The sequence below is a fragment of the Mobula birostris genome, chromosome 1 (genome assembly GCF_030028105.1).
Source record: "Mobula birostris isolate sMobBir1 chromosome 1, sMobBir1.hap1, whole genome shotgun sequence".
NCBI classification, from domain to species: domain Eukaryota; kingdom Metazoa; phylum Chordata; class Chondrichthyes; order Myliobatiformes; family Myliobatidae; genus Mobula; species Mobula birostris.
Window position 1 is genome coordinate 204,926,889 of NC_092370.1, and position 143,811 is coordinate 205,070,699.

At 40.8% G+C, this 143,811-nt stretch overlaps 2 protein-coding genes across 3 annotated transcripts; both read right to left on the bottom strand.

Annotated features, from left to right (window-relative positions):
- Positions 1 to 13,105: 13,105 nt before the first annotated feature.
- siva1 (SIVA1, apoptosis-inducing factor) lies at positions 13,106 to 25,929 on the bottom strand. The gene is made up of 4 exons (XM_072269604.1): positions 25,730 to 25,929; positions 20,452 to 20,673; positions 18,454 to 18,610; positions 13,106 to 15,313 (listed from the first exon to the last, which is right to left on the bottom strand). The coding sequence occupies exons 1-4, from the start codon at positions 25,845 to 25,847 to the stop codon at positions 15,265 to 15,267; spliced, it is 546 nt and encodes a 181-aa protein (XP_072125705.1). The 5' UTR covers positions 25,848 to 25,929; the 3' UTR covers positions 13,106 to 15,264.
- A 17,821-nt stretch (positions 25,930 to 43,750) lies between these two features.
- adss1 (adenylosuccinate synthase 1) lies at positions 43,751 to 96,211 on the bottom strand. Of its 2 annotated transcripts, none has more exons than XM_072269566.1 (13): positions 95,980 to 96,211; positions 82,342 to 82,444; positions 81,312 to 81,374; positions 76,211 to 76,261; positions 75,982 to 76,048; positions 74,982 to 75,089; positions 71,996 to 72,077; positions 64,377 to 64,503; positions 57,832 to 57,986; positions 56,099 to 56,223; positions 54,903 to 55,000; positions 47,326 to 47,475; positions 43,751 to 45,656 (listed from the first exon to the last, which is right to left on the bottom strand). In XM_072269566.1, exons 1-13 carry the CDS (start codon positions 96,151 to 96,153, stop codon positions 45,604 to 45,606), a joined length of 1,356 nt encoding a protein of 451 aa, XP_072125667.1. In that variant the 5' UTR covers positions 96,154 to 96,211; the 3' UTR covers positions 43,751 to 45,603. The 2 variants fall into 2 exon arrangements, with proteins under 2 accessions (XP_072125667.1, XP_072125661.1); XM_072269560.1 differs by having other exon boundaries at positions 76,211 to 76,264.
- Positions 96,212 to 143,811: the final 47,600 nt, after the last annotated feature.

A 143,811-nucleotide genomic window follows, 5' to 3' on the forward strand; every position in this document is an offset into this window, starting at 1 on the left:
TCAAAAAGAATACCAAAATGTTTTTTCAGATATATAAAGAATAAAAGAGAGGCCAGGGTAGTTATCGGACCACTGGAAAATGAGGCTGAAGAAGTAGTAATGGGGGTCAAGGAAATGGCAGATGAGCTGAATCAGTATCTTACATCAGTCTTCACTGTGGAAGTCACGAGCAGTATGCCAGAAGTCTGAGAGTGTCAGGGGAAAGAAGTGAGTGCAGTTGCTATTATTAGCGAGGAGGGGCTTGGGAAGCTGAAAGGTCTGAAGGTATATAGGTCACCTGTACTAGATGGACAGGGTTCTGAAGGATGTAGGTGAAGTGATTGTGGAGGCATTAGTAATGATCTTTCAAGGATCACCAGATTCTGGCATGGTTCAAGAGGACTGTAAAATTGCAAAAGTCACTCCACTCTTCAAGAAGGAGGGAGGCAGAAGAAATGAAATTATATGCCAGTTAGCTGACCTAAATGTTTGGGTAGATGTTGGAGTCAATTATTAAGGATGAGGTTTCAGGGCACTTTGAGGCACATGAGAAAATAGGCCAAAGTCAGCATAGTTTCCTTAAGAGAAAACCTTGTCTGACAGATCTGTTGGAACTCCTTGAGGAAATGGCAAACAGGATAGACAAAGGAGAGTTGGAGGATGCTGTGCACTTGGGTTTTCAGAAGACCTTTGACAAGGTGCTGCATGTGAGGCTGCTTAGCAAGATAAGAGCCAATGGCATTCCAGGAAAGATACTAGCATGGATAGTGGATTGGTTGATTGGCAGGAGGCGAAGAGTGGGAATAAGGGACACTTTTCTGATAAGCTGGCAGTGACGGGTGGTATTCTGCAGGGGATGGTGTTGGGACCATTTCTTTTTATGTTATATGTCAATGATTTGATGACTGAATTAATGGCTTTGTGGCTAAGTTTGCGGATGATATGAAAACAGGTAGTGTGGCAGGTAATGTTGAGGAAGCAGGGAGGCTGGAGAAGAAAAACATATTGGGAGAATGGGTAAAGAAGTGGCAGATGGAAAGTGTAAGGTCATGTATTTTAATAGAATGAATAAAAGTATGGACTATCTTCTAAATGTGGAGAAAATTCAAAAATCCAAGGTGCAAAGGTCTTGGGAGTCCTCGTGCAGTATTCCCTGAAGGTTAACTTACAGTTTGAGTCAATGGTGAGGAAGGCAAATGCAATATTAGCATTCATTCCGAGAGGACTAGAATATAAACAAGGGTGTAATGCTGAGGCTTTATAAGACCTCACTTGGAGTATTGTGAGCAGTTTTGGGCCCCTTATCGAAGAAAATATGTGCTAACATTGGAGGTTCACAAAAATGATTCTGGGAATGAAAGGTTTATCATATGCAGAGCATTTGATGACTCTGGGCCTATACTTGCTGGGATTTAGAAGAATGTGGGGGAATTTCATTGAAAATTATTGAATATTTAAAGGCATGAATAGGGTAGATATAGAGAAGACATTTCCTATAGTGGGGGAGTGTAGAACTAGAGGACACAGCCTCAGAATAGAGGAGCGATCATTTAGAACAAAGATGGGGAGTTATTTCTTTAGCCAGAGGATGGTGAATCTGTGGAATTTGTTGCCACAGGCAACTGTGGAGTCCAGGTCATTGGGTGCGTTTAAGGCAAAGGTTGATAGGTTTTGATTAGTCAGAGTGTGAAAGGTTACAGGCAGGAAAGTGGGATGAGAGAGGAATGGATCAGCTATGATAAAATGGCAGAGCAGACTAGATGGGATGAATGGTCTAGTTCTTCTCCTACATCTTTAGGTCTTACTTATAAAGATAGAGCAGTGTTGAGGAAGCAGAAAGTCTGCTGAAAGCCTTAGACAGATTAGTAAACTGGGCAAAGAAGTGGCAGATGGAACATAATGTAGGGAAGTGTATGGTCATGCACTTTGGTAGAAGGAATAAATGCATATATTCTAAACAGGGAGAAAATACAGAAATCAGAGGTGTAAAGGAACTTGGGAGTCCTCATGCAAGATTCCTCAAAGGTTAACTTGCAGGTTGGGTCTGTGGTAAGGAAGGCGAAATGGAATCTTAGCATTCATTTCAAGTGGACTAGAGTATAAAAGCAAGGACTGAATTCTAAGTCTTGGAGTATTGTTGGCAGTGATATCTCTTTTTCTATCTTTGATATCTCTTTTTTTACTTTTTAAGTTTCTTTTGAAGACCCTGACCTGGAGTTACACTCTGATGTTGGTTCTTTGTGGGAATGAGACCCACTCACAGGGCCTCACAACTGGACGCTTTTTGATACCCCAAGGACGCGGCCTGGAAGACTAGTGCGCCTTCAGGTTTCCGGGATTTCGTGGCTCAGGGATGCACTGATTCTAGGCCGGTGCCCCTGACTGAGGCGTCACGGGAGAACACAGAACATCGGGAGCAGCAGGTTCGCTGCCGTGCACTATGTGTCCAGAGACCTGAGCCTTGGGGTCGACTCTCTGGGCTTAGAGTTCAAAAAAAGCAACACAACAGACTTTTAACATCATAAATCAGCAGCTTGTTTGCTATGTCCCCCCTCTCGCTGTGAAACGAGGACACCTCTTTTTCCCTTATTACGGAAAGGAAGAGCCTGTGGTATGTCAAATTACCAGGTGAATGAGTAGTCTTTGGGGTACTGCAAGTCTGTGTATTTATTGATGCTTTGCTGCATGCTTCAGTGCTTGGTGGGGATCACCGATCCTTTTTTGCTGTGGGGGGCGTTGGGGTTGTTACATTGCTTATGCTTATGCTTGGAAGGAGGGATCTGGGGGGGGGGCTTTGGGGTCCTAACGTTTAACTGTCATTCGTTCTTTGGGGCACTGCTCTGTTTTCTTGGATGTTTGTGAAGAAAAAGAATTTCAGGATGTATATTGTATACATTTCTCTTACGTTAAATGTACCTATTGAAACCTATTGTTTTGTGCCTCTTATCTAAGAAAGAATGTACTGATAATGGAGAGGGTCCAGAGAAAGGTTACGAGAATGGTCGCAGGAATGAAAGGGTTAATGTATGAGGAGTGCTTGTTTCTGGTTCCGTACTCGCTGGAGTTTGGAAGAGTGAGGGAAGGATCTCATTGAAACCTATTGAACATTGAAAGGCCTAGACAGAGTGGATGTGGAGAGGATGTTTCCTACAGTGGGGGAGTCTAGGACCAAGAGGGCACAGCTCAGAATAGAAGGACATCCTTTAGAACAGAGGTAAGGAGAAATTTCTTTAGCCAGAGGATGGTGAATCTATGGAATTCATTGCCACAGACAGCTGTGGAGGTCAATTCGTCGGATATCTTCAAAGCAGAGATCGATAGGTTTTTGACTAGTAAGAATGCTGCGCCAAAGGTTACAGGTCCTCGTGCATATGAAGGATGTAAGTATAAATTTAATTAAAGGAAAAGGCAAGAGTATGGGGTCGAGAGGGATAATAAATCAGCCGTGATGTAATGGCACTGCCTGCTAGATGGACTGATTGTCCTCATTCTGCTCCTATGTCTTATAGTCTTCTAACTGAATAAGTTCTGCAGTGGACTGTAGGATAACAGAACAACTAAAGTTTCTCAAATCTATTTACACTTTTAAAAAAAATCTCAAATTTGCAAGTAGCTTTGGAACTGGCCACGAGTTTCAATAGTGGAAGTAATAGTGGATTTATAAACAAGAACACATGGATTGCCTGATAGTATAATGGTAAGAATGATTCCAGCAAGTTTGTACACTGTGGGATGATTAGTGTGCTTGGTTGCACACTGATCGTCATTTGTATGACTCTCCAGCTTTCATCAAATAGCGACAACAATGTGCATTTTATCGGCTGTCCCTGGGTAATGAATTCGTTCCATTTTGATCTACGTCCATAAGTCAATTTCATCCGTGGTTTAGATAAATCACTCAATTATGGCAGTCACACCTTCCACATTTTGTAATGAATGGCATCAAAAGCACATACGACTGATAAGAAAGAACAATTAGTAAACCAGAGAAAGTAAACTATACCATTCAGAGAATGAACTTATGTACATATGGCAGAATTTGATATTTGAATTTAATAAAATTATGGAAGCTGTATGTAGGGATTGTATATAAATTGGGTGTTCTTAATCTAGGGATGGCCTGTAATTGCTACTGACCCATCCAGATATGCACAACTTTAGAAGGATACAAAATGGATTATCTGTGGGTATCAGTGGTACATTCAGTACTTCAAACAATATTTTAAAAATTGCATAAATCTGATATGTTTTAAAACTTCTTTTGCTCTGATATTTGTTTGATGTTAAGCTGTTCCATGAGTTGAACATCTCTCCTGGTGTTCTTTACATATTTTCATAATTTGATGTCCTTTTGGTTTAAATAAATGCATGATACACACTTTTGTAAGTAAAAGATTAGCTTGCACTATGTAGTAGTTTATCTCTTGCCATTTGGCAATTTATATATGTCCAGGTGGTATGACAGACTGTATGTATTCTCTTGAGCTGTTAGAATGTGACATTTGCTCAGCAACCAGATGTTATTTGTAGTGAAGTTCAAATCATTTTATGTTGATCCTGCATACAAAGAATCAACTGAAACCACTACACGATAATAGAACAGAGTGATTTGTCAACATTTAGCTATTAATCGCGCACTGCTTCATCATCAAATAAATGCAGATTTTTTAATGTTGATTCAAATATATTTCAAGCTAAATAATTTTTCCTTGAAGTAGAGATACAGATGTCTATTAAATGTTCAACAATTCCAGGTCAAATTAATAAGCTGAATGGTTTGGGTCTTTAACTTAGTGCTGCTCTTCCCTAAAATTAGATTGGTCATTGGTAGGAAGAGGCCTTTCCCTAGGTGATCATTGTTTTCTCACTTAAAACTGAAACTTACAAAATGGGTAAGAATCCATTTCACATTGGTCTGTTGGACACCTTTAACACAAACAATGGTGTTAGGTTGATAATAAGCAGGTTTCTGCGCTGGTGAAGCAGTCTGCTCCACTCACCGCAGACTTTCTAGGAAGGTACTGTCGTGGCACGTTGTGTGGGAACTACAGGATTTAAACTGGAGATGACGAAGTAGCACTGATATGTCTCCAAGTCACTTGGTATGTAATCTGGTGAATGATTCTCCAGTAACTTATGTAAGCTATTGTAATAATGAAATTCAAATTTGCTCAGCAGCGTAAACTATGAGTAAGGCCCAATTGATGAAAGCAATTTTACTGAAGTTACTTGAAGAAAGCTCACAAATAACCATTAAACACTGTAAAACCAAATTACAAGTTGGAGTGAGAGTTACCAAATTTCAGGTTATATTTATATAGTTAGGTATTTCCTATATATAGATTATTCATTCACAATCATACTTATGGTGAACTAGATCATAGCAAGCAAGCTGAAATGAAGAGAAGCTAATTTGCTTATTCTTTGCCTTTAAGGATATTGGTTAAAAACATTAAGAGAAAATTTAAAAGCTATATGAAGAGAACAAGAGTAAGTTCTAAGGTTAGGTATCTGTACTTCTGCTGTAGCAAATTAAATACTGTACATCGAGCTGTACAGTCTGGTAGTCACGGGATTTAATAAAACCTAAAAATATATACGCAGTGATAGTATTAATCAAATTCAATGAAAAGCTTGGAACAAGAAATGAATCTAGTTTAAATATATTGTGACATTGAATCATTTTATAGTTTATTTATTGCATGTTGAATTTTTTTGGGAGAGCCGGAAAAAAACGTTTCTATCCTCATGGTAGTTGGGGAACTTGGACGTCAAAAAAACCCAAATCAGAATCTCGGCACGGACTAGAAGGGCCGAGATGGCCTGTTTCCGTGCTGTAATTGTTATATGGTTATATAGAATCTGTTGGGCAGCTATGGCCGTTGGGCAGCTGTGGTCATTGGGCAGTTATTGTTGTTGGGCAGTTCTGGCTGTTGGACAATTATGGTCGTTGGACAGTTATATTCGCCATCTGGAGCACACAATCCTCCAGTCCGAAACTCGCTTTGACAAGCAGGCTTACAAGTTTAATAATTCACCTCCCAGAGGGATGCAGCTTCATTCCCCACCATGATTCAAACCTGGAACCCAATAGCAGGGGAAAATTACACAAAGGCACCTGCACTCACATGAATAAAGTATCAATATTGTAATAGTACTTTTTTTGTAATTATACTGCTTCCTTTTCATAATAAATACCGGAAGCTCATTAAGCTTATGTAACTTAATTCTATTAACCCGCAGTCAGTCATCCTGCAAGCAACAATTTGCTGCAATCCACTTTTACAATAAATATGTTCTATTCCGTGCATTACTTTGCTGGTTTTGTGTGTCACACCCATTAAGTACACAAAGTATCAGTCAACTTTGTTCTCTACTTGTGGGAAGCATTTATCAGATTGAGGAGTCAAGGGAGAACTATACACTGGTAGTATTGTTTGACTGATCTGAAGTTCATCAGCATCCCTGCGGTAAATGAGTGATGCACGCATTCACCTTGGTCAAAAAGGTCAGAGGCCTGAGATGGCTTGCTGTGTTAGTACTCACTGAAACAAAACTGTCCCAGAGAATATACTGGGAACTAGCCATGTTTTCTTTCTTATGCAGAGACACAAAATATTTCATGGGTATACACATGTTCAGAAACTCTGCATAAAAGCAGTTGTGAATGACTGACAAGATTGAATCATTCTTTGTCCTGCAGAAGTGGGAACATGTGTCAGCTGTCACTGCATCTGCTAATAGTGGATGTGACAGGCTTGAGCCCCTAAGCAACAGATTGCAGGTCCTAATTCTAAAAATCTTTGACTTTTATAAGAAACAAGGGAATTTAAAATAGAGGGAACAAGCTACCATTTCCCCAAACACTAGCAAATTTAAGATAAGCTGCAAAGGTAAATTCTGTAACCATTATTCAACTGTCTAGTGAATACTCTACCAGACGTTTTACGTCTACACCAACAAAAACTTGCTTCAAAATGTCACACTAGCTTATAGGGATTTGGAAGCATTGTCCTGCATTTTCAGGTCAGATACATCTATATCCTGGCAGAACTTACTTTAATATCTTCTATAAATACAAAAACAAATGATCCTTCTTTTGAAAGGAGAGTCAATGAATCCCTTACACCCACTATGGTTTTAAATAATCCTGCCTTTACAAATATTTATTTCAAATAAGCATCAATGTCTTAAGAGCAAACCAAATTGAAATAGAATATATTGACAAGAGGCTAATTTAAAAACAGTGATAGCTTTAGCTTGGCAGTTTTACAGTGCTTGTGATTGTTTTGTTACTCAGTCTGCTGCCTTGTGGCTATACTTTTTCAGGCTTAGATAAATTAATTTCCCTAAAACATTAAAAAAATGAGAATAATCCCCTACTTTTCACTACATTTGTTAATGTTACTATGAATAACTACAAAAAAATTGAACTTAGAGCAGCAGTTTTTTGCTGTACTGTGGGAAATTACAAAACTTTTGTGTATTTATATAGGGAAGGAAAAATCAAAACTGGCAGAGCACAAATAAAAATGAACACAAAGACTTAACTACAAATAAAAATAGTCATGAGTGAAAAGCTACATTTATCCAGTGACCACGCGTTAAATATTGCATTTAAAGATGCAAGAACGGCAAGAGTAGAAACAAAGTGTTCAATAAATTAACTGTGCAATTTGGAAAGGATTAATATAAACGACTATCTCTGGCATCTTCCAAGGATGGTTTTGGAAGGGATATGCAAAACCTTTCAGAACAGCAGAAAGCAGAACAGGGGCCTTGCACGCTGCTGGAAAAAAAGAGTCAGGTTTGGCAAGAAAAATAATTTAACATTTTTTCTTCAGATATCCTACATTTCACAGAAGCTGTCTGGCCCATCAATTATTTCTTGTAATTGATTTCAGCTTTCCAACATTCATGATATTTTGGTCTTCTTTTGAATATACTCTGTAGATTTCAATTTAGTTACATTTTGTCTCCAATTTTCTTTTTTTTTAATGTTAGAGAACAAATTCCCAAGCCCAATTCAGGTTGATGACTATTGATTTTAGGGACTTTTCAGAAAAATATTTTGACACATGTAGTAAAACTCTTGGCGAGAGGTAGTTTAAGTAGTGAGAGAGGCAGAGATTCAGGGAAGACAATGCCAGAAATCAGGCTGAAGGCCTGAAGATCAGCCACGGTGAAGGAATTGGGGTTGCATCATGGGACAAATTGAAAGCAGATTTGAGGGCCAAGGAAAATTTTTGAATAAGCACTGCAATAAAGGCTACCAAGGTTTAGATGGGTGAAAAGGACTGAGAATAAATCAGAATTAGGATCTGAAAACTGGATGGATCTTTTTTGTGGAAATTCAAAAATCAGCTGGAAGTTTATAAATAGTTAATAGATAATTCTAAAGGTAATAAACTGTGATACATAAGAACATAATAAATAGGAGTAGGAGTAGGCCATCCGGCCCATTGAGCCTGCCCCGCCATTCAATAAGATCATAGCTGATCTGTCCGTAAACTCAGCTCCATCTACCTGCCTTTTCCCCATAACCCTTAATTCCCCTACTATGTAAAAATCTATTGAACTATATCTTAAATATATTTAGTGAAGAAGCCTCAACTGCTTCCCTGGGCAGAGAATTCCACAGATTCACCACCCTCTGGGAAAAACAGTTTCTCCTCATCTCCATCCTAAATCTTCTCCCCTGAATCTTGAGGCAATGTCCCCTAGTTCTAGTCTCACCTACCAATGGAAACAACTTTCCCACTTCTATCTTGTCAATCCCTTTCAAAATTTTATATGTTTCTTTAAGATCCCCTTTCATTCTTCTGAATTCCAGAGAGTATAGTCCCAGGCGACTCAATCTCTCCTCATAAGTTAACCCTTTCATCTCTGGAATCAACCTGGTGAACCTCCTCTGCACTGCAACAATACCATTTGATTTAAATGTGGAAGTAAACAGTCTTGGTATTCGTGATATGGAGGCCGATCTCCAGTGCACTTCAACAGAGAAATACACTAGGAATAAAAGTATAAGTGCAAAGCCAAAAATTGAATTAGTCCATTATTAAAGTTATGATAACCTAAATAACACTAATTTACTGACAGATCTTTTGCACAAAATTGTGTCTACTAACTCAAGATAGAGTTGAAACCTGGACACTGCAGACAATTTCTACTGTAGGGTAGTTTAATAGGTGGAAACATATGCATAATTCACAACCACCGACATCGAGTTGGTGTGTTCATTTTAAGAGGCTGGTCTGACGTGATGACATAATGATGTGAAGTTTTTCTTATCGTGATTTATGTTCTGTTTGGTGGAGAATAAAGGAGCAGTGTGGTTTTTTTAAACTTAAAAGCCTCTGCCATTATATTTGCAAAAACTACAGTGGCTCTGGGGTGATTTCAGAGATATTCAACATGTTGGCCAACACAGTCGCTTTGAAACTGCCAGAGGTTTGCTGTTACTTGGTTTGTTCAAGCTGAGGCCCAATTTGCGCTGCGGAAAATCTCCGCGGATTTGGGATGCTACTGTGTAGTAGCATCGCTCAGTATTCCACAGCAGCGAGAGCAGTGAGCCTGCTGGAACACCTGCCTGTACACAGTAAGTATGGCATGCTGAAAGCTCACCTAATGCAGACTTTTGGACTATTGGAGTCTGAACACACCAAACAGTTGCTCTCCCTGCCTGGCCTTGGGGATGCTAGACCTTCAGAGCTAATGGACCACATACTGTCTCTCCTGGGAAATCACCATCCTTGTTTTATTTTTAAAGATCTCTTCATGCAGCAAATGCCCGAGCAAATTTGCATAGCCCTAATACACCAGTGAATGACTATAGAGAGCTTGCTGAATTGGCTGATAGTCTGCACTCAGCCAGGCAGAGGTGCACAATTCCTCCCCCTTTCCCTCCCTCAATAAGCCCGCTCAGCAGGGTCTCCAACACACATGCGCCTGTGGCTGCAGAACAGACATCGCTGGGTCTGTGCTTTCACCACTCTCGCTTTGGCACGAATGCCAGGAAGTACCAACCACATTGCAGTCCTGACAGTGCCAGCGCACTAGGACATCACAGGTTTGTGAACACCGTGGGTTCCAGCTGCCAGGGTGTCTACTGTTCATTATGGGCACCCTTTCAGGGCAATGCTTCTTCTGTGACACGGGTGCTCAAGTGAATGTGCTGCCAACATCGCCTATTGATTGGAAGGCAAAGAGTGATGAAACCTCACTGGAGGCTGGCAACGGGAGCAGGATCCAGAGTCATGGACACAACGGGTGACACACTCTGCTTCAGTGGGTGTCATTGCACGTGGCTAAAGTGGCTAGACCACTGCTTGGTACAGATTTCCCATGAGCCCACGAACTGTTGATTTATCTTAACTGCCAGCTTGTGGACGTCAAGGACTTTGGGTGGGTACCCTGCTTCCCCAGTAAGGTCCCCACAACGACTCTGTCAACTGCATTCACTACCATATGAGTTTACTTGCCTGCTGGGTGAACTTCCAAACCTCACCCAGTCCACATTCTCCACTACAGTCACAAAACATGGGCTTGAGCACCACAGTTTCACAACCGACCCGCTGGTCCATGCCCACGCACGTAGACTGGACACAAAAAAGCTGGCGACCACGAAGCCTGAGCTTGCCGACTGGAAAGGCTTGGCATTGTATTCTAATCAAATAGCCCCTGGGCCTTGCCCCTCCGCATAGTCCCCAGGCCTAATGTTGGTTGCCACCCATGCAACGATTACTGACACCTCAACGAAGTCACCACCCAATTGTTACCGGGTTCCATATATCCAAGACTTTTTGACACGTTCAGCTGGAAAGTAAATTGTTGTCAAAGTTGACTTAGGGGCTACCATCAGGTTCCTGTGTGCTCAGAAGACATTCCCAAAATGGCTGTGATAACCCCATTTGGCCTCTGATTTTCTGTGCATGCCGTTTGGGCTGAAAAATGCACCACAGACTTTCCAAAGGCTGATGGACTCCGTACTAAAAGACATAGATATTTTTAATTTACCTGGATGTCATACTTGTCGCCAGTGCATCCAAATCCAAACACATATCACATTCTGCACACTTTGAGCATTGAAGCCAAAATGGGTTGATTATTAATCCCGTTAAATGCCAGTTTGGGCTGCCAACCATTGACTTTTCTCAGCCATCACATCTCTGCAGGTGTGAAACCCCTCCCATCAAAAGTCTCCACTATTATGAATTTCCCACTGCCCCACACTACCAAAAAAGTTTTTAGGTATGGTGAATTTCTATCACCACTTCATTCCACAAGCTGCTGTATAGTGCTTGTAAAGGCAATGCCCCTAACTGCGTGCTAGACTGGTCAGTAGACATGACCAGAGCATTTGATGACATCAAATAAGCCCTCTCCAGAGTGACCCTTCTACCACACCCACTCCCCAATGCACCTATAGCCATTACTACTGATGCTTCAGACTAAGTTGTGGGTGCTGTGAACAAACAATTGGTCGGAGGCTTGTGGTAGTCGTTCACCTTCTTCAGCCAGCAGCTGTCCTGAAAGGAAGTACAGCACGTTTGACCGTGAGCTGCTCAGTCTTTATCTGGCTGTCTGCCATTTTTGTTTTCTACTAGAAGGTTGCCATTTCACAGCATTTGTTGACCACAAACCCCTCATGTACATGATGGCCAAAATATCAGATCCTTGGTCTGCATGGCAGCAACGCCACCTGGCCTATATATCAGACTATTACACACAAAATGCTGGAGGAACCGGTTCGCAAAACTGAATAATACTGACTGACCTCACTGACTGGCTGTGAGGCATATACTTTGGGGTTGACTATGCCAGATGACTAAACTACTGCCCTAGAGGTGCAGGCTTACTGAACAGCAGTCATGGGCCTGCAGTTGGCTGACATTAAATTCAAGGAAGCGGGGACTTCTCTCCTGCATGATGTCTCAACCAGTTGCCCTTGTCCCATAGTATCTGCAAACCAGAGATGTACTGTTTTTAACTTAATTCACAGCCTGTTGCATCTGGGCTGGAAGGCCTCATGGAAAGCGGTTGTACTAAGTTTATGTGCCAATGTTGCCCAAACATGGTTAATTTTTGTCCACTGGCATCCTTTCTAAGGCACCTTTGGGCTTGACCACATTAGTGTGAACCTGCTTGGTCCTCTACCCCCTCCTGCAGTTTCACAATTAGCACGGTGGCCCGAGGTCAGCCCTTCAGCATCAGTGATGGCTACAGGCATAGTCAGACAATCATCAGCACCTGGCTTACTAGCTTTGGCAGCCCATCTCTTATTTCCTCTGACCATGGTCCCAAATTCACATCAGACCTCTGGGTTGCAATGGCCCAGAACCCGTTAGGCTATAATCACACATGGCATATCACCTGCACTGCTTCACTGCTCCTTAAAAGGCTGCTCCAAGAGCTTCCCTGATGGATGAGGCATGATCATCTGCTGTGGCTCCAACATCCCCTCAGATTCCCTTATTCTGCTTCAGAACAGGAAAAAGTCTTGTCATAGATAGGAGGGGTAAATCTGGATGTGGAGGATTCTACTACCATGCCCCAGCATCATGACATGACCAAATGTCAACACATCTCTGGCCTAGCCAGAGGCACCTGCTGTTACTCCACCCAAAGAATGTAGGACGCAAGCCAGCCATAATTCACAACCATTGAAATTGAACTTGGGTTTACTTTAAGAGGCTGTTCTGATGATGACATATCAGTTTTTTAAAAAAATGTTGTGTTTGGTGGAGAATAAAGGAGTTGTTAGTTTCCCTTAAAACACCTCTGCTGTTTTATTTGCTAACAACCATTGTTTAACTTTGTATGTCAGCTTTCTTTAGGTGTGTGATTTACCCTTTCTTTACCTAAAAATGGAGGACAAGGGCTATTGTGGAATATAATATTGAGGTACCAGTTCAGTTTCGCATACTATAGAATGGATAATCTTCAAATAACTTGACAGGAACTTTATTTCAAGTGGACAGTGAGTAATCAATTGTACTCAAGAACTGTTTGAAGCACAAGCCTGTAACTGCCCTCAACATTTGCCAGTATAATAAAAGTGCTTTATTGAAATCTCAAATACAGTTCCCCTTTAAAGAGGGGTTGTAATTGCAAAAGTCAGTACTCTATAGGTAAATGTTTACTTTATTAAAAGAATCTAAGAATTTAAAAAGCCAATAAACAATAGTCAAGATATTCAGTGCACAGATGTGTTCCAACTCATATGGTCATTTAGGACAGCAGACTTAAAATCAAGATAAAAAACAGTAGAAGTTCAGAAGGATGAAGTCTAACCTTACTCAGTCTAAAATTGAGACAATGTTGTTCCTTAATCTGCTACTTATTTAACAAACATAAAGTTAGTTTCCTACAATTGCACTGAATTCAGAGATTACAAGTTTCACAACAGATTGAATTTTTAGCTCATTTATAAAGTGGCTTAGATGAATTAAATGTCCAATTTAAAATTACTTACAAAATAAATACAGTAATGTTAAATTTACATTTAAACACTAAAAAAAAGCTATTAATATGTTGCAACATTTCATTACTTTAAGTCTACAATATTCAAATCTGCACATTTGACAAAATCAGCACTGGATCCAAGTCAAAATATCACTAAAACAGAGGGTTAAGTAGCCTTAATCCTTTTAAGCTGATCATCTCCCAATCATGTCAATACATATGAGCAGCTTCACATGTAGATATTACCAAATACCCCCCCCCCCAAAAAAAAAAATCTCAATTGAATTGCTATGGTTGCCAAGTATCTTACAGCCAGGTTAAAGGCATTAGTTTTGAACTAGCGTGTAGCAAATGATCAGTGTCTTAAGCTCTAATTCAATTCAAGGTGTTATTTGTAGCTTACTACTACACTCTAGTGGCAAGAAAGTGCAGCTTGCAAAACCTGAACTGTTGAATCTCCTCTCACGTCTCACATTTTAGCAATTGTTTTCCCACTCAGATGCTACACCAATTCAGAGAGAGGATAGGGTAAATTATGTACCGATGTGGGCCAGCTGGGTTAAAAAAAATGTTTTCATATTAACTAAAACAATTAATGTTGATAATTATTCCAAGTGGCATTTACATTTTCTAGTCAAGAAACAAACACCTGAACCAAGCAGGCACAAAGGTGTGAGAACAGTGCTGCTTTACCATCAGCAACATTAGTCCCAATTCCATGGCTCTTCCTAAGGAACATTAGTCCCAACTCCATGGCTCTTCCTAAAGGAATGCATTTAGTGCTTTAGCACCCATTCAAAATAAAATCCTATTACTGACCATCCTTTTATAACACTGAAGCAGACTTAACCTGCAGGATACTTTAACTGCAAAGAGTCATCACTCCATCTCCATAAACTTGCTCAATGACCACAAAACCATGGGTTTAAGGCAGAATGCATGAGAAGCGGTTTTACCAATTTGAAGTTAGTTTTAGTACTATACTAATTTCATTAAATTCCTGATTGACACTTGTAATAAGATAGACCAGAGCCAATCTCCAGAAATTGAAAGCAATGATGGTTTTGAAGGTCCATAAAGCAGGAGATGATGGATTTGTGCTTGCAAAGGAAGTGTGGGGGTGGGGTTAATTTCATTCATACAACTTGCTTTGTTTCTAGAGATTTGGCAATGCAGTCATTTTGCAAATTAAAAAAGACTGAAGTAATTGGTGAATACTTTGAATATTTCAATAGCTATCCAACATTCAGTTGCACCTTGGTCAAAGACTTCCATCCTTCAATAAGTATTTTCATCTGTTACAGCAGACTGATACTGTACAAATTTGCTCAAAAAACACCAATAGCACCCCTTGAAACTCACCAGGTCTGTAATTCAACCAACTCTTAAACAACCAACTCTGTAATTCCATTTTTAATTATAATGAGTATTAATTGTCATATCCATTAATACAGAAAAAACTGACAAGATCTGCAAAGTCCCAGGCAGTTTTTCTGCACAGCTACTTTGAACCTGTTAGACCAGATCAGTAATTAGACTAACTATTAGAGGGAAATACCCATCCCCAACCCATGCATTCTGCTGTATGCAAACACCAACACTAAAGTAAAAGTTGATGAATATTTTTCTTCATTTGTTAGAGAACAAGTGTGTACTTAACAGTAAAGTTTTGCAAACAGTTAAAAAACCTTATTACAAAATACAAAATTAAAACAGTATATTACACTGCAGAATTGATTCCATTTGTACACAAGTGGAAATCACTTAATGTGAAAAATTCCCCATACAAAAGTCCACAAATCTTCTGACATGTTGCTTTCATGAGACACAGTCATAGCAGAACACTTTGTCCTCAGCATCATTATAACTGAAAGTGGAGAAAAATTCAGTTAGTACAAGAGAAGCGCTCATTATTCAGTTTTGTTTTTGGCGGTCATGATATTCCACAACTAATTCACACCATCCGATTCTTAAATGGACATTGAAGCTCTGGACACCTCATTTTTTTTTAAATATATAGTATTTGTTTTTGCACTTAAAAAAATCTATTCAATATATGCAACTGATTTACTTGTTTATTTATTAATTTTTTTCTGCTAGAATATGTATTTCATTGAACTGCTGCTGTTAAGTTAACAAATTTCACATCACATGCCGGTGATAATAAACCCTATTCTAATATAGTGCACTTCCTGCAAGTGCTTGGCACCAAATCTAGAAGTAGTAAGTTATTGGTAGCATTCACTCAACAGGTTGAAGTATATGCCATGAGACAAGAAAAGTTAAACCGGAGAGTTCTGCATGTTCAGTAGCTAATCTTAAAGTAGTCACTGAAAAGGAAGGCCTCAACTATCAACCTTCAATCTACTCAAAGCTTAATGCAAATTTCAGCAAAGAAAAACTAACGTCACCCTGTTTCAACATCGGACTTCATCTGGAGACCAGTAGCAGAACTGTCTTAGCTTGCTAAACGATCAGTTCTCATTCATATGAATGGGATTCCTAGTTTGCTGAAGACTAAACCTAGGAGCAGAATTAGGTCATTCAACACATCAAGTTCTGCTCTGCCATTTCATTATGGCTGATCCATTCTCCTCGCAACTTTTCATCAGGAACTATCAACCTCCACCTTACCCAATGACCTGGCCTCCACAGCCACCTGTGGCAGCAAATTCCACATATTCATCAGCCACTGGGCTAAAATTTCTCCTCATTTGTTCTAAATTCTCAAGTTCTGCCCTCCTAGACTCTTCCACCTTGGGAAACATTCTCTCCACATCCACTGTCTAGGCCTTTTAATATTTGATAGGTTTCAATGAGATCCACCACTTATTCTTCTAAATTCCAGCAAGTACAGGCCCAGAACCATCAAACACTTCATATAAGTCTTTCATTCCTGGAATCATTTATTAACTTCCTTTGAATCCTCCCCATTCTTTTAAATTAAGGGCCTAAAAGAGCTCACAGTACGCCAAGTGAGGTCTTGCCAGTGCCATAGAGCTTCAGTATTACATCCATTTCTAGTCCTCTCAATGAATGGCAAAATTGCATTTGCGTTCTTCACCACTGACTCAACCTACAAGTTAACCTTTACTGATGCCTGCACAGGGACTCCCAAGTCCCCTTGTATCCGAGATTTGAATTTCCTGTGTTCAGAATACAGACTGCTTTTATTCCTTCTACCAAAGTGAATGATCATACACTTCCTAACAGTGTATTCCATCAGCTATTTCTTTGCCCATTCTCCTTGTCTGTTCAAGTCCTTCTCAAGCCTCCGCTACCTCAACACCAGCTGCCCCTCCACCCATTTCATATCACCCACAAACTTGGCCACAAAGCCATCAATTCCATCATCCAAACACTGACAAACAAGCAGTACCAACACTGACCTCTGCTGAACACCACGAATCACTGTCAGCCAATTACAAAAGGCTCATTTTATCCCCCTTCGTTGGTTCCTGCCAATCAGCTGATGCTCTATCTTTGCTAGCATCTTTCTTGTAATACCAGGGACTCTTATCTTGCTAAGCAGCCTCATTTGTGGCACACTGTCAAAGGCCTTTTGAAAATCCAGGTTCATGACATCCAACAATTCTTCATCTATCCTGCTTGTTATTTCCTCAAAAGAATCACGACAGATTTGTCAGGCAAGATTCTCCCTTGAGGAAACCTTGCTGACTCAGATTTTACTATGTGCCTCCAAGTACCTTGAAATCTCATCCTTAATAATTGGTTCTTCCCAACTAGCGAGTTCAGGCTAAGTTGCCTCTTGTGACTTCCTTCTGCCTCCCTCCCTTTTGAAGGATGGAGTGTCATTTGCAATTTTCGAGTCTTCCAGAATCTAGTGATTCTTTAAAGATCAATACTAATGTCTCCACAAACTCTTCAGCTTCCCCTTTCAGAACCCTGGGGTCACATATCTACCTTCAGACTTTTCAGCTTCCCAAGAACCTTCTTCCTAGCAAGAGCAACTTCTGACCCGACACTCAAACTTCCAGCATACCGCTAGTCTTCCAAAGTGAAGAATGATGCAAAAAACTTAGTTCATCTGCCACTTTGTTGTCACCCACTACATCTACAGTGTTATTTTCCAGCAGTCCAATATCCACTCTTCTCTCTATATATCTGAAGAAACTTTGTATCGTCTGATATTTATTGGCACCAACAACATGGGTAGCCAATATGTACCAAGATTTCTGGCTGCTCACCCTCCCCCTTTTGAATGCCGTGCACCCAATCTGAGGCATCTCTATGTCTCTATTTTGTCCACAGAATCTTGTGTTTAGCTGAACTATGGAATCCCCATCACTTCCACAGTCTTCTCTCCTCTTCCCTTCAGGGCAAGACAGCAACAGACACCTAGTCATAGAGGCTCCCCCGGTAGGTCATTTCCTCCCCTGACCCCACAAATGTACATTTATTGAGGGGAATGGACATAGGGCTACTCTGCACTGGCTGCCCATCTCTTTTCCCTCTCCTAACAGTCACCCAGGTACCTGCAGCCTGCAACTTAGACACTCCACGTCAAAAAATGAATTATTCTTAACTTCATATCATGATACATTTAAATGCAAAGCTTTAACAGGAGGAAAGGTTCTTACTGCTGAACAGTATTAGATTCATGTGGGCAGGGGGAGGCAGATGGAAAGAGCCCTCAGAACTACATTGCCCAAGGGCTTTTGCCACTGTGGCCCAACAAGTGCAGTAGGAGATCACTCCATCTTTCCTTAGGCAGAGCCCACTGACAATATGCACCCAGTCAACTGCACCCATTTTGGCATCTAGACAGCAGATCAACAGCTAGCTACAGAAGCAATAAATGCAAAATTTATCTCCCAAAAAATTACATCAAAATATGGGAACAGGATCTAACATCAGTAAATTTAGAAATCTGGTTGAGCTATTAAATATTAAGATTGCTGGTTTCAAGTTGGAGCACACAGATTGTAAAGACTACAGATTACAGCAAAGCAGAAGCCAAGAACAAAAAACAAAAACGTTACTCACTCTGCAACTGAACATATTGAACAGAAATTCCTCGTGCAGTGATCACACACTTTGATGCAATCCTGGCATAGTAAGTGGTCACACCGTGAACAAGGTTTCTTGAAATTGGATGGCTTCAGACAGATAAAGCAGTTTGTAACTGCTGTCTTGATGGATGCTATGTGAACAAAAATTAGCAATTTAGGCCAAAACAAATAACCATTCCCAATGAAAGCTGTGGATTCTAACTCAAAAACTAGTCTTCATTTTAGCAGGGGGAAAAAAAAAACTGCATTTTGATACCATTTGAAATAAAATCAATTTTGTCTGAAAAACATCTATGGTTAGCCATTATTCTAAATATGCAAAGATAAATGCTCATTCCTCCCAACTCCCTGTTGGTAGTACTACAAGCTCATCAAGCCACATCTGTGATTTTTTTTTTTGTGGAGAGGTTGGGATGAAGGGCTAAGATCATCACTTGTCTTCAATTTGAAACTCAATCGACATCCCAATTAAAAAAAGACATTTTGCCTTGAAAAAGCTACATTGTTTTGAACTTTTCCTATGTAGTTTAAACGGATGGACTGCATGTCCATCAAAGCTAGTTGGCGGGGTCTTGGTATCCATACCAGACTTCAAGCCAAGTGGTCCCGGGTATGAATCCAGCTGGTTCCTTTCATGCTTTCCACCATCTGGGCTGAGCATAAAGCTAGCACCTTGGCTTCAAATAGTAAATGCTAAACAGCAACATTGCCACCTGATGCGCTAAAAGGCACGGGAAGAAACAACAATGTGCATCAAAACAATACATTAAATCAGCAAGGACTGCTCCGCCTGTTGCCACACTTCCAGTGCCAACATAGTATGCCAATAACTCATTCACCGCAACTGCAGACCTTTGGAATTGGGAGAAAACCCATAGTATCAGAATGTACAAACTCCTTAGTTGTCATAGAGGCTCCCCCCCACTAGGTCATTTCCTCCCCCCCACCCCACAAAATGTATATTTATTGAGCAGGAATTGAACTGTGATCTCACAGATAGTACTGCCATAGCATTCTGTGCCCCCTCAATAGTAATCACCGAAATACTGGCATTACCACCAAAAGATAGTAGTAAAAGGTGATGGAAAATAAAAACAGTAATTACAGCAGCACAATCACCACCCACCCAGGAACTTGTAATAGCAAGCACCTTCATGAGACCACCGCCCAGATTTTCCACCTCTAGGAACTTGCTCCCTTCCAAAAATGTCAGTATGAATCAATTAGAAGTAATTTCCATACCAGTACAAGAACTGACATTAATTATACCACAATTTCAGTTTATGGTATATTAAGTTTTTTTAAAGCATGACCAAGTACTGTTGACTAAATTCTTTAGATTATCAGATGTTGAGCTTCAAACTAGTTTTACCTCATGAAAGAAATGTACAATAAATGCACATCCATCTTGTACAACCATTTGAAATGCAGACAAAGCCAGACTAGCCAATTTCACCCTAGTCTTCTGTTCCTCAGTTACCCATACTATTATGCTCTTCTCTCATTAAGACATTCCAAAGAGATTTACCACACTTGAGGATCAATTCCATCTGCCCATGCACCATTTTACCAACTGGTCAATGCCCACAAGCCTATTTTCATTAATACCAATTTTTAAGAACTTCCAAGAACATGTTAAGCATTGCAGAGATAATGCTAGTGATCTTTAAAACAGTTATCAGGAAATCTTTCACTCAAATTTATCTACTTATTTGTGTAAAGTCTCATTTAGAGGGAGCTTTCAGCAATACTATACAGGTGCCAGCCTCATGTTCAGATGCTACAGCTGACCTTGGACAAAATCTTCTGACACAGGTCACTGCATGCTTGGGAAGTTTTGACTTAAATGCCAAAGATAACTGCAACACAAACATTGTTGACTTCAGCCAATTCATATCCTCCAGTAACTAGATTAAGACCCCAATAAAATGTAGAAACACTCAACCGTGTAAATTAAATCATATAAACTTACATTTTTGCAAACACGATAAACCCCTTAAAAGTTGTCCATTTTGTCCTAGAAATGTCTGCCCTTGGAGCAAGTCATGATCACTGTTACAAATACTTTCAGGTTCCTTCATGTAGTTATCCTCAACAAGTATGGGGTTCAGCGTATACTTTTCATCCAAGTTACCAGTCCATAAATCTCCCATAAAAGACTGGGCTCCATTGAACAGCAAACTCTTGGTTTTTTCTGGAAATAAAAATTAGGACACAAGTTCAATTTTAAGTAAATATAAAACAGCTACTCATTATCAAAAAGATTTAGCTGTCATAGTAACATTTTTCATGTAGGAAACAGGCCAGGCACAATTTCCACACAAGCTCAATCACAATTGTATCCAGATATGAATTAAGCAATGTTTGTGAAATTTCTAACCAGTACATCACAGGGATTAGGCAGGGTTTTTTTTTCCATTATTAAATGTAGTAGTGATTTGTTTGAATGGCAAATTCAAGCACTGTTGATAGTGAGCAGAATATTCTTAAAGGGTGAAAGTAATAATGATGAGCTGCAGGGAATTTAGCAGTCTCTGGAACAATCCTAAAGAAAATGCCAGAAGCCATTATGGGCTATTCAATTATGAAGGGGTGGGAGATGGAAGAAAAATCATGGAAATGAGCACATGGCAAGACAATGTATGGGGCTGTTGCTCAAAAAGTCAATACAGGTAAATAATCACACTGGAAGAGGTGCAGGAAGAATGGAATACATCAAGAACTGAAAGAGGCCTTTTCAGGCCATGGAAATGTGCTCAGGCCTCTGCTCTACTCTCTCTATACCCATGACTGCGTGGGTTGCCATAGCTCAAATGCCATCTATAAATGTGCTGATGATACAACCAGTGTTGGCAGAATTTCAGATGGTGACAAAAGGGCGTACAGGAGCAAGATACACCAGTTAGTTGAGTGGTGTCGCAGCAACAACCTTGCACTCAAGGTCAGGAAGACCAAAGAACTGATTGTGGACTTCAGGAATTATAAGGCAAGGGAACACATGTCAATCCTCAGAGGGATCAGAAGTAGACAGGGAGCAAATTCAAGTACCTGGGTGTCAATATCAGAGGACCCAATCTGGATGCAACATATAGATGCAGCTATAAAGGGGAAAGACAGCAGCTATAAAGGGGAAAGACAGCAGCTATATTTCATTACAAGTTTGAGGAGATTGTTTTTCAGCTACAACAAACATCTACAAGTGTACCATGGAAAGCATTCTGACTGGCTGTATCAATGTCTTGTGGGGAGGCGTGGGGGCTACTGCACAAGACTGAAATAATTCGTGTTCTGATATATCAATAAAATCTGAAATCTAAAATCTAAACTTCTGAAATGCCTGCTTCGCTGCCGCTGCTACTGTGTGATCAAGAATCTCTGGAGGGGAAGGTCCCAAATCCTTGGCTTTGCCTATTGCCAGGACCGGGGCCAAAGCACTCGGCAGAGATGGTGCTCGGTGTCTGAGAGCTGGTCGAAGGCTCGGAGTTTTCGGATGGACTCTGAGTTGGACTGTGGTTGGATACTTCCAGGATGCTGCATCGGCAAGTTTGCGGCGCTGGAGGTTTACTGTCTGCTGAGATGATGGGACTTGAGAGACTTGAGATTTTTACCGTGCCCATGGTCTGTTCTTATCAAATTACGGTATTGCTGTGCACTGTTGTAACTATATGTTATAATTATGTGGTTTTGTCAGTTTTTCAGTCTTGGTTTGTCATGTGTTTCTGTGATATCATTCTGGAAGAACATTGTATCATTTCTTAATGCATACAATTACTAAATGACAATAAAGAAGGACAGCTTGTCCTCATAATCTAATCTAAAATTCTTAATTATAAGCTTTGAAATGCAAAGCATATTCACCATTGGATGTATATGCGTAAAAGGATGGAGTCACAAATTAAGTGGTACAAATTGATAGCTGTAATTTTATAACTGTCTTGGACAGCAGAAGGCAGAAGATTTCACTGCATTTATTCCGGAACACCAAGTCATTCTGCTCCTTAATGTCTGTAAGTCTTGGATATAAAGCAAAATTCTAGGATATAATCCACTAACAGCACTGAATTTCAGAAGTACTGGTCAAGCCTAGAAGAGGACACTTGTTTTAAGAAATAGACTGGAATACATGAATGCATTCTGGTAGCATTTCGCTCCAAAAATAATAGCTGTATAAAAGATGCACACAGTCACACACAAGCAGCTCAGATGTGCACACCAAGCATAACTAAAGGGCAATAATCTTCCAAGAACTAGTTAAAAATGTCCACTTACACCTCAACTAGCAAGTCTTGGTGTACTTAATTAAACAAACATTGAAATTCATTATTCATTCTTCAAAACTAATTTGAAAACCCAACTCACTTTACTAAGGATGCTACATAATCCGAACTACTCACTAGAATCTGGCAGGCACAACCAAGGTTATTAGGACGCTTTTCCTTTGAGAGTAGATAAAACTGCATTCTGTCTTTGTGATAAGCTTGAGAGTGCAAGATAACAGTACAAGGAACAAGCATAAACTGACAACAGTGCAAGGACAGTTTAATTCAGTGGTCAAAACACTGAATCAGAAAGAAAAAGCGAAGTTTGCTGTTAGAATCTAACAAAAAGCATCTGAAAAAGTGATATACGTACTCAAATTCATTTTGTACAGAGGTTGATTGAAAGCAATCAGAATCATGCACTTAGGTGTGCAGTACTATTTTCTTACAAGATGTAGCAACTTCTCCATTTCATGGTTACAGTAAATGGATCAGCAAGATAGTTTTTTTTAATAAGACCCATTATGAAATAAGAGCAGAATTAGGCCATTTTGACCACCAAGTCCGCCTGCCTTTTCATGGGGATCAATTTCTCCTCAGGCCCAACTAACTGCCTTCTCCCTGTATCTCTTCGTGCCCTGACTGATCAAGAATCTCAATCTCTGCCTTAAATACACCCGAAGACTTGACCTCTGTTGCCACCTGTGGCAACAATCTCCACAGATTCACCACCCTCTGGCTAAAGAAATTGCTTATCTGTTGTAAAAAGATGTCCCTCTATTGAGGCTGTGCCCTCTTGTCTCCTCCACTATCCTCTCCACACCCACTTTCAACATCTGATAGTTTCAATGAGGTCACCTGCATTCTTCTGAATTCCAGTGAGTAGAGGCCCAGAGCCATCAAACACTTCTCATATGAGAAGCCTTTCAATTCTGGAATGGTGTGATAGAAATTTATGGACAGCTTCTGTATGTTAGGAACCTAATTAAATATTAGTATTATGATTTAGAGCACAAATAGCTAATCTTTAGTGGAGTCTTTGTCAGAAGTAACATTTCAAGTTCTACAAAAACTGAAAACAATTATTCAATCTATGATCATGAGTTGGATATGATAGTCTAGGGGTTCCTAACCTGGGATCCACAGATCTCTTGCTTAATGGTATTGGTCCATAACAAAAAAGGTTTGGATCCCCTGTGGTGGATTGAGGAAGCACACAGGAGTGAGTGCAATCAGATGGTTAAGTGGTATCGCAACTATCTTGCATTCAATATCAGCAAGACTGAGGAATTGTTCCTCATGGAATGAAGGGTGCAGTAGAAAGGGTCAGCAGATTCAAACTCTGGGGTATCAACACTGTAGAAGATCAACCCTGGGCCCAACATACTTGTGTAAGATGAAGGCAGCACACCTACAGCTCTACCTCAAATTCTAAGATTTGCAAATTTCTATAGATGCACAGCCGTGAGCATTCTTACTTTTTGCATCACAGCCTGGTTATGGAGCCTCAAATGCACTGGATTGCAAGAGGGCTGTAGACTCAAATCAGTTGAAGAATAGACAAACTGCATGGACAGCAGCCAAATGTAGGATTGAGCAGTTTTCTGACCTTGCCAAACAGCAGTCTTACAGGCTGTACCACTCTGCTGCCCTATAATTACAGGGCCTTTGACACCCTTAAATTCATATTTGTTACTGAAGAATGAAATTTAATTATATTGCAGATACGTGAAAGCAGAAATCAACTACCTGTAAATTTAAAAACTTCAGTTACTATTCTGACCTTAAGAGATTCAAAGGCAAATCACGAGTATTGGTATTAAAAACATACCTGTAACTAAAATCACAAGATACACAACATACATTTCATCATCCTTCAAAAGCTAAAGCAACTACACTTAATACAATTCTAACTCCCAGATTTCCAATAAATTAAAATGTTATGCAACAGAAGTTCAGAGCGAGGAATCTCAGTTCAAGTGAAATATTGACCCAAGTTGATAGAGTAGGGATAAAACCCCAATTATATCATTGGGTTAGTGACAAGAATCTCAGGATTTCCATACACATGTAGATGAGCTTAGAAATCCAGGAAAAATTCTCAACAATTAGGCTCCCACATTAGATTCATCTCATGTCAAATACAATGGACTTAAGCAAAATTAATCTATTTCTGCATTATGGATCCATGCAGGATTCAGTTTAAGGTACAATAGGTATTCCAATGATAGCTAAACAGGGAAAAACACGTGAGAGTTTGATCAATTAAAATATTATTCCAATTTTACCCCAACAAATAAAATAAGGATCTTTAGCATTTCCCATTTTGAAACAGCAATCGCAAGTTGTTTAAGATATTTTGGGACTAGCAAACAAAATGTAGGAGGGGGAACAGGAGAATGGGCTTGACAACAGAATTTTCATGTCATTGGAATAGCTTGCTTGGAACTTAATGCATTGGAATTTCAAATTAAGCAAATAAAGGATGATACAGCTTTTTCAAAAGCCAAGTTAGATACAAGTGTCATCAACTTTCCAGACCTAAAAAAAAAATCAGCACAATACTCGTCAGCATATCGGAGCCCCGTACTCAGAGCTCTCTTAATGCATTACCTCACAGTGGCCAGTGCAGAAAACTCCCAAACTTAAAACGGAAAATGACACCTTCACAATTGCATCCATCAATAATTGCAGGTCAACACCCCTAAAAAGAACACGAGGTGCGTTGTTATGACAAGATCTCTCATTGCCAATAACAGCACAAAAATGCTACTGAACTCCCCACTTCTGGAATGCAACTTGTGATGAGTTAGCAGGCCTCCCTTCCACAAGCAGACCGAGGCCGCCAGGGAGATGAATCAGTTTGTAGCATCCTCACCTCAATGAACGGTTTCCAGGAGCCAGCTGGTGACCTCCCCTCGACCTGGTGTAAGGCCGGACCGGACCGGACCAGAGCCGGCCTCCATAACGCGAGTCACAACACCTACTCACCATACACCTCCCGCTTGTACTTCTCCCCAAGCACGCCTTCACTCAGCTCCCTCTGGGTCACGTAGACTTTCCACTGCAGCGGCGCGATGTCCCCGAACGGGCTGGCTCTCTTCGTCATACTAACACAAACCAGGTCCAGGCGCCCCCTTCCCGCGCGAAACGTGACCTTTAACACTGAAACGCAAGCAAGTTAAAGAACGGAGACCACGTGATCACAGAGCGCCCCTTGTACGGGGGCGGGGTTTGTCCCCTTTGCCCCGCCCACCCGACACCTCCCCCAGTGACAATGTTTACGGGCCAATTGTTGCTATTTCGAACGAAATAAACCTAGTCAACTGCACAAGGCGGTTGGTCTTCAGAAGAGGTAAATTATTAATTGCGTAAGAAAATGCAATTTGGGTATTATTCCAAACAACGTGTAGTAGGAAACCAGGAAACAAACAATGAAGGTTCTCGGCCCGAAACGTCGCTTCCATAGTTGCTGCCCGACTTGCTGAGTTGCTCTAGCTTTTTGTGAGTGTTGCTCAATATTTGCAGCATCTGCAGACTCCCTTGTGTTATTACGTATTACATAGTCAGAAGGAGGTAAGATAGGTTAATTCTTTCCTATAGTTTGTTGAATGGTACAGAATAGGGCAAATTCATGACTCCCATTCCCTCGCGAAACCTTGAGAAGACAACATGCAAAGAAAAATTTAAGAAACTTACGTAGACAGCGTTTAGAACTATCTTCTAGATTTGGTGACTAACATCCAAAATTATATCGGATGAGTTGAATGCACACAGAGGTAAAATAACATTGGAATGGGAAGGTAGGTATGAGTAAGATTATTTTCTCACCTGGAATTGAGGGGCAATTTTCAAATTATCAGAATTAAGTAAAACTATGAATCTGGTCTACTGAGCTTGCTTTGCGATTCATCAAGATCTTTTTCTATCTCAGCTATCTCTACTGCACTATCCCTGTATCATTTGATTCTGGCAATTTCCAAAATGTAGATTCAGAATTATTTATTGATCACATGTACATACAGTGAAGTGAATTTTGTGCACTAGCAACCACCATAACCTAAGGATATGCAATCAATCAATAGCCGAGCAATCATCTCCAGTTAAAAATAATAATTTACTGTAATACTGAACTCAACGGCTGAATTGTCAGAGCCCTTTGGGATGGAGAATTCCAAAGATTCACCATACTTTGAATTAAGTCTTAAAAGTCCCAGCTCTCATCTTACCAAGATTGTATTACTGGGGAAACATTCTTCCTGCATCTTCCCTATCCAGCACGGAATAATTTCAATGACATCACCATTCATTCTTCTCAATCTCTTCTGGCATAGTAAACCCGATATCTCCAGGAACTAGCCTAATAAAACGTCGTTGCAGCTTCCATGGCAAACATCCTTTTCTAGGTAAGGAGCCCCAAGCTGTACAATGTACAATGTCGGAATCAGAGTCAGATTTATTATTACTGATATATGTTGTGAAATTTGCTGTTGCAATAAGTGAAATATATAAAATAAACTATAAATTATTATAAAATACACACACACACACACACACACACACACACACACATGACCATAAGGTATAGGAGCAGAATAAGGCCCATTGGCTTTTGAGTCTGCTGTACCATTCCTTTAACCTATGATACCCTTACTAATCAAGAACATATTAACCTCCATTTTAAATATACCCAATGACTTGGCCTCCACAGCCAACCATGGAAATGAGTTCCACAGGTTCCCTACTCTCTGGCTAAAGAAATTCTTCATTACCTCTGTTCTAATGGGATGTCCTTGTACAAATCATGTGGCCATTAGACACTACACCGTGTTTAGAACAGTTTTCAAATAGTGTCACTTGTGTCTGTCTTCAAAAAGCAGTGCATTTTTCACTCGTAGTCAGTGAGTAATAATCTCTGATACAATTCAGAACTGTTTTGATCATTGCTGTTTTAAATATTCAGGCTCAAAAATGCCAGAAACAACTGGGAGTGAAAAATGAAATGATTTCATTAATTAACAAGTTAGGAACTATGAAGAATTTGAAGGTGTCGACAACTGTCTTGAAGATTTGAATGAAAATGAAGATTTGGAGGATGCAATTGTCAAAAGCATTGTTTGAAGGCAGTCGATTATCTGTACTAGGTGTCTGCTGATTTTCCTCATTTATAGTCAATCAAAAGAACACAGAAGGGTACACTGGATGAATTCCTCCATTGATAACTATTAGGAATTTATGCACAGTTTTATCATACTGTAGTAGTTTTGGTAGTGTTCTAATTTGCTCTGTATTTCATTTAAATACGTAATTTGTTTCTCAGTTAAATGGTAATTTGCCTTTCTTATATCCCTTTAACTATTTCCATAAAACTTCAGCTAACTGGGGCAGCCACTTAATTGGGCAAAAATGTACAATGTCCCAATTAACTGGAACCTACTGTGTATTTATATAAATACAGTACTGTGCAAAAGTCTTAAGCACATGTGAAAAGAATCTGTAAAGTGATGATGCTTTCAAAATATTCAAAATTAAATTTCTTTGTACCAAAAATTACTATAAGGAGCAGTAAACAGTAAAAAAACTAATTCAAATCAATATTTGGTGTGACGACACTTTGCCTTTAAAACTGCATCAATTTTCTTAGGTACACTGTCATGCAGTTTTATAAAAAAATCATTTGGTAGGGTGCTCCAAGCATCTTGGAGAACTTTCTACAGCTCTTCTGCAGGCTTTGGCTGTCTCACTTGTTTCTGTCTCTTTGGGCAATCCCAGACAGCCTCGATGATGTTGAGATCAGGGCTTGTGGACTCCATCCTGTCTGAAACCATGTAAAAAATCTAGGGTGCCTGAGACTTTTGCACTTTACTGTCTATGACCTAAGTGACTTTAACTGTGAAATGAAATGAGTGTTGGTGCCAAATGGGTAGTTTGAGTATGTCACAAGCTAATCTCCTGGGTTTTGCATGCGCAGCAGTTCAGAGTTTACAGAGAATGGTGTGAAAATAAAAAAAAAACAAAAGTGAGCTGCAGTTCTGTGTGTGAAATTGCCTTGTTAATGAGAGGTCAGGGGAGAATGTCCAGAATGATTCAAGCTGACAGGAAGGTGACAGTAACTCAGATAACCACAGGCTACAACAGTGGTGTACAAAAGAGCATCTCTAAATACACAACACCTCGAACCTTGAAGTGGATGAGCTACATCATGACATACACTCAGTGTATATACATCTGGAAAGATCAACATGGCATGAAAGATTATGTCTTCTGAACTGAATTGAGTTTTTAATGATGTGATCAACAAAGGGGATGAAGGTTGAGTGCAGTACACATGTTTATACGTACTTCAGTAAGGGCATTGAGAAGGTTTCACATGGTAGGTTTTCACATGCTCTGGAAGGTCAGATCACATTGTGTCCAGAGAGACAACTGAGTATACAATGGGCTTGATGGTAAAAAGCAGAGGGTGATGGTGGAAGGTTGTTTCTCGGATTGGAGACCTGTGACTAGTACTGTGCCTCAGGGCTTAGTGCTGGGCCCATTGTGGTCATTTACATCTACAATTTGGATAAGAGTGTATGAGTCATGGTTAGTAAGGTTGCAGATGATCCTAAAATAGGTGCTATAGCACTCAGTTTGTAGGTATCACTAAAATAGGTGATATAGTAGACAATGAAGAAGGTTATTAAAAATTAAGGGGAATTTTAATCAGCCAGGTAAATGGAGTTTAATTCAGAATAGCATGAGGTGCGGCATTTTGGTAAGTCAAATTCAGGGGTGACTTTCACAGTGAACAGCAGGGCCCTGGGGAGTGTTGTTGAACACGGAGACCTTGGAGTATAGGTATGTTGCCCACTGAAAGTAGAGTCACAAGTAGACAGCAGGGTGAAGAAGGCTTTGGCCTGCAGCCTTTCATATGCCAGTGCATTGAGTATAGAAGTTGCAGGTCTCGAGGGGCTGAGTTAAATAGGGAGAGATTGGAGAGCCTGGGGCTTTATTATTTAAAGTATAGGAGAATGACGTTCCTTAAGATTGGAATGGCTGCCGTAGGCAGGAGCAGGTAGGTCATGGGAATAAGCTCCTACCACCTATTAAGTGGTCCCAAAATTGTGCGTCTCAAATCGCCTCTGCAAACCAAGTCGAGCTCCTGGCCTTCGTGTGCTTTAGCTACTAAGCCTGGCAGAACCGTTCCTACTGACAGGAGAAGTGGCAAAGGTGCCTGAAAACCAGTTGCTTCAGGCAGCTGGGTCTTGTCAGCTGTGGTTGGCAGTTCACCTAGGAGAAGAACATCTCTGATCTGAAGGCTCTGCTCCCTTGTCGCTATACTCAGTCATGGAAGAAGTTTTGGGAGAAAACCCCAAGGAAGCACCCAGAGCTGGAGTCTCTAATGCAGTCCCTACATTGAGTTTGACCTGACTGGCAACTCCTGTGACATCGCTGGTGCCAAACTGTATCGGTCTCTGCCATTCGTTTGGATTCATCAGCTTCATGGAGGGGGAGAGCTTGCTGCATGGACAACAGCTTGCTCCCCATATTGCACTGTGCTGGCCTGTATATCGCGTAGGCAACCAGGATGGGACGGCCGTTGTCCCTGACCAACGGAGGGCCTCATGGAGACTGAGAGATGATCTTGTAGATGTATAGAAAATCTGAGGGTCAAAGATAGGGTGAATGCGCTCTGCCTTTTTCAAAGGGTTGGAGAATCAAGAACTAAAGGGCATAAGTTTAAGGTGAAAGGGGAAAGATTTAATAGGAATACTACGCAAAGGATGGTATTTATGTGGAATCAGCCGCTTTAGCAATTTCTAGCATACAGTTGGACAGGTACATGGATTGAAAAAGGTTAGAAGGTTATGGGCCAAATGCTAGCAAATGTGATTAGAGGTTGAATGGGGCATCCTAGTTGGCATGGATTAGCTGGACCTGTTTCTGTGCTGTGCTATGAAATGCTGCCTAACCTGCTCAGTGTTTTTAATATTTCTATTTTTATTTTAGTTTTCCAGCAGCTGCAATTTTTATTTTTATTCAGTGATGTTAAGCTAATGGTTTGATAGTTACTCGATTAGTTCTCACTCCTTTATTAAGTGGCTGAGCACATTTAATACCCTCTGATCTGCAGGAATCATTGCAGAGTCTACAGAATTTTGGTTGGCCCGTTTGTTCTCTAACCCCACATAGTTTGAAGGATTACTCAAACAGTTAACAACAGTTCTGAGTGTGTTCTGTCATGATGATTTGGCATTGGTATGAATCAACTAATAGGCAGTTTCTTTTTCCGCGATCGAGCTTATTTTCAAATGAATGCATTGCATGAATTAAAAAGGCTTGCTTCCAGAAAAGTTTATATTTTAGCATGTACACAGCAACAAGATATTGTACCTGCTAAATGCAACTTTATTGTGAAATAGCTATATTGGTTCTCTTCTTTAAAAAATCTTTTCATTAAGTTAGTTTTGACTTTAAGTACTCCTACATTTTATTAACTAATGTTAAGTACTTCCTTTCCTGTCCTGATGAAGGGTCTTGATCTAAAACAGTGACTGATTATTCCCCTCCATAGATGCTGCCTGGTTTGCTGAGTTCCTCCAGCATTTTGTGTGTGTTGTTCAAGATTTTCAGTGTCTGCAGAATCTCTTGTGTTTGCTATTTTTAAAATACTTCCCTCTCCTGTCACCAGTTGTAATGTTCTTTTGCTAGACTGATGTCACAATAGCTTTATTGTATCACCCAGTTATACTGAAGTACCCTTGGTAGAAAATTGAAGGTTACCACTAACAGGCAAAATCTATAATTTTGTTGAGGTAAAATATGTTGTAAGTAACTTAATTCATCTTAGGATTTAACATTATGAGTAAGATACCTAATTCACTCAATAATTAGAATTAATCTTTATATTTGGCAACTGAATTTTTTTGGTTATTGGATAAAAATGGCTCAACTTCGTGTTTCTACTTTACACATTTGTAGTCTGATTTCGTTTGTTCATTTGAAGGTTCAGGAACAATATTGTACATACGAACTACGAAACCAGATGTGAGAATTGTATGAAGTGAAAGTGAAGAATTAAAAGTTACTTCAACAATAGCGATATTTTGTTCAATTGATCAGTGACATTTGCCTTTATTCTTTGCTATACTGTTCTTCATCTCAACTGTATTGATTATTTCTATCATTAAGGTGTAACAAATATAAGTAAATGTTTTATATTTATTAATATTGCAATTTGCAATTTCAGCTTGTCAGTGTGTATCTAGAATGACATCAGGTAGAGAACAGACAGCAAAGACTTGGTTATTTTGTAAGTTTGACAAAATAGTTAAATATCAGCTGTACAAAAACTAATTATCCAATCATCTGCGAGTAAAAGTACTTTTCTGATTTTCCACCTAGTCTGCTAACGTGACAATAGAAAAGATGGATTTTTCCTGTCCCTCAACTGCAAACATGTATACTGTGGGGTAAGTACGAAGAACTTCATGTAATTTCAATAGATTTTTGAGATTCTGGAAAGATATACATTTTATTAGGTACAACCTGTACCAAATAAAGTGGCTACTGAGTGTGTATGTTCATGGTCTTCTGCTGCTGTAGCATATCCACTTCAAGGTTCAATGTGTTGTGCACTCAGAGATGCTCTTCCACCTGCCACTGTTGTTACACGGTGGTTATTTAAGTTACTTCCACCTTCCTATCTGTTTGAACCAGTCTGGCCATTCTCTGCCTCTCTCATTAATAAGGCATTTTCACCCACAGAACTGGATGTTTTTAGTGTTTTACACCAATCTCTGTAAACTCTAGAGAAGTTGTGCGTGAAAATCCCAGGAGATCAGCAGTTTTTGAGATACCCAAATCACCGACTGGTACCAGCAATCACTCCATGGCTAAAGTCACTTAGATCACATTTCTTCCCCATTCTGATGTTTGTTCTGAACAACAACTGAACCTCTTGACCATGTCTGCATTCCTTTATGCATTGAGTTGCTGCCATATAATTGATTGCTTAGATATTTGCTTTAACGAGCAGGTATACAGATGTATCTAATAAAGTAGCCACTGGGTGCATTTCTTCAATGCAATACTTTCTGACAATATCTTTTTGTGAATAGGTCAATTGGTTTATCTGTGTAACAAAACATTTGGCATAAGACTGGCTAGAAGTAGAACTGGAGCCATTTAGGTGCGCTAAAAACATATTAGTGAGTAAACTCTTGTTGGGCTTTCAGCCAAGTGCAAGTATCAATTTTAACTGACGTTTTGATGCAAACTCTGCCACCTTTGGAAACATCAGTTAAAATCAATACCTGTACCTGGCAGGAAGCCCGATAAGAGATTATTCATCATATACACTGGAACTTTTTTTCATTTTTTTATTGCAAAATAAAATCACAAAATAGCCCTTGCACAAAAGAGTTTGGAAGTCCTGAGTGGCATGTTACAGACACAAGTTCCAAAACCATTCCAAAACTGATGAACGGATACATCCCCCATTGACTAACTGCATAGTAATGCTACGAAGGGGAAGGGAAACTTGGGAAAGGAAGGAACACAATGATCTTCCGAGTGTTTGGTCACTCTCTGTACATGATCTGGTGCCTTTATCAAGCCCCAGCTCCATGACCTAACAGAAAGATGCAGAATTATCACTGAGGAAGTGATGTTGTAACAAGGAAGTTGAAAACAGTAATGTAACAAAGGGAAAATGATGCTAGAAGTATTTTTACCATTGGAGTGTGGGTGTGAGTTGTTAGATGTTGTGATCAAAATATTGAAATCATAACCAAGACCCTATAATTTGTGCCTGATTGAGAATTTCAGTGGTTTGTAGCCCTGGTATTTTGTGACAGTCATGCATTCAAAAGTGCAATGCTGACCATGGGACATCATTGCAAGCGTATGTGATGCCACGTATTGGTCAGACACACCAGCAGTAAAAAATAAACTGCTGGAATAATTCAGTTGGTCAAGCATCTTCAGAACCGGGAATGTAGGGGGAAGATAGCCAGTATATAGAAGTGAAAGAGAGGGGTGAGGTGCAAGCTGGTTTAGTGATTGGTAGAACCAAATGAAGGGATGGGATGGCCAGATGAATCCATGTTGGGGATGGGGAGTGTTGACCATGTCTGCATGCTATCTGATATACAGTATTAATAATTATTACAGAGGGAACTACAGTATGGGAACTACAGAACAATTGAATAACTTTGAAGTGCACTCAAATACTCCATCCAATTTATGCTGTGTTTCAACATCAGCTGGACCTCAAAAGCTGGTTCCATTAGATGCATATGGCAGACCAGACATCAATCGTTGGATGACTACATATCATGGGGACTACAACACATATCACGATCCAAGGGATGTAAGTGGTGCACTTTTTAAGTGAGAATAATGCACTGAATTTAAGGTTCTTTAAGATTGACATAGCCAGGTGAGGTAGTGGGGATAAGCTCCCACTACCTATTAAAAGCTCCCAATGGCGAGCATCTCAAATAGCCTCTGACAACCATGTCCAGCTCCTGGTATTCACATGTAGCTTAGCTCCTAAGTCCAATGGAACTGTTTACATTGACAGAAGAAGGGGCAACGGCGGGTTAGTAGTGCTTTAAAACTAGTTGCTTTGGGCAGATGGGCTCATCGGTTACAGTTGGCAGCTCAGTTAGGAGAAGGAAAACTCTGATCCCAAACCTTCGCTGTCTTGCTGCTATACCCATTCCTGGGGAAGGCTTCGTGAGTAACACTCACAACACGCTAGAGGAACTCAGCAGGTCGGACAGCATCCGTGGAAACAATCAGTCAACGTTTCGGGCTGGAACCCTTCGTCAGGCTTCGTGAGTAAACTTTGAAGAAAAGTCTGGAGCTGGAGTCCCAAAGGCAGTCCCATGTTCAGTTCAATGCTGACTGGCAAATCCTGCAACACTACTAGTGCCAAACCGTATTGGTCTCTGCCATTCCTTTGAATTCTTCAGCTATGTGGAGAAGGTGGGCCTGCTGTATGGACAGCAGCCTACTCTCCATATCATACTGCTCTGGCACGTGTAGCGGCTTGGGCATCACGTAGACAGCTATTCATAGATGACCCCGACCAATGGAGGCTCCGAATTCAATTAACTATTCTCTACGCACAAGGTGTATGATTAGCTATACATTTTTTCTTGCAATTACGTGACTAGATATTCATTTGGGCTGCTTTTCTAAGCAGTGTGATGGTTGCCATTATAATGATTATATTAATAATTTTCGCACAGAATTTGAATGTAAATTGGTGTACTTAAAATTCAGTCCAGTTTTAATTACATGAATATTTATAGAATAAACAGGAACAAAGCCAATTTATTGTTTATTATAAAATCAGCTCCTCCTACTAGTATTTACATATGCCGTCAATAGATGATTATTGGAGTCCAAAAAGGGACATCTGCTGAGAATGATTTGTTGTGGATAAAGGACAGTTTACTACCAGATGAATCATTAAATAGGAAGATTCATTAACAAATAATCTGAAATGAAGGGATTTTCTTTACAAGTGTGTTACACTCTATGCATTCAGCAGTTGGAGGAATAGAGTTAAAATTTGCATCAAGGATCAAGTTCAGTGGTTAAGCTTTTAATGCTGATCACAGAATATAAGAAGACATAAAGAGTTTTGCGGGGACGGGACAATAATTTGGAAAATTCTGTTCACTATGTCTAAACAAGAGCTGGGACTTGAGAAACTAAGCGGCACATTGAGCTAACAGCACATAAATAGTTGTAATGCTAAATTTAAAAAGGTGATTAAAATTGCACATAAAATGTAGGAACCTGTTTCTAGATGTACGTAAAACAAAAATATTTGGATAGACCATGATTGAATATTCTGGCTGCTTTAAAAAAAATGTCTCTGTTGAATGGTGTACATGGACAATGAATTGATTGTGTTTGATTTTTCTGTGTCCCTAAGGAAAGAGCCTGAATTCACCTGCCTATGGTGGTACAACTAATTAAAAAAATTTACCAGAAAGGAAAACTGCTGGAGGAACGTAGGAGGTATTTGTGGAGGTAGAAGGATGGTCGACCTTTCAGATCGAACCCCCCACATCAAGACTATTCTTTGCTCTGGATTATAGCCTCCACAGTGTAAAAATTCAAGAATCAATTTTCTAGATCTATACCTCAAAGATACTTGTTGTGTGATAGCAGTAAATTAATTGAATTTTTTTTATCTTACAGCATATTACAAATCCAGTGGATTGCACCATTTTAGCTCCCATTCCCCCTGCCTCACATCCTGGTACTGCTAATTGTATGTAGAGAGCTGAACTAGAAGCACTAATCGGACATATACCAACTCTTTGGATGATTAATATTATTTCATATATATGTTGCAGGGTATTACTTTTAATTGGAAAACGGAAGAAGAACAAAAACAAGAAAAAGCAATGTGCATTGGGTGCCAGCATAGCCCAGCTGTAAGTAGAAGACTAATATGTATGTTCAAAATGCAATAACAATGAAAAACATGTCAGTTATTTGAGAAATAGGCAAACGTAGATCACATAGTTTTGTCTACAAAACTGAACTTTCATATTAGGATGAATTACTATTCTGTCCATCTTAATATTGTCCAGCTCTTGCTGCATTTTGGATTAGTCTCCCTCATTAAGAAAATAGGGAACAGATGTAAGAGTAAGCCATTCCCCCCACCCCCACCATGTCTAATTTTCCATTCTGTAAGATCATGGCTAATCTGGTCTTCTGGTAAGATGGCACCACACTTGGATGCAGTGGCTTCTGTGGGGACAAACAAAGGTGTTATTGTCTTTTTTAAATGTATTTTTACAATCACAAGACCCTGCTGGACATCAAGAATGTGAAGTGCTGCAGGTCTACCCCATCAGTGAGTTGCTTTTTGGTGGAGAAACTGCAGGAGCTGGACTTGGTGCTGACCATGTTGCTACCTGCAACAGAGAGGTGCCAGAGTTTGTGTGCGAAGAAGGTGTGCAGTCTAACAGTGAGTGATCGTCTTAGTCATTTTTCTTGTGATCACAAGACCCTGTTGGACATTGGTAATGTGGAGCGCTGCAAGTCTGGTTCACTGGTGTCACTGATGGTGAGGGAGCTGCGTGGCCTTAGTTGTAGTGAGGACTAGGCATCAAGCCACGCTGCTGCCTGTTTGCAACCATCCAAGAGGGGGGCTTAGAGTCAGTAAGGCATGCATTCATGCTGATGGCATCAGTGCTGCCCTCTACTGTTCATTCAGCAGAAGACAAACTATACTGTGTTCAACTGTAGACTGCTGAAACATTGATAGACACAGGGACTTGGACTACATATTTTCTGTGTGACTGTATTGAACTACTATCCTTTATGTGCTAAGTGTGCCCTGTGCTGTGTGTGACTGTTGGTATTGTTTTGCACCTTGGCCCTAGAAGAATACTGTTTTGTTTGGCTCATTCATGTATGGTTGAGTGACCACTAAACTTGAACTTGAACTTAACTGTTAATTCAGCACCAGTTTCCTGCACTAATCATATAACCCTTTATTCCCTTGTTCTTAATTCATTCAAGGGATGTGGGCTTTAAGTAGTTGATGTCTTTGTGGCTAAATTTGTGGACAATACAAAGATAGATGGAGGGGTAGTAGTGTTGAGGAAACAAGGTGTCTGCATAAGGACTTAGATTGGGAGAATGGACAAAGTGGCAGATGGAATATAGTATAGGGAAGTGTATGGTCATGCACTTTGGTAGCAGGAATAAAGGTGTGAACTATTTTCTAAATGGGGAGAAAATTCAAAAATCACAGATGCTAAGTGTCTTGGGAGTCCTTGTGCAGGGTTAAGTCGGTGGTAAGGAAGGCAAATATAGTGTTAGCATTCATTTTGAATACAAAAGGATATAATGCTGAGGATTTATAAGGCATTGGTCAAACCACACTTGGAGTATTGTGAATAGTTTTGGGCCCCTTATCTAAGAAAAAGATGTGCTGGCATTGGAGAGGGTGTAGAGGAGATTCAGGAGAATGATCCCAGGAATGAAAGTGTTAACATATGAAGAGCGTTTGATGGCTCAGAGCCTCTATTTGCTGGAGTTTAGAAGAATATGGGAGGATCGCTTTGAAGCCCATCGAATATTAAAAGGCCTAGAAAGAATGGATGTGGAGTGATTGTTTCCTACAGTGGGAGAAACTAGTGTGCACTGAAAGTGTGCTGTGCTGGATAAGTAACTAAGCGATTCACCTGCCCTGCTCTGTGGAGCAGTGAGTTAAAATGTAGTAGTGGCGTGCAGCCTCTCGGGCAGATTTCCCAGCTTTCCAACTGGGAGTCCTGTGGAAATTTGCCCTACCCAGCTTGACTCTGTGAGTCACTGGAGTAGCACAAGGGCAGCTGGAGCCAGGGGAAACAGGATAGAATAGAAGATGCCATGGCTGACATAGGCTTAGGCTATCATTGGATAACTAGGGAAGTCCCAGCATTAGCACTGGGGTCAGGATAGGATCATTTCCATTTTGTCCATTTGGTTTTAGATCTGAACTTCTCCTTCTGATATGTAGTAATTAATGTCTCCTGAGTGGGTAGACAGAAGATGAATACTTATAGAACATTTTCATTCATTTGAGCTAGTGAGCTTGGGCAGCATTTCTGGGAAAGACCTGGACTTAACAAGTCGACTTCTGAAAGAGGCACTGCCACCGATCTTGCAATTTATGCAGAGGATTAATTACAATAAAAACTTCACATCAGATTCTTCTTAACTCTAAGCACTCTAAACTTCTTCTGTCATAGAACAGTCCCACAGTTTTCCTTAAGTCATTTATTCTCTCACTGACTTAATCTCTCTGTCGACATTCCATTTTGGCAGTGGATTCATATGTAGACCATGTACCAATATTCCCACCTATTACTTAAATAGTATCATAGTTTGGTGTTAGGAAGTGAAAGAAGGTATGTGGAAAAGGTTGGTGATGGTGGCGAAAGAATACAGTCAGCCCTGCTGTTTCAACATTTCAAGCGATTTATTTTGAAGCCTAGATCTTCCTGGGATTGCTGTATTTACCAAGTAAGATAGCCCTTACTAATCAAGATGATGGCAAGGGATAAGGTCATACGACATAGAAACGGAATTATGCCATTTGGTTCATCGAGTCTGTTCCACCAGTCTATCATGGCAGATTTATTATCACTCTTGACCCCATTCTCCTGCAGTCTCCCATAACCTTTGACACTCTGTGTAATCAAGAACCATCAACCTCTGTATACCAAGTGAATTGGCCTCCACAGCCATCTGTGGCAATGAATTCCACAGATTCACCACCTTCTGGTTAAACAAATTTCTCTTCATCTTTGTCTAAATGGACATCCCTCGATTCTGAGACTGTGCTCTTTGGTCCTAGACTCCCCTACTATACAAGACATTCTCTCCACATCCATCCTATCTAGGATGAATTGAAAGAATGTTGCCTGAACCATCTTCATTCATACACCCTTTTCTAGGTCTTCCTTTGATACCATCAGCTTTGATCTATCTCTAAATATCTGTTTCTATCAGGGTAGGCTCCGTGGCATGTTGTGAAAATCTTTGATTACGGCAGACTCTGCTCCTCTGCTATTTTAAGTGTCTTCCTGTACCTTCCTTGATGTTGGATCTGTTTTGGTAGGCTTTTAGTTCTAGCACTAAGCTGCATTTTCCTGTTTTCCTATTCCTATCTTGAGCATGCATGCCCCTGCATATTCAGTGAAAGTAAAACTTAAAATAAAATTGCAGATGCAGGAAGTTGTAAATATATTTTTACTCCTGCACTTTTAATTAGGTTTTGCCACCAAGGGGAGTGCTGTGGGGTAGTGGCGATATATCTTTTTGATGACCCCAAAAGCTATTCTGCCTTCTTTTCAATTGGTCTGCAAAAACTTAGTGCCAGATCTCCAGGTATTGTTTATCAACTTTAGCGGACTACTTTAACTCTGCATTTATGCCTCAAATTTCACTTCACTATTAGATTGTCCTACAGTGTTTTGCACCCAACGAAACACTTTTTAAACACAACTTTGGAAATACAGCTGCCGATTTGCAGCCAGAAATTTGTTCTCAGTTATTTTCGTTGAGAGATAGATATTGGCTGGGCTGTGATGGATGACTTCCAGATTTCTCCCCCACTGGAATAGTTTGAAGGAATTTGTTATATCCCACCTAAGAGTGTTTGGAGCCAAGTTTGCATCTCAGATAAATCAACAAATATGCACTGGAGTGAATCTGGAGTGGGATTGACTGATGGCAAACATGGTTTCAACAGTTTATTCTATTGTTTGCTTGACGTTAAAAAAATCATTCCGTGTTTTGTGTTGTATCCAAGTATTTTTTTTATTTATGATTAGGTGTTATCTTAGATATACAGTCCATTAGTTCCGTTTAATATCAGAGTATGCAATATACAGCCTGAAGTTCTGGTTCTTTGCAGACATCCATGAAAACAGAAGAGTGCCCCAAAGAATGAGTGACAGTAAAACCATTAGAATCTCAAAGCCCCCCCATACCCTTGCACAAGCAGCAGCAAAGCAACAACTCCCCTACCCCCACATCAGCAAAAAGCATCAGCACCCTCCACTCACCAAGCAAGCAATTGCAAAGCCCCCAATAAAGACCGTGATCTGCAGAACAACAAAAACTAATCGTCCACCTGAGAATTTGACCTATGACAGGTGCTTTCGCTCCCTAATAAAGGGAAAGGGAGGTGTCCCCCTTCTACAGCAAGAGGGGAGGCATAACAAAACAACTTGTTGATTTGCAGTGATAAAGTCTATCACAACATTTTTTTTCTCCGAGTTCTTCGACTCAAGAATCAGCTACAAACTCTCCCCCACCAACGAGAGAGGGAGATTTGCCGGGTACAGAGCCACTGTTCCAGTGTTTTGTTTTCTCCTGCAATGCTTCAATTAGTGGTACCAGCATACAATCAGCTTGTCCACGGGGCCACGAAGCCTCAGAACCCTGAAGGCGCCCTCATCTTCTAGGCTGTGTCCTTGGGATTTTGGAAAGCAGCCGGTCGTAAGTCCCGGGAGCGGGTCCCAACACTGCAAAGGACCGAGAACAGTGTGTAACTCCAGGTTGGGGTCTCTAACAGAACCCTATCCACCTTGAAAAGGAAAAAGAGGTAGTTTCCATAGATGAGCTCAAAGGAGTCACTGTTAAGCACCATTGTAGCTCCTCTGCCCCATTCAGCATCAAGACAGTGCAGTTATTAGATTTACTAATACCCCTAACGTACTTCAAAATGTAGGGATTTGTGGGGATGGCATGTTGGCACTGGAAGCATGGGGACACTTGCAGACTGCCCAGCACAATGCTTGCTGATTAGATTTGACGCAACGGATGCATCTCACTGTATGTGTCGACATACATGTGACAATAAAGCTTTTTTTTAAACTAATCTTTATGTTAAACACACGAGATTCTGCAGATGCTGGAAATCCAAAGCAACACACAAAATGCTGGAGGAACTCAGCAGATCAGGCAGCATCTATGGAAATGAACAAGCAATATTTCAGGTCGAGACTCTTCTTCAGGACTTGAAAGGAAGGAGAAGATGCTAGAATAAAATGGTTGGGGGAGGGGAAGGATAGTAGAAGGTGACAGGTGAAGTCTGGTGGGTGGGAAAGATAAAGGGCTGGAGAAGAGGGAATCTAATAGGAGAAGAGAGTGGATCATAGGAGGAAGGGCATTGGGGAGGTGATAGGCAGGTGAGAAGAGGGGAATGAGGGCCAGAGTGGGGAATGGGAGAAGAGCGGAGGGCAAGGGAAATTTATTTTTATGAGAAGGAGAAATTGATATCCATGCCTTCAGTGGGGGCTACCCAGATGGGATATAAGGTGATCATAGCCCAAGAGGCGGCCATGGATCGGCAGGTTGGAATGGGAATGAAAATCGGAATTAAAATGTTTGGCCACCGGGAAAGTTCCACTTTTGGCAGATGGAGCATAGTTGTTCATGAAACGGTCCCCCAATTTACGATGGATCTCACCAATATAGAGGAGGCCGCATCGACAGCAGCAGACACAATAGATGACCCCAGCAGATTTTTCAGGTGAAGTGTTGCCTCACCTGGAAGGACTGTTTTGGACCCTGATTGGAGGTGAGGGAGGAGGTGAATGGGCTGGTGTAACACTTTGGCTGCTTGCGGGAATAAATGCCAGGAGGGAGATTAGTGTTGAGGAACGAATGGACAAAGGAATCATGGAAGGAGCAATCCCTGTGGAAACCAGAGAAGGCAGGGGTAGGTAGAGATGTGCTTGATAGTAGGATCCCTTTGGAGAGGGCAGAAGTTGCAGAGGATGATGTTTTGGATGTGGAGGCTCATGGATGGTAGGTAAGGCCAAGAGGAAGTCTATCACTAGAAAGATGGTGTGAGTGTAGCTATTCAGGAAATGTAGGAGATGTGGGTGAAGGCAGCATCAGTGGTGGAGAAAGGGAAACCCTGTTCTTTGGAGAAGGACATCCCTGATGTCCTGGAACAGAAGTGGTAGAGAGGAAGGAACTGAGAAAAGGGAATAACATTTTTACAGGAAATAGGGTGGAAGAGGTATAGTCAAGAAAGCCGTGGCAGTCGGTAGGGTTATGATATGTCGATTGACAGTTTGTCTCTAGAGATGGATTCAGAGAGATTGAGATAGGGAAAGGAGATGTCAGAAATGGACCAAGTGAATTTAAGGGCAGGTTGGAAGTTGGTGGCAAAAGTAATGAAATTAATGAGCTCAGCATGAGGGATGAAGCAGCACCAATATAGTGGAGGAAGAGTTGGGGGGAGGCTTGGAACTATCCTCCTTCCCCTCCCCACTCCTTTTCATTCTGGCATCTTCCTTTCCAGCCTTGAAGAAGGGTCTCAGCCTGAAATATTGACAGTTTGTTCACTTCCATGGATGCTGCCTGACCTGCTGAGCTCCTCCAGCATTCTGTTGTGTATTGCTATAATTGTTGATGCACTTAAGGAGCTTTTAAATGAATGAGAACATCACATATTTAAAACATAAACACTGATTAATGATCTTGAGATTAAAGAACGTTTATAAAGGTATGAAGGTGGCTTTGGAAAGTACTTCAGTACAATAGAGTGAGTGATTTGGGCAATTTCAATAGCATTAAAAGAACCTTTGTTGAAACTTCCTTTCTACAGGCTCCTATAGTGCCACCCCTAGGGACCATTGAACTTTGTGGAGGTAAAATTACTGTCAGGTAGGCTGCATTGATGCCACTTTTTGTAGAATTAAAATGTGTTTGAAGCTTTAACTAATAGACCTCTGGTGAGCACTGAAATGAGTAATAAACTATTTGATTCCAGGAATTTTATTAATCTTCCAGTCAAACTTGACAGGAAGCAACAGTTACTTGATGGGTAGGAACAGGATTTTGATGAGTTCCAAAGGAACTACCTAAACTACTGGAAGAGTAATATTTGGTGGTGGAAGTGAGGGGGACAGGTGCATAGCGGAGAATTAATAAGGTGTGAGAGAGAGAGAGAGAGAGAGAAGGGAACTTCTTAAAAAAATTATACGTGACTCCTCAAGCTTAGCTCACATTCCAGAAATGACTTTTAAAATATCCCTTGTCAATAAACATTCGAGTCCCATACCCAGAGTACATCAAGTGCCTTTGCTATCCATCCATATTCAGCATGGAGGAGCACTGATTTTGCACCCAAATGTGAGTAGTAATGAATGTTTCTTTGTGTCTGCTCTGGTACTACCGGCCCTTATGGGGTTTAAGGTCAACGTCAATGATTACCACTATTTATTTTGGTGGTAAATTACTCTAATTTCCTCTGGGAGAATCTGAACTATTGGTGGGACAGGAAATCCCATGGATGCCACCGGGGTATTTGAGAACGTACTGGGAGTAGTTCTCTCAATTCAGACACAGTTCCAGATGTTTATGTTGAAGGATTTATCACCTGAATTCATTAACCGAATTGACGTTACTTTTATTTGTGTGGTTTGAGTTTGTATTGTATACTGCACATAATGAAAATAGGCAAAATATTTATTAGAATTTACATTGTGAGTACTCCATTTCTTTCAAACCTTGCCATATGTTCTTCCATGTCCAAGTAAGAGATTTTGGTTCAGTTGCATATTTCATCTGGAAAATTTTCATTATTCTGGAATAGGTTCTTTATATTTCTGATGAAGAAATGTCAGCACTAATTGAGAAGATTAACGTATACATTTCTGATGAATATCTGCGAGTGTTACCACTGATATCAGCAGATGAGATTTAACAAATACAATATCATAGTTGTCATTTGCAGCAGATTCAAAATCATATTTAATACATACCTTCTATTCAAAGCCTGATAATTATGTTTAGGTTTGCAATAATTGTATCCTGAAGCCTTAAAAACAATTGGAAAATATAATGGGCTGCATGGTGGCATAGTGGTTAGTGAGACACGATTACAGCTGGGGGTGTTCTGGAGTTCGGGGTACAATTCTGGCACTGTTAGGAGTCTCTGTACGTCCTCCCCATGGAATACATGGGTTTTCCTTGGGTACTCAGGTTTCCTCCCACAGTCCAAAGCTGTACCAGGTAGGTTAATTGGTCATTGTAAATTGCCCTGTGATTATCATTAAATAAATGAACAAGCTATTCAGAAATGTACTAATACTTAAATTATTAGGACAAAATTTGTTCATTAATTATTGTTTGTTTAATAAACATTACAGTGAAGATTATGCAAGAAAAATTGAAGAATTAAATTGTAAAGTTAGCCCTTACAGTAATTTGCAACTATCAAGTGAGACACCTAAAAGAATTCCTAAAGATGTATATGGGGAACCCGATACTTATCGCTGGAAGACAGAATATGATTCATCATACAACATTAACCCAGATGTAAGAAAGAACTAGCAGACAAGTGAAACTTGATTCATTGAGGTGTTACATAATCTCAAGTCATACATTTCTGCCTTTGCTTAACATATCTTACAGGGCACTTGGAAATAACAGCACCATCTCTGTACTTCAGAAAGATCAACAGCTTCCGCAAAAAGACGAGTATCAATGTTTCTGACTAATTTGTGTCTAATAAAAAGTTCAACTTAACACCCATAGACTAATTTTTCATCAGTTAAATATTTTACATTTTCATGTGAATGATTACCTATTGCAAATAATTATGAAGCTATTATTATTTATATTAAACATTTTCTTTTCATTATGGTAAACTACAAAAATGTCATTCTATAGGTTCACTTTTAAAAAAAAAAAGTAATGATCTGTGTAGAATTTTCATCCCACAAGACTGGTATCATGATGATTTTCTGTGCAAGTCATTGCAAGCAGCACTAACAGCACCCAAATCCAACACTACAAATCATGCGTTTTTATCCCATATTAGTTCACTATTTTAAAAGGTAGATACAAATGTATGATTTAAGAATAAACTATTAAAAACATAAATTGTGAACAAGAGAAAATCTGCAGATGCTGGAAATCCAAGTAACACACACAAACTGCTGGAGGAACTCAGCAGGCTAGGCAGCGTCTATGGAAAAGAGTACAGTCCACATTTCAGGCCAAGACCCTTCATCAGAACATAAATTGTGCACTGGTTTTAATGATATTGCTCCACTCATGAGTGTTACATGTCTTTCATTCAACTTTTAAAGGAAATTGCATTCAATGCCATACTTTGTTTTAAAATGAACATAAACAGTAAGAATAGTATTTTAGGTATTTTCTTTCTGCAATTATAAAGACTCATTATTGGTTATATATACACAACTGAAATTGTGAAATAATTATATTTTACACAGTATCAGGATTATTGTAACAATAAAGCAATCAGTTACATTCCTTTAAATACAATAGTTGTTCAAATTATCCAATGGTGTCCAGTTATGTATTTAGAAAAGTTGAATCATAGACTCCCTTGATTTTCCAACACCAATCCACTTAACTGAAAGAAAGCACAGAGAAAATTCAGGTGGTATAGAACAAAAAAAAAGGACTGCAACTTTATCACAATTAAATAACTTTTGGTAAATATTTATAATGATGTTGTGAAAATCAGATACTTAAGTGTCACATAATTCTTAACCTTTGATGATTCAAGTCTGTTCTGGCTCCCTGCTATTAAACACCTTCCCCCATTCTTTCCCATAGCCTTTTATTAAGTTTATATAATTACTGCACATCTTTCTCACCAGATTGTCTCTGCTTGCTCTTCTCTTTGCAAGTATTTCTACTTCTGTGTATTAAATTTAACCTACCATTTGTCTGTCCATTCTGATAACCTGTCCTCATGCAGTCAATTAATATTTCCCTACCATTTATCTCTCTTCAAATCTTTTTATCTTCCACAATTTGGAAATGTTATTCTACAAGTGAATACTTAAGTTATTAATGTACTAAAATAAAAGAAACCCACACTTGACTCTGGGAAACATGACTGTCTACTCCTGTCCATAAATACCTATTCACCATTTTTCAGAGACACAAGAGATTCTACAGATGCTGGAAATCTTGAGCAACACACACAAAATGCTGGAGGAGGTCAGCATGCACAGAGGGAAATAAACAGTCAATGTTTCATGCCAAAACCTTCAAGTCCTTGGCACGAAACATCGACTGTTTATTTCCCTCCGTAGATGCTGCCTGACCTGCTGAGTTTCCCATCAATTTGTGTGTGTTGTTCATCAGTTTTACCTTAAGCCACTTCCCTAGTCATGCTCTTGGAACTATCAAACCACTTTGTTTTACCTAATAGTCTTTTGTGTTGGACTCTTATTACTTAAATTCTCTAAAATCAACATCTACTGCACTACCTTCACCAAACTTTTCTGCTACTTCACTAAAATAATTATTTAATCAAATATAACCAGCAACAAATGTGTGCCACCTCTTTAGAATCTCGTCCTCAACTTTTATCTCATCTTTATTAAATGCCTTTCTACTGGAATTCTGGCAGCATGCTCTTCCTTGGTAGAGACTGAAACAAATTCTCATTTAGCTTTTCATCAATGCCTTCTGCCTCAATACAAAGATCATCTTTATTTACAATTTTCCCCATTCCTCTTTGTACTGCCCACTTGGGATTTCCTTTTAATCTCTATCTTATTTTCCTTTTCACCCTGCTGTCAGTTTACTAGATTCAGTCTGGCTGTCATTTGTTTTTCTTTCAGTTGACAAGTTTATTATGTATTTCTTTTAATTGTTCAATCATTTATTTATCTGTCTTTATCATTCTAACTTTGGCTCCCTTATCTCCATCCCCAATTCCCTTGAAGGAATACACAGGCCTTTACCTGACACATCTGTGCTTTAAAGGTCACATTATAGTTTAACCTACCAGTTTGTATCCTGGCCAGATTCTTTCCCAGCCTATTGAATTTAGCTTTCTGCCTGTTAAGAAGTTCTACTTTACATTTCTATTTGCTTTCTCCATTAATAATCGAACACTAGGATTCATTCATCATTTCTCCCATTAATAGCAGATTTATTTGGTTCTTGTCATTCCCAGAACCAGGTCCAACAATGCCTCCCTTTCTTTTTTAAATATGAATCTGACATTTGATTGCCAGGTAGTCTTAATAACATTTTCTGGAGCACTTCCTTAGAAAACTCACTTGGAACAGCCACATGATTTTCAATGAATCTGATGTAATTTTGAGCCTTTGGAGGAAGATCATCCCATGTCCGAGCATTGGTAATGCTGCTCTTCCAGCCAGGAAGTGTTTCATACTCAACCTCTACTTGATTCAGAATTTCCTGGTTTGCTGAAATAGATAAATCACAGTAATAAATGAAAAACATTACAGTATCTTCTGAATGACAGAAGCAAACTAGGGCAATTAGAAAAGAGTAGCACATTGAAAATGCTGGAGCAACTCAGCAGGACAGGCAGCAATTATGGAGAAGAATAAAGAGCCGACATTTCGGCCTGAGACCTTTCATCAGGACTAGAAAGGAAGGGGGAAGTGCCAGAATATGAAGTGGGGGAGGGGAAGGAGTATGAGCTAGAAGACAATACACATAAAATACTGAGCAGGCCAGGCAGCATCTATGGAAAAGAGTAAATGGGTGATGTTTTGGGCCGAGACCCTTCATCAGGACTGGAAAAAAGAGATTAGATACGAAGGTGGGGGAGGAGAGATGATTGGTGAAACTGGAAGATGGGGAGGGGTGAAGTAAAGAACTAGTAAATTGATTGGTGAAAGAGATGAAGGGCTGGAGAAGGGGGAATCTGATAGGGCAGAAATCCATGGAAGAAAGGAAGGGGGAGCAGCACCAGAGGGAGACAATGGACAGGAAAGGAGATAAGGTAAGATAGGGAAATGGGGATAAGGAATGGTGAAGGGGCAGGGGGGGCAGAAGTTCAAGAAATTGATGTTCATGCCTTCAGGTTGGAGGCTACCCAGACCGAATATAAGGTGTTGCTCCACCAACCTAAGTGGGCGTCACCACTGCAGTACAGGAGGCCATGGTCTAACATGTTGGAATAGGAATGGGAAGTAGAATTGAAATGGGTGATCCCACTTTTTCTGGTGGAGAAAGTTTGAAGGTGATAAGTGAAATCAGGTGAAGGGGGGTGAAATGAGAAACTGGGATATGAAAGGTGGAAAAGGTCAAGTGCTGAAGAAGAAAGAATCTGATAGGAGAGTACAGCACATCATGGGTGAAAGGGAAGGAGGAGGGGCACCAGAGGGAGGTGACATGCAGGTGAAGAGAAGGGTTAAGAGGGAAGCCAGAATGGGAAATGGAAAAAGAGAGGAGGAGAGGTGGGAGGAATTACCAGAAATCAATGTTAATGTGTCAGGTTGGGGGCTATACAGATAGAATAAGACATAGGAGCTGAATTAGGTGATTTGACCCATCGAGTCTGCTGTGCTGTTCAATCATGGCTGTTCCTTTCTTCACCTCCTCAGCCCCACTCCCCATAACCTTTATTGCCATGTCCAATCAGAACCCATCAAGCTCTGCCTTAAATACACCCAACAACCTGGCCTCCACAGCTGCCTGTGGTAACAAATTCCACAAATTCACCACTCTCTGGCTAAGGAAATTTCTCCGCAGCCCTGTTTTAAATGGACACCCCTTTATCCTGAGGTTGTGCCCACTTGACCTAGACTCCCCCACCACGGAAAACATCCTTCCACATCTACTCTGTCTAGACCTTTCAACATTCAAAAGGTTGCAATGAGATTCCCCCCCCCATCCTTCTAAATTTCAGCGAGTACAGACCCAGAGCCATCAAGCGTTCTTCGTATGATAACCCTTTCATTCCCAGAATCATCCTACGTCAGCACATCTTTTCTTAGATGAGGAGCCCAAAATTGTTCACGATACTCAAAGTGACGCCTCAACAGTGCCTTTTAAAGCCTCAGCATCACATCCCTGCTCTTATATTCCAGACCTCTTGAAATGAATGCTAACATTGCATTTGCCTTCCTCACCACCGTCTCAACCTGCAAGTTAACCAGATATGCCATGAATTTGTTTTGTAGCAGCAATACAGTACAAGACATAAAAATTAATATAAGTTCAAGTGTTAAAATCAAGAATTTCAGTTGTAAAAGAGCAAAAGAATGAAAACAAAAGCAAAGGCTAACTATGACGTCACCTTTTGCACTGATCCAAAATGTCAACTCTTTATTTGTAAAGATCTTGTCCTCCCCAATCTTTCCATGGGTGCAGCCTGACCTCCTGAGTTCCTCCAGCATTTTGTGTGTTTCTTTTAGTTTTGTTCTTAAACACTTCCTATACCTACAATATTTGTTCTCACCTCCCCCATATGTTGCTACCATGTTCACTTCTATTAACATTATTTATTAACACATAATATAACTAAACGAGGATCCAGGCTTTCTCAGAATATGAGCTGCTGCTCCTCCAACCTGAGAATGGCCTCATCATGGCAGCAGTGGAGGTCATGCACCGACATGTTGGAATGGAAATTCGCAGTGGTATTAAAATGGTTGGCCACTATGAAATTCTGCTTGTAGCAGACAGAGCAGAAGTGCCCAACAAAGCAGACCTTTTGTCAGGTCTCACCGATGTATAACAGGCTGCACCAGTAGCACTGGATACTGTAGTCGACCCCAACAGACTTGCAGGTGAAGCACTGCCTTACCTGGAACAACTATTTGGGGCCCTGAATGGTGATGATAGAGGAAGAGAATGTGCAGGTGTTAATTAAAAAGGTGATACTTAGGTTGAAGGATGAAAAACAGGTTCAAAATTCTATCGGAGTACAAGGTAGAAAAATTGAAACAAAGTTTTCCTAGAAATCCTCCCCTTGATAGTAGCAGTAGATGTGCTAATACCATCAGATATTGTACTCCATATCTGAAATTCCTTTTGTCTTCAATTGAATGTTGAATTTGGAGACAGAACATATTTGCACCATTGACCAGGGATGACTTTGTAGGAAATTATATCTTAAATACTGGAAAAGACTATTTACTTCCTGGTCAGAATTACTGAATGACAGGAGCTGGTTAGTGCAATTATAAAGTGGTTACTTTGAAGGATGAAAACAGGCTCAAAATTGTAGCTAATTGGTTTCATCTTACTTGGATCTGCTAAAACAGTGACTCCCCCAAGCAATTAGTAAACATATTGATTAGACATAAAAATTATGGAGCAGTTCACATGGGTTCCATGTAGTTGTTTCTAGCTGATATTCGGTGATAGATTTCTTGATGGCTCAGGGACTGAGGAAAGGAAATAGACAATCTCTCTGAAGAATCGATGCTTGTCCTGGTAATGTCCAAGAATGAATAAGGACTTAGCAAAATGCCATGCAGACTTTTTAAGTAGAGCAAATAGACAAAGTATCAACTGGCTCTTTAGCAAACTACTAGGTGACTTTTCCTTGTAAGAGTTCTATTAAATGATGACTGGACAGATTCCACACCCCATCTTAAGCACATAAAATGCACCACTGAAAATTATCTTCTGACTGGTTTAGGATTCCAAATGTTTACTTCATTAAATAGGGAGAAATGAAAGGATGTGCCATATAGTGATTTTAAAGCATGCAGCTTAAGCTCAAATAAATAGGAAATATCATGGACCATGCAGATTTGAAATGAAATGACAAATCAGCAGAAATGCTCTATGCTGCTCAAGCAACTTTTGTAAAAGGAGGAATAGCTGACATTTTTGATTCGTGATCTTCAGTTGAATTGGTAATAGTTAGAGATACAACTAATGTTAAACAAGCACAGGCAGGAGAACAGAAGGGAGGAAATGTTTGTTGAAGGGTGAATGGTAGTAAAAGATCAAGTACTGTATTTATATTCCTTTCACATATTCAAGACATTCTAAAGTGCTTCACAGCAAAATAACGCACTTTTGAATTGTCCAAACATGAACAAGAGACAATCTGCAGATGCTGGAAATCTGAGCAGCACACACAAAATGCTGGAGGAACTCAGCAGGCCAGGCAGCTTCGAGGAAAAGAGCACAAGCGTGGTACTCTGTAATATAGGAAGTCTGACATCCATTTTGATTTGGGTGTTTTTGTATCTAATTCTGTGCACATTGGAGACACAATTTAAATAGCTGGGGCACATGGATAGTTGCTGAACACTGATGGCTGTGGGCAACCACAAGGTTACAGTGAAGGAGAGTGTAACTGCAGATTGTAACGCTTTGGCAAGTGCCAGCCTGGCCAGGTGTCTTTTCCACACCAACTTCCGCACTGGGTGATCAGCTGGTGGGGCACACGTGAGCCGACACCCTGACAGAGAACAGCATGCACCTCTCCGGTGACGCTATTGCCTCTCACTTGGGATTATGTCTCAGCATTTCAACTACCGCACACAAGGTTTGGCATGCCATCCATGCTTTTATTCATACTTGGTCTGGAACTGCTGGTAACCAGAGCCTTAAACTCATCTGTTGTAACATCCATCAAACTTGTCAGGGTGAACACTGCAGTATTTATAACTGAGTGTCATTCCTATGTTGTAGATACAAGTGACCATGTGCTTCACCTCTGATTCCATTGATTTAATAGCTTGTGCAATAACTTCTGAAAATTTGAAAATAAACTCCTTCACACAAAGTGTGTTTTTACATTACCAAGTAGGCATTGGATAATTGGTAGTTATAGCCATTAATCTGGCTCCAAATGTCTTTTACCTATAGTGTTTGCTACCTGACTAACAAACGGCTTTTTTGTCTTATAAGCTCCTGCCCTGTACACGTGTGTTTGGTAAATCACTGAATAGAGAATTGAAGGATTTGAAAATAACAGAGTGACAGTGAATCATTGTGAGAAGCATCATGTTGAGGCCTTGTCATTGAACCCTGAAAAATAAAGAGAGACAGTTCAGCTGGAAACAGCCAGAAACAGGTATATGACACCTCAGACCAGCGGTCAGTACTCTGCTGAGCGTGACAGGAACGCAGATCAATATGAGGAAGTACTGCCAGCTTTCTGGCCTCTGCATCAATCAAGGCTTAAGCAACATGAACAATACTTGAATTTATCATGGCTGTTTCGTGCACATCTGCTCCATATTGCAGTGTATGCTTATCCTGATTCAAGAGTTGTGCTCATATGTAGTCTTATGTCGGGTAGGGAAACTGTGTCAGAGAAAAAGTTTAGTTAATATGCAAAAGTTGGCAGCGATGTGAAGTGCTGAGGACTGTAACTGAGAGAACAGTGGGCAGAGATTGTTTAAACAGCAGAATGAAAAATGATTCTGTGCTTAATTAAGAATGATGGGGTCACGGGGCAGAGCAAAGACTGAGGGATGTAAATAAAGAGCTTTATCTTGGCATTCTGGTCAAATCATTATAATTCTTTTCAATATTTCTTGCCGGATTGTGGACACAATGCAAGGGAATTAATTTATTCCACCGTCTCTACATAGCACCAGTGTACTGCTGTCCTTGACAATGTTCATCCTTCAATTGGAATCAGTTTCCTTCTAAAACCCTCCTCTGAAAAAAATATCTATTGCTTACAAATTATGGAGTTCTGATATTCAGACTGTTAGGTTATCTTACTTTTTAGTTTGAAGCATGAGTAAAATCTTGGTCAAGGTGGCTCTGAGCTGTGTTTTTCGTCGAGGCAGTGGCTCAGACTTACAGTGGTTGTCAAGTTGTGGTTTAGGAACAGGGATGTGTTGGAGTTAAAGGCCAGGCTGGTATCTAGGCCTTTGCTCTGCAAAGGCCAACAATGTGGACGTGTAATGAAGGACATCCGTAACAAGTGCTGAGGATGAAGACAAACAAGGACAAGAAACAGTGGCCTCCCCTAGGTTAATGAATCTCCTCAGGTTGTCAGGTCTCAGTCAGAGATCTGTGCAGGCCAGAGGTACGGGGTCAGTGACCCACTACGTATGCAAATTGGCTGGACTGGCATTCAAGGCCTGGAACTAAGGATCCTAAAACTGTTGAGCCCAGAGTGGAGTCCTGGAGTTGGGGTCCTGTCATCAGCAAGTCTTGAGGTGGATACCAAAGAGCGAATGTTGATTGATAGCCTGGAAGTCAAGGCCTGAATGGCCAAAACCCTGGGTCAGCAAGCCTGTGGGTCCAATGGAAGTCGGAGACCCAATGTCTGTGAATCCATGACTCCACTAGAGGCTGGAGGTCTAGAGGCAGCTTGTCCTGGGGCTGGAAGACTGCCTGTGTGTGCAAGGAGGCGGGTGGGAAGGAAGAAAATGCAAGCTTTGCTGTTGTTCTATTGTTGCTTGTGTTGTTCTGCTGAACTTTGTAGGTGTGCTATATTGGCAATGAAATGCGTGGTGATACTTGCCGGCTGCTCCCAGCACATCCTTAGGTTGTTTTGGTTGTTAATTTTGATGTGCACGTATAAATAATTAAATCTTAATTTTTTTGAAAGGCGCATATACATAGTGACAGTCTGCCTGCAATTATATCACTCCATGAACAAACTGGCTATAACTAGTATGGCTAAAACCTTTAAGTATATTTAACGCTGGTGTGAACTCAGCATGGTTTGTGACATAACTTTCATAAGATGCTGATGTACTCAGACGCAATGGCTTCTACAGGGTCAACCAAAGGTATTATTGTCTTTTTAATCAATTTTTTTTTACAATTACAAGACCCTGCTGGTCATTAAAAACTTCAAGTACTACGGGTCTACCCCATCAGCAAGTAGCTTGTTGGCAGAGAAACTGAAGGAGGTGGACTTGGTGCGGACCGTGAAGCTGCTTGTGGCAGAGAGACATTGGTGTGTGAAGGAGGTGTGCAGTCTAACAGTGAGTGATCATCTTAGTGACTTTTCTTGTCATTGCAAGATCCTGTTGGACATTGGTGGTGAAGAATGCTACAAGTACAATTCATTGGGAGAGCAGTGGGAGAGCTGCCCGGCCTCAGTCATCGTGAGGTCTTGGCCTCAAGCCGTGGTGTCGCCTGTTTGCAGCCGCCCGGGGGAGACAGAGTCGGTGCTCCACTGGAGTGCCGGAGGCAATGTGGTGCAACATCTAAACTGGAGTTGGTCCTGACCCCCTCCATGGTTGCTCAGCAGAAAACAATATGTATTGTGTTCAACTGCAGACTGCTGCAACATACATGGTCTCGAGGACTTGGACTATATTTTTTCATGTGGGACTTTTTTTTACTGCTGTCTTAAATGTGTTATAAGAACCTTTTGCTGTTTATGACTGTTGGTACTGTGTTTTGCACTTTGGCCCTGGAGTAATGCTGTTTCGCTTGTTTGTTTGTATTTATGTATGATTGAATGACAGTTAAAACTTGAACTTGTTGGGTACTAAAGATGCCCTACCCACTTAACAGATATTTGATGGCTAAAACAAAACAAATTCATGAGAATATTATAAAAGATGGTTATATGAAGAAAAGCATATTCATTCTATCAAAATGATGCAACAGTTATGTAGATAATTAAAGTAACTTTAAGTGTATATTTGATAGGTCTTCCTTTACTGCAGAAACCCAGCAAGATTGGTCATATGCACTGAACACTACTGTTTTTGTGATTTGTATTTTGATAATCATTTCTGTTTTTATAAGCAAGTCATTATTTTGAACATGCTTATTCTCAACAATTCCATACGAAGAGGTCAGAGACGTGGATATTGCAAGCTCAGCATATTTTCTTGATGGAAGTGCAAATTTTCATACTTTGCAGGAAAGCTACCTTTGAAAATAACTGAAGATTATAAATTATTACCTTAAAATAGATGGTTTCATACTGTACCTGGAAAGTACGGGATTTTCTTCCCATTGAGTTTATAAGCTAAGGCAATTTTTATCTCATCAAATGTCTCCAAGATATCCAACTTCATTAGTGCCAAGCTGTGGGTTTAGAAATAATGTCACTGTTAAAATTGAATGAGAAATTAAACTTTTCATTAGCTATAAAAAGTTGCAAGATCTTTTCTGACCTTTAATACCATTGCACCACTGTGTCCGGAATCATTAATTTAATAATTTTATGTGAAACACAGATATTTTGACACGTATATTTTTATAATTTTCCAAGTTATTGAGCAACCATTAGATATGTTGGTTATAATGTTAGGATTCCTGACCTTTGGGGAAATTATTTTATATAAGATAAAAGCTATTGTTTCTTACTTGACTGTAAAATATTCTGGAAAGTACAGGATTTTCTTCGGTTTCTAACTAAAATAAGTTAGAAGTTTCAGATTTGAGGCAGTAGAGTGATGTACATTTTGACATTTCCCAATAGTGTAAATTGGTGATCATAATTTGTCAGTCCATTTCATCACTCTTGATGTATTTTATATTAAAAACTCAATGTTTATCCATTTTAGAGTATTTATGCTGTGTGCTGAGAGGTAATTTTACATGTTCTCATTCATGAAACACAACAGTAAAAGCTAATGGATATTAAAGGGGGAGGTGAGTGGGAAAGGTAGGGGAAATCACAGCAAAGCTTCATTTCACACAGGATCTACACACCAGCTGGGATCAACAGAAAGAGTTCAAAAATAAAAATACTGACATATCACTTGAAGGCAAATACAACACCTAACATTGCTTTTGTCAAGACCAGTTGGCTCAGTAGATATTAAGAATTACATTTGGGATTGCCATACCCTGAATGGCTCAGGCTGACACCATTGCCTTTTTCTGAAAAGTCATCAAGTCAGTCAATTACCGATCTCTCAGACTTTGCAAATCAAACTTCAATAGGCTATTGAACTGTGTGTTCCAGCTTCAGATTAAAAATCATTTGCTTTTTATTGGGATTGGCAAGGGGTGCAGGGGCCTTGCTAAATCTGTCTGCAAAACTATAAAAAAGTGTGAAAAGAATTATTTGGCTATGAACTCTGGAATGTTTTGAGATGCAAGAGGGGCTGAGTAAATATAAATGTTTCATCACTGAAAATGCAGTATATAAAATGGAATTTGTGCCAATGTACTTACGCAGTGAATCCATTGATCATATTAGCATATTTCAGTATAACTAGATCTAACCAGCCACAGCGCCTCTTCCTTCCTGTCGTTACACCCACTTCATTGCCTTGCGACTGTAGCAGTTCACCAATTTCCTGAAACATTGTAATTCAATTTCAGAAACCGATACATGAACTATTTATATTTGAGGCACAACATCATTTAGAAACTATGCATGTAAATAGATTGCAATGGATGATTTCTGTTACTGCATGATGTTGGCCTGATATTAAACAACAGATGGAGGATAGCAACAACACAATTAGAGCAGTAATTGAATTACAGGACTTTCACTACCACTGTGGATTTTGGAAGTCCAATCACCATCATATCTTCATTTAGGCAACACAGTGGCATAGCGGTTAGCATGGCACTATTACAGTTCGGGGTGTTGGAGTTCGGAGTTCAACTTCAGAGTCCTCTGTAAGAAAGTTTGTGCATTCTTCCCATGTTGTGCATGTGTTTCCTCCAAGTGCTCTGGTTTCCTCCCACAGTCCACAGACATACCAGTTAATAGGTTAACTGGTCACTGTAAATTGTCCTGTGATTAGGCTAGGATTGAATCGGTGGGTTGCTGGGTGGCACAGCTCAGTGGGTCAGAACGGCCTGTTCCACTCTGTATTGCTAAATAAAATCAATAAAAATAAATCCATATCCCTTATTTTTGTAAAAAGTCTTCAGTTTGTAACAATGTAATTTTGGTAGGTGGGGTTTAGGACATTTTCTTCCTTTTGATTTCCGGATACAGGTATTCCCAGGTTACAGCTGTTAGGGTAATTGAAATTTGTCCTTACAGAATTTACAAGTCACTTGCCTAAAGTTTTAGAAATGGAAAATAATCATTCGTTTTGTGAGACTAAACTGAATAGATGCAAATATCATTTTTGTTGTGTTTCGTAGTACATGGACACACCTTCACGTTACAGAAAATCATTATAACATTATAAGGACTGTTTTCCAGGAATGCCCCATCTGAGCTACAGCTTGCACTTTATACCAAAACTGTCTGAGGAGACAGAGAGAAAGATCTTGATATTATTTTAATAGATCATTAAAGGTTTATATCCATTGTAGAGACTACTAAGAAAGTCAACAAGGTATTAATGTTATTTGGTATAAGTTGAAGGAAACAATGTTTTGTCAATAGAATACCATGACCTATCTGAGATGTTTAGGACCTATGTCTGACCATTAGGGTGTGGATGTGCTTGTGGGAACCACTCGTCTCCTTTCTCCCATTTTGCATGTTGTAAGGCTGCAGCCACGTCAAAGCATGCTCCCGGCCGGGCTGCAGCCAGCAGAGGGCAGTGTCACCAGGCTTCGTTTGACTGAGGAGACGACACAACAATAGTGCAACATACTGCATATGGAACTCCCCAGTCTCCAAGCTTTCTCCACCTTCGCTGGTGAGGAGAAGAAATAAAAGCTCTCAGTGTTTTTCAGCCAATTCAACAGTGGCAAAGCTTGTAATGTGCTCCTGTCAGTTGCCCAACACTGTACCTTTGAAGTGTCCACTCTATTCACTGGTAGAAGAACCTAGGAAGAGGGGTGTGGGGGGGAGAGAGGGGGAGGGGTGGAGGAGGGAGGGGGAGAGGTGGAGGAGGTGGGGGGAGGAATTGACTTTGCAGAGTGGTGTTTGTTAGTACAACTTTCGATGTGCTTCAAACATTTCTAATCTGTTAGTGTGAATAATCCAGACTTACATTTTTTTGTTCAGTTGGGAATGCTCCAATTCCCACCCTAGTGGTATAGGCTTTGAAAATGCCATACACTGCTCCAATATTCGATGGAGGTATTCCCAGTCCAGTGCATACACCTCCCACAGTACAGTTTGAGGATGTCACAAATGGGTATGTTCCTTTTATAAGATAAAGTAAAAAACAGATTCTATAAATATCTTTTAATCGGCCTTAACACATAACTGAAAAATTTTCAAGATCTTTATTATAAGATTATTATAAAACAAAAAATGTCATCTAGTCATTATGTCAGAACTTTTCTTTTGATCAACTTGCCATTTCGTGATTCACTTTAATGAGTTTCCAAACACTCTTCAAGTTTGTTAATGAAGGAAGGAATAATTGCCAATTACATGTAAGCGGATGGAGGGTAGACAGGACACTGGTCTTAAGTAACTAAAATTTTTGGATAACAAATGGTACAAGCAAAGCATTTGTGATCCTTTGCCAAAATTAGGTGGTTTTCTCCCCCACTGAGTTAACAGCAAAACGCCTACAGAAAACTACTGGACAGTAGTTTTCAAAAAGGAGGAAACCCATGTGGTCACGGGGAGAATGTACTAGCTTGTTACAGACTGTGGCAGAATTGAAGCTGGCTTGCTGGTGCTGTAACAGTGTTATGTTAGCCACTATGGGACTGTGCTCCAGTAATGTTTAATTTTTAGTTATATGCTTTTCCTGTTTTTCCTAACAAATGAACAATTTCACATCTTCCATATTATACTCAATTTGGCAGACCTTTGACCAGTTACTTAGTCTATCTTAGCTTGTTCTAGTTTCCTTAAATCCTCTTCACAGCATAGCTCGGCTAGCTACCTACCTTTGTATTACCAGCACGTTTTCTTCAGTCAGGAGACAACAGGCAGACTATCAATGTAGGTAGACACTAATATGCAGGTATTCAGTACGAACAATTAGGAAAACAAATGATGTGTCTGGTTCTATGGAGTTGCACACACAGAATTACTTCTTCTGAAAGGGTTAGTGTATGAGGAGCATTAAGGTTGCCATAGCTGGGCAGTGGGTGGTGTACTGGGAGAAAACTCCTATTAAATGCTCCTAATGGCATACTTCTCAAATAGCCTCTGACAACCAAGTCCAGCTCCTGGCCTTCACGTGTGACTTAGCTACTAAGCCCAGTGGAACCATTTTTACTGACAGGAGAAGCAGTAAAGGTGGGTTACTGGCGCCTTAAAACCAGCAGCTTCAGGCAGAAGGCGCTCATCAGCTGTGGTTGGGAGCTCATCTAGAAGGAAAACACTGATCTCAAACCTCTGCTGTCATGCAGCAATATCCACTCATGGGGAAGGCTTCTGGAGTAAATCCCAAGGAAACATCTGGAGCTGAAGTCCCTAGGGTTGTCAAACATTGAGTTCAGCACTGTCTGACAACTCCTGTTGACACACTGCTGGTGCCAAACTGTATCAGTCTCTGCCGTTCCCTTTGATTCATCAGCTGCGTGGAGAGTGTGAGCTTGCTGCATGGGCAACAACCTGCTATTCATATTCAACTGTCCTGTCTTGCATACTAGCTTGCCTATCACGTCGACATAATATCCATAGTTGACTCCGACCAATGAAGGGCCTCATATAAGGAGTGTTTCAAGGCTCTAGGCCTGTACTTTCTAGAATTTAGAAGAATGAAGGGGAGATCTCATTGAAACCTACTGAATAGACTGGATGTAGAGACGGTATTCCCTATAGTGGAGAAGCTTAGGACCAGAGGGCACAGCCTCAGAATAGTGAATCTGTGTAATTCATTACTACAGGTGGCTGTGGAGGTCATGTCATTGGGGATATTTAAAACAGAGATTGATAGGTTCTTGATGAGTCAGGGCATTGAAGGTTACAGAAGGAAGACAGGAGGATAGGGTTGCGAGGGTAATACATCAACCATGATGGAATGGTAGAGTAGGCTCGATAGACTGAATGACCTAATTCTATTCCTATGCCTTATGGTCTTTTCCAATTTTGTAATTTGTGCATTTTACCTGAAAGTGATTGCCAGCAATGATTTATTCCAAGTAAAACAGAACTTTGTTTGATTAATACTTAAGAAATAGGTACTATCAAATCAATTGACCAGCTGTTCAGCTTTTGACTGAGTCAATCATGAACAGCTGGTCAATTGCCTGAACTCATTGCGGCTGGATGGGAAAGATGTTTGACTGATTGCGAGTCTGTACTGGCATCAGAAGGCAGTAATAAGAACTAGTGGTGGGAATTCACCGGAAGCTGAGATCCAAAAAGGGGTTTGCCAGGGCTGCATTATCTTCCCTTTATTATTTAACATTTACTCAGAGGTAATCTTCAGGGTGTTGAACGATGAAGTTGGTGTCCAAATTAGTGGAGTGACAGTGAACAACTTGAGGTATGCAGATGATTCAGTGTTGTTAGCCGAGACTGAGGACGAGTTACTCAGAATAGTAGATAAGATAAATGCTGAAGGTGAATGATTTGGAATGAAAATAAATGCAGCAAAGACGAAGATGATGGTAGTATCATGAAAGAAAGAAGTCCCCAAAATCAGTATCAAAATTAACGGCGTAGGCATAGAGCAAGTCAAGAAATTTGTGTACTTGGGACAGATGGTCACAGAGGATGGGAAACGTGATACAGAAATTAGACGAAAAATTGAAATTGCAAGATCAACGTTCTGGAGCCTGAGTGACGTGCTGTGTGGCAAGAGGTTGGCCTTTGGGCTGCGTTGTAGAATTTGGAAATGCTATGTCTGGAGCAGTCTGTTGTATGGAGTCAAATCGTGGACCTTGTGCAAGGAAGCGCAACGATGACTGGAGGCATTTGAAATGTGGTGTTTAAGGAGAATGCAGAAAATTAGGAGGGTGATGAAGGTCAGTAATATGGAAGTGCTGAAGAGAGCGAAGAGAGAAAAGGAGTTGCTGAAGAATGTGCGGAAAAGGAAGCTGGAATATGCCGGGCACTTGTTAAGAGGTGGTGGACTGCAGAAATTGTTATTGGAAGGGATGATAGAAGGAAAGAGGGAAAGAGGAAGGCAGCGAACCACTTGGTACGATAATGTGAGGCAATGGACTGTGTTGAGTTATGCCGAGATTCCGGACGGCACCCACTGACTGACTGACTATCAAACTAATTTTTGGGCCAAGATGTGTGGTAGAGAAGTGACAGTAGCATACTTGTCATAGACTCAGAGCACTACAGCACAGAAACAGGCCCTTCAGCCCATCTAATCCATGCCAAACAGTTTTTCTGCCCAGCCCCATCGGCCTGCACCTGGACTATAACCCTCCGCGCTTCTCCCATCCGTGTACTTATCCAAACTCTCTTCTGCAACTGAACCTGCATCCACCATTTCAACTGGCAGCTCATTCTCCGCCTGCACCACCCTCTGAGTGAAGAAGTTCCCTCTCAGGTTCTCCTTAAATACTTCACCTTTCACCCAAAACCTATGATCTTTAGTTCTAGCGCGAACACGAGGAAATCTACAGATGCTGGAAATTCAAGCAACACACACAAAAAATGCTGGTGAACACAACAGGCCAGGCAGCATCTATAGGAAGAGGTACAGTCGACGTTTTGGGCCGAGACCCTTCGTCACGACTAACTGAAAGAAGAGATAGTAAGAGATTTGAAAGTTGGAGGGGGAAGGAGAGGGGGAGATCGGAAATGATAGGAGAAGACAGGAGGGGAGGGATGGAGCTAAGAGCTAGAAAGTTGATTGGCAAAAGGGATACGAGTCTGGAGAAAGGAGAGGATCATGGGACAGGAGGTCTAGGGAGAAAGAAAGGGGGAGGGGAGCCCAGAGGATTTCCCAGTGTCCACACATTTTAATTCCACGTCCCATTCCCACTTTGATATGTCTATCCACGGCCTTTTCTACTGTCAAGATGAAGCCACACTGAGGTTGGAGGAACAACACCTTATATTCCGTCTGAATAGCCTCCAACCTCATAGTATGTATATTGACTTCTCTAACTTCCGCTAATGCCCCACCTACCCTCCTACCCCATCCCTTATTTATTTATTTATTTTTCTCCCACTGTCCCACTCACTATAACTCCTTGCCCATCCTCTGGGCTCCCCTCCCCCTTTCTTTCTCCCTTCGTTTGTCCTGACGAAGGGCCTTGGCCCAAAACATCGACTGTACCTGTTCCTATAGATGCTGCCTGGCCCACTGCGTTCACCAGCAATTTTTATGTATGTAGCATACAGGTACATTGGATAAATTCCTCTGCTGATAACAATTAGGAACTAATACACAATATTATAATTCTATAGTGTTCTTATTTGTTCTGTATTTGATTTAAATACATAATTTTTGTTACTCAGTTAAATGATAGTTTAACCTTTTTTATACCCTTTTAACTATTTCAATGAAACTTCAGCTAATTGGGGCAGCTGCTTAATTGTGTCATAATGTATTAAGTCCCGATGTGTCCCAATTAACCAGAATCCATTGTATCTATTTCTTATTGCAATTTATATTTTTTAAAATTATGTATCGCAAGCATTGCTACTACAAAACAACAACTTTCATGACATATGCCAGTGATATTAAAGCTGATTCTGATTCTGCTGTTTCATGTCAGCTCTATAGATTTTGTGTCCATTTCCTGGTAAATACAGATGCAAAATTTTCATTTAAGGTCACTTCTGATCTCTTTCGGATCCATGCATAGATGACCACGTTGACCTTCAAGAGACCAATTTTCTCCCTTGCTAGTCCTTTGCTCTAAATATTTCTGTAGAAGCCCTTGGGATTCTCTTTCACCTTGTCAGCTACAGGAACCTCATTGCCTTCTTTTAACGCTTAAGTGGTCTCTTGTATTTTTTATACTCCTCAAGCACCTTATTTGTTCCCTGTTGCCTATACTTGCTATGTACTTCCTTCTACATAACCAGCACCCGAATATCCCTTGAAAATCAAGGTTTCCTAAACCTATTAGCCTTGCCTTTTATTCTAACTGGATAGAATAAAAGAATTGTGTGATAAGCTGCTGCTTAACTCTGCCACCTGCTGGTAAAATTCCATACCAAGAATAGGCTCATAACATTGAATGCCAACATTATAATCTTCAAGATATATAATATATAGGCCACTGAGTGTAATGTCACTGACGTTGAGTTAAAGGTTGTTTTTGTGGTACCGATCAACCAGATGACCTATGTCGCTCCAATAAGCCATCTCTCTCTCTTTCATTATAGGGGTTGAGAACACCTTGTTCAAAATTCAATATACAGGCAGTCCCCGGGTTACGAACGAGTTCCATTCCTAAGTCTGTCTTTAAGTCGGATTTGTAGGCAAGTCGGAACAGATACATCCGGTATTATTTTTCCTTTAAAATTATTCTGATCGTTGACCGACTGTAGCCTAACACTTTTCCAATGACCGATGGCGTTTCACCTCTTTCCCATCTCTTCATTATTTCCACTTTATTTTCAATCGTGATCGTTTTCCATCAATGGAACAGAACCACTGCTGGTTCAGCAGCAGCGGTGGGCAGCGGGTCCTGAGCTCCCCCAGGTCCTAAAGTCCACCCACACTGAGCCAGGTTAAATTTAAGCCAAATACAATGTTACACACTCAACACAATGTTAACGGCAACGTGATCCAACTTACAATGGTGGACGACATTCTCCTTCCTCGAGCCGACAAATTTTTAATATATTATGCCTTATGGCAGGCTGTTTGTAAGTACGAGGTTGTTCGTAAGTCGGACGTTCGTAACTCGGGGGCTGCCTGTACAAACTTGTTTTACCAACTGTGTTTTAGCTACACAACAGCTCTGACCAGGTAAACAAGTAACAGGTTCCATATGCTGTATTTAATCATACTATGTTTTACATGTACCTGGTTAATTCTTATGCTATCATTCTCTACAGAAAATGGTCAGGATTATTTTGTCCCTGAGCAGTGCTAATCAGCTTTTGGCTTCTTCATCACTACTAGTCTGGAGGATATAACAATGCTACAAAGGGACAAAGGCAGTCTTTCTTGCTTTACTGTATTTGCAACAAAGGGGACCACATATTCTGGAATAATCATTTACATTAACTAACTTCAATTCATTGGTGATGCAATAATGTGAAGTAATAAAAATAATGACACTAAAATATATTTAATTCCATTATTACTATTCCTTAATATGAATTTTGTACAATTCGTACACTCGTCACCCCAACCACAAACTGTTCCAGCTGCTACCATCCGGGAAATGGAACCGCAGCATTAAAGCCAGGACTAACGGGCTCCAGGTCAGATCATCAGAATGATTAATTCACACTGATACAATTGTATTTCTATGCTATATTGACTGTCCTGTTGTACGTACTAGTTATTACAAATTACTATAAATTGCACATTGCACATTTAGATGGAGATGTTACGTATAGCTTTTTACTCCTCATGTATATGAAGGATGTAAGAAATAAAGTCAGTTCAATTATTCGTATCAGGTTTGAGGTTAAATTCTTCAATATGCTACACACATTTTTATTTAAATAGTAGGGTGTATTATTTTAAAAACTTACCAAAATCTATATCTAGTAAAGCTGCATTGGCACCTTCCACAAGAATGTTTCTTGCTGGACCATGAAGAGCTTCATACATAAAGTAAACACCATCTCTTACCATTGGCCTGATACGTTCAGCATATTCCTAAAATAAGATTTGGATATTACAGAATGTTTTTGCTGAAGAAGAAAATTTTAAGCACAGGCTATTCTAATAAATGGCAATCTGCTAAACAATCAGGTATTTTCTCATACATTTTTAAATTGCTGAATTATTATTGTGTTATAGATTTATTTTCAGAAATTCTAGCGTTCTCTACTTAAAAGATGTGACAGGTAAACATAAATGGTTTCAAATCTTGCACTGCAAAGTTCCAGTATATGTACAATAGAAAAATTAAATTCAAACAGTGCTGACAATATTAAGGGAAAATAACTGCCCATAAAAATAAGCAATGTACTATTCTTGTATGGGAAATTTCCTATTCGGATTTTTCTTTCTGGTCTCATAGAAAAAATTGATAGATTGAATAATATATCACATTTATTTCTCAATTAATTCTCACTGGCAATTTCATAAATTCTTCACACCTGTTTAAATAGACTCACAGTAACTCTACTAGCTCCAAATGAGGAAGTAGCTACTCGAAGTTCCTGCAGAATTACAAATACAATGCAAAGAGATGGTTGCCTGTGAATGGGAGTCGGCCCTCAGATATACTCACGATGATCGTTAGTCAGGTTATTGGAGTGAGAAAAGTCTCCTGGTTGATTGGTGCCACAAAAGCAACCTCTAACTCAGTGTCAGTGACATTACACTCAGTGCCCACTTCATTAGGTTTAGGAGGTACCTAATAAAGTGGGCACAGAGTATACAGCTGATTGTTGACCAAGGAGGAAAAACATGCACCAGTTCACATTGAGTATTGGAGGTGGCGATTCAGTGGTTTTAAATTACTGGGTGCTAATATAATGGATCACCAGCGCATAGGTGCAATCATAAGGGAAGCATGACAGCATCTTTCTTCAGAGATGAACTATGTTAAGCTTGTCCTCAACACTCTGATGCACTTTTGCATAAGTACTGATGAAACTCTCCCGATAGGCCGCATCATGCCTGGTACGGGAAATCATGTGCAGAAATGTAAGCTACAGGGAGTAGTGGTCTCTGCCCAATACGACACGGACACATCCCTCTCCACCAAGGTAGCAAAGTGGTATTGAAGGAGGCGCCACACCAAGGTGGCAAAACCGATCATCAAAGATCTCCACAATCTAGGCCATGCCATCTTTTTGCAAGTACCATCAGGAAGGAGGTACAGAGGTCCCTGAAATCCCACATCCTAAGTTTCAAGAACAGCTACTTCCCTTCAACTGTACAATTCATGGATAAACCAGCAAAACCATAATCACTGCAGATCAGCAACACCATGACCACTTTAACCATTTGCAATAAAATAGACTTGTTTTCTAATTATGTTTTCTTGTAACAATTGTATAATTTCTTTTTCTTGTGAATGGTGCTGATGTGATGCTATGTGCCTCTGATGCTGCCACAAGTAGCTTTTGCATTACACCTGTGCATATGGCAATAAAGTTGACTTTGAGTTAGTTAAAGATCCATGTGACTCAAGGAGAACCTGAGCCTTGATGAGTCTGTATTCTGGTCAGATCATCCACAGGTGTCTATAGTGTGCTACGTAGTGGGAAACATGGAAAAGATTAGCCAGCTCTAGAATAACCGTAGAACAGAATTATTCATATTAAGAATTTCATCTAATACATTCTTACCAGGTCTATTAGGAAATGTATGTAATTGAGATTGCAGAAAATCTCTAATTTGTAAGTACCGAAAAAAATAGGTTTTTGGTAAACTATATTTAGTTGACAATTGTTCAAACGAGGAAAGACTTCCTCCCACAAACAGATCCCAGAAGCATGTAATGCCAAATCTTTTCCATTGTTTAAAGACTACATCAGTCATAGACGGCTTAACAATATAATTTTAAAAAATGGAACTAGAAAGGGAGAATCTCAATAAACCAAGGTATTTTCTAAATTGTATCCAAATCCTCAAAGTATGTTTGACTACCACATTTTCAGATATCTTACTTAAGGATAAAGGAAGTTAAGATCCCAAAAGGGAGATGATAGAAAATTTATTAACCCAGTTAGCTTCTAAAGAAACCCACCTGGGACAGTCCTCGTGATTAATATAGTATAACCAAAACATGAGATTCCGTATATTAGCTGCCCAGTAATAAAACCTAAAATTTGGTAAAGCTAAACCTCCGTTCTTTTTAACTTGATTTTTAAATTGGTTAACACTTCATCGCTGTGCTCGTCATTCCCTCCTACAATTTAAAGTGGTTCATAGGGTTTATATGACCAAGGATAAATTATCTAGTTTTTAAATGGATATATCTCCCTACCGTGATAGGTGTAACAATGGAGAAGCTTCCCTTATTCAAATGTTTTGGACGTGCCCAAGTCTTGGAAAATATTGCAAGGAAGTATTCCAAACTTTTTCTGTACTCTTTAAAGTAAATTTTAAGCCTAATCCTCTGACTGCCCTATTTGGTATTGTTGGAAGGAAAGATATCATTTTGAAGACATCTGATCTGCACATTCTGGCTTTTATCTCTCTTATGGTTAGGATGGCGCTTTTGTTTAAATGGAAGGATGCTGTCCCGCCTCATCATGCTCAGTGGTTACGGGATGTTATGGAATGCCTAAATTTAGAAAAGATTGGTTGTTCAATTTCTGAATCTAACCAAGATTTTCAAAGTTCGTAGGGGCTGTTTTAAAATTGTTTTCATAATCTTTGACTTCTTGTTAAAATATAGAAGTTGGTTATTAGTATATTTTATTATCTGATAAGTTTTTTTTTCCTTTTTTCCCCCCAAACAGCTTCGACTTTGGTAGTGGGTGTAGATCCTTTTTTTTTAATAAAATTGTTTATATTCTAATATATGAATTAATTTATTCCATATGAATATAGAGTAAGGAGTTTGTTAATGTGATTCAATATACTGTATCTGGCATTATATTTTTTGTTTTGTAATATGTATTCTCTTGAACTCTGTATTCTTCTATATAGAAATCAATAAACATATTGGAAAAGAAAGAACAGAATTATTCTCTAAGAATAAGTTGGAGAAGGAGCAGTTTAGGGTGACAGTGACCTTGACTTCTGGTAGCAGCACAGTCCGGACATGGGTGCATGGAGGAGATCGAGCCGCAGAAGGTGACATATGTCTACTACCAGTAGCTTAGCAAACTTTAGCCACCAGATTTACAGGTCGCTGTAGAAGATTGTTCCCTGTAGACCTTGTGTCATTTAGGCTCTTCTGGCAATAGGTGCTCTTCTTTTTTGGGTTCTTCTGGTGAGTCATCCTTGTGCTCTGACTCCTGATCATGCCGTAGGAACAGCAGAAACCATACCAGAGCACCCATTAACCACCACTGAGACAGCCACTGTGAAGCTCAACACTCACCAGCAGTAGAAGATGAGTTCCAGCAGCACTGACTGGGCCTCTCGACTGAAGGGCAGCAAAATGCAAATTGCCTAAGATCTCTTTAACCAGTACAGGTGCAGGGCAGGTCCCTATCTCTATGTAAAGGCATGCATTCTGTCATGTGACCCCAAACTGCATTTTAATTACACAACCGGAACATAATTTCATGTTGGAGACAATTAACTAAATATTACATCAGGACTGAGCCAGCCTTATGTGCTTAAATTGTGTGAAGCATAGATGTATCATGCACAAAAAAGTACCATGCAAAGTTTGCAAAATGTGTGATGTTCATTAATATTTATTATTAACAAGTGACCCTGTTCTGAAAGTGGCCATGTAGCTGCAGGGAAAGGTAACAATCCACTGCTACTCAAACACCATACAGTAGGTCTTCTTGCAGCAAGGAACACTAACTTAATGAAATGAACCACATTATTTGCAGTGTCAGTTAGATATACTGCCTACCTAGAAGAACCTTCTCATTCCTCATATCATTTCCTTCACACTCTACAGGACTATAGATTGGCTTGAGAATTACTGGTAAAAATCACACATGCATGTAATTAGATGCCGTCTGAATGGTCAGAATTTACTACTAAATAAAAGGCCAACAGTGCCTCTCGTCATTCATCATACAGCAATTTCATTCGAGTGAAGGTGATGGTTTAATATGATAAGTGGAGTCTCTTATCCCAGATGCTCTATTCTTCCTTATTAACTTGAAAACCATATTCACTGCATGGACCCCCCTCCACCCACTGCATTCACATACTCCAGCAATATTAACCATACCTTCTAGCAATGAAAATTGTCTTTGATAAACGTGGAGTCTCTTTCCTTCATATTTTAGCAGTTATTTTTCCTTAGGTCTCTTTTTATCGTCACTGTATTCCTCTCTGTTTTAACCAGTCTTTCTTTTCCACACTTCCTAACTTAATATGACATTGAATTTACTATTTCCACTGGCACACATTGTTTCAGAATCTGTCCAGTTTATTAACATTTCAATGTAATTGTTTGAGGAGCTTTATAGTTCTGGCTTGGCAGGTCTTAATGCCTTGTGCACAAGGTCACAGTAATTATATAGGCAAGGTAAATGCCTGGTGCATTTATAATATTAAATTCAGATACAATATTATGGGCACAGGGTTTAATACTCCTATATCATGTAACACCCAGTACCATTTCCATTGTGTCAATACATTCAGTTAGAAGCTAAACTCAAATTAATAATTTCATAATGCAAACACGACGAAATCTGCAGATGCTGGAAATTCAAGCAACACGCACAAAAAATGCTGGTGAATGCAGCAGGCCAGGCAGCATCTATAGGAAGAGGTACAGTCGACGTTTCGGGCCGAGACCCTTCGTCAGGACTAACTGAAAGAAGAGATAGTAAGAGATTTGAAGGTTGGAGGGGGAGGGGGAGATCCGAAATGATGGGAGAAGACAGGAGGGGGACGGATGGAGCTAAGAGCTGGAAAGTTGATTGGCAAAAGGGATACGAGGCTGGAGAAGGGAGAGGATCATGGGACGGGAGGCCTAGGGAGAAAGAAAGGGGGAGGGGAGCCCAGAGGATGGGCAAGGAGTATAGTGAGAGGGACAGAGGGAGAGAAAAAAAAATAATAAAAAATAAATAAATAAGGGATGGGGTATGAAGGGGAGGTGGGGCATTAACAGAACTTAGAGAAGTCAATGTTCATGCCTCTTACTGTCTCTTCTTTCAGTTAGTCCTGACGAAGGGTCTCAGCCTGAAATGTCGACTGTACCTCTTCTTATAGATGCTGCTTGGCCTGCTGCATTCACCAGCATTTTTTGTGTGTGTTGCCTTAATAATTTCATGCCAACCACCACATTTGCTGCTTTAACTATACAACGGTTGGATGTGCTAAATTATAGTGTATGGGAATGCATCTCATGTAAAGAACATTTAGTGTGCACCCTGTTTGAAAATCCAGATCATTAAAATAGTCCTGGTGGTCTCCAATACAATATAAATTCAGTGGAAGGATACTTCAATGAGTGGAAGGATAATTCAATGAACTGTTCTGATTGCAAGATTTGCAGTCATGCCTACAGCCTAAAAATAGCAGCTTCAGAGCCTCAAGCCCAAGCAAGACATTTCATATACCCACTACATGGAAGTTGAGAATTTGCTAGCAACCTCTTCTGAGGTTACTTCAGGTATTTGTTTTACATTGGGTAGAGACAAGGGAAAAGGGAAACAAGATGTGTCTTGAATCCTTTCTCATTCTTCACTATCACAGTATCATGTTTCTATATAATTATAAGAAACAGGAATTTTCAGGTGGCAAAACTGAAGAAAATAGATTTACAGGACTAGTAACCTCCTCTGGCTATTAATCCAGTAAACTTAAATTAAGATCTCAACAGTGGGCAAGTTTGAACTCTGTTGTGGAAAAATCTATTTTAAACAAAGCTTGGTATCATTGTGATCATGACATTGCTAGATTAGTGAAAGACACAACACGTATGTTGTAAGGTAGAGAATTCAGCATTCATTCGAGTTCCTTACAGTATTTAACTTCTGTCCAATGTCATGTGGTCACATTTCACTGCCTTCTGAAGCAGATTATCAGGATATTTATCTTATCGCAACTAAAATTAGATTCAAATGGAAGAACTACACAATCTCAGGTCAACTGAGGAAAGCCAGCAGAGACTTTAGCTGGAGAATGAATTTTAATAAAAGGAATATGCATTGTTTCTGCTTGATCTTTACATTTTTAACATCTCTAAGATTAGGACATGTTGATTAAAACTTTTCTGTCTGAAGATTATGATTGTTGTTCCTAGATCCAAGTTTTTGAAGGATTGTTCATTTCTGACCAAACCAGTTGAATCTTTTGAGGAGGTATTATTGGTATAAGGGATATATTTATTATTTGTTTATCATATTTAGAGATACAAAGTGGAACAGACCCTTCAGGCTCAACAAGCCGCCTGGACCATCAACCCATCGATTTAACCTTAGACTAATCACAGGACAATTTACAATGACCAATTAATCTACTAACCAGTACATCTTTAGAAATGTGGGAGGAAACTGGAGCACCCAAAAGAAACCCATGTATTCATGGGGAGGGTGTACAAACACCTTACAGATGAAGCAGGAATTGAAATCCATACTCTGACACTCTGAGCTGTAATAGCATTGCACGAACCACTACTCTATATGGCATCCTACAATGTTTATTGGTGATGTCCATTGTATTTCCAGAAGCATGTTATGGGCTCCTCCCATCCATGTACTTATCCAAACGTATCTTAAATGTTGAAATCAAACCTGCATCTGCCACTTCTGCCGACAGCTCGTTCCGTACCTGCACTACCTTTGGCACATAGTAGGTGGACTGAGGAGCCTATTTCTGTACAGTAGTGCCCTATGATTCTATGACTTTTCAATGTTTACTTAAAGGAGAATATTCTCAGCAAACAGTAACTCAGTGTTTATGATGGCGGCATGGCAGCCTTGGTAGTTTTGTGTGGAGCCTCTTGTCGATGATATTCTTGCAAATATGAAGTCTCAGTGCTTTATGCAGTAAAGGGAGCTTTTCACGAGAGTAATGACACAAAGCCCTTCCCCCTACAAGTTCCTGTCACTGCAGAAGTGAAATCTAGAATAGATGGATAGTGGGCTTAATAGAGGGAGGTGAGAGACAGTATCAGAGACAGAGATAGAGAGATACTGATGCAGGGTCTCAACCTGAAATATCAACTTCTCTGCCTGCACTAAAGTTGCCTGAACCACTGAGTTCTTTCAGTAGTTTGTTTTTATTCCAGATTACAGCATTTGCAGTATCTTTACAGTATAGTATATCACATTACGGTACCTTCTAACTTGCTTATGTTCTTGTCATATTATAGAAATGAATATGAAAATGAAGAATTATTGTAGAAGGTAGAATATAATCTTGTGGAAAGATTAGTTTTGAATCATTCCAACAGAAGGTTACTGTCAAGGTTATAGCATATACTCTGTTATGAGAAGTAAATGCATGATGCCATGATATAGTCCAGGTGTATTTTCAGATTCAGTTTGATTAACATAACAATAAATATTTTTAGTTTAGGAACGTCCCCTCATGCTTTTACCTTTAACTTTTTTAGCTGTCCTTCAACATCAATTTTCAGACTTGGGAACATGGACTGATATTGTTGTGCCAGAAGTTTAAATCTGTCAGAGATAGAAAAATTACATAAAACATCTTTATTCGTATCCTTTCCTTTTGTACTTGATATTTCAGCACAGAAGATGGTGGTTCAGCCTGTTCTGTGTTTGCTTGTTCCAACATTACTCTATTGACACACAACCTGCTCAGCTCAGTGATTGTCTGGCCTCTGATCAAAGATTCCATCCACTAATTAAAGAAATGGCAAAGCTATAATTAAATTGTCAGGCTAATTACGGGATTCATGATGTACCTGGTTTCCAGCGGAAACTCCTAACACATAAATTATATTTAGAGTTTAAATGACGGCTACCATGACCCTAGAGACAAAAAAGCATACAGCACAGAAAGAGACTGTTCAGTTCACATTCAATTATCCAACATCCATCGATACTAATAATATCTAACAGCACTACCCTTTGGTGATTTACATACTCATTCAGTTCATTAAACTGAACTGAACTAAACTTAACATTCCTAAACGACAGGAATTCTGCAGATGCTGGAAATTCAAGCAACACACATCAAAGTTGCTGGTGAACGCAGCAGGCCGGGCAGCATCTGTAGGAAGAGGTGCAGTTGACGTTTCAGGCCGAGACCCTTCGTCAGGACTAACTGAAGGAAGAGTGAGTAAAGGATTTGAAAGTTGGAGGGGGAGGGGGAGATCCAAAATGATAGGAGAAGACAGGAGGGGGAGGGATGGAGCCAAGAGCTGGACAGGTGATAGGCAAAAGGGGATACGAGAGGATCATGGGACAGGAGGTCCGGGAAGAAAGACCGGGGGGGGGGACCCAGGACCCAGAGGATGGGCAAGAGGTATATTCAATGGGACAGAGGGAGAAAAAGGAGAGTGAGAGAAAGAATGTGTGCATAAAAATAAGTAACAGATGGGGTACGAGGGGGAGGTGGGGCCTTAGCGGAAGTTAGAGAAGTTGATGTTCATGCCATCAGGTTGGAGGCTACCCAGACGGAATATAAGGTGTTGTTCCTCCAACCTGAGTGTGGCTTCATCTTTACAGTAGAGGAGGCCGTGGATAGACATGTCAGAATGGGAATGGGATGTGGAATTAAAATGTGTGGCCACTGGGAGATCCTGCTTTCTCTGGCGGACAGAGCGTAGATGTTCAGTAAAGCGGTCTCCCAGTCTGCGTTGGGTCTCGTCAATATATAAAAGGCCACATCGGGAGCACCGGACGCAGTATCGCCAATATATAAAAGGCCACATCGGGAGCACCGGACGCAGTATACTGCGTCTGGTGCTCCCGATGTGGCCTTTTATATATTGGCGAGGCCCGACGCAGACTGGGAGGCCGCTTTACTGAACATCTACGCTCTGTCCGCCAGAGAAAGCAGGATCTCCCAGTGGCCACACATTTTAATTCCACATCCCATTCCCATTCTGACACGTCTATCCACGGCCTCCTCTACTGTAAAGATGAAGTCACACTCAGGTTGGAGGAACAACACCTTATATTCCGTCTGGGTAGCCTCCAACCTGATGGCATGAACATCGACTTCTCTAACTTCCACTAAGGCCCCACCTCCCCTTCGTACCCCATCTGTTACTTATTTTTATGCACACATTCTTTCTCTCACTCTCCTTTTTCTCCCTCTGTCCCTCTGAATATACCTCTTGCCCATCCTCTGGGTCCCCCCCCCCTTGTCTTTCTTCCCGGACCTCCTGTCCCATGATCCTCTCGTATCCCCTTTTGCCTATCACCTGTCTAGCTGTTGGCTCTATCCCTCCCCTTCCTGTCTTCTCCTATCATTTTGGATCTCCCCCTCCCCCTCCAACTTTCAAATCCCTTACTCACTCTTCCTTCAGTTAGTCCTGACGAAGGGTCTCGGCCTGAAACGTCGACTGCACCTCTTCCTTAACGTTCCTAGACTGTTTCAATGACTCTATAGTTTGATGTTTTATATTCTGTGTTTTTCACTCGTTTTTTTGCCATTTGCACTATTTGTTCTTTTTTGTGCGCTGGGTACTTGATATTTTCTTTGAATGGGTTCCATGGTATTTCTTTGTTTCATGGCTGTCTGTGGGATGATGAATCTCGCATTAGGGTTGCATATTGTATGCATACTTTGATAATAAATGTACTTTGACTTTGAATCATTCAAATACTTCTTTAATGTCATGAGAATCTCTGGCAGTTAATGCATCCCGGATTCTAATAACCCTGTAGGTCAGAGGTTCACAACCTTTTTTTAAGCCACGGACCCCAAGTTGGGAATCCTCGCTCTAGGTGAAACAACTTTGCCGCGATCTTCTCTAATCTTAAGCCCTCTAGTTCCAGACTACTCTGCTATGGAGAAAAGTGTCTTATTGTCTCATCTATAAATGCCTTTCATAATTTTATGTACTTGATCATCATGTGCAAGTTCAAAGTTTAACTCAATGCCCCACTGCTGTCAGACCTTCATTGATCAGAATACAGAGTTAAAAATTATCTGCATTTAGTAATGGTCAGCATTAATTGTCCTTATAAGCATAATATTGTCATTTCAGACAAATATTTTCTGAAATACAAGTAAGTTTTTGAAATAAAATATCAACTTTTGCATTGACTAAATCACACTTAGACAGAAGTTATAACAAGTAAGTTCAGTAGGTTTTTGTTAAATCAGCACTAAAAGTATCTATTATTTGCTTTGCACCAATTTTCTGCTTTAAATCTATTTTTCTCCTCCTTTATCAAATTTAGCAATGCTTAGCCAATATCAAACAACTTATTACAAAACCTATTTCCAAGTAGCTACATGGGAGTTGCTTACTAACATTCAACTGTTAATTGGTATTTCTTCTAATTTGGTCAACACACAATACAGACATGCAGCACAACCATCACTACCATGTTATAGTCGGTTATTCCATTTAAATTCTGATGTTTAACCACAGTTTTGGTTACCTGGCACTGAAGTCATTGAAGTCAGCCAAAAGGTCACAGACACGAAGACCAGTTCGAGCTGCTTTTGAAGAATATGTTGGTCCTATTCCTTTCTTTGTTGTGCCAATACTAGAAGAATAACATATAATTCTTCACTGTACTGTGTACAAGAAGTCTCCTTTATATTTTACATAACACAAGTGCAACCACAGTTATCTATTTATGTTAGTTAGTTACACAAGACAATGATTAAAAAAAAGTTTTTTTCAAGATTGTGGCAAATAGAATACATCATTTCAATTTATTCTGCATTATGATCCACTCCCTTTCCGACAAAAGTTGTTCTACTAATATGATATTTAATTTCTGAAGTTAACTTAAGGATATGTTTTCAACTTTGTTAGTCAGGGTTAGCAGATTTTCACTGATATTGGTTAGCCTCACAGTGTACCTAAAAATGAGTCTATCTACATCTGACCTAAAAACAGACTCATTATAAACAGCATTTGTGACCACTATTTGAAAATTTAGCTGTAAGACTGGCTCAGGGTAAAGGACTCTGGCGAGCTGCTGTCAGCAGCCTATGCCCCAGTAGGGGTGAAGGGGTTAACTAATTGGAGGCATTTTCATGTAGCTACACAGGAGATACTTACATTGATTCAACTGATTCTAGGTATTTCTTCCAACTTCGTCAACACACAATACAAACATACAGCACAATCATCACTACCATGCTGAATTGTTATAGCGGGTTATACCATTTAAATTTTGATGTTTAATTCAGTTTCCCTATTGTTACTTGGTACTGAAATCAGCCATGTAACAATGAAAACAGACCTTCAAAGGGATTCTTAGTATTTCATACATCAGAATTATTAGATGCCGACAGTCATACTTTTACAATCAGAAGCAACTCTACAAAGTAAGTGGAGTTTAGCAGTACACATTGACTGAGTTATTAACATGTGCTAAGATCTAATATTCTGTTGCAGCACACATTTAACACTGAGACACTTTTTACTTTTTCCCCTCTTGCTCTTGCCGCTGGATTTCTTGGAGCCCATCAACTGCTTGATGAAAATCAAACACTGTCAAATTAAATAGAAAAATAATGTTGAGTTCAAAACAAAAGTTTCAATAGGTATATTTTCTGTTTTCTAGGTCTGAGAGAAAACATTAAAGCATTGTTGGCACGATATTTGAAGTTTTACACCTTTGAAATGTTGCTGAGAAGCTTTAAATTAACTTACCTAAATGTGCTCTGTCTGAAACAACGAGTCTCTTCTCCCATTCTTTTAAGCCTGCTGAAAAAAAATGCATTTGAAGAAAGGAGATAAATGCAGAATTTAAAACATCATTCATATGCTAAAGGATGAATTCTTGCTTCACCATAGCCCTTACGCTTTTGTTTGGTCTACCAATGCTGGCCTTTCTCCGTAGCCGTAACTCTGTTTCTTCTTTACTACAGGTTTCCACCGCTATCCGAAAGTACAGCGTTCCAATGAAACCTTTCATAAGCCGAAATGGCGGAAAGTGAAGAAGCAATTACCATTAATTTATATGGGAAAAATTTTTGAGCGTTCCCAGACCCAAAAAAATCCTACCAAATCATACCAAATAGCACATAAAACCTAAAATAACACTAACATGTAGTAAAAGCAGGAATGATATGATAAATACACACCCTATATAAAGTAGAAATAACATATGTACAGTGTAGTTTCACTTACCAGAATCGGGAAGATTTAGCTAAAACCGATTTGTAGAAGAAAAATCGGCACATACATGCATGCACACACACCTGCCCGCGCAAGGCTTCATGGTCATGGTAGTCTTTCTCAGGGTAAACACAAGTTTAAAGCGGGCGCCTTCTTTCATAAAAGCAAAAATCCTCTTTGGATTTCTTTCCGTTAGTGAAAACAAGTACTAATGCAGGTCTTTTGTAAAAGCGAAGTGGCGTAAAGCAAACCTTCATAAAGCGGGGGACACCTGTACTATAATGTGACAATGTTTGGCATGATCTGTCTGGATGACACATAAGACAAAAGCTTTCTATTGTATCTCGGTACATGTGACAAGAATAAACCCAAAAAGACATTTAAGACATAGGTCAATAATTTTTTCCCAGCAGAGTTTCTACTAGACTAAAATAAAGCCAGTTGTGTGGGAGCTGACCCACAAGTTTCATGACACGTTTAAAGAATCACAGGATGGTTATAGCATGTGGGATGCCATTTGACTCACAAATCTATATTGGCACTAGAATAATCAAACCAAGCGTACTCCCCTGCTCTCTCCCCAAATGTCTGCAAATTCATTCCTTTCAGATAACTACAATTGAATCTGCCTTCACAACTCTCCTAGCCACTTATCCCAGACTTTAATCTCATCAGTTTTGGATCTTCTGCAGATCATCTTCATTCTTTGTCCTCTGGTTCATGAGTCCTCCATTAATAGGAACAGTTTTTCTCTACCTACTCCATTTATACCCTTCACAATTTTAAACACTTCCATGAGATCTCCTTGCAATCCCTCTGTTCCAAAGAGAACAACCATAGCATAATTAAAGTTCCTGATCATTGGAATCCTTTTAGTAAAGTTATGTAGACTGCAAAGACTACATAAGTGTGGTATCCGGAAGGGGTCGGAATGATGCTTTGTAATCCTTTTACACTTGCATCAAGGATTAAATTAGATTAAGGTGCAAAAATAGATAGAGTGAACAGCCAGAATCTTGTACCCAGGATGGTAATAGCTAATACAAGGGTCATAGTTTAAAGGTGATTGGAGGAATGTAAAGGGGGAAGGGGGAATGTCAAAGGTAGTTTTTTTTTAAAAACACAGAGTGTGTTAAGTACATGGAATGCACTGCCAAGGGATGGTGGTAGAGGCTGATACATTAGAAACATTAAATGACTGTTAGTAAGGTACATGGATGAAAGAAAATGATGTGCTATGTAGGATGGAAGGGCTAGATTCATGTTGGAGTAGGTTAAAAGGTTGGCTTGACATCATGGGCCAAAAGGCCTGTGCTGTACTGTTTTATGCTCTATGAATTATTAGAGTAGGGAAATGTTGTGACTGCTAAAAATATGAAATATAAAATTGGAATTGATATTTATTCACTATTGAATTTAATGATCAATCTTGAAAGCTGTAAAAGGTGCTGTAAGAAGAGACGGTGGTGTCCTTTGCGCTTGCTTTGGATATTTTTGGAATGATACAGGAGGCTAACAGAGAGTCAGAGAAAAATACAACACAGAAACAGGATCTTCAGCCCATCTAGTCCATGTTGTACCATTTAAACTGCCTACTATCAACCTGCACCAGGACCATAGTTCTCCACAACACTACCATCCACGTACCTATCCAAACTTCTCTTAAATGTTGAAATCAAGCGTGCATGCATCACTTGCACTAGCAGCTCATTCCATGCTCTCATGAACCTCTGAATGAAAAGGTCTCCCCTCATGTTCCTCTTAAAATTTTCACCCTTAACCCATGACCTCTAGTTGTAGTCCCACCCAACCTCAGTGGAAAAAGCCTGCTTGCATTTACCCTATCATACCCTTCAATTTTGTATATCGCTATCAAATCTCCCTTCAATCTTCTATGCTCCAAGCAATAAAGTCCTAACCTATTCAATCTTTCCTTATAGCTCAGGTCCGCCAGTCCCAGCAACATCTTTGTAAATTTTCTCTGTACTCTTTTAAACTGATTTGCTTCTTTCCTGTAGGTAGGTGACCAAAACAGCACACAATACTCCAAATTAGACCTCACCAACATCTTATACAACTTCAACATAACTTCCTATCTCCTATAGTCAATACATTGACCTATGAAGGCCAATGTGCCAAAAGCTTTCTTTATAGCCCTATTGATTTATGATGCCACTTTCAATGAATTATGGACCCGTATTCTCAGATCCCTTTGTTTTACAGTACTCCTCAGTGCCCGAGCGTTCACTGTGTAAGATCTACACCAGTTGGTTCTACTTAAGTACAACCCCTCACATTTATCTGCATTAAATTCCATCTGTCATTTTTCAGCCCATTTATCCAGCTGGTCCAGACTCAGATAATCTTCCTCGCTGTCCACTACACTTCCAAACTTGGTGCAATCTGCAAATTTGTTGATCCAATTAACCATATTATCATCCAGATCACTGATACAAACAAACCACAATGTACTCAGCACTGATCCCTGTGGCATATCTCTAGTCATAGTGCTCCAGTCCGAGAGACTACCACTCTCTGGCTTCTCCCACCTAAGCCAACATCTAATCCAAATTACTACGTCATCTTGAATGCTGAGTGACTGAACCTTCTTGACCAAACTCCCATGCCAGACCTTGTCAAATGCCTTGCTAAATCCATGTAGACAAGATCCACTGCCTTGCCTTTATCAATTTTCCTGGTAACTTCCTCGAAAAACTCTAAGATTGGTTAGACATGACATACCACGTACAATGCCAGGCTGACTATCCCTAACCTGTCCATGTCTACATGAATACTCATATATCTGGTCCCTTAGAACAACTTCTAATAGCTTTCCCACTACAGATGTCATACTCACTGGCCTATAACTTCCTATCATTTTTAGAGCCTTTCTTACCAATGGAACAACTTTGTCTGTCTTCCAATCCTCTGGTACTTCACCTGTCCCCAAGGATGATTTAAATATCTCTACCAGGGCCCAAGCAATTTCCATGATGCCAAATTAAACTGCTCATTTGCCCGCACATGATCTATATTCCTTCATTCCCTGCTTGTCTGAATGTTTAAAGGCCTTTTAAACACTGCTGTCATATCTGCTTCCACTACATCCTTTGGCAACACATTTCAGAAAACTGCTACTTTCTGTGTTACAAAAAACTTGTCTCATATACCTTCTTTAAAAATTCCTTCTCTCATATTAAAGCTACGCCCTCTAATATTTCAATGCAAACATGAGGAATTCTGCAGATGCTGGAAATTCAAGCAACTTTTTTGTGTGTCCCTCTAATATTTGACAATTTCCCTCTAGTATTTGACAATACATGTAAAAAAAACCTACAAAGTGATTTTAAAAAGATTGATAAACTGAAATAGTAATTACGCTTGCGAAACTATGATATGGTGACAATAACAGAAGACTCCCTTAAAAAGCATACTTGGGTTGGAGGAACAACACCTCCAACTTGACAGCATGAACATCGATTTCTCAAATTTCCAGTAATGACCCCAGACCTCTTTCATCATCTCCAGTTCCCCTTATCTCCTTATCTGCCCATCACCTCCTTCAGCTACAACTAAATGCAATAAGGCTTGTTACTGGGCAAAAGTGAAATTTGCTGTTACCTCATTTGTTTGCCTTTACTTTTGCCATGCCTTTGTTTCATTATTTTGCTGTATTTTTAACATGTGCAATAAAATAAGTTACTGGGCAAAAGTGACAATTGCATCTATTGAATGTTTGCACAAGCAATACATTAATAAAGCACCTTGCTAAATGTGTAAAACATGTCTGCATCAGTGTTATCTTGTATTTCCATACAATGTTACATTAGGATGTTACACATCTATTGTCAGATATTGTTATGGTGTTGGAGGATGCGTTCAAGAAAACAATGAAATGCCACGCAGCTGCCACCATTTGTTCCGGCACATCATGACAGTGTTTTTAAGATTAGCCAGTTACCCTGTACACACTACAACGGCCAACTGGCATTTTCAGATTTAAACACTCTGGGGAGTGTTTTAGAAAAGCTCTGTTTTCGGGGGAGGAAAATGCCGTTTCAATGTGTGTGGAGGGTCAAAACGAAGAGGAAAAGCTTTGGTTACGGATTTATCCGGTCTAGTGTGGACGTAGCCAAAGAGATGCAATAACTAAGAAAACAAAGGACCTCAATTATCCCAATATGCAGGGATAAAAAGGCCAAAGGACTGAGGAATTCTTAAAAGCAGTAAAAACAAATCTTTCTTGATCAGTGTGCTTTCAGTCCAACAAAGAAATGAAGTACAGAACAGACATGAAAGCAATCATGCTTCAGAACACATGCATTTGGGGAGCAGTGATCATGCTATCACTAAGTTTAGAATAATTATAGACAAGGACAAAAAGCATTTAAACATGAATATATTTAGCTAGAGGAGGCTACATCCGAGTGAGATAAAATGCATCTTGTCCATTTACTTTTGAGCCTACAATTGGCAGGTTAAGCAGTAAGTATTCCAAGGTGACCAGATGAAACCAGGAGACTAAATGTGTTTCCTGCACATCTAAAACTATAGATTTAGAAATATTGTCACATAAGAGAGTATTTTATTGCATGTTACAAAGTAATGATGCTTAATAGGCCAACTAAAATACCTTTCTTTTCATTTCTCTCAGCTTCTTCAAACAATCCAGGCAGATGTATCACAACACCATTCCCTAAAGTAGTAAAAATAGTGAGAGATATTGGTACAGCTAGATATTGCAATCTATAATAAGTTAAAAGATTATAATAAGTTAAAAGTTTATCAGAAGTCTCAGGTGATTTCAGCTTAGAGTCAATGGTCTGGAACACCCTTCTCTACAAAAGCGTAACTTTCCTAGCAGAATAAAGAGCCCTGAGCATTAAGTTCCTTTGGTGTGAAATTCAAGTTCTTTGAAGATAATAATTTTCCCCAGTATGACATGAAACGACTTTAAAATCTGCTTCAGTTTTATTTATATCTGTATAGAGGATAGGGTTTTAACAATTTTGTTAGCCACTCTCTGCAGTTCAATTATGCTTCAGTAACATCCTCTCATCTCTGCAAATTAATGTCCAACTTTTTCTGAAAATAATGAACTACATTATCATTTTTTGTACATTCTTGGGTACAACTATTTGAGTTAAGATGTTCTTGTTAAATGTACTATATATCAAATTATCTTTAACTAAAAAAGACAGTGCTAAGTTACATCTGTGTAATGCAAATATATAGAATCTTTCTGTCCTTGTTGCCTTTTTCTATGGATCTCATCTCTGGATCTCAATGACATGAGAACAAGTACATCAGTGATCAAAGATCCCTACCAATCTCTTGCCTGAGTGTTGATTTTCCTTGTTGTTTGTATACTAATTTCTATGCTTATTGTCATTGGTAAGGAGATCATTGAGAACTCTGGCCTCATTCTCTCAATGTCTCGAGCTTCCCGTAGAAGTTACATAACAATCTCCAGAACAGATTTGGTAAACAAATTTTCTCCATCTAATCTAAGAATGCTGGTGAACAGTATTTTGCACAGGCTATTTCTTAACAGTTTGAAAAAGGATGATCCTCCCCATTTTGATCCAAGCAATGGTAACATTTGTCCACATTTACATTAAATTCAAACTTTTATTTTATATTCACTGAATCAGTTCACTTACCCAAAAATGAAATAGCTCTTGGGTTAATAATGCCACTTGGAAAAAGGTGGAACTTGTATTCTTTCCCATCCACCACAACAGTGTGGCCAGCATTGTTTCCACCCTGTAACACAGTTAAAGTTGTAAATTAGTGTTTGTAGTGAAATTATAAAGCTGAAATTGTACTCGAAAAATGTTGTACTTTTGTCATTTCCAAGTTGAGGTACTGTGAAAATACAGTAACGCACCCAGCACATCTTTAAGCAAAAAGCCAAAATAAACAAGCTAATTAACTAGATGCTGCCCGGCATGTAAATGTCGGCCCAGATCAGAGGCGATTCGGCTTTTTTCTTAAAGATGTGTTGGGTGTGTTACGGCTACCGCTGCATTCTTCGCGGCAACGTATCGGTCCGCGGCCTGGAGATTGGGGACCACCGACCTAAATAACCATACATCAAATGCCCTAACAGATACGCAAGGGTTGTTGCATAAACTGTGAAGTCTTTCTGCACACTTCTTTAGTGTCCGACGATGCAGGTTATTGAACTGCCATTGGATATATTCAGATGCAATTAAATGTACAAGACGCGAGATCGCAGTGAGGTTATTTGTCAGGTGTGGGGCTGATGGTTAGAGTCTTAGTCAGGACCTGAGGGAATGTTAAAACCGTGGATGTTTAGGTGGTGTTGGCTGGCTTCACATCAGAGCCCGGAGAACACTGGCGAGTTGGCCAGAGATCAATATTGTATGGAAATAATGACAATTGGGTGGTTGATACTGTGGCTGAGGAGCCTAAAGGAGAGGTATGCATTAATTGCAATGATACGCTTGAATTAACTAATAAGGAATGAGGATTTGCACAAGTTATTGAAATTATAATTTAACCTTTTGATGAACCTTCAAAGATTCACACTAAGGGCCATGCATGCAAAATTCTGAGATTAAATGTTGGGTTACCCAGTGGTTGGAAGCAGCAGACTATGAAGTAATGAAATTACTTATCAAAATAAATCCCTGTGAAAAGCATGCTCATGACATCAATTGCATGCTGCATGGCATATGAAGTCACTAATTATGCACAATAACCTCCATGAGTGTAACATACACAGAACTATACTACAATATATTGTACATCAGTGCATTATGCATATTGTTTAACTCCACCCCTCCCCTTTACCTCCCACCTTCAGAGAAGTACTAATTTCTCTTCATAACTCATTACAGTTGCACAGCTTTGAGTTTCATAACTTAGGCTATGTCCACACTATGTCGGATAATTTTGAAAACAAAGCTTTTTCTCTTCATTTTGACCCTCTGTCCACATTGAAGCAGCGTTTTCATCCCCCGAAAACGGAGCTTTTCTAAAACACTCTCCAGAGTGTGTAAATTTGAAAACGAATGTTGCGCGTTGTAGTGTGGATGGGGTAAGCTGAGATATTTAAAAACACTGTCATAACAACACAACAATGCTTTTTCTGCTTCTGCTTGGTACTGCGGGGCAGCTGTTATAATGCGCAGTCGGTGTGAACGGAGTGAGAGTTAAATTGTAAAGTGAGCTTTTTTGACTAGATCCCTTAAATTGACTTGATTGAGTCTATCTTTAAAAATATTAATGTCAGAAATACTGCTCAGGTCTGGTGGCAGAAGATTCCACTCTCTTGTTGATCTTGGGTTGAGGACGGCTTCATGCGTGTGTTGTTTACTTTATTGTCTACGTTAATAGCTTGTTTGGAGTTAAGCATCTCCACGTTCTCCACTGCTTTGCTGACTCTGTAGTCGTTCGTAACTTGCAGAAACAGCTTGACTTCATTGTCTGTCTAAACAAAGAAGTCCGGTCTGCTTTTTCCAGCGGAGGTTTTCTTTATATTCCTCGAAGACATTGTTGAAAACTTTCTTTCGCTGTTGTTGTTTTTGACCAATGGAAATAGCACAACACCGCTGCGGAAACGTAAATTATACCATTTCCTCTTCGCTTGTTTTCTGTAGATGTGTCTGTGCATGCCCAGTAGGAGTAGATTTGCCCAAATATCCGTTTTAATGTGGACAGAGATATTTTGAAAAACGCATAGTGTGGACGCCTGTCATTTTTACTCGAAACCGGCGTTTTCAAAATTATCTGGTCTAGTGTGGACGTAGCCTTAGTATTAGACTCCACGTGACAAAACACATAGAGTTCCAATCTGGGGAAAGACCAGACCACTTCAAAAGGCTGCAGGTGAAAAAATGAATATCGTGATCAATACATAGACTATTCAGGTATATATTAATTTTGGATAACAGCTGTAACAAATACAGACACATGAGGTGGGGAAGTGTTTAGTGGGAATGGGTAGTTAACATAAGATGCCAAGGAATAGGAAAGTTATCTCACAACAAACTCATAAGGATTATTTGTTCTGAAAGGCAGGGACACTTATCCCCCAATGATATTACTTAGAGTGCAATGGAATTTTAATTTTTGAATTGGGAGATTGTAGGTGCTAATTCCTAATTCCAAACCATGGGGAGAATAGCTGAGCAGGAAGAAACAGCTAAGGCCATTTCAACAACTTAAAAGCTTTCTGGAATTCCCATGGGCTTGAAGGAAGAATGTTTTTTTTTTCCTGACCTAGTTAAGGAATTCTGCTGCCCAAGTCTTGCTGTTCCCTGTAGCATTAACATTAGCGTCAATGTCTCATCTCTGGCTCTAGTACTTTTTCCACAGGAATTACTTTATAATGTCCCACGTGATTTTTCACTTCCTGCCCTGTTATCACTTGGGTTGCCTTTGGTCAGTAGATTGTTTTACTCGATTCAAGGTTAGCATCTCAAGTACCCTCAGTAAAGTAGCGACCTAATCAAAGACTCTGCCCACTTTGGACATTTCACTCCCCAATCACATCAGGCAGAAATTACAAAAGCCTCAAAAACTCATACCACCAGGCTAAAGGATAACTTCAATTCTGCTGTTCTCAGACTCTTGAACAGACCTCTTGCATGATAAGACGGATTCCTCACCTCACAATCTAGCTTGTTACGATCTTGCATTTTATTATTTATCTCTACTTTCTTTGTAGCTGTTACAGTATATTCCGTATGTTATTGTTTTATCTTTTTCTACCTCAATGCACTGTATGTTGGTACATGTGACAATAATAAACCAATACAGTGTACTGGACCAGGTGGTGCTCTATCCAGCCTGTGGACTACCAACGCCCTGTACACTAACCCTGTGGCTGCACGTGCCTGGCAGATGGGCCAGATGGCGATACCCACTCTGCAATTCTTCCTTAAGGCTGTGAGATGCAAGTAGCAACCAGCCTTTCAGTGGATCCTGAATCCCATCCTAGCCCACCTCAGACCTGATGGCCTTCAGGATGATGCCGCTGTTTAAATTTAAAGATAACTAAAATAATTTCAAACAGTTTAAGTAATTCAAACAATCATTTCAGTTGAAAACTGAATTAATAAATATAATGTGAAATAAAGAAACAAATCGAACTTAAGTTGAACATTTTTTCAATGAATCTTATCTGAATAACCTTAATCCTTGTATGCCAGGCATTCCTAGTGTGTAGAGCTGAAGGGTCAGATTCAGTGTGCATTTGCCCATCAGCTCAGCATGTTTCAGAGCTGTCGCTGGCTCAAGTGTTGAGTCCAGCGGGCAGAGCGGGAGGTTCAGTCCACTGGCATCAGAACTCTGTCATAGTGGAATAGCTCTTTAGTGTCTCTACCAAGGAGAATGCATTAAATGTTTTTTTTTGTGTGCGTCTGCACATCATTCATTTTCTGGAGCAGTGGGTATGCCATTGCTGTATACTACAAACCAGTACAAATCACGGTGGTCTGGCTGAGGAAACTGGCTTCAGTACTCCCATCTGTACAACACAGCTACATAAGAATTTAAACAAAAAAAATATTATTTTATCACACGTCTGAGACTCGCTGAAACTGATTCCCATCCTTGTACATATTATTCATGTATTGTATTTCAGAAATCACCATTTGGCACAGAAATATGACTTCACTAATGGTAGTATGTAGAAAAGCCACACAAGTAGTCTGACAATATTTAAAAAAATACTTAAACAGCTTTCTGAAGCTTTTTTTTTTAAACTTCGATCTCAAAAATCAATTGGGATTGAGTTTCCGAATGAGTTTATAATAACGTCTAATCATGCAATGAAACCTTGATATGTCTGGTGTGACTAATGACATGGATTTAAATCTTGTGTGGCTGCCAACAACAAACATTTAACTGACCTTCTCAAGTTCTTACTTAGCACTCCAATCTGACCTTTAGCTACTCCACAAGGAAAAACTGGACCAGGTATTTTGGCTTAATAAACAGCAAGATAACGGTGCTTAAGTGTAGAACATGTTGAATAAACAACCTGCATTTTAATAGAGGATTGTGAAAGATATGGGATGGACATACCAATTTGAATCTTGGGAAAATAAAATAAAATTTGGGTTAGAAAGTTAACTCACGTTTAATGTTTTTCTAGTATTAAAAAAATCAGCATAAACATCATGCTGTGATTCAAGTGAAGTGAATTGTTCAGGTCACAATATTGAAGCAAATCTAAGGTATTTGAAAGTCAATAAATAAATATAAATTAGGATTCTTGGATTTAATGTGGAAATTGTACTTAGTAACTGCTACAATCAATTTAATACCATATCAAGTTATCAAGTGACAACATATACGAATGCAACATTTATTTAGAAGGAACCTAAACTGCATTCAGGGATATCCTTGGTTTGTTGTTTTAAGCCCATAACAGTTTCTTTTAAGCCAATTTTTGGCTGTGGTGACTGCTAGGTTGCTTTTAAAAATAATGCACTCTTTTGCAAATGTAGATGGTCTCTCCTCTCGAATATACAACATGGGAGATTGTTCATAGTGTTGGGACATTAGAAGAAAGAATAGCAGATCAGAAAAATGAACATCTTTTTAAGTGTTGAGATGAGGAATGGAATAGCAGACAACACAGAAGGCCTAGAAGAAATAATGTATCTTGCTTCCAGTAAACCAAGGTATTTCCCACCTGTGCTGCATCGTGTGCCACAGTCAAGCAAAAAGCTGCAACAGCAACCTCAAAGTTCACAGTAAATTTAATATCATAAACTTATTATTATAAATTGATTTCAATTCTGACACCAAGCCATATTGTACTGTCCCTGGCTCTGAAGGCTGGTGTGGAGTTACTTCCGTACAAACAGCCTACCAGTACTAAAACTCCCATCAATCATTAGAATTTGCACTCTGGCATTAACGGGTGGAAGTTTTCACCTTCCCTTCATTTATATAGGCATATATTTTCTGATCACTCTGGATCTCGTTAAATGCTCAAACAACACTTAAAGCACAAATCGGCCTATTTACTTTACCAATGCTTAATGAACTCTGAGGTATACAACTGATGAGACAAAATGCTGGATGATAATCTACATTCTGCTCTATCCAGGGGCTGCCCAGTGACCAAAGGTTAGCATTAATAGCGAATGTTAAGCAATGAAAGGTTTTCAAAGTACAAGACATTTAGTAATTCAGATTTTACAGTTGAAGTCAGAAGTTTACATACACCCTAGCCAAATACATTTAAACTCAGTTTTTCACAGTTCCTGACATTTAATCCTAGAAAACATTCCCTGTCTTAAGTCAGTTAGGATTACTATTTATTTTAAGAATGTGAAATATCAGAATAATAGTAGAGAGAATGTTTTATTTCAGCTTTTATTTCTTTCATCACATTCCCAGTGGGTTAGAAGTTTACAGACACTTTGTTAGTATTTGGTAGCATTGCCTTTAAATTGTTTAACTTGGGTCAAGTATTTTGGGTAGCCTTCCACAAGCTTCTCATAATAAGTTGCTGGAATTTTGTTCCATTCCTCCAGACAGAACTGGTGTAACTGAGTCAGGTTTGTAGGCCTCCTTGCTCACACACACTTTTTCAGTTCAGCCCACAATTTTTTTTTTTTTTTTTTTTTTTAAATCAAATTGAGGTCAGGGTTTTGTGATGGCCACTCCAATACCTTGACTTTGTTGTCCTTAAGCAATTTTGCCACAACTTTGGAGGTATGCTTGGGGTAATTCTCCATTTGAAAGACCCATTTACGACTGAGCTTTAACTTCCTGGCTGATGTCTTGAGATGTTGCTTCAATATATCCACATAATTTTCCTTCCTCATGATGCCATCTATTTTCTGAAGTGCACCAGTCCCTCCTGCAGCAAAGCACCCTCACAACATGATGCTGCCACCCCCATGCTTCACGGTTGGGATAGTGTTCTTCAGCTTGCAAGCCTCACCCTTTTTCCTCCAAACATAACAATGGTCATTATGGCCAAACAGTTCAACTTTTGTTTCATTAGACCAGAGGACATTTCTCAAGTAAGATCTTTGTCCCCATGTACACTTGGAAACTGTAGTCTGTTTTTTTTTTTATGGCAGTTTTGGAGCAGTGGCTTCTTCCTTGCTGAGCAGCCTTTCAGATTTCGTCGATATAGGACTTGTTTTACTGCAGATTTAGATATTTGTCTACCTGTTTCCTCCAGAATCTTCACAAGGTCCTTTGCTGTTGTTCCGGGATTGATTTGCACTTTTTGTGCCAAAGTACGTTCATCTCTAGGAGACAGAATGCGTCTCCTTCCTGAGCGGTATGATGGCTGCATTGTCCCATGATGTCTATACTTGTGTACTATTGTTTGTACAGATGAACGTGGTACCTTCAGGCATTTGGAAATTGCTCCCAAGGATGAACCAGACTTGTGGAGGTCCACAATTTTTTTTCTGACGTCTTGGCTGATTTCTTTTGATTTTGTTTGTAAACTTCTGACCCACTGGAATTGTGATATAGTTAATTAAAAGTGAAACAATCTGTCTCTAAACAATTGTTGGAAAAATTATTCGTGTCATGCACAAAGTAGTCATCCACAACGTGTTGCCAAAACTATAGTTTGCTAATATGAAATCTATGGAGTGGTTAAACAATGAGTTTTAATGACTTCAACCTAAGTGTATGTAAACTTCTGACTTCCACTGTATATTCCTTTGTCAATACAACCACCAGTCTTAAAATCCCAGTTTGATAGAAAAAGCACTGAAATGGAACAATTCAATTCTAGTAATTATAAATTGTTCTTCTATTACATGACTTTCAAACTGATAGAAATTTACTTTAGAAATGCTTTAACACAGAAATCAACTGGATTGTATTCCTGCTCCATGGCAATAAAAGCCTTGTCCACATTCTAACCAATTGCATTTTCTGATGCAATATACTTGTTAACAATCTGCAATCCGTTGAGGGCCAGTTCAGTGGCATACAGGTCTGGTGACCGAGTAAAATACAAGAGGACCATGTACGAGCTCCGGAAAGCCACCTCACACATGAAGGTGCAATTCCAGACCAAACTTGAATCACTGAAGGATGCTTGATAACTGTAAAGGTCATTAATGCTATCACCTCCTACAAAGTGAAACCAAGTGACATAGGCGACAAGGTTTTGCTCCCAGATGAGTTCAGTGCCTTTCATACTTGCCTTGACTATCAAAACAGGGAGGCACCTTCATGATCTCCCACAGCCCATGATGACCCTGTGATTTTAGTCTCGGAGGCCAACATGAAAGCACCCTTCAGGAAGGTGTACCGAAGGAAAGCATCTGGCCCAGAAGGGGTACTTGACCAAGTAGTAAAGACCTACATTGATCAATTGGCTGGAGTGTTCACTGATACCTTCAACCTCTCGCTTCAGCAGTCTGAGGTACCCACCTACTTCAAGCAGGCTTCAATTATACCAGTGCCTAAGAAGAATATGGCAATGTGCCTCAAAGACTATCATCCAGTAGCACTTTTACTGACTGTGATGAAATGCTTTGAGAGTTTGATGATGAAACATTATCAACTCCTGTCTGAGAAGTGACTTGGATCCACTCCAATTTGCTTACTGTCACAATAATTCAACAGCAGATGCCATTTTACTGGCTCTTCACTCAACCATGGAGCATCTGGATAGTAAAATTGCATTGACTACAGCTAAGCATTCAATACTATCATCCCCTCAAAACTAATCAATAAGCTACAAAACTTATCCCTCAATAATTCCTTTGAAAATGAATCCTCGATTTCCTCACTTGCAGACCCTAGTCAGTTCGGATTGGCAAAACCATCACCTCCACAATCTCCATCAGCGCAAGTGTACCAAGAGGCTGTGTGCTTAGCCTCCTGCTCTGCTCGCTTTAAACTTATGAGTGTGTGGCTAAACACAGCTGTAATGCCATAATTCAAGTTTGCTGATGACACCACTATGGTAGGCTGAATCAAAGGTGGTGATGAATCAGCATGTAGGAGGGAGATTAAAAATTTGGCTGAGTGGTGTCATAACAATGACCTCTTACTCCATGTCAGCAAGACCACAGATTGGACTGTTGACTTTAGGAGGAGGAAACCAGAGGTCCATGAGCTAGTTCTCATCAGAGGTGAAGAGGGTCAACAACTTTAATTTCCTCAGTGTTATTATTTCAGAGGAGCCTGTCCTGCGCCCAGCACACAAGTGCAATTACCAAGGAAGCATGGCAGTGCCTCCACTTCCTTCAGCATGACATCTAAAACTTTGACAAACTTCTGTAGATGCGTAGTGGAGAGTATATTGACTGGCTGCATCACAGCCTGGTGTGAAAACGCAGATACTCATTAATGGAAAATCCCACAAAAATTAGTGGGTATGGGCCAATTCATCACAGGTAAAGCACATCTGTATGAAGCAGTGTCGCAGGAAAGCAGCATACGTCATCAGGGATCCCCATCACTCAGGCCATGCTCCCTTCTCGCTGCTGCCATCAAGAAGGTGGTACAGGAGCCTCAGGACTCACAGCACCACGTTCAGAAACAGTTAATACCCCTCATCAGGCTCTTGAACTGAAGGGGATAACTTCACTCAGCTTCACTTGTCCCATTGTTGCCCCACAACCAATGGACTCACTTTCAATAACTCTTCATCTCATGTTCACGATACTGTATTTATTGCTTATTTATTTTCTTTCTGTATTTGCACTGTTTGTTGCCTTTTGCACACTGGTTGAACACCCAAGTTGATGCTGTCTATCATTGATTCTATTATGGATTTATTGAGTATGCCCACAAGAAAATGAATCTCAGGGTTGTATATGGTGACATATATGTGCTTTGATAATAAATTAACTTTGAATTTTGATCCATTGTCTCAAAATTGCTTCAAAATGCAACACTACAGGTACCAAAAATAAAATGGCATTTTACATCCAGAGAATGATGTAAAACAAATGCTAAATAATATCACTATATTTTTAAAGCAAATCCTCTGTAATGCTATGTCAATGACAAATTAGTGATATTATCTCAGATTCTCCTGCAGCTCCTCAAGCAGTATTGTACATTTTCCCAAAGTTATACTGTGTTTCACACCTCCAGGTGGTTCTTAATAAATTGATACTGATAGTAAATATTACCGAAATAATGATGTTCCAGCCATTATAAGGGATTTAGTTAAACTTCCAACCAAAGGATGTTAACAGAGGGTGAGAGGTACTGTATATGGAATATACTATTAGAGTGGAAGTAGATTCTAGAATGTTATCCTGACTGCAGTCCAACTAAAGTCTGTTTGCTGATTAAGCAGGGTGGCTTGGGTGAAGCATTCTGGTGATCAGCATCAGAGCAGCAAAGAATCTGCTTAGATTCAGAAATGCAGTCCATACATGAGTGTATCTATCCATGGACAAGATGGTCCTGTGTATCAGACAATTAGGCATCTAAGGACTCACTACTTCGTAAAGAGCATTGCATACGTAAAGAGATCATTATTGGTGCCAGATGTCAAAAAGAAATAAAATCCCTAAAAAGACCAATAAATGGAATTTAGGACTTTTAAAAATGTACCAAAACCAACATATTGGTTACATGACCAACATAAAACCAAAGTCTTTTCCTGTCCAAACATATTGCTATGTTATAATGTTAACAAGTCTAAAAAAACTAATTGAATATACTTTTACAACTCTTATTACTGCCTCTCAAAGATACCCATTAGTTTAAAATTTCTGAATAACTAATCTACAGACCATTAGTTGAAGAACAATTTTACATTGATTATTACTAGACAAAGGCACAGTTTTACCATTCTTTTATACTTTGATAGAGTGATCTTTCTTTGGCATCTATTCTATACCTAGAAAATGTCATAGTATTTAATTAGGTAGATTCTAACAATTAAATTGCCTCCTTAGTATGTTCCTGAGGCACGTATATATAATTATAATTCATTATATCCATCTTGTGATCTAGCAGCAAGACAGCATACACTCAATTTGCATAGTTTCCTTGTTAAGTTTTCAATCCATTTGTAAACTTTCTTATTCAATATCTTTAAGCCCTTAAATATGTTAATCCTAACTCCTTTTTAGATAGGTTCTTGAGATGACTTGCTTCCACTCTGGTTTTGTAGGCTCTGGGGTACCTAATGAGGTCAGTCTGGGAACGCAGACTCTTCCTCTGATGGGGCAAGAGATGGCTGAAAGGGCAGATGGCTGAGAAATCTGTGAAGTATCTGTTTCAGGACTCTGGTGTCAAGTATGCAAGTTATCTGACCTTGCCAACAATTGCCTGAGCATGATCCACAGGCTGTGGATGCTGTACTGGGTAAGATAACTGATATTGGTTTGCTTACATTCAAGTGAATTTGGAGGATTTTGAAGATGGTGTTGCCTTCATTCCTTCAGTGAAGTCTGCTGTAGGTAGTGTATGTTACAAAACTGCAAGGCAGAATCTACACAGGATTCTCCATCTTTTCCCCACCAAATCTGGGAGGGAGAATCTTCTCTGCCTCCTCCTGCCACAAGACTGATATTGAAGTGTGACTAGCTGCAGAAGGTGAAGGCCAACCACTCAGTTTATTAGTGCAGATGGCATGGAGATTCTGAAGCCCAAGCAAACCCTGGATGGCAAACAAGCTTGAAGGGGACCTAATGGATTAGGCTTGGGAGTAGCTGTTCTTGGCTGGCAGTGTAAACAGTGCCCTCAGAACCAACTTTAAATCCTATTGACAGATATGACAACTGGGCAAATGCCCAAATAGAATACTAGTTTATTGGGGCAGATCCTCAAATTTTAAGTTACTCCCATGATCACTCAATATTGCAACTGGAGTCCAAGCTTTGTTTTTATGCCTGGTAAAGGCATAAAGTTATGTAGTACTTTTATCAAATAATTGTTAGATTGTTCATGCTGCAATAATTAGAAATATTAATAAAATTACATGCTAGAGGTTTTAAACACGTACTTTTTTATTGTTAGGAAGTATATAATGAAGGGGCCTAATATTTATTATGATTTCAGCTATGCAATAGTAAATCTCTGAAATGAAGTGGCCCAGAACTTCAGGCTGTGGGCAAAGCAAGACTTTTGTCCCAATTGTTATGCCTTTGCTTCTAATTTTTTTTAAAGTGAAAGTCTCCCCACGAATGTACGTTTAAAAAATCCTGGCTTTTGGTCAGAAAAAAATGTGAGAGCTTATTGAATATCATAAATGTAACACACGGTATGAAAAAGAAAGATGAGGGAAAAAATTAGAAGATTAGTAGTACAGGTCGAAGAGAAACAGATCTGGGACTCTTCATCAGAACATAATAATTGATTAAAAGTTCCTAAATTTCTGCAACAATTTAACATTAATGTTTGGAAGAACATTAAATGTTCTTCCAAATTAAGTTACTTCTCCAACATTTAACAAAAAATCTACAGATATGAAAATTGCTTTATTCAACTACTGAACATTTTCAATGCATAGGAATCTCTGTACTGAAAATGATGATTAATTTGATCACAGAATTTCTCCCTGAGAGCAGGAAAACTCCCCATTTGTTGAAAAAGTACTGAATTAAAATTGGCATAGTATAGAGGATGTAGATTATCCAAAATAAACAGCTATTTAAAATGTATTTACTGAACTTTTATCTTTATCCATAAGAAGTCTAATGTTAGAGAAAAATGTTTAGTTCAAGCTTTACTAATGGCAGCATTAGCAGCTGCTTGGCATGCTAATTCTGATTAGGAATTCCTACTTCCAGCATTGTTTATTTCCAATGTTGAACTTACAAAACTATTGGGAACTTGTATCTCCTCTTGCTCCTGAAGCAGACTGCCCTCAAAGTAAAGTGAGTCGGAAAATGAAGGTAATGACAACCAGTCAAGTAATATAGGTTTCCAATCCACACATCCAAGTTTCAATTGAGAAAACATGAGAATCTAGCACATTTATCATCTATAAATCGGCTGATGCATACAACATAATGACCGAGTTTTTTCATGCAGCCCCCATGTTGCATGCATGAATGAAAATGAATAAACTCCATTATTTTAAACTGAGTACAAGTATTTGATCCTCCTAATAGCTGGATGTCTTCATTAGCACTATTTAGTTACACACACAAAATACTGTACAAGCATAATTTTGAATGAAACTCAGTTATTTTACAAAATGCTCCATCGTATTATACTTAAGGCATGTTTAAAGTTTTCCAATGAAACAAAATGATTTCTCCATAAAAGACACATTTGAAATGAGTTTTAGCTAAAGGTAAAGTATAACTAATATCACCCACTCCACAATTCCTAGTGACTAAATTCCTTTCCTGTGGTAAGGAAACAACTATGTTCAGAGGACAAAAGGAAAATTTCAAGCTGATTTTGCAAGTACTCCATGCAGTCTTTAATACACGAAGTGCACTCCCAGAAAAGGTGAAGTTTTTGGCATAACTTCAAGCAAAGTTGCAGGTGATATATAACTGTCTTCCTTCGTTACATCTATTAACTTGGAAAAAGTACATTTTAATCAACTTGAATATACCTTTCCACAGTCCAAATAAAAAGCTTGCAGGTACTTATTCTAATGCAAAATATTTAATATGCAATATTTAATTTACAATTTATTGGATTTATATTTACATAACAAAATTTGATTGTACATTAATATTTTGACACACAGATTATTTAATGCAGTGCTCATTTATTACAGAACAGCACATTCTGTTCACTGAACTGTTACTCTTGCCTTAATGTATTACCATATGGAAAAAATCACTCAGAACTCTTTAATCAAGTTTGTAGGTATAATAAAATGTGATCCTCTCAACATTAGAACAATGCACTTAAATTTAGCCTGATTATTTATTGCAGTCCAATAGTTATTGCAGAACATATATCGGTTCACGGTTATGTTCAAAACTCCTACAATAACTATCAGTTTCAAATGCGTCATAGGACGATCAACCTTGCTTGTATCATAGGACACTTTTTAACCAAACAAAATAAGCCTGCTATTTTTAGTTATGTTTGAAGTAGCATTTTATTGCTCGGACTCTTTAGTGTACAATGTCTAACCTTTTCTCAAGACAGAGAGTCTCCTAACCAGGATTACAGTCGGAAATGATACCTAGAATCACAGCTCCTCTACGCATATTACCTATATGAAATCAAATGCATATGCTCTATGTCCTGATGTACTTAAATAAACATTTTGTAAATAGATTCTTTGGCAAAGTATGTTTGCAAAGCATGCATATTCCTCAGTTCTCTCCACATCTGTTATCTGAGTTACAGGAATACGATGATACTTGCTGTCTCTCCCCGGCACAGTTTACCTGACACCGGCACACAATGTCAGCATCGGTCGCAAGCAGATCGACGACCTTCCCCTTCCCTTCGTCACCCCACTGCGCACCGAGGACCACCGTCACTTTGTTTTCTCCATTTCGGGCCCGCTTGCAACCCGTGTAACTTCTGTGGTCGCTGCCCCGACGGCTGGACTCGCTCATGCTGCTGTCCCGGTCAGTGCGACGCGCGCACTGCCCACCGCTGCTCCCCGGGCGCCGGGGCCGGGCACGCGTCACCGCCACGCACGTGGCCATGGGGCCTCGCCCCTCCTCTCACGCCCGCGCCCTGACATCACTGTGGGAAACCCAGGTGTCTGAAATGCACGTGCCGTCTGCTCGCCGCCAACCGTCGTTAAAATTGAGGATTTCATACCTGAGCCACGGCAGGTTTATAGTTATATGCACAGGTATATATATGAGCAGCTGCCGTGAAAAACATGAAGAGTCCCAAGGTGGCGGTAATGCACCATTAAGCTGGATGCCAACCGCCGTAAAGGAAGATACAGAAGAGTCCCAATCGCAAATGTCGCCCGTTCATTTGCCTTCAGGGATCCTGCCTGACCGGCAGAGTTTCTCCAGCTCTTCCCTGTGTTGCCTCAGATTTCCCGCATCTAATTCAGACACCATTTTATGAATCTGTGGTGTCGCAGGTGTGGAACCAGTGAAGATCAATGAAAGAGCAAATCGGGATATGTCTGTAGACTTTGGGGTGAAATACCTCAAATGTGCTGAGGAACAGCATTAGAATGTTCTATGGCAAAATTTGGCACCTCACCACATAAACAAATATTAGGACACGAAGCTGAGAGCTTGTTTAAGTGCACATCTTAATGGGAGGGCAGGATACAGAGGCTGAAGTATTAAATGAGAGAATTTGGGCATTTAAGCAATGGAGAGTATAACAATCATTGATGGAAAGTTGAAAATGACATATACTAATGATTGAATTGTAGGATTGTCCTTTAAGTCACAAATGATGTCATGCAGTTAAGAAAAAAAGAGCTGAAACTTAGGATAATTTTAATATTAAAAATGTTGCAGACTGGAAGGCAATGAAAAACAATGAATGGTGTGAATTAAGATATGTCTGCAGAGTTTTGGATGAAGTTTACAGAATCTGAATCAGGTTTCATATCACTGGCATATGCCATGGAATTTGTTAACTTAGCTGCAAGAGTAGAATCAATACATGAGAAATATAGAAAAAAAGAATTACAGTAAGTATATACGTAATTCTTTATATGTGTGTGTGTGTGTGTGTGTGTGTGTAGAGGGTAAAGGTCAGAAAATTAAGGGGATCATTGGAATAGTTAATTACAAAGATAAAGATATAATAGAAAAGAATGAAACAAAAGACTACAGATGCCAGAATATGGAACAATCAAAAAGATGCTGGAGGAACAGCCAAGATGAAGGGTCTTGACCCTTATCACAGACTGCATATTTCTCTGCACAAATGCTGTCTGACTTGCTTGGTTTCTCCAGCATTTTGTTTGTTGTAATCAGATGAGCTGAGAAACAGACAGAAATGAATGATACAGAATCACATGAAATAGTCTATGGTTTTTGACTACAGGGTAGATATTTGGAGTCCTGACATTGAAAGGTAACAGGGCTCCAGTGACTTGAGAGGGTATAATTTCTGCTTTGGGTCTAATTGGCAATATGGCAACAGATTGTATTTGGACATACACTGGGATTCCGCAGTAAAGTGTAGGTTTAAGTTTCAGAGTTTCAGCTCAAACTCATTTCCAGTATTTTCAAAGTAATTGTTTATGTTTCCTCATTCAACAGAACATAGTCTTTCATATACTTAAAAGTGATTGGCGTTGTATTAGTACTGGTGAAAATGAGTTTATCATTACAAAAATTATAAACTGGCATATCTAGTACCTCCAGACATCTCAAAATCTATAATGAGGGAAAGGGTAGGTCTCCCTCGAGAATTAGTGTGGAACCACTGGAAATGACCAAGGTCTTAAATGAATACTTCTCATTCATATTTACTGTGGAGAAGAACATGTAAGCGAGTGAGTTCAAAAACAGTGTTATTCTGGAGCATATCATTGTAACAAAGAGGGGGTATTAAAGGGCTTGAAATGTATAAAGGTGGATAAATCTTTGTGTTCTGATCACGTGTATCCTGGAATGTCGGGGGCGGGGGGGGGCAAGGGGAGAGATTGCAGGGGCTCTGGCAAGGACTTTTGCACCTTAATAGATTACAAGTAAAGCATTGGAAGACACAAGGACAGCTAATGTTGTGCCTTTACTTAAGAACAGCAGAAAGGACAAGTCAGTGAACTATAGGCTGATGAGAAAATTATTGGAAGGGATTCTGAGAGATGGAATTTATTTGCATTTAAATAAGCAAGTATTGATATAGCCTGCATGCCTTTGTGCGTGGGAAACTATGTCTCATGAATTTGGTTGAGATCTTTCGAAGTGATAACTTAGTGATAACTAAGAGAATTAGTAAAGTGGTTTATTATTGTCACATATACACACGTACAGTGAAAAACTGCTTTGCATGTTATCCATACAGATAATTTTATTTCAGTAGTGGATTGAAGTAGTACAAGGTAAAACAATACGAGCATGCAAAATATAGTGTTACAGTTACAAAGAAAGTGCTGTGCTGGGGATAGTAAGGTGCAAGGTAGACTGTGAAATCAAGCGTCCGTCTTATCATAATAGAGAACCATTGAAGAGTCTTATAACAACAGGACAGAAGCTGTTTTTGAGCCTGGTGGTATGCGCTTTCAGTTTTCTGTGTCTTCTGACTGATGGGGGGGGGGTGATGGCGGGAGAAGAGAAAATGTTCTAGGGTGGAGGTGGAGTCTTTGATTATATTGGCAGCATTACCAAAACAGCAAGAAGTGTACACAGAGTCTGTGATGTGCTGAGCTGTGTGCACAACTCTGCAGTTTCTTGCAGTCATGGGCAGAGGAGTTGCCATTAAGTATCCAGTTAGTATGCTTTCTATGGTGCATTGATAAGAATTGCTGAGGGTCAAAGGGGCCATGCCAAATTTCTTTAGCCTCCTGAGGCAGGAGAGATATTGGTGAGCTTTCTTGGGTGTAGCATCTACAGTATATGGTTGGACTAGAACAGGCTATTGATGGAACTTGAAGCTCTCAACCCTCTTGACCACAGCACTATTGATGTAAACGGGAGTGTTTGCATCTCTACCTTTCTGAATTCAATGACCAGCTCTTTTGCTGACATTGACAGAAAGCTTATTGTCATAATGCCATGTCATGAGGTTCTCTATCTCTTTCCTGTGCTCCAATTCATCAGTATTTGAGATGCAGCCCACTATGGTGCTGTAATTTGCAAACTTAGATAGTTAGAACAGGATCTGGCCCTACAGTTGTAAGTGTTCAGGGAGATAACTACGGGGCTGAGGACGCAGCCTTACAGGGCACCAGTGTTGAGAATCATAGTGGCAGAGGTGTTGCTGCCTATCTATCGATTGCAGTCTAATGTTAACAGGAAACAGTTGCAAAGGGAGGTATTGATTTGTTGGTAGAGTGCAGAGGGTGGGTGTGGAGAACTGTTTTTCAAATTGGAGACTTGTAATCAGTAGTGAGCTACAGTGGTTGGTTTTAGGTCCTCTATTGTTTGTTATATAAATGATTTGGATGAGAACGTAGGTGGCATGATTAGCAAGTCTGCAGATGACAAAAAAAAAATTGCTGGTATAGTGGAAAATAAAGAAGCTTGTCTAAGGTTAAAAAGGCAATTTGGAAAGCAGGCAAGGGAATGACAGAATACAAGGTAAATACAGGCACATGTGAAGTGACATACTTTGGAAAGTTAAATCAGAGTAGGATGTAAGAAGTGAGTGACAGGGCTCTGGGTATGTTGTTGAACAGTGACACCTTGAGGTACATGTATATAGTTCCCTTGCAGGTAGACAGGGTGGTGAAGAAAGTGCATAGCATGCTTGCCTTCATCACTGAGAACATGAGCTGAGACGCCATGTAATACCACATGACACCACTAGGAGTATTGTGTGCAGTTCCAATTGCCATGCTTCAGAAAATATTCACAAGGATGGAGGGCCTGGACTTGAGGTCATGAAGATTAGATAGACTGAACCTGTTTTTCATGGAGCAAAGGAGTCTGAGTGGTGACATGATACGAGTATGTAGAGTTATGAATAGCAAAGACAGAGACATGGTAGGGACATTGAAAACTAGAGATCATAGGTTAAGTGAGAGGGAGGAGGTTTAAAGGTGCTCTGAGGGGTAAATTTTACACACAAAGAGTAGTCGGTATCTGAAATGAACTTCCAGAGGAGGTGGCATACATTTTCAGGAAGAGTAACATTTAAGAGGCATATGGACAAGTACCTGAATGAGCAGAGCATAAAGGAATATGAAATTAATGTAGTTAACAGGGATCAGTATAAATAGGCATGATGTGTAGCTTAGTTATAATGGGCTAAAGGTCGTTACTCTGTGCTGTACAACGTTATGACTGTATGAACTATTTGTGGGTTTTATTAAGTACAATGGTACTATTTATCAATATATCAAATACCTTTTTAAATAACTTAAATTCTCTACCAAGCCTCATACTGAAAAAACTGGACTTTGGAAGATCAAGAAGGGACTTGACTGAAGCATATAAGATGACACAGTGGATGCGGAGAGAACTTTGAACCTAGGGTATGTCTATTTTAAATGAGGGATTTTTTTCCTTTGTGAATCATGAGTCTTTGGAACCCTCTTCCCTAAAGAGCAACAGAAATAGAAGTATGAGTGTTTTTGTGACAGAGGTGGTCAACTGATAAGCATAAAATGTTACTGTCCATAGGTGGGAATGCGGAGTTGAGTTGATCTTATTGAATGACAGTGCAGGCTATAAGGGGCAGAACTGCTGACTTCTGCTCCTATTTTGTATGCTCATAAAAGATTTTGATGTGAAGGGAGTCTATAAATGTCTGAAGCAGCACAAAGTTTAAAAAATGCTCGGGGCCTTTCATAGTTCTTCAGCAGGCTGCAATCACAACAATTTCTAACCACTCAGCAAAGGCCAATAAAAAGAAGCACGGTGTAAGTGGAGGGGCCATTGTTGCAGATGTAGAGCGTTAGAGTGGTCAGACTTTGGCTCAACAGGCTTGGAGAAGCACAGGTTTAGGGGATTACAAACAGAAAATCTAAGTACGTTTGTAGTAAGTTTTTTTTTTTCTCTTTTTTTGTCTATCAGTACATAAATAATGCAGTGAGAATGGGTCCAGAGTTAGTAGTATGTTGAATAAACTCTTTTCGGGCTTCCAGCCGGGTTTAGATATCAATTACATCCAATGTTGCGATGACAAACTCTGCCACCTTCATCAGGGATGATGCCTGGGCATGTCTAGTCCCGTGGTATTTATACTCTCGTAGTCCATCCCTCAAGATTGGTTAGTCCTCATTCAATGACATTTCTGTTCTCCCAACTTGTTCACTATTGAGTTCCAGTTCTTACTTAGGGCGAGACCTTCATCTTTATTAAAATTCTTTTCCTCTAGTTTTATTTCAATGGTTTTCTTTACCAGTTAGTCCCAAAAGCCTTTGGCACAGCATAGCAGTTTTGTGAATGCAATGTTCTGCTACCATTGATTTCTCCAGGTTTCCCAAACGGATATACCTCCTGTGCTCCTTGATGCGGGTTTCCACTGCACGTCCCATCTGGCCGATATATACTGCTCTGCATTCACAAGGAATCCTGTAAATGCTATATGGGATAAAGGCCTACTTTCAAAAAAGGGAGAAAATTTAAAACTCAGAGGTGCAAAGGGACTTGGGTGTCCTTGTGCAGAATCCTATAAAGATTAACTTGCAGGTTGAGTTGGTGGTAAGGAAGGCAACTGTAATGTTAGCATTCATTTTGAGAGAACTAGAATATAAAAGCAAGGCTGTAGTGCTGAGACTTTATAAGGCATTGATCACACCACAGTTGAAGTATTGTGAGCAATTTTGGGCCCCCTATCTAAGAAAAAATGTGCTGGCAATGGAAAGGATCCAGAGGAGGTTCACGAGAATGATGAACACGAAATACTCTGCGGATGCTGGGGTCAAAGCAACACTCACAACACGAAGGTTTGTCCTGACGAAAGATTCCGGCCCAAAACTTTGACTGATTGTTTCCACTGATGCTGCCCGGCCTGCTGAGTTCCTCCAGCGTGTTGTGAGTGTCACGAGAATGATTCTGTGAATGAAAGGGTTAATTTATGAGAAGCATTTGATGGCTCTGGACCTGCTCTCGCTGGAGGATAAAAGAATGAGGCGGGGATCTTACTGAAACATATCGAATATTGAAAGGCTTAGACATGGTGGATGTGGGGAGGATGCTTACTATAATGTGTGAGTCTAGGACCAGAACGTGCAGCCTCAAAACAGAGCAACATCCATTTGAGAGATGGAGAGATTGTTCCTCTCTCACATTAAAGTCATTATCCCTGCTACACTGGACTCACACTAGTTTGCCTACAAAGCAAACAGGTCCGCGGAGGATGCCATCTCATTAGCTCTTCACACTGTCCTGACACACCTGGAGGGAAAGGGCACATACGTGAGGATGTTGTTTGTTGATTATAGCTCTGCTTTTAATACTGTCATCCCCAGCAAGCTCATCTCCAAATTCCACCAGCTAGGCCTCATCTCATCACTCTGCAACTGGGTCCTGAATTTCTTGTCAGAGTGTTCACAGGCAGTGAGACTGGGCCCTCACCTGTCCTCCACTACTATCCTGAATACTGGTACACCACAAGGTTGCGTATTGAGTCCTATACTCTACTCCCTCTTCTCTTACAACTGTGTACCTGTATTTAACACCAACACCATCGTCAAATTCACAGACTACACAACAGTGATTGGGTTGATCTCCAACAGAGACGAATCAGCGTACAGAACGGAGGTACAGAACTTAGTGAGCTAGTGCTCAGAGAACAACCTGTCTCTTAATACAGCAAAGACTTAGGAGCTAATTATCAACTTTGGAAAGTCACGGGATGATGAATAAGCTCCAGTCTACATTAACGGAGACATAGTGGAGAGAGTGTCCAGTTTCAGGTTTCTGGGAATACACATCTCAGAAGACCTTACATGGTCCACTAACACCACAACAATAGTTAAGAAAGCACAGCAACGCTTGTTTTCCCTCAGGACGCTGAAGAAAGCAGGTCTACCTGAATAGATGCTGGTGACCTTTAACCGCTGCACCATAGAGTGCATCTTAACATACTGCATCGCTGTGTGGTATCTCAATTGTACAGCAGCTGATAGGAAAGCACTTCAGCGGGTCATTTCCAGTGCACAGGTCATCGGGACACAGCTCCCAGCCCTGGAGGACACCTACAGCTCACGCTGCCTAAGGAAAGCTACAAGCATCGGTAAGGACAATACACACCCATGCAATCATCTGTTTGAACTTCTTCTGTCTGGCAGATGTTGTAAGATTTTCTATGCCCGCACTTCTAGACTGAAAAATAGCTTTTTCCCCTGAGCTATAATTGCTCTGAACCAATCGATCAAGCATCATCCATAAATTGTTATATTGTTACTTTTAATACTGATTTTATGGCTGTCATGCATCTGAGTTGCGCTTTTGTACTGCTGGACATTGCTTGATTTTATTTATTGTTTATTTTTTAAAATTTGTTTTATAGCATTGAGTACGAGAGTTGCAAACTCATTTTCGCTATGTTGGTGCATGACATAGAAACATAGAAACATAGAAAATAGGTGCAGGAGTAGGCCATTCGGCCCTTCAAGCCTGCACCGCCATTTATTATGATCATGGCTGATCATCCAACTCAGAACCCTGCACCAGCCTTCCCTCCATACCCCCTGATCCCCGTAGCCACAAGGGCCATATCTAATTCCCTCTTAAATATAGCCAATGAACTGGCCTCAACTGTTTCCTGTGACAGAGAATTCCACAGATTCACCACTCTCTGTGTGAAGAAGTTTTTCCTAATCTCACTTCTAAAAGGCTTCCCCCTTATCCTCAAACTGTGACCCCTCCTTCTGGACTACGAATTGTACTATGCAATGACAATAAAGATATTTCATTTAGAACAGAAATGAGGTATGAAATTTAATCTGAGGTTTGACCAATTTTTCCAGTGTGTTATTTTATTAAACCTTAATTATCATTGGGTCAAATGTCTGAACTTGATGCATTGCTGGACAGCAGTGTTTCAAGATAGTACACTCAAAGCAGTTACTTGCACATTGTGCTTTATGGGATTGCTTTATATTTAGATTTGTTTGTGTTTTTGTGTTCTTTATGCCTATTGTGTATTTTTATGCTGCATTGGATCCAGAGTAACTTTTGTTTCATTCTCCTTTACACTCTTGTACTGAAGGCACTAAATAAACAATAAACTATCTTAAATCTTTAGTAAGTCATCATTACTTTTAAAAAAGTAATAAATTATGTCTGGCAATGATGGCAACATCTGATAAAAAATAAAAATAATTGGACTAATTTCATGTGTTTAAATGAGTAAAATTTTAGATAGTGCCATCTAGCTTGGAATTTGAGTTAGAACATATCAGTGAAATATAAGCTAACCTTGGGTACCAGGCAGATAGGGCCAAGTTTTGCAAATAAATTGAATAAACATGTTTTACTCTGAAATAAAAATACACTAGAAATTTATGATGGAAAGAACATGTCAGAAGAAGTGTGACAAAAATAAACTGGTCAGGAAGCAAATGGCATACTTGCAGAAAGTGCATGCACAAGCAAGACCTTTAATAAATTATGCACAGAATTTTGGCTGGTACAGGAAGGGCTATACTCCAGTCTAAGACTTTTAACGTGTACCAAGAACTATGTAACTTTAAAAATTCTTCTGGTGAAGCTTGGAGCTTAGTATTTCAACTCTGTTGTACTCTGATTGATAACCACTTTACCACTCCAACCTCCCAAACATCAGCCCTTTCCCTCACCCCAGCACTGGGATTTGGCATCAGGCCACTGGTGTTGAGGCAAGCAGCCAAAGATTCATCATTTAACTTAGTCCTCCTGCCTGCGGAACATCAACAAATGTCTGCAGGTCTCCCGGATAAAGTTAATAACATTGATTACCAGGGTAGAGCTGTACCCTGCATTGTGCACAGTATTTTCACTTTGCTTTCAGTGACTATTCCAGGCTTGAAACACAGCCTAAGATGACTCTGTTCTGTCAGCAAATCATGTGTTTTTACTTCATAAAATATGCAAATAAAAATTGAACTCATTGTATTTTACTAGCAAGTAGTGATAAGAGAGCAGTCAGCAAGATCATTTAAAGGAGTTAACACCAATCTGAACATAAATTCTTATCACTGACTTCCTCTGAGAATATCATCATTTGGGACCTAGAGCATGTAGAGATGGGGATGGGTTTTACTCAGTCTATCCCTCATGCAGGCCCACCTGGTGGTGTAGTGGCATCAGCCTTGGACTTCAGGACGAAAGGTCCCAGGTTCAAATCCAGCCAGCCGGCTCCCCTGCACGCTTCCCATCGTGCTGGGTTACGAGCTGGTGATCTGTTTGGAAACTCACCTGGCAGAAGGCAATGGCAAACCACTGCTGTAACTTGCCTCGTACACGATTCCCCACTACGTCAGAGAGGCGTGGAGGGAAATCGTCTGCTAACCGGAGAACCTCCGGATGCGATGTACCTTTCCTTCCCTATCTCTCATGCATTCTGTTAATTAGCGATTTAAATAAACAGACTCTGAGGTGACCTTACTGTGCTGAACATATGCCGTATGTTCATGCTCTACTTGGAAAAAGGGCAAGTAATCAAGATGAAATTCAGACTTTTGATGTCAAACAAATAGCTAGGACATGTCTTTTCAGGCCAAACCGACAAGTTGAATGTTATGACTTCAAGTTGTGTAGACTAAGTGCTAGTTAAAGGCAGATACATAAAGGACTTTTAAGGAGATACAGTGTTTTTTGCAATGTTTAATGCAGCCATACACAATATTATTAAGGTATGTTTGTTTAAATTTTATTAGTTGTCTTTCTATTAATATATGGAGTTAGTCAGAAATGGATGTGGATAATAATGTAGAAGTTTATCATTTGACATTATTGCCTTTCATTTAGCTGCAAACTTCAATATCTATCAAAAACTGACTAGAGTTATGTTTCTTTTAGACGTTCTTAGTCAATCTTACAAAATTATTTCATTTTGCTTTCTGTCTATATTTTATAATCAATAATCACAGTTGAAGACCAAAGAAGTTCTATTTGTTTCTGTTCCAGTTTTAAGTCTAATTGACACAGTGGACAAGCAACCTGGGATGTGTTTGTCTTTGCTTAATTAAAAGAGGCTTGAGAAGTTGAATTGGCTCAGGCCACCTTTCATGAGGGATATAGGACTGTCCCACACAGAGTATTTTCTGTGCTTTTTCCACTCTCAGTACTTCCACATGGAATAGTTTTGATTCATCAGTTGAAAAGGAATTTGGAGTATTGTGTGCAGTTTTGGCTGTTGTTGGAATTTACAAGGATGTTGTTGGAATTGGAGGAGCTGAATTATAAGGAAAGATTGAAGAGGTTAGAATGTAGAAGACAGAGAAAATTTGATAGAGGTATACAAAATTATAAATTATAAAGGGTACATGCAAGCAGGCTTTTTCCATTGAGGTTGAGTGGGACCACAACCAGAGGTCATGACTTTAAGGGTGAACGGTGAAAAGTTTAAGGGGAACATGAGGGAAAACTTCTTCACTCAGAGGGTCATGAGAGTGTGGAATGAGCTGCCAGTGCACTTGGTGCATGTGAGCTCGATTTCAACGTTTAAGAGAAGCTTGGATAGGTACGTGGATAGTAGAGATATGGAAGGCTATGGTCCCGGTGCAGGTCATTGGGAATAGGCAGTTAAGTGGTTTTGGCATGGACTAGATGGGCCAAAGGGTTGTTTCTGCGCTATACTTCTCTGGAACTCTCTGAATGTATGTCAAGCTACTGCTTGACTAATCTATGAGATAGCTCATCCAATTTTGGCACAAGCCTACAAATGTTGGTAAGAAGAACCTTATAGGGCCAACAGGGCAGTTTTTGCCATGGTTGTTTCTGGTGTCTACTTCAAGTCTGGGTGATACATCCAGTTTTGTTTCTTTGTGGCTTTTTAGTGGTTTATTACAACCAAGTGGCTTGCTGGGCCATTTTAGAGGGCAGTTAAGAGTCATCTACATTACGGTGCATATGGAATCATGCGTAGGCCAGACCAGTAAGGATAGCAGATATCATTCTCAACAGGACTTTGTCCTAGTTATCGAGATTATTAATCCAGTGATAATAACACTGTGGTATCACCTCCCTGTTTTCTAGTAAGATGATGGTGTGCTCAGACACAGTGAACTCTCTGGGTCCAAACAAAGATGTGGTTGTTCATCCTTTCCATCTTTTACTGCAGGATGTTAAAACAGCAGGTACTCAGGTCTATTCCGCTAGTGAGTTGTTTGCTAGCGGTGGAGCTGAACTTGTTTTGTACTGTGTCGTGGCGTGCTTCAACCACTCAGGGAAGAAGGCAATGCAGGCGATGTGCGGAGGTGATGCACTTTCCAATGGACAGTGCAAGTGATTGTCTTGGATGTTTATGGTGTAATCAAAAGATGCTCTTGGAGATTGATAAAGTAGAATACTGTGATTCCGATTCACTGGTTCTTTGGCGTGACCGACAATGACGGAGCTAAGTGGCCTTAGTTGTGATGCTGACCAGGCCCTCATGCCTCAGGGTCACCTGTTGCTGCCACCTGGGCAGGAGACACCAGAGTTGGCTGTGTGCCAGTAGGTTTTGCACTGGGTTGTGGGTTGGTCCCTCCCATATACGTTGCCCTCCAAAATTCACTCAGTGGAAGACAAGCTGGATTGTGTTCATCTGAGGCTGCACTAGGGCGAGGTGAGGACTGCTGCAGGTTTGTTCTTGTAGAAACGTGGCTCCAGGACAGCAACCATGTACCATCAATCTATGGGCCATGACATTTAGGGACTTGAGCAATATTATGTTTTTATATTAGTTTTTTGTAACTGTATGTTTTCTGTTATCATACTTATATGTGTTAAGTGTTATATGTGCTGTGTGTGACTGTTAGTACTTGAACATGAAGCTTATAGTTATAAGGACAGGTTGGAGGGGCTGGGTTTATTCTCAGTGGAATATAAGATGCGGAGGGATGACATTATATGGAGATTTATAAAATTATGGAAGGCACACATAGGATATATAGTATTTTACATAGGGTGGGGGAATCCAGAACTAGAAGGCATAGCTTTACGGTTAGAGGGGAGAAACGTAATGACAATCTCTGTGTTAATTTTTTTACATAGGGGGTGATAGGAAGATATGAGAATGATTCCAGAAATGAAAGGGTTAATGTGTTTATTGGACGTGCTTGATGGCACTGGCCCTGTACTCGCTGGAGTTTAGTTGATTGAGGGGGATCTCATTGAAACCTATAAAATATTGAAAGGTTTGGGTGGTGTGGATGTGGGGAGGAAGTTTCCATAGTGGACCAGTCTAGGAACAGAGGGCACAGCCTCAGAATAGAGGGATGTCCATTTAGAGCAGAGGAGGAATTTCTTTAGCCAGAGGGTAGTGAATTTGTGGAATTCAGTGCGACAGATGGCTATGGAGGCTAAGTCATTGAGTATATTTAAAGTGGAAGTTCTTCAGGACGTCAAAGATTGCAGGGAGAAGGCAGCAGAATAGAATTGAGAGGGATAATAAATTAGCAATGGTGGAATGGTGGAGCAGACTTGATGGGCCAAGTGGCCTAATTCTGCTCGTATGACTTATGGTTATTTGGAACAAGCTGCCAGAGGAGTTAGTAGAGACAGATACAATCACAACTTTTGGAAGATAGTTGGACAGGTACTTGAATAGAAAAGATCTAAAGGACTCAGGCCTAACATAGGCAAATAGGGTTAGGCTATATAGCTATTGTGGTTGGTATGGATGAGGTAGCCCAGAAGGCCTGATTTCTCAGCAGTACAAAGGGAAACTATCTATGATACTGTTCTGTAGATTCATGAGGTTCTAAATCTGAGAAGTGTGTAGTATGTGCATTTTCTTTGGAAGATTGATGTGAGAGTTCTACAGTGATTTAGTCTGGGTGATTTCAGTTGATTGGAAGATCAACCCTACTGGCGCACACACTCCCCAACACACCCATAGCCATCACTACTGATGCCCAGACTATCCTGTGGGTGCTGTGCATGAACAGTTGGTTGGAAGCATGTGGTAGTTGCTAGCCAGCAGCTCCGTCCCTCCGAAAGGAAGTACAACATGTTTGACCATGAGCTTCTCAGTCTCTATCTGGCTGTCAAGCAGCAGTAGCAGTACTGTTGAGCAGCGGTAAAGGGCCTGCAGTTGGCTGACGTTAAGTTCGGGGATGCTGGGGTTTCTCCCCTGTGTGATGTCTCAGCCTGTCACCCTCACCCTGTAGTGCCAGCAAATTGGAGGCTGACTGTTTTTAACTCCATACATGGTCTCTCACATCCCAGCCAGAAGGCGTTACAGAAACTGGCTGCAATAAAGTTTGTGTGGCACGGCCTTAGTAAGGACGTGCATGATTGGACTGCAGCCTGTGTGGAGTGCCAGCGGGTAAAAATTAATTCTCATGTTCAAGTGCCTTTGGCACCTTTTGAGAACCCTGAACGAAGGTTTAATCATGTCAATGTGGTCCTCTTCTCTCCTCTTGTGGTTGTAGGCACCTTCCTACCAAGTGGCCAGATGTCATCCCTCTAGCATTGATAATGGCCAAGACGTGGCTTGGGCATTTATCAGCAGCTGGGTTGCTTGGTTTGGCACGCCATCTGTTATCTCCTCTGACTGTGGTCCCCAATTCATATCAGACCTCTGGGCTGCAGTGGACCAGAACCTCGGTGTTAGGCTACATCACACCACTGCGTATCACCCATAGTCCAATGGCCTATGCGAGCGGTATCACTGCTCCTTAAAGGAGGGCAGATGAGTAGCATGATCATCTCTTGTGGGTCCTGCTTGGGCTCAGAACAGCTGCTAAAGAGGATCGGCTGACTTGGTATACGGGCAGCTGTTATAAATGCCAGTTGATTTTATTCCTGACACCACTACAGTAAGCTGAATGTCGAAAGGCCTCGATAGAGTGGATATGGAGAGGATGTTTCCTATGATGGGGAGCAGTCTAAGACCAGAGGACACAGCCTCAGAATAGAGGGGCATCTATTTAAAATGGAGAAAAGGAGAAATTTCTTTAGCCAGAGACTGATGAATTGGTGGAACTAGTTGGGTATATTTAAGTCAGAGGTTGATAGATTCTTGGTTAGTCGGGGTACGAAGGGATACAGGGAGAAGGCAGGAGATGAGAGGGAAACGGAGCAGCCATGATGAAATGGTAGAACAGACTCAATGGGCCAAATGGTCTATTGCTGGGTATCTGCTCCTATTTCTTATAGTCTTATGGTCAAAAATGTTGATGAATCAGCATATAGGAGGGAGATTGAAAATCTGGCTGAATGGTGTCAAAACAACAACCTCTTTCTTACTCAGTGTCAACAAGTTCAAGGAGCAAACCAGAGGTCCATGAGCCAGCCCTCATCGGAGACTCCGAGATGGATAGAGGTAGCAATATTAAATTCAGCCTCTCAGTAGAATTCCACCCTCCTGTAAATTAAATTCCTTTGCACCTATTCCTACCTCCCATCATGGCGTGCAACACTCTTGAATTCCTATTGAGCTACATTCCGCATCGTTATTTTTCATCTGCCATGATGCACACCAACATCTCCTTGGGCCCTTTATGATGGCCCCTTCTGCATTTTGGAATGGAGAGAAAAGTCTTTTGTCATAGATAAGAGGGGTAAACCTGAATGTATTTCAGTAGATCAGTTTAAACCAGCCCACCAGGATTTGAAGGATTCCATTACCACGCGCCTGTCGTTACGACAAGACCGTGACAGTGTCAACACACTTCTGGGCTCAGCTGTTCCTCCACCCATAGAACATAGAACCTGAGCCAAGCAGCTCATCTGGGCTCCTGGCAGGCTCACAATGCTTTTTTTTAGTGAATTCTGGGGTGGGGGGCTGTATTGGTTAATGTAATTGGTGGAAACATACATAATTAACAACCGCTGACATTAAGTTGGGGTTCATTTTAAGAGACTGGTCTGACATGATGATGTAATTACATAGAGGACTTTTACTGCACTTTGTGTTCAGGGTTTTGGGGTATAATAAGTGAGTTGCTACAGTTTTTCTTAAACATAAAACGCCTCTGCCTTTTTTATTTGTGAAAACCTACAATGTAAATCTATGTAAAATCAAATCGAAGAAACCAAATAATGAGAGGGATAGCTATTGGAATTAGGAAGCAAAAATAAAAAAATCAAAAAGAAAAATTAAAAAGTAATCAGTGCCAGAGAATTGTTTAGCAGTCACTAAAATTTATCATGCAATTCAAGATTTATATGCACTTTGAAGAATTAACTGTGTGCCTGAAGGCACACACTCAATGTTTCAAGAAGTTTCTTCTTCTCTGCTGTCAGATTTCTGAATGGACATTGATCCTTAAACACTACCTCAGTTATTTTCTTCTCTTTCTGCACTACTTATTTAACTTAATTTTTAATAAATACATATTTCTTACTGTAACTTATAGTTTTTATTACGTATTGTAATGTTTTGCTGCCGCAAAACAATGAATTTCACAATATATGCTAGTGATATTAGACCTGGTTTTGATTCTGATTCTGATTCCGATATATTTTTTACAAATGTAACACTCTGGGGCAGGTTTCACTGCTAATGTAGTGTTTTTTCTGTAGCAGCAATGTTTGGGTTATGGCTAGAGATAACGGGAGCTTTGGCATGTGCGCCATCCAATGAAGGAAGTGTTGTTTTTTGTTGTGTGCCTAAAAATGAGGTGATCTGGGTCTTTTGTTTGCTGAGAGATGAAGAGAGAAGACGTCTGAAAAGGAGATGTCATAGCCAGCAGGACAGAGTGGACTTGGAGTGAAGCCGAGAGTCAAAGAAGCCCGGGGAAATCGATGGAGGACCAACAGAAGGGAAACCGTGAGCTCCAACATGTGCACATTAGACTGTTTCATTAAAATGGGCCCTCTTCTTTTTGTAAACAACAGGAATTCTGCAGATGCTGGAAATTCAAGCAACACACATAAAAGTTGCTGGTGAACGCAGCAGGCCAGGCAGCATCTCTAGGAAGAGGTGCAGTCGACGTTTCAGGCCGAGACCCTTCGTGGGGGGTCAGAAGTTTGGTGGGGCCAGAGACTGTCTTCCCTAGACTAACGCCGCTGGCCGAACCTGAGGGTTATAATTGTGGGGGTATTAGTCCGGGATTGATTTCATTGGATGCTGTGTGATTGCCTGAACATTGAACCAGTGGGTTGTGTGTTTAAGTCTCTGCTAGTACGGATGCTGCTGGGGTTGAGCAGTGGTGTGCATCCACAGGGTTACTGGTAAAGAATGTTGAGTGGAGTAGATATTCATACTCCTGATGAATTGTTTATTTGACTTTTAAATACTGTTAAAGCTGTAGGCAAAGTTATGATTGTCAGTTAGGGATTTGATAAAATGGCGGGCATAGACTTTGTTTTAGTTCAGACTACCGGTGATGTTTTGGTGTTATGGCAATGGAACTGCCTGGTACTATTGGGGCCCCAGGAGAGGGGGGCCGTGGATTGTCCACACTTTCCAGGAGGTGGAGAGTGTAGGTAAGTGGGCGGAATCGCAAGTCAAGTCTCCCGTAGCTGGGGGCGGTGACTTCAAAGACAGGGTTCTCTTGTTTCTGCTTCCCGAGGGGAAGGAGTGGTCTGATTTGGAATGTCTACTGAGTCCTCGTCCCCCAGTGAAGAGTGAGAATTCTGAGTTAGTGTCCGCACTTACCTCTCTGACGAATAAATGGAAAAGTGCCCAGGTTCAAAGTCCCAGCTATCATAGGGTCTACCTGTTCTCAGGAATGAAGCCCACCCCTAAAGGGGAAGAGGAGTATGAGACTTGGGTGGAGCAGACCTCTCAGTTGTTAGATGAGTGACAGTGCTCTGATAATGTGAAACAACAGTGATTGGTTGAAAGTTTGAGGGGGCGGGCTGCTGACGTAGTGAGAACCGTAAAGACGCAGAACCCCCTTGCCACTTCTGCAGCCTACATGCAAGCACCAGAGAAGGTGTTTAGTGCAACGGGAAGCCCAATGGAGCTCATGACAGGGTTTCAGAACATGTGTCAAGAGAAGAGGGAGAAGCTTTCTGCCTACATCTTTCGGCTAGAGAGGCAGCTAAGTTGCTTGTGGCGCAGAGGGGCCATTTAGATGGCTGAGGTGGATCAGTTAAGGATGGACCAAATAGCAAAAGGCGCCCAGTCTCAGAATCTGATCGTTTGGGGTCTCCAACTGTCGTAAGACGTGCACCCCCCATCTGTTGAGCTGATCAGAGAAGTACGAGAGGAGGAGAATGCGTTGGAGGTGTGAGAGGCCTCCGTCAGTAGGGTAATGTCCTCTGTGGTGGTCCACTGCAGTGAAGTGACCACGGATAGCCTTCCCTGGGGAGTGGTAGAGGAGATTGTGGCAGAGTTGAGAACTGAGGTGTCCCGGTTGTTATCGGCGGGTGTGGCGCCCCCCCCCCCCCGATGATGGAGCTGATAGGGAGGCGGATCCTTTAAGGGACGGACTATGTGGAGGGCTGCTAGCAGCCAGTGTCACACGAGAAGGGGAGCTGCCTGTATTGTCTGTTTTAACTGTGGTGAAGAAGGACACTTCAGGTGGAAGTGTGAACGATGGGAAACCCCTCAGGGAGTGAGCCCCCGGGTACCTAAGCAGAGAGAGTTGTTGGGAAAACTTAAAACAGACCCAGTGAGGGGATGGCCTGGGTTTCAGGGGGAACACATTCCCAGCAATATATCAAGGAACACCCTAAAGAAAAAAACCATATTCCTGAAGGCTTAGTGGGGCCAAGCTCCAGTGTGTCGCAACAGATAGAGGGTATTTATGCTAGAGCCATGCTTGACACAGGGTCACAAGTCACATTGCTGTACCATTCATTTTACAACCAGTATTTGACGCATTTACCATTGACACCATTCAGTGCACTAGAGATCTGGGGTCTTAGTGTGGGTAATTATCCATGTGATGGTTATTTGTCAGTGAAGCTGGAGTTTTCGGAGGCTGATGTGGGAGTGGCTGAGGCCCTTGATACATTAGCTCTAGTTTGTCTGGACCCCGTTGAGAAGGGAGGCATTTCAATTCTTGTGGGGGCCAACACTCCTTTTGTGAGGAGGCTGATGGGAGCCTGCAAGGAGAAAGCTGGAGAGAGCTTTCTGAGAACATTGTCCGTTCACCCAGTGTTTTGAGCTGCTTTTGAGGAAGTGCGTACCTGCATTGGGCCAGATAACGAGTTTAGAGTTCACCCAGTCCAAAGCAATCGTGTAGTAGAAAGTAGTGAGAGTAATGGGGAAACCCCAAATTTCCCGGAATGCCTGAGGGCGAGGTCCTGTTGGTGGATGTTCCGGAAGACCAGGAAGAGGAGTTGAGAGTGCCTGCTGGGGTACTGGTGTGGCCCAAACTGTAGAAGCCCACGGTTGTACAAGCAAACAGGATGGCAGTGATTGTCAGGAACACTACAAAGAAGGAGGTCACCGTCAAGCGGGGGATGCCCCTGGTGCATCTTTTCCCTGCAATGGTAATGTCTAGTGTCCTTATGAGACAAGCCAAGGAGAAACTATCTGAAAAAGGGGGAAAGTTGACTTCTGAGTAATCCAATTTTGGGGACTCCTCGGGTAGCTGCGGGTTGGAAGAGGAGGTTGATAGAGAAGATGTTAGAGACATAGAAACATAGAAAACCTACAGCACAATACAGGCCCTTCGGCCCACAAAGTTGTGCTGAACGTGTCCCTACTTAGAAATTACTAGGCTTACCCATACCCCTCTATTTTTCTAAGCTCCTAAGCTGCTGTTTTCTAAGCTGTTGAAACTGTAAGGTGTCTTTTCCACTAATGAGTTTGATGTGGGTTATTCCAAGAGCACTTGTCACACTATCTGGGTGACGGAGGACACCCTGTTCCGAGAGAGATCGCGGTGACTGGCCTCTGCAGAGGTAGAAGACCGTTCGGCAGCATTTGTGTAAGTTGAAGGAAGCTGGGTTCATCACTGGATCCAGAAACCCCTATGCGTCCCCAATTGTAGTGGCCAGGAAGAGAAATGGGAAGGTGCGGATGTATGTGGACTATAAGACTCTGAACAGGCGTACCGTCCCTGACCAGTATACGGTCCCAAGGATCGAAGATGCACTAGGCTGTCTGAGTGGTGTGAAGTGGTCCAGCGTGCTGGACATGAGTGGATATTATCAGATCGTCATGGGTGAGACTGACAAAGAGAAGACGGTATTTATATGTCCACTGGGATTCTTCCAATTCGAAAGGATGCCCCAGTGCATATCGGAGCCCCTGCAGCCTTCCAGCGTGTCATGGAGAAAACGGTGGAGGATATGAACTTGCTTGAGGTATTGGTGTATCTGGATAATCTCATAGTGGTTTGGTCCATTTGGAGGAACATGAAGCGAGGCTACTGAAGGTGCTGGGCCCCCTGAAAGCTGAAGGTTAAAACTTTCCCTGGAGAAGTGCCAGTTCTGCAAGATGTCTGTCAGCTTTGTTGTCCCACGGGATGGAGTAACTACGGATCTGTCTAAGATAGAGGCGATGACCACATGGCCAAGGCCCCAGACTGTGAGTGCTTTGTGCTCGTTCCTTGGGTTCTGTGGTTACTATCGAAGGTTCATGAAGTGCTACGAGAAAGTGAATCACCCTTTAAATCAGCTTCTGTGTGGTTACCCTCCCTTGGGGAAGAAAGGGAGGAGGACAAAAAGAGAGGAGGGTAAAGAGTATCTTAGCCCTTCAGAGCCTTTTGGATCGAGGTGGGATGCGAAATGTGAAGAGGCTTTTCAGTCGCTGAAGGAGATGCTGACCCAGACGTCTGTGCTGGCTTTTGCAGTCCCCCAATTACCATATATACTACATATGGATGCCAGCAGGGAGGGCTTAGGGGGTGTCCTGTATCAGGATCAGGGCACCGGTTTGAGATCTGTTGTGTTTATTAGTCGGAGTCTGTTGCCCTCTGAGAAAAACTATCCCACGCACAGGTTGGAGTTTCTGGCATTGAAATGGGCTGTGGTGGATAAGTTGAGTGACTACCTCAATGCTCCCAAGTTTGAGATGAGGGCGGATAACAATCCCCTAACTTATATCCTGACCTTGGTGAAATTGGATGCCACAGGCCATCGGTGGTTGGCGGTGTTGTCTGCCTATGATTTCAACCTGAAGTACCGGCCGGGAAGTAGGAACGTTGATGCTGATGCTCTGTCCCGACGTGCGCATGAAGGGCTGGATAGGAACGGAGAGTGGGAGAGCGTTCCTGCCCCAGGAGTGAAAGCCATGTGCCAGTTTGCCATCACGGCGAAGGCAGATGGAAGGCAAGGGCAGGATCAAGCAGTAGATAAATCGGGAACTTCTGATGACAACATTCCACAAGTTTACTGTAACCTGACTGCTCTGAAGACAAACCAGTTACTCCCAGGGAAGTGGCAGCTGCTCAGCGAGATGACACAGACATTAGTACCATTTGGTCAGTGGTTGAAAAGGGAGACATGGCCCAAGCGGAGAAGATGAAACATGCTGTGGTGCCTCCATTACTGAGAGAATGGCCCAGATTGGAGTTGAGGAACCAGATCCTATACTGGGTCACGTCACTTTCGGACCAACCTTGGTGTTCCCAGCTGGTTCTGCCTGAGAAGTATTGGAGGATTGTGTTGAAGTCACTGCATGATGATTCTGGATATTTCAGGGTTGAAAAGACCTATGGATTGCTCAGAGATTGGTTTTACTGGCCCCGAATGAAGCCAGAGGTCGAAAAATACTGCAAGACGTGCACTCAATGCATATGGAGGAAGACGCTGCCTATGAGGGCTGCTCTGTTGTCCCACTTGCAGAGTGCGGGGCCCCTTGACCTGGTGTGTATGGATTTCCTGTCAATAAAGCCAGATGCTAGCAACCTGGTGAATGTCTTAAGGCTGATTTATACTTGTGTGTACTAGCTTGCGCCGCAAGCCTACGCAAGTGGGCTACGCTGTTGTGAGCATTTATACTTGTGCGTTGGTGTGTCTGCGTCACGCTGCAATTCACCACCAAAATGCTAGTTGGCGGTGAGGTTTCTATGCCACTGTGTTGAATTTCTTCATGTTGAAACTCAACACGAAGAAACTCAAACTTCAAACAATGGCGACTGAAACTGAAGGAGGGTGAATTTTCTATGCTAGTCCAGCCACTGAGAGACATGGACGAAAAAATGCATTTCAAATGTTTTCGGATGTCGGCAGGTAGATTTGACGATTTGATTCATCGTCTCCAATCATTAATATCACATCAGTGTATGCACAGTATACTGAGAGACTGGCAGCCACCATTCGAGTTTTAGCTTCAGGTGGAAGTTAACAGGCTGTAGCAGCTAGCTAGAAACTGGCGTCAAGCCCAGGGTCCTCCATAATTTTGGAGGTCGGTAAAGCTTTATGGAAAGCATTGCAGCCAGAGTTCCTTCCCTGCCCTTCAGTTGCCCAATGGGAAGCTATTGCAGCGTATGAGGAAATGAGATGCTACCAAGCGGACCAATCACAGTTGTTTCGGTCTGTGTCGCCGCGACGCGTAGTTACATTTTGGGAGAGGTGCGCGTTAGGCTACGGCGTAGGGTTCAGCGTAGATACTACGTAGGGTTCGTGGCTACGCCGTACCTAAAGCGTACATTTAACGCACAAGTATAAATCAGCCTTTAGTCATCACGGATCACTACACCTGATATGCGCAAGCTTTCCCTACCAAGGATCAGAAGGCGTCCATGGTGGCCAAAGTGTTATGGGAAAAGTAGTTCATTTATTATGGCCTTCCCAGGCAGATACATAGTGATCAGGGACAGGATTTCGAGAGTAGGCTCATACAGGAGTTACTGAGCATGCTGTAACGCATGCTGAGCATGAGTTACTGAGTTACTGGACTCAAGAAGTCGAGGACTACTCCTTATCACTCACAGGGTGATCCCCAGTCAGAGAGGTTTAATCGGACCTTGTTAGACATGCTCGAAACCTTGGAAATCAACAAGAAGAACAAGTGGAGTCAACATCTAGGACATCTGGTCCACTGCTACAACTATACATGAAATGAATCTACCAGGTACTTGCCATATTATCTGATGTTTGGGTGCGAGGCGAGGTTGCCCATCGACCTTTGTTTTGCGACTGGTGAGGAAGACCTACCGTTAAACATTTATCTGAAGTATCTGTCTGAAGTATATGAGAAGGGAGCTGAAAAAGGCTTATGAATTTCCTGAGGTCATGGCTGCTAAGCAGAATCAAGGAAGTAAGAGGAGGTATGATCAAAAAGTTAGGTTCTCCCAGCTCATGCTAGGAGACCGAGTCTTCATTAGGAGTTTGGGGCTACCTGGGAAGCATAAGTTGGCTGATCACTGGGCAGCTACGCCCTATGTAGTGGAGAGTCAGATGCCAAATGTACCAGTTTTCGATATGAAACCAGAGGATGGGAATGGGCCTGTCAAGATTCTCCATTGGTACCACCTTCTGCCTCTGGGACAAGAGGTGCTTTGCGGGAAATGTTGGAAAATTATCTCAATGTCATGAGGACATGACTAAATTTGGTGGGGGGAGAGGGTAACACCCTGGGAAAGATTTCACTGCTAATGTAATGGTTTTTCTGTAGCTGCTGTGTTTAGGTTATGGCTAGAGATAACGGGGTCTTTGGAATGTGTGCCATCCAATGAAGGGAGTTTTTTTTACTTTTTGTGTGCCTGAGAAGGAGGTGATCTGTGTCTTTTGTTTGGCGAGAGATGAAGAGAGAAGACACCTGAAATGAGAGGTTGTAGCCAGCAGGACAGAGTAGACTTGGAGTGGGGCTGGGAGTCGACGAAGTCCGGGGGAACTCGATGGAGGACCAATGGAAGGGAAACCATGAGCTCCAACATGTGCACATTAGACTGTTTCATTAAAATGGGCCCTCTTCTTTTTGTTTTCTTTACTAACCCTTTGGTCAAATTAAGAATTATATAGCTAAATCGTTTAATTGCATACTATCTGTTATTTCGTGGTACTGATTTATAATGCCGGAACTGATCACAGAGCATCCACACAAATGAGGTTTTGCACCTCAGATTCCACATGTTTGGCAGGGCCAGAGACTGTCTAGACTAACGCTGCCAACCGAACCTGAGGGTTACACAAAGTTTAGTCAGTGTCTGCAGGTTCGCTGTGTTTCTGACTGTCAAATCCCCTTCTGGGTATTGTATTGAAACTTTTGGAAGAGCAGTGGAAAACCACACAGGAACTTCCCAATAACTTCATTTGACTGTGTAGATGCAGAAAGTTACAGTTCAATTTCCTCTGTAATTGCGGCAAACATTCCATCCACCATCAGATTTCTGAATAGGCTATGAACCCATGAGCATTACCTCACTTGTTGCTCTCTTTTTGTACTACTTACAGTATGTTCATTATATTTCTTACTGTAACTTATATGTATTGCACTTCAGCTGCTGCAAAACAATAAATTTCACAACATATTTCTGTGATAATAAACCTGATTCTGATTCTTTTGACTGTGATACTTCTGATTCAGATTCAATTATACTATTTATTGCACTGTTATTCTGTGCAAAATTGGGCCATTTTGTAAATTCTACTATTTCCTATTTAATTTTCTGAGGAAAATTGTACAAGGCAGGTGGTAAATATACACTACAGATAGTAAGTTCCAGAATATTTACACAGTTGTACCTTTTCACTGTGCTGGCTGGTGGTGTCGTGGCATTCATACCGGACTTCGAGGCGAGTGGGTCCGGGTTTGAATCCAGCTGGCTCTTTGCATGCTTTCCATCTGTGCTGGGTTGAGTGTAGAGCTAGCAACTCACCCTCATAAAAAAAACAGACAAAAATGCTAAAGAAACTGGAAGGATACCGCCCAATGCGCCACAAGGTGTGGAACAGAACAACACATTTCCACTAGCATGTTTAGTTGAGTACCCTTTAATTTAACATTGGAAATTCTGTAAATAGGGAAATGCTCTGTCTACCCATCCACTCTTCTTTTAGGGTCACAATGTGTTAGAATGTACCGTGTTATATTTGCAATCTGAGGGTATGATAACATAATGGAATTACAGGTCATTCAGTGGGACATCATTTGTGGTGAAGTTTCTGGAGGGAATTCTGAGGGACAGGCTCTGCCAGCATTTGTATAGACCGAGTCTGATCAGAAGTCAACATGGCTTTGTTCATGGGAAGTTCTGTGCAACAAATCTTTCAGAATTCTTCGAAGATCTAACCCAAAGGATAGATAGATGAGAGTAGGTCTGTTGGGGAACTGAGTATAGGAGTTGGGACATTATGTTGTGGTTGTACAAGTTCTTAGGAAGGCTGCATTTGGAGTACTGTATATAGACTTGGTCTCCCTGTTATGGGAAAAGCAAGGTTAAACTGGAAAAAGAACAAAAATATTTACAAAGATGTTGCCAGTACTTGAGGGCTTGATCTATAGAGAGGTGCGACCTTATGGAAGTGTTTAAAATTATGAAGCATAGATAAATTGGATGGTAATAATCTTCCCACAGAATGGGGGAGGCCAAATTCAGGGGGCATAGATTTAGGGTGAGAGGGGATTTAAAAGGGACATGAGGGGTAACTTTTTATCACAGAGGCTGTGTGTGTGTATTGAATGAGCTGTCAGAGGAAGTGGTTGAGATAGGTACAATAGTATCATTTAAGAAGTACTTTGATAGGTACATGGAGGGATGGAGCCTATAGAGATTGGAGACAATGTGGGAAATTTGGACTAGTGGACAATGTGGCCAGCATGGACTTGTTACTCAAAGGGAATTTTCATTCTTCACAATATATGATGCAAACGCTTGGAAGTACATACCACCAGGCTCAAGGACAGCTTTTGTCCCATTGTCATCAGACTCTTGAATTGACCTTTTGTATGATAAGCTTTTGCTTCTGGTGTGCTTGGACGCTGCAGCCTCTATGGGGCCAGCCAAAGGTGTTATGTCTTTTTTAAACATTTTTTTATGATTGCAAGACTCTGCTGACATTAAGAACTTAAAGTACTACGTGTGTACCCCATCAGTGAGTTCCTTGTTGGCAGAGAAACTGAAGGAACTGTAAGTGGTGCAGACCCTGATGTTGCCTGCTACAGAGACACATCAGAGTCAATGCGCAAAGGAGGTGTTGCTGTCCAACAGTGAGTGATCATCTTAGTCACTTTTTCTGTGATTGCAAGACTCTGTTAGACATTGTTAATGCGAAATGCTGCAAGTCCAGTTCACTGGCTTATTGGTGAATAGTGGGAGCGGACAGCAGGGAGCTGCGTGGCCTCGGTTGTAGCGAGGACGCGGTCTGAAGGCACGGTGCCACCTGTTTGCAGCTACCTGGGGGAGGAGCGGAGTTGGATACTCCACTGGAGTGCCAGTAATGGTGTGGAGTGGCAACATTGGTGGAGTTGGTGCTGCCCCCTTGTGTTTGCTCAGCAGAAGACAGGGTGTATTCTGTTCGACTGCAGACTGCTGCAACATTCGTGGACTTGGGGACTTGGACTATAGTTTTTTGTGTGACTGTATTTTACTTCTATCTTATACGTGCTTGCTATCTTGTATGTGCCTGGTGCTGTGCATGATTGTAGGTACTGTGTTTTGCACCTTGGCCCTGGAGTAATGGTGTTTCATTTAACTGTATTAATGGCATTCACGTAAGGCTGAATGACAATTAAACTTGAGCTTGAACTGGAACTGGAACTTGAATTTGCACTTTATTGTTACAAGCAGTGCACTTGCTCTGTAGCTCCTACACTTTCCTCTGCATTGTTATTGTTCTAGCTTGTTCTCCTGAGCACAGTGTGACAATTTGATCTGTATAAACAATACACAAGGCATGCTTTTCCCTGTAAACCAATACTGATCCCAAACCCACTTTGAAAATTAATGACACTTTCAGCTTAGAGAAGTGAATTGGAGAAAGGCATCATACATCTTAGGTATCGCTGTGTATGGCAACCTGTCAAATGCTTCTAATGTGAGTTTGAGGTTATTGAGCTCCATAAATTGAGCAATATATGTATTTTTACTGTTTATTGGTTGATATTTTGAATATAATACTTAGCATGAGTAGGATCGTGGAGACAGGAGATGCTGAATTCAGGATCATTGTTTTTAAGATTACTATCTGGATTATTTTTTCTCAGCTTTCCTTTACCCTTGAGAAGTGGTTCCTTTAACAGAATCATTTCTGTTGTGCTGTATGTCCTTTTTCTTGCCATAACTCTTCATAAAGTTCTTTAAAGCATGTATGCTTTTTAATGTATAGCATTACATTGATGACATCATGAATCACTTGACACATGTTTCCTCTATTGCTGACATAAATTGGAGCTTTTGGTTGCAATCTTCTAAATTTCTTAAATACCCATTAAAACTAGGAACACATTGCACTTAGTTTGCCAATAGGATTTCAGTTAATGGATATTCAATCTGATATTCATGTCTTGAACTGCATCTCCAGCTTAGTTTTCGAAGTGTATGGTATTTGGTGAATCAAGTTTCAAAGTACATTTATCATCAAAGTCAGTATACGACCCAGAAATTCATCTTCCCCACAGACAGCCACAAGAGAGAGAGATGCTCCCTCTCTCTCCTTTGGCAGCAGCGAGCAAGAGGCTGGCAGATGGCACTGAATCATCACCAGTTGTTTCATCACTAATTCCCATCTTTTTATAGAATGCATGTCAGAGCAGCATACACATGTGGGATGCCCACACTTAACCATTGTCTTATCTCACTTCCCCTGTGTTTTCCTGCATTTTCTTGACAGCCTTATACACAGCTGTATTGTGGCTGCCATCGGGTAATTCCTTTCAACCAACATACACACAAAAGAGGGTCTCGGCCTGAAACGTCGACTGTACCTCTTCCTAGAGATGCTGCCTGGCCTGCTGCGTTCACCAGCAACTTTTGTGTGTGTTGCTTGAAGTTCCAGCATCTGCAGATTTCCTCGTGTTTGGGTAATTCCCTAAATGTTTGATATTCTTCTCAAAGTAAATTAGGCCAAAGACATGCTAGCGTGGTCTTTTCTCACTGGTAACAGAGCAAATCTGTTTTCATGCATGATTCTGGATGTAAACCACCAGAATGTTCCTTTTAGTCAGTTTCACCAATTTCATTTTTATGGGGGATCTGGATTAATGCTATGGTATCAGATCTACAATACAGAGATAGTGAATTCCAATTTCTAGGCTGGTATATTGAATGTTTAAACTGCAGAATCCTTAATTTTGTTTCTTTTGGATAGTAAATTTGCACATCTTACTAAGGGTATATATTGCAGATGCACTCATGTCGTGAAATTCTAATTCTTCCTAAAATTCATATGCAATAAACTCTCATTTGTCCAGTATTTATGCATCTGGGCTTCTAATGTAATTGGCAAAAACCGAAGATTGCTTTTATGATAGTGAGCTCAAAGAGTGGACTTTATTTCAAATGTAAAAATAATTTTAATGTATTTACTTACATACACAAGGCACTGCAGTCGTTACAATATTATTTATTTAGTTTTGTTGTATTTTACTTGAGTATTGTTGGCCTTAACATATAAAACTGCAAAGTAAAATGTTGCTTGAAATGTATATTTCATCTCCTTACCCTTTAAAACAAGGTAATGTGCCTTCGTGACTACTAATGACTGCTGTGATATCCATCATTATCAAGTGCTTCAAGAGTCCAATCATAACACACGTAAACTCCAGCCTCTCAGAATGTGATGTTATTGAGTTTGCTGACCATAAAGTTCTAAACTCAAATGAAGACCTTAAGCCCTACCGGATATAAATAGCCACAAGTCCTCACTAAAGGGAGATTATACTGCAACTACTAGTCAAAGACTTCTTCACTTTCCTGTTTATTCTCCATAATGAGTTTAGCTGCCCACACAAAATGTGGGAGGAGCCCAGCAGGCCAGATGGCATCTATTGAAAAAAGCTAACAGTTGATGTTTCAGGACGAGATCCTGAATACAGGAGTTTTTTGTCCTGATGAAGGGTCTCAACAAGAAACATCGTCTGTTTACCTTTTTCCATAGATGCTGCCTGGCCCGCTGAGTTCCTGCAGCATTTTGTGACTTTTGCTTTGGATTTCCAGCATCTACACATTTTCTTGTCTTTGAGTTTAACTGCCACTACCCACTATTTGAGTGGTTGGTCCCCTGTCTCTACCATGGAGAAGAAACTAACATAGTAGCTTAAACACAATTCATTTACTTTCAGTGATGCACATTTAAATCCAGACAACATTCTTTAAAAAACATTTAAAACTTACAGAGGATTTCTATCTTATAATTTTTTTCCTAAATTACAGAGCATTTCTAAAACACAAAGGATTTCCAAAACACAGGTGCAATTCCAATAAGCTAAAAAAATACATACCAATGATGCAGATGAACGTATTGTCCTTTGCAGAAATCTAAGCCAGAGGAATGAATTCTTGCTGACCCATCTTTCTATCATCCTTCTTGATGCACTTTAACTATTCCTAATAAGCCTAAACTGCACCCTACTTATGTACATTTTTTCTAACACTAGGGTGACTTCACTTATTTATGATATTTCCTCACATACACTTTTTACAATAACAGTCTAAAAGCATCTGGGAGATACATCCCAGCTATTCACAATTAATGCTGTTAAGCTAACTTCCTTGAGTACAACAAATTCCCAACCTATTAATAAATCGGTTATTGTAAGTGATTCCCTGCATCTGATTTGCAAGATTCTTTGAATCAAATAACCTAGCCAACATTGTCAATTTTGAAACAAGCCAAATTAGCCAGCAATAATACAGGTGCAATGACCAACATCTTGCTTTCTATAGATGCTGCGCCTGTTTGCAAAGCTGTGTTTTTACAACTTCAAACTGATTGTTGCTTTCCATTTACATTTAAATCTGAAGGTTGGTTCCCGTTTATGACCAGAAGCTAAATAAGGAATATTATTTAGTTTTAACTTACAACTATTTGATCTTTATACCTTGAAAATGTATTCAGCCCCCATAATTATTTTCACACTTTACTGTCTCATTTTCTAAATGTAAAATATATTGAAATAGTATTTTTGAGCTAATCTACTAAACATTATTCATAGGTCAAATCAAAAGAAAAGTTCCAGAACCTGTCAACAATTTACTAAAAATTTAAAGTGAATATTTAAAGGCTGAAAAAATATCCGTTCTCTTTGTAGTTACTGCGCTAACTTTCCTCAGGTGCAATATACACTATTACCTCACCAACTCACCTAATTTAGAGGATTGGAGGATTACCTGTTTTCAATTAATTCATAAGAATAAATACTCCCTCTCTCTGTAAGGTCCAGTAGCATGGTAGGTTTTCAGCAGACTATACCAAAATGTTCGAGCCTTGGCTGAGGCAGCGTGTGTTTCCTTGAGCAAGGCACTTAACCACACATTGCTCTGCGACGACACCGGTGCCAAGCTGTATGGGTCCTAATGCCCTTCCCGTGGACAACATCGGTGGCGTGAAAAGGGGAGACTTGCAGCATGGGCAACTGCTGGTCTTCCATACGACCTTGCCCAGGCCTGCGCCCTGGAAACCTTTCAAGGCGCAAACGCATGGTCTCATAAGACTAACGGATGCCTATATAAGTTATACCAAAATGAAGACAAAAGAGCATTCAAGACAAGATAGGGAAAAGAAAATAGAGAAGCACAAATATGAGGAAGGATACAAGACCATCTCAAAGGTAAGAAACATACCTCTGAGCTCAGTGTAGTCCATCATGAAAAAGTGGAAAAAATATAGTACCACTGCCATATTGAGTAGGTCAGGCCGCTTCTAAAATTAGTCGCTAGGTAAGAATGGTACTTGCAAGAAAGACTACTTTGATGCCAACAGTCACTCTGAGTAAGCTGCAGAAGTCTGTGGCTGCAACTGGAGATGAAGTTCATAGCTCCCCAATCACTAAGACCTCGCACAAAAAGGGTATTTATGGAAGAGTGGCAAGGAAGGAGCCCCGGCTAAAAAAAAGCAGCCGACTGCGCGAGCCTCTGGGGTTTATACATTCTGATTCACCAGAATATAGATAGCTGGCATGGTCCCTTTAAAGATTCTGGCTTCTTTGCTAATTGGTGGCCATGTTTTGATGCCAAGACCTGGATATTTAAAGAGCACCTGAACTTAGGTGTGGTACTCAGTTGTCAGCTCAACTTTGGTTCAGTCTGTGATTGCGTTTCTGTTCCTGTCATGGATTTTCTTTACATATCCCTGATCCTCGTGCACCCTTGTCTGTCTAAGCATAACCCTTTCATGAACTGGAAGGAAGGGATAATCATCGCATGGTTAAGTCTTTGTTTTCAGTTTGGTGTTCCAACACCTGGATTCTTAATGGCCGACAAGGAGGCAGACGTTTGCTCAGGGTAACCAAAGCATTTGAGAGACCCAGTCGTGCCTCCAATAATGGTCAAGCTGGCTCCAGTCAACAGGACTGTATGAGGCCCTAACCTGTCTAGTCGCAGGTGTCATCCTATTGCCATTGTTCGAGGTTATAGATGAAGATTTTAACTCTGATTTGGATTCTGTTTCGACAAAGGACTCAAGTGAATCTATGGAGGAGACTCCGAGGTCTGCTGAGTTGCCCCCGGTACATAAGGAGCCCCAAGAGTCATCCTTGGAGGGATGATCGGAGGTAATTGCAATACCCAAGCCAGTCAAAATTCCCTCCATCTACCGGAATTTGGAAAAGGCCTTCAGCAAGGGAAAGGCCTCAATGCTGCCACTGAATTGACTATACAACTGTGAAATAGATCTATTGCCTGTACTTGTCCTCAACAGGGTTGATTGTACATGCTCTCTGGCCCAGAGAGATGCGCTATGGAGGAGTACACAGAAGAAGCATTTGCAATGGCTCTCTACCTTACCAGCAGGCTTAGGCTTCTTCTTCGTACAGAAAAAGGACAGAAGCCTATGGCTGTGCATTGATTATAGAGGATCATATTATAGAGGAATTGCATATCAGACAAGAATTGTTACCCCCATCCACTCATGAACAATGCCTTTGAGATATTCCAAGGAGCAAGAGTATCCTCAAAACTAAACTTGCGGAGTGTATACAATCTGGTCCACATTCTACAAGTATGTGAAGCGCAAGAGGATAAGTTGTGAAAGAATAGGACCAATCAAGTATGACAGTGGAAAAGTGTGTATGGAACTGGAGAACTTTGCTTCAGTATTCACTATGGAAAAGGATCTTGGTGATTGTCGGGATGACTTACAGCGGACTGAAAAACTTGAACATATGGGTATTAAGAAAGAGGATGCGCTGGAGCTTCTGGAAAGCGTCAAATTGGATAAGTCACCAGGACCGGATGAGATGTACCCCAGGCTACTGTGGGAGGCGAGGGAGGAAATTGCTGAGCCTGTGGCAATGATCTTTGCATCATCAATGGGGCTGGGAGAGGTTCCAGAGGATTGGAGGGTTGCGGATGTTATTCCCTTATTCAATAAAGGGAGTACTGATAGCCCAGGAAATTATAGATCAATGAGTCTTACTTCAGTGGTTGGTAAGTTGATTGAAAAGATCCTGGGAGGCAGAATTTATGAACATTTGGGGAGGCATAATATGATTACGAGTAGTCAGCATGGCTTTGTCAAAGGCAGGTCGTACCTTATGAGCCTGATTGAATTTTTTGAGGATGTGTCTAAACACGTTGATGGTGGTAGAGTAGTAGATGCAGTGTATATGGATTTCAGCAAGGCATTTGATAAGGTACCCCATGGAAGGCTTATTGAGAAAGTAAGGAGGCATAGGATTCTGCTTTGTGGATCTAGAAATGGCTTGCCCACAGAAGGCAAAGAGTGGTTGTAGATGGGTCATATTCTGCATGGAGTTCAGTGGCCAGTGGTGTGCCTTACGGATCTGTTCTAGGACTCCTACTCTTTGTGATTTTTATAAATGACCTGGATGAGGAAGTGGAGTGATGAATTAGTAAATTAGCTGATGACACAAAGGTTGGAGATGTTGTAGATAGTGTGGAGGGCCGTCAGAGGTTACAGCGGGACATTGATAGGATGAGAAGTGGTGGATGGAGTTCAACTCAGATAAGTGTGAGGTGATTCATTTTGGTAGGTCAAATATGATGGCAGAATATAGCTGCGCAGGTTGACTCTGTGGTTAAGGAAGCATATGGTGAATTGGTCTTCATCAATTGTGGGACTGAGTTTAGGAGTCGAGATGTTGCAACTATTTAGAGCCTGGTCAGACCCCATTTGGAGTACTGTGCTCAGTTCTGGTCGCCTCACTACAGGAAGGATGTGGAAACCATAAAAAGGGTGCAGAGCAGATTTACAATGATGTTGACAGGATTGGGGGAAATGACTTATGAGAATAGGTTGAGTGAACTTGGCCTATTCTCCTTGGAGTGACAGAGTTTGCGAGGTGACCTGATAGAGGTGTACAAGATGATGAGAGGCATTGATCATGTAGATGTTCAGAGGCTTTTTTCCAGGGTTGAAATGGCTAGCACGAAAGGGCACGGTTTTAAGGTGCTTGGAAATAGGTACAGAGGAGATGTCAGGGGTAAGTTTTTTTATGCAGAAAGTGGTGAGTGTGTGGAATGGGCTGCCGGCAATGGTGGTGGAGGCGGATATGATAGGTCTTCTTAGAGACTCCTGTATAGGTACATGGTGCTTAGAAAAATAGAGGGCTATAGGTAACCCTAGGTAATTTCTAAGGTAAGGACGTGTTCAGCACAGCTTTGTGGGCTGAAGGGCCTGTATTGTACTGTAGGTTTTCTATGCTTCTATGTTTTTATAAAAGAGGGTGGTGAATGAAGTACTGCATTCAACACATCGACAGGGCACTATGAGTACCCGGTCATCCCCTTTGGTCTTGCTAATGCGCTGCCAGTTGTGCAGGCCTTCAAAAATGATGGCTCCAGGAGGTGTTCGTCTATTTGGACGACATCCTAATTTTCTTGAAGTACATCAAGGAGTGCGTCATTCCTATCAGAGATATCTGAAAGAAGCTTCTAGATCATGGACTTTATGTCAAGCTTGAGAAATCCAAATTTATTGTGACCACAGTTTCATTTTTGGGTTTTATCATCTCTAATGGCAATCTCAAGATAGACACAGGCAGTCAGAGATTGGCCACAACTATCCAATATGAAACAAGTCCAATGATTTCCGGCATTTGCCAACTTTTATAGAAAGTTCATTAGAAACTTCAGCCCAGTGGTGGCTCTGCTGACAGTACTAACTAAGAGATCCTCGGGCTCTTTTGTTCGGACAACCATAGTGATTGTAGATTGCTTCCTGAAAGCCTATAAATTCATATCTTTAGACAAACTACTATTGGCGGTGGACACAGCTGAGATCGTCCTTCATCAGGTCTTCAGGGTCCATAGATTTCCGGTAGACATTGTGTCCGATCGTGGTCCATAGTTTGCTTTGCATTTTTGGAAAGCATTCTGTATGCTGATCGGTGCTACGGCGAGCCTTTCCTCTGGGTTTCACCCCCATTCCAATGATCAGATGGAGTGGGTGAACCAGGATATACAAAGACACACATCAAAGTTGCTGGTGAACGCAGCAGGCCAGGCAGCATCTCTAGGAAGAGGTGCAGTCGACGTTTCAGGCCGAGACCCTTCGTCAGGACTAACTGAAGGAAGAGGGGTCTTCCTTCAGTTAGTCCTGACGAAGGGTCTCGGCCTGAAACGTCGACTGCACCTCTTCCTAGAGATGCTGCCTGGCCTGCTGCGTTCACCAGCAACTTTGATGTGTGTTGCTTGAATTTCCAGCATCTGCAGAATTCCTGTTGTTTGAGGATATACAAAGAACTCTGATTGCCTAGCCTCAGAAAGAGCAGATGAGTGGTGTGATCATTTGATGTGGGCAGAGGTCACTCGCAACATATTACAGCAATCTGCGCATGGAATGTCCCCGCTTGAATGCCAGTTTGGGATTTCTCCACCACTCTTAACTGAGCAGGAGGTTGAGGTAGGGGTTTCTGTTGTCAAAGATCTCATTAGGTGCTGCAAAGAGAAATGGAATAGGACAAGAAAGATTTTACTGGCCTCTACCCTTAAGGCCAAACTGAAGGCCAACCGTATGAGAAGACAGTGACTAGTTTTGCAGCCTGGGCAAAAAGTTGGTTGTCTGCTCAAGGTTTGCCTCTCCAGCTGGAGTCAAGGAAACTGATGCCCAAGTTCATTGTGCCCTTCAAGGTCCTTAAGAAGTGAACCCAGTAGCTTACACTTCGCAGTTCCCCAAGACCCTCAAGGTTTATCCCACCTTCTATGTATCAAAGTTAAAACCTGTGAGTACTAGACCGTTAGCCCCAGCAACATCAGCCCAGTACCATCCAGATTTGTGGATGGTGGAATGGTCTTCACTGTAAATAAACTTCTGGATTCACAAACTGTTTGGGGTGTTCAGCATTTCCTCATTGAGTGAGTAGGGTTTGGACCCGAGGAATAGTGCTGGGTTGCAGTAAAGGACATCCTGGACCTGGCACTATTCCATGATTACTGTCAATGTCACCCCAAGCAGCCATGTCTGTCAGGAGTCAGCTTTAGGGAGGGGGTCCTGTTATGGAATGCACCCGGCCATGACAGCCTCCGGGATTTAGACACTCTGATTTTTTGGAGTATGGGTAGCTGGTATGGTCCTTTTAAAGATTCAGGCCTGCTCTGCTAATTGGCGGCCATGCTTTGGCACCAAGATTTGGATATTTAAAGAGCACCTGAACTCGGGTCCGGTGCTCAGTCGTCAGGTCAACTTCGTTTCAGTCTGCAATTACGTTTAGAATTTTTGTCTCATTTGGATTCTCGTCTAGCATCTAGTAATGTACCCTGTTCTCATCTATGTCTCAAAATCGTGTCTTCATTCTAGTCTCGGCTACTCCAGTACTTGGGTCCTTACCATCCTTGCCTAGACCTCTCATCGCACCTTGCCCGTAAAGACTTTGCAAAGCATCATTTAGAAGATACTGTTAAGATGTGGAAGAAGCTCTTGTAGTCAGATAAGGTTAAAGTGGAACTCTATAGCCTCAAAGCTAAGTGATATGTATGACGTAAATCAAATACTGATAGAGGTGTATAAGATGATAAGAGGGATTGATCATGTGGATAGTCAGAGGCTTTTTCCCTGGGCTGAAATGGCTAACACGAGAGGGCACAGTTTTAAGATGCTTGTAAGTAGATACAGAGGAGATGTCAGCTGTAAGTTTTTTACACAGAGAGTGGTGAGTGCGTGGAATGGGCTGCTGGTGACAGTGGTGGAGGCAGATGTGATAGGGTCTTTTAAGAGACTCCTGTATAGGTACATGGAGCTTAGAAAAATAGAGGGCTATGGGTAACCCTAGGCAATTTCTAAAGTAAGTACATGTTCGGCACAGCATTGTGAGCTGAAGGGCCTGTATTGTGCTGTAGGTATTTTATGTTTCTATGTTTCTGAATGGTTAAACATGCCTCAATGAGCAGTATCGGTGTTCTTTTGAAAATCACCTGGATACCAAAGGTTGGCTTTGATTTGATGAGCAAGAGGGAGACACCAGTCGTAATGCAGGGTTTGGACCTAAGATGCCAACAGTTCCTTTCACCCCACAGCTGCAGCTTGACCTGCTGAGTTCCTCCAGCAGATTGTTAGGTGTAAGATTGCTGTGGGTGGACAAGAAATGCACAGTTGAAGGACAGAGAGGCCTGCCCCTGCTTATGGAGTATGAGGAATGAGAATTTGTATGTCTGTTTCATACAATGATTATTTAATGCAACAATATGGTCTAATTTTCCCAGAAACACTACCACTTGATGCCCATTTGGCCCAGAAACTACATTGGAGCAACAAATCTGGTTTACACCTGGAACTGATCAAATTTCCAGAGTGGTAAGCTGTGACTGGAAAATTATCATAGTCACAGTCCACTTAAGGAAAAGTGCAATTTAATTATTTTATGTTGAGATAGCTGATGAATATCTAGTCCATTGTCAGCAACTGTGACCAAAAAAATTATGAGGCTGATGTTATCTAGTCTGGCCTACATGAAAACTACAGTAAATATGGTTGATCTTTAACAGAATTGGCTCAGCAATCCTCTCTTGGAAAAGATATTTAGAGATGAGATGAGAATTAAAGAGGAAGGAATAAACAAAACAGAGAAAGGAAATCAGTGCCAGTCAAACTGCCACCTGGTACCAAAAGATATGTTTCCTCTTTTTCTGTTTGAAATTCTTGACAGATAGTTTGTTTGCTCATGTTTCTCGAAAGATTTTATACCATCTGTTTAAATCCTCTAAGTGAAAAAAGAGGCAAGAGAATTTTGCTGCTGGAAGCTTAAGTGAAACTTTCAGCTGCATTATTGTTTTATAGGAAGTTGTGGAAAGCAGTTTGATTGAAAAACATTGAAAGCACGTCCAAATATTTGCATTTTTTATTCATATACAGCATATTCTTGGACATGGGAAAGACCATAAGACAAAGGAGCAGAAGTCGGCCATTCGCCCCATCGAGTCTGCTCTGCCATTTTATCATGAGCTGATCCATTCTCCCATTTAGTCACACTCCCCTGCCTTCTCACCATAACCTTTGATGCCCTGGCTACTCAGATATCTATCAATCTCTGCCTTAAATACACCCAATGACTTGGCCTCCACTGCCACCCGTGGCAACAAATTCCATAGATTCACCACCCTCTGGCTAAAAAAATTTCTTCGCATCTTTGTTCTGAATGGCCGCCCTTGAATCCTTAAGTCATGCCCTCTCGTACTAGACTCCCCCATCATGGGAAACAACTTTGCCACATCCACTCTGTCCTTGCCTTTCAACATTCGAAATGTTTCTATGAGGTCTCCCCTCATTCTTTTAAACTCCAAGGAATACAGTCCAAGAGCGTACAAACGTTCCTCATATGTTAACCCTCTCATTCCCGGAATCATTTTAGTGAATCTTCTCTGTACCCTCTCCAACGTCAGCACATCCTTTCTTAAATAAGGAGACCAAAACTGCCCACAGTACTCCAAGTGAGGTCTCACCAGCGCCTTATAGAGCCTCAACATCACATCCCTGCTCCTATACTCTATTCCTCTAGAAATGAATGCCAACATTGCATTCACATTCTTCACCACTGACTCAACCTGGAGATTAACTTTAAGGGTATCCTGTACGAGGACTCCCAAGTCCCGTTGCATCTCAGAATTTGAATTCTCTCCCCATTTAAATAACAGTCTGCCCATTTATTTCTTCTGCCAAAGTGCATAACCATACACTTTCCAACATTGTATTTCATTTGCCACTTCTTTGCCCATTCTTCCAATCTATCCAAGTGTTTCTGCAGAATCTCTGTTTCCTCAGCACTACCGGCCCCTCCACCTATCTTTGTATCATCAGCAAACTTAGCCACAAAGACATCTATTCCATAATCCAAATCGTTGATGTACAATGTAAAAAGAAGCGGCCCCAACACGGACCCCTGTGGAACACCACTGGTAACCACAAAATAATCTGCAGATGCTGGGGTCAAAGCAACACTCACAACACGCTGGAGGAACTCAGCAGGTCAGGCAGCATCCGTGGAAAAGATCGGTCGACGTTTCCGGCTGGAACCCTTCGTCAGGACTCAAGAGTTCCGGCCCGAAACGTCGACCGATCTTTTCCATGGATGCTGCCTGACCTGCTGAGTTCCTCCAGCGTGTTGTGATCACTGGTAACCGGCAGCCAACCAGAATAGGATCCCTTTATTCCCACTCTCTGTTTCCTGCCAATCAGCCAACGCTGTATCCATGTATGTAACTTTCCCGTAATTCCATGGGCTCTTATCTTGCTAAGTAGCCTCATGTGTGGCACCTTGTCAAAGGCCTTCTGAAAATCCAAATGTACAACATCCACTGCATCTCCCTTGTCTAGCCTATTTGTAATTTCCTCAAAAAATAGTAATAGGTTTGTTAGGCAGGATTTTCCTTTAAGGAATCCATGCTGAGTTCTGCCTATCTTGTCATATGCCTCCAGGTACTCTGTAACCTCATCCTTGACAATCGACTCCAACAACGTCCCAACCACTGATGTCAAGCTAACAGGTCTATAAATTCCTTTTTGCTTCCTTGCCCCCTTCTTAAATAGCAGAGTGACATTTGCAATCTTCCAATCTTCCGAAACCATGCCAGAATCTATCGACTTTTGAAAGATCATCGCTAATGCCTCCACAATCTCCACAGCTACTTCCTTCAGAACACGAGGGTGCATTCCATCTGGTCCAGGAGATTTATCTACCTTTAGACTATTCAGCTTCCTGAGTACTTTCTCTGTCGTAATTGTGACTGCGCACACTTCTCTTCCCTGCCACCCTTGAGTGTCCGGTATACTGCTGATGTCTTCCTCAGTGAAGACTGATGCAAAATAGTTGTTCAGTTCCTCCGCCATCTCCTTATCTCCCATTACAATTTCTCCAGTATCATTTTCTATCTGTCCTATATTTACTCTCACCTGTCTTTTACTCTTTATATACTTGAAAAAGCTTTTAGTATCCTCTTTGATATTATTTGCTAGCTTCCGTTCATAGTTAATCTTTTCCCTCTTAATGACCTTCTTAGTTTCCTTTTGTAAGCTTTTAAAAACTTCCCAATCCTTTGTCTTCCCACTAATTTTTGCTTCCTTGTATGCCCTCTCCTTTGCTTTAACTTTGGCTTTGACTTCTCTTGTCAACCACGGTTGCATCCTTTTTCCATTCGAAAATTTCTTCTTTTTTGGAATATACCTGTCTTACACCTTCCTCACTTCTTGCATAAACTCCAGCCACTGCTGCTCTGCCGTCCTTCCCGCCAGTGTCCCCTTCCAGTCAACTTTGGCCAGGTCCTCTCTCATGCCACTATAATTTCCTTTACTCCACTGAGAAGGGAAAGGGGAGGGGGTTGCTAGTTGCAGGGTGGAGATTAGCATGTTGACATCTAGCGGCGATTCCTTTGCTTGCATCTTCGGAAATAGCTCTATTTCTATCTTTAATATGTCTTTTTTTCCTTTTCAGGGTTCTTTTGAAGACCCTGATCTGGAGTTACACGCTGTCCATAATGTCTTGCACTTGTGGAATGAGCTGGCGGTCAGGAATAGTTTTCCTATTCAAGTCCCTATAGACAACACAGAGACGAAGGCTTCCATCTCTATTTCTGACGCACATGATTGGCAAGCTGTAAGGCGAGTTAGATATCTTGATCCACTCATTCCATTGTAGAAGGGTTTTGAAACTGAAATATAAGGGCGGGCAGCCGGTTTGTCAACTTTGAGAGAGATGCTTAGCTGCAAACCTTTGATACATCCAATGTCATTGGCTGATTTTGAAAGGAGTGACATTCTTCTTGTAGCATCTGCTTCATGATCTGCTGCTGTTGTACATTTAGGCGGTTCACATCGACAGGGGGATTCCCATAAATCAGAGTCAAGTTCACCTTTATCATCTATTTGATGTCGTGTAGCTGGGTCAAATATGGCATCTTCATGCACAGCGACAGGGAACATGGACTTAACTGGTTGCAATGTTCTGAGCACTGTCTTCCTAGCAAGCACGATGTCATGGTCTGTTTTGTTGTACACATCAGTAACAATGTATGGATGTGCACCCCTCTGGAGTGTTACGAGTGTTTCACACAGCTCAAGGCCTTCAGCTTACTGTGGTTTCACCTGGTTCAAAGAGCATTGAACTTGTGTTGTATGTTCTGGTATGCTAACTCTCTTCTTTGTTGTCTTTGCTCAATACTCACAGGGATTCTCAATACTAATCAGATTGATGAACGCCTTGATTTTGCTTCTCTTTAGGCTAGATAATGCAGCTCACTGTTTCATACAAGGTCTCCTCTGTCTTTAGGACTTTGTTTGTCACTCTCCTTTATAATCTGTTCAATCACGTTGAATCCAGTGACGGGATGGAGTGGAGCTCTGCCTTTCAGAACCAGAATGATCAATTCTTTTGCACCATGCGAAGCTATTTTGAAAGTGATCCCAATCCATCCTACGTATGGTATGCTTGCGCCATTGGCTGCCACCAGCTGTAATGCCTCGGGTCTCTCTACTGCCTCTGAAACTTCTTTCCGTTTAACTCCAGCTAAGTGCCTAGTTTTCCACTGCTTGTCTATATTGCAAACCTGTGAACCTGTGTCCCATATCGCTTCACTTTGACATCCCTGTAAGTAGCATTCTATGAGGCACTGTCTGTCTCCCAGTGAAGTTATAGATGAATGTTGATTGACTTGGCACTGCACAACTAAAACACTGGCAGATGACTGTCTTATTCCTCATACTTTACGTCCTACTAAGTAGTGCTTGCAGCTACCACAGTTGTAACAGTAGGTGCAAAGTTCTTCACACCCTCTCTCTGACAGTGGAAACATTTTGTAATTCATGGTGAACGAAGCCGCTGAATCAGGCCGGGATATGGACGTATCGGGACTGGATACTGTTGTGCAACTCCATGCTGTTGTGGTAAAAATGAATAATTCTGTGGAGCTACTTGGCATGGTTGCTGAGCTTCAGATGGCAATGCATATGATACTCTTGCATACTGCTGAAATGGGGGATAGTTTTGTTGTTGAGGGGCTGGGTATGATTGGAGCAGAGCAGATTCAATTAACTGGGTTTGCTTTTTCTTCCGCTGTCTTTGTTCAATGCTTGGCTCTCTCAGGCCTCTTTGCACCCCATTCTGGCGGTTGCTGGTAACTCTATGCTAGGTCCTGCAGCTGAGCGAGGGTTGCTCTCATCTCCTGTTTTTTTATTTGAAACTGAAAAGCATTTTTTGACGCACAGGTATGGGCTGTTGAAGTTGCTTCTTGACCTGTGTAATGTCTTCACTAAGTGTTTCCAACTGTGACCCTAGGTCCTTTCCATCTGCCATTCATACTCAACAGGACGTTCCTCTAACTGTGCAGAGTTAACATTGGCAGTGCGAGCTGACCCAGCTGGCTTCTGTTTATTCTTTTTCTCTTCTTCATTTGCACGTGCAATGTTTATCTTTTCTAATAGTACCTCATCTGAGGTTTTGGAATCTAAAAGGATTGGCTGGAGGTCCTTTTGAATAGAACCACTCTGTAAACCGGCAAGTACAGTATGTAAAGACATACTCTGCACCAAGGCTGGATCATATTTCAGACCAGGCAAACAGTACTTACTGCTTCAGGTCAAGAATGCATATTAAGGAACTTTGTTGCATCTCTGCACTGTGTTGGGCTTCTGCTGTCAACTGCTTATACAATTCAGTTGTCCCTTTTTCCTGATAATGTGAATGAAGGATCTGTCCAAGGGTAGGTAAATTCAAGTCTGATTTACCATCAAGATACCTGCACAACTGGAGCCCAGGCATAATCGCTCTGATCACTGCATCGATCATCTCCTCCTCGGGACAGCCTCTATTTAGGGCGCGTTTTATCTGGCGAACAAGTCTAGAAAACAACAACTCATCTTTCTGACCGGGCTCACCATCCTGACCAGATATTTTAAAGTCTTTGTGCCATGCTAGTGGGACAATTTCCCTCCGAACTAACCGCTGTAGATCGCTCGAGTTCATCGCATTAGGAGCTGACCTTTGTATTGACATGCGGGTTACTGCAATTTTACTGTTTTTCCTCTGTTTCATCAGCCACAGCAGTTGTAGCAACCACTGACTCACTTAACTTGTCTCTAACCTGCAGAAGTTCAGATATACCACTGTCCTCCAGATTTCCCAGCTCCTCTCTTCCCAGATGGTCACTTATTAGGGATACATGAAACAAACATGTTTTCTTAGCTACATTCCCTCCTGCGAGCAGAAGGAAGCTTTTGAGTTCTACTGCCTTGTCTTTAAGTAATTCGCACATTCTCACTAATTTCTACTTGGAGATTCCCAAGCACGTCCGTTTTCTTTTCCCCTTGGCGGTGGTGCGAGTTATTGTGGTGACAGTAAGATTACCTGCTGCTGACTGGATTCTGCAGCCTCCAGCACTCACTGTGTCTCAAGTGTGTGCACTGCTCCACCAGCTCTCAGCCTCACCTTCACCTCAATCAACTGCCTCACTCTGCTGCTGCTCTAGGCAATTAAGAAAAGGCTTGGTGTTGCTTGGTTGAACTCAATCTGGCAAGGAGATGGTCCACCTACACACCTGAAATTTTGTAGTACCCCTGACAAAGGGATATGGCAAATGAAATATATATGTTGTGCTGTTCATGCATCAGTAATTTAATGGTGAATGAGTACCATGTGCACTTCCACATCCCCCCCACGAACCCCCGCCCCCAACATTCTGGCAGGCATGAGCAATCAATTGCGTGCTGAAGATTGAATGCAAGCCCTTACAAGTCAATGGCAGATTCAGTGCTCAATACTGTAAAAGAGTACCTTGCACACAGATTCTCAGAATTTTCAACTAAACACATTTGCAAGTCATATCCCTTTTTTCTCGACATGAAATAATATTCACATTAAATAAATTATTCTAACCCTTTTTAAAAAATGTTTGAACAACTATATATAAGTAAATTTTACAGATTTCAACTTTGCCACATGTGATCCAACAAACAGAATGAGCGATTGTCTTGAATGTTTTTATCGGGATTGCAAAATCCTTTGGGACATTGGTAATGTAGAATATTGCAAGTCCATTCATTGGTCAGACTGACAATAGGGGAGTTGCGTTGCCTTGGTTGTGGTGAAAACAAGGCCTTGGCCAAAGGGTTGCCTTAGATGCAGTGGCCTGTTGCACCTGCCCAGGGGAGAGACCAGGGGCCTGTGGTGGATGTGCTGAAATTGTGCTGGGTTGGAGGCTGGATCCTTTCAGAGCTGCCCTCCAGTGCATTCAGTACTGCCCTCCAGTGCTCACTCAGTGGAAGAACAAGCTGGACCAGAACAATCTAGAGTCATGCCAGTCAAGAACTTGACTATCAACACACACAAAATGCTGGTGGAACGCAGCAGGCCGGGCAGCATTTATAGGAAGAGGTATAGTCAATGTTTTGGGTTGAGACCCGGGTCTAGGGTCTCTGCCCGAAACGTCGACTGTACCTCTTCCTATAGATGCTGCCTGGCCTTCTGTGTTCCACCAGCATTTTGTGTGTGTTGCTTGAATTTCCAGCATCTGCAGATTTCCTTGTGTTTGCGTTTTTAAGAACTTGACTATATTATTTTTATTTCTTTGCGACTGTATCTTTTTTCTGAAATCATAACCATATGTGCTGTTTGCGGTGTGCTGCGTGCTATTGGTAATGCATTTTGCACTTTGGCCCCAGAGGAATGCTGTTTGGCTATATTCATATATGGTTGAATGATAATTAAACTTGAATCTGAACTTATAGAGATATACAAAATTATGACAGGTACAGGTCAGGTGAATACATGCAGGCCCCCCTCACTCGATGGTTGGGTGAGAATAGAACTAGAGGTCATAGGTTTAGGTTGGAAAGAGAAATACTTAAGGGGAATCTCAGGGGGAACATCTTCATTCCAGAGGGTAGTGCAAGTGTGAATAAGCTGCCAGTGGAAGTGATAGATGAGGGTTCAACTGGAGCATCTGGATGGAAGGGAACTGGGGGGGGGTGGCGGATATGATCCAGGTGCAGATAGATGAGATTAGACAGAAGATTAGGTTGACATAATCTTGATGAACTGAAGGGCCTGGTTCCATACTGTAGTCTCTATGACTAAGACCATAAGATATAGGAGCAGAATTAGGCCCATCGATTTGACTCCACCATTACCTTGCGGCTGATCCATTTTTCCTCTCAGGCCCCAATCTCCTACATATTCCCCATATCCCTTCATGCCCTGACCAATCAAGAATCTATCAACTTCTGCCTTAAATATACATAAAGACTCCACAGCTCCCTGTGGCAAAGAATTTCACAGATTCACCACTCTCCTCACCTCCATTCTAAAATTTTAGAATGGAGGTGAGAAATTCCTCCTCACCTCCATTCTAAAAAGACACCCCTCTATTCTGAGGCTGTGTCCTCTGGTCTTAGACTCTCCCACCATAGGAAGCATCCACTCCACAAACCATTCTATCAAGATTTTCACCATTCACTAGGTCTCAATAAGGTCACCCCTCATTCTTTTAAATTCCAGTGAGTAGAGGCCCCATACCGTCAAACACTCTTCATGTGTCAAGACATTCAATCCTGGAATCATTTTTGTGAACCTCCTTTGAACTGTCTCAGAATGTCCTTTTTAAGATAAAGGACCCAAAACTCCTCACAATACTCCAAGTGAGGCCTCACCAGTGTTTTATAAATCCTTAATATTATATCTGCTTTTATATTCTAGTCCTCTTGAAATGAATACTAACATCACATTTGCCTTCCTCATCACAGACTCAACCTGTAAATTAACCTTTAGGGAATCCTGCACAAGAACTCCCAAGTCCCTTTGTGCTTCATTTTTTTTGTATTTCGCTCCATTTAGAAAATAGTCTACCCTTTCATTTCTTCTACCAAAGTGCATGACCATACACTCCCCCAGCACTGTATTCCATCTGCCACTTCTTTGCCTATTCTCCTAATCTAAATCCTTCTGTAGTCTCTCTACTTCCTCAAAACTATCTGCCCCTCCACTTATCTTTGTTTTTGTTGCAAATTTTGCAAAAAGCCATCAATTCCCTTATCCAAATTATTGACATATAACGTCAAAAGAATCGGTCTCAACACAGACCCCTGTGGAACACCATTAGTCACGGCAGCCAGTCAGAAAAGGTTCCTTTTATTCCCACTCTTTGACTCCTGTCAATCAGCCACTGCTTTATCAATGCTAAAATCTTTCCTGTAATACCTGGGCTCATAACTTGTTAAACAGCCTCATGAGACTTTCTCTCTAGTTTTTCACTTTCTTCATATTGATTCTGACTATACATATGCTCTGAAAAATAATATTTTATCTGTGGAAGTCACATTGATTATACTGCCAAAAGCATGTAAAGGCAATGAAAATGTTGGTGGTATTTTTTAGTTACCCACTATTCAGATTATTTTGATAAATGCCCTTTATGGGGCTTATAATTTTAAAAAATGCATAGCACCATAAGGTTGCACTTGGAAGTTCCACAAAGCTATTTACAAACAAGATCCAATCTGCAGATGCTGGAAATCCGAACAACACACATACAATGCTGGAGGAACTCAGCAGGCCAGGCAGCATCTATGGAAAAATGTACAGCTGATGTTTCGAGCTGAGACCCTTTGACAGGACTGGTGAAAAAAAATCTGAGGAGTAGATTTAAAAGGTGGAGGGAGAGGAGAGAGAAACACAAGGTGATAGGTGAAACGGGAAGGGGGAGGGATGAAGTAAAGAGCTGGGAGGTTGATTGTGAAAGAGACAGAAGGCCATGGATGAAAGAAAAAGAGGGGGGAGGAGGAGCACCAGAGGGAAGTGATGGGTGGGCAAGGAGATAAGGTGAGAGAGGGAAAAGGGAATGGGAAATGGTGAAGGAGATGGGGGTGGGGGGCATTACTGGAAGTTTGAGAGATCAATGTTCATGCCATCAAATTGGAGGCTGCCCAAACGGATTGTAAGGTGGTGTTCCTCTGACCTAAGTGTGGCCTCATTAGGACAGTGGAGGAGGCCATGGATGGACAGGCCACTTCCAACAGGATCCCATTACCAAACACACCTTTCCCTCCCCCCCCCCCACTTTCCACTTTCCACTGGGATCGCTTCCTCCGCAACTCCCTTGTTCATTCATCCCTCCCCACTGATCTACCTCCTGGCACTTATCTGTATGAGCAGAACAAGTGCTACACCTGTCCCTACACCTCCTCCCTCACTACCATTCAAGGCCCTAAACAGTCCTTCCAGGTGAGGTGACACTTCACCTGTGAGTCTGTTGGGGGGTCATTTACTGTGTTCGGTGCTCCTGGTGTAGCCTCACATATATCGGTGAGGTCTCTTTGGGTCTCTTTCACCAATCAACTTCCCAGCTCTTTACTTCATCCCTCCCCCTCCAGGTTTCACCTTTCACCTAGTCTGTCTCTCTCCCCTCCCCCCACCTTTTAAATCTACTCTATAGTTTTTTTTAATCCAGTCCTGCTAAAGGGTTTTGGCCCGAAACTTCAACTGTACTTTTTTCTATAGATGCTGCCTGGCTTGCTGAGTTCCTCCAGCATTTTGTATGTGTTGCCCATAAAGCTATTAGTGTCTTGTAACTCCATGAACAGTTATTTTCTTGCAACATATTGTAGCATTTGATATTCTTTACAATAAATTACAACAAAGACCTAAAGTACAATTTACATTCAGTGGTCACTTTACTAGGTACACCTTATTAGGTACACCTGTATACCAGTTGAAATTACTTTAACTAATTAAAAAAAGTTATTTAACATTTTAAAAGTAACATATATATTTCAAAGCACATTAAACTATAATGAGTTTATATTATATGAATATATAGAGAAACAAAGAAGAAAACAAATTACTAAAATAAACTTTATATTAAAGTTAGTAAATGAATGGGGCCACACTAGCTCTGCATCCTGAGGTTGGTGTAAAATTGCAAGACCCTGGTTCAGAAAGTTTCAGAACTCCTCTAGGCTCAGTGATTAGTCTAGCAGTGATACAAGTGGTCAGATAAACTCACATTGGATTCCCAGTGTGTTCTGTACTTCTGAGCTGCAGTGCACATATATAGCAGAGCTAGTTACCTTTATGAACCTGTTGGCTGCTTGACAGCACATTTAATGCAATTTATGCTCAAGTCTCTGGAGTAGGATTAATACAAATTCTTCCAACTCAGAAACTATCTTAGCTTTATATACGCCTCTACATGATTCACAATATGAGGACTTTGGACTTATGCCTGTCTCACTCATTTCCAATAAACTTTAATTGATTTTACTTCTCAGTGGCTCTTGTTTCTGCCCAGGTCTCTCTCTGTCTTTATCCTGAGTCTGTTATTATTGAGCAAAGAACTGGAGCTATCTAAACAAACAGAGATGGATTTGCAATAGCAAAAGAGAGGCCTACTATTAAAAACAATTTACAAATCAGAATGAAATTTTATTTCCTGAAAAACCAAGTCTTAAATTTCAGGAAGTTCTTCTATCATAATTTTAATTGGAGATGGGAGCTTGATGGAGTACCAAAGGAAGGAAGGAAGCGAGTATCATAGAGGACAAAACAGACAATCTTATATAAAAAATGTAAGTAATGTTCAATCAGGTGCTCTGGAGTTAACTGATATTTGAAAATGGTATTTCATTATTAGCCACCTATGTAGGAGGATTATAATTTAAAATTTAGTGCTACATACCAAAGTCTTCATGTAATGATAATCTGTTTCAAGCATTTAGATTGCAGTGATCTGTGCAATGATTTTGTAGCTATAGAGCCAGAGAAAAGTACAGCACAGAAACAGGCCTTTTGGCCCATTTAGTTGGTGCTGAACAATTTAAACAGCCTACTCCCATCAACCTGCACCAGGACCATAGCCCTCCATGCCCCTAACATCGATGTCCTATTTAAACTTCTCTTAAATATTGAAATCGAGCTTGCATGCACCACTTGAACTGGCAGCTCATTCCAGACTCTCACGACCCTCTGAGTGAAGAAGTTTCCCTTTGTGTTCTCCTTCAACTTTTCACCATTCACCCTTAACCCATGACCTCTGGTTGTAGTATCTGAAAAGGCCCACACACATAGTTTAAGAATGAGTGCTTTTCACTTTAATAGATGGAAAATTGTACCCATGGCATTGATACTCATTTCTAACGAGTTGAGCTTTGCAGTAAAAC

Excerpts from the sequence above, each read along its gene's own strand:
- siva1 (XM_072269604.1), bottom strand. The coding sequence starts at position 25,847 with ATGACGAAGAGAGCCAGCCCGTTCGGGGACATCGCGCCGCTGCAGTGG. Across the intron at positions 20,674-25,729 it reads GTACAAGCGGGAGGTGTATG|AAAAAACCAAGAGTTTGCTG; the intron begins GTGAGTAGGTGT and ends TTTTATTTCCAG. Across the intron at positions 18,611-20,451 it reads TTTATCGTGTTTGCAAAAAT|CATCCATCAAGACAGCAGTT; the intron begins GTAAGTTTATAT and ends TTGTTCACATAG.
- adss1 (XM_072269560.1), bottom strand. The coding sequence starts at position 96,153 with ATGAGCGAGTCCAGCCGTCGGGGCAGCGACCACAGAAGTTACACGGGT. Across the intron at positions 75,090-75,981 it reads CAAGAGCAAGAGGGGAAAAA|TATTGGCACAACAAAGAAAG; the intron begins GTAAAAAGTGTC and ends TTATTCTTCTAG. Across the intron at positions 55,001-56,098 it reads ATGATCAATGGATTCACTGC|CTTGGCACTAATGAAGTTGG; the intron begins GTAAGTACATTG and ends CTAAACCCACAG.